The sequence below is a fragment of the Bos javanicus genome, chromosome 22, assembly GCF_032452875.1.
Source record: "Bos javanicus breed banteng chromosome 22, ARS-OSU_banteng_1.0, whole genome shotgun sequence".
In the NCBI taxonomy this organism is placed as follows: domain Eukaryota; kingdom Metazoa; phylum Chordata; class Mammalia; order Artiodactyla; family Bovidae; genus Bos; species Bos javanicus.
Window position 1 is genome coordinate 29,234,512 of NC_083889.1, and position 144,179 is coordinate 29,378,690.

The following is a 144,179-nucleotide window of genomic DNA, read 5'->3' on the forward strand; positions in this document are numbered from 1 at the left end:
CGCCCAACTACTTCCCCGGGGCGGCTTCGGGGCCCGGGGCCCTGCGACAGCCCTACGGGGCGGCCGCGCGGGGGCCAAAGCCCAGAGTGGGTACCCGGGCGCGGCCACGTGCGCCCTGCCGGGCTCGCACGCTCCGCCACGCCGGGCCGCGGGGCCACCAGCAGGCACGCGCGCCCCCAGCGCGCACACACTCCGGGGCACGCACACCGACGGCCCGGCCCACGTCCACCACGCCCCGCCCTCCCCCGCGCCCCGCCCCCGCCCTCGCGGCACCGGCCGCCGCCTTCCCATTGGCCGCCCGGCGAGTGACGCGCGGCGCCCGGCCCCGCCCCTCGTCAGTCACTCGGCGGAGGCGGCGCTGGCGGGGACTAGTCTCGTCCGGAGACTGGCAGCGGCGGCGTCGGCGGCGGCCGGAGCTCGAGCCCCAGCGGCTGAGGGCGGGCGGGCGGGCGCGGGGGAGGGAGGGGGGCCGGTCCGCGACGACTCCCCGGACGGCGTTTCTCCTCCGAGCAGCGCGGGTGTCGGATTTGGGGGGGGCGGGGGTACAGCCCATCCATGACCATGGGCGACAAGAAGAGCCCGACCAGGTACCTGCTCCGAGCCGAGGGGGCGGAAGGGGAGGGAGGGCTGGGGGCGGGCGGGGGCCGGCGACGACTAGGCCCCGGAGCCACCCGGGGCGGGGGGAGGCGCTGCTAAGATGGAGATCCGGGGGCGGGGGGAGGCGGCGGCGGCGGGCGGTGGCGGCGGCGGCGGCGGGAGGCGGTGTCGCTCCCGCTCGGGGCCGGCGGCCGTGCGCGCCGCAGCCATGGCGGCTCCTTCTCAGCCGCCCTCCGCCGCCGCCGCCGCCGCCGCCGCCACTCCTCCCAGACAAAGGGAGATTTAACCAGGTGGGGAGGGAGGGAGGGCGCGAGCATGGGAGGGGAGAGGGAAGGAGCCAGCCCACTCCCCGCCGCCGGCCTCGGGCTGCCCCTGCGCGCCCCCTCCAGATCCGGCCCGCGGCTCCCCTCCCGGCCCCCCCCCCCCCCAGCCCCACGCTCAAGTCCACAAGTCCGCCCGCTTCCTGCGCCCGCCGCGGCCCTTCCCGGGGCGCCGCCGCCGCCTACTGTGCGAGGCAGCACAGCCCGGGCCCGGAGGTTGCAGGGTGCCGGTGGGGGCGCCCGGTCCCCTCCCCCGGTCCCTCCTCTCGGCCCTGGAAAGGGTAGGTGGGTGGGTGGTCGTCTTAGCGAAGTTTCCAGCGCCGGATTCCTGGGAAATTACGACGGCTCACCAGCGCCTGTGTTTTTGCTCTCGCTCCCCCTTTTTCCTGCTCCCTGACTCTTCCCTCCCCTTTCCCCCACTCCTCACTCCTCTGAAGGCCAAAAAGACAAGCAAAACCTGCCGCAGACGAAGGCTTTTGGGATTGTAGCGTCTGCACCTTCAGAAACAGCGCCGAAGCCTTTAAATGCAGTATCTGCGATGTGAGAAAAGGCACCTCCACCAGGTACTTGAAGATTTCTGTTATCTTTTGTTAAAGGACTTTTTTTTTTTTTTTTAAATCAAGGTTGGGGAGCGGGTTGTGAGGTCTACTTTCTACCCTCTTTCCAACTTGTTGATTACGGCTTTTTTCTGCATTTGCGGGTTGGGGGGGGAATTGATGTGTGGTTTTGATTGTGTGTAATTTCATGTTGGGTGCAAAGCCTCGTGTTCACTGAATGATTTATGGGAGAGAATTTTTCCAGGTTTCGTCTTATTTCAAACAGACGCTGGATTTATTTGACACTTGTATCCATTGGCTTATTGGTATTGGCTCCAAAAGACAGGAAGCAGTACTTTTGCTATGGATTGTAGGACATTGGACCTTTTATTTTTGCCATGTGCAGAATGTTTTTAATTTGCCTATCCTGATTTATTTTTCTCTTTCCTGAGAAATTTGGTGGTGGTTGTACAGTAACGGGGTTGTGCTTTTCCTGTCTTGAACTGCAGCTGTCTCCCGCCCCCACCCCCACCCCCCCTTGCACTTGACAATAAATGGTGGGGTTTGATAAAGTGCATTTTTTGAAAGACCGAACTGCCAGTTTGTGTCTGTGTTTTTTTCTGATTAGCTTATGAGGGATGGTGATGGAGGACGGATTTTTGGAAAATGTGTAATGAATAGTGTGATTATACTGAAGTTTGTATTTAGAGCTTTATTATAATGAAAAGAATGTTGAAGGAATTCCTTTTCATTCTAGTGAAGGTACTAAAGTGTATGGTATCAAAACGAGTTGAACTACTTCAGATTTAACATTTAGATATACTTGAGTGAAATCTCAAAGCTGATTTTTTAAGTCTTTCGGTCATCTTTTAACTTTTATCTTGTATTTGTTTCGGTGATTTTAGTTTGAAGTTAAACTATTCTTTATGTCATTTAATGGGCAGACATTGGGGGAGTGTGTGTGTGAAAGTAAGATGGAACGAGTGATTTTCCTGTGCATCTTTAAAGTTGATTGCTGAAAGTCTCATTTCATCAGGTACTTGTTTTTGAATTGGTAATCTTCCAACATGACCGTGTAGTAGTACTGCACGGTTCTAACTGGATGTTGTTCTTTGACTAAGTGAATGTGTCCTGTTAGGGTTTGGTTGCTTTGTTTATACCTGGGACTAAATAGCATATTGAGCAACCTAAAGAATGTAACTGGGATGAATTGGTCCAATTACTGGTGGAACACTTCTGTGAATTTCACTGACTGTAAGTAATGAGACCTTTAAGTAAAAATACTCCAGGGCTAAAAGTATCTCCCCATAGGTACTTTTTAAAGTAAATTCATATCAATATTTGGTATTATTATAGAGCAGATTTAGTTAAAAACACCCATTGGGAGCTCAGTAGATCTTGTTTTGCTACTTAAAACAGGGAATTCCATCAAATGACATGAAAGTTTAGAAATGTATTTGTTATTTAAAGCAATAGTGATTGTATTTTATTTGAGTAATGTTTTTTTACGTGTAGAATCCCTCAGAGGCCAAACCTCTTTATTGTGGTTTTGCTTTGAGTGTTACCGTAGATGATGTTAAAGTAATGACTAGGAAACTCCTAAGAACTTGAGAACTTTACTGGTGAAGAGAAACAAATTCAGAAGTTTACATCCAGTATATTGCTGGGAATAATTATCTCATAACAAAGTGCATTTCAGTTTCTACATGTATTAAAAAAAAAACTGACTCATCAACTTTTGCAAGCACGTGGAAGGCGTTGATTTTAAAAACAATGTAGATGTTTAAAATTTCTTCAGACCCATAGATGACAACATTAGAATTAAATTTTTTAAACATATATATTAAATTATTAATAATGAAAATACAGGAACATGATACTCATGTATTGTCTTTAAGAGTCTATGATTTTTTGAGGTCTCTGGTTGTGTAGGATTTGAACACAGATTTAAGAGATCTGAGGATTTAGATTCTTATCCAACTCATGATACTTTTACATAACTTAATTTCATATTGGTTGTTGTCAGTATTTTGGTGTGTTAGAACTAAAAGTCTTTATAAAAGACTGTTCTAAAAGTCATTAATAAGAAGGCAAATAACATTTTGGCCTTCCTATGCTGTGAATGGGTTTCATGTAGAAGGGTGAATTCCACAGGTTTTCATCTGTGCTATCCAGTGTATTAACTGTTGGCTAATTTCTCTGTGATACTAGTTACTACTGCTTTGTCTTTTCCCAGGGCCTTTTTTATTTGTAATTTAATTGATTCAGCAAAGATTTGACATTTGCTGCCTTTTATAGTTTTATTTATTAAAAAAAAAAAAAAATTTGCCAGACAGCATGTGGGATCTTAGTTCCTGACCAGGAGTCGAACCTGCACCCCCTAGAGTGGAAATGTTAAGTCTTAGCCACTGGATCACTCGCGAAGTCCCATGCCTTGTATAGTTTTAATCAGACGTGGTGTTAACGGCAGTAGAAAACGTGTTGGGTTTTAGATACTGGGTAATAAGCTAAATTTTTTTGATATTTAGTATAATTTTTAAGTAATGAAAGGACTTCTAATCTGCTGACTGGTATAGTAATTTGGTTTTATTGCTCTGAGCTGATGTTGTATAACAGCCTTGACAGTTGGGTAGCTAGTGGTAATTCTGGAGTTTGTTCATCATTCATGTCATTGTTGCCATCATCTGTCTGACAATCAAGTAAGGAAGTCAGCTTTGAATTAATGGTAGTCCAGTAGGATCCAGACTGTATTCTTTGAGAATAGAATTGATATTCTTCAGTTTGATTTGGAAAATACTGTCACTCATCCAAAGAACATTTATTAAATTACTAGGATGTGAAAGACTCCTGCTCAAGACATTGAAGACAGGAAGGGGGTTTTTTAGAATGTTGGTAAGACATGTATAGGAATGATCATAATCTAAGTTATAAAGGCTCTAAGAGAGGTATGCATAAAATGCTACAGGAGGTCTGAGCAATCTGGCTTGGGCATCAATTAGAAGAATTCCTCTCCCTTCAGTTCTTCTGGAGAAGAATTGATTTCTACAGAATTGCCTGCCATCTTTCACTATTATTGCCATGTGTACCAGATAAATTTAATTCTACAGTAGAGTCATGAAAGTGATTCAGAAGGTCTTTTCTTTTTGTAGTAGCATAGAGCAGAATGAAAGGTCAGAAGCTCCAAAGGAATCTGTTAAGGGAAGAGAGAAGAAATACTTTGTTGGCTACTTGGAGGTTCAGAGGGCAGTGGAAATCTTTATTTTGGATTTGTTTTACATCTCTTTAGTTCTTAAATACACTCCCTTTCCCAACTATTGCATTCCACTCTTTATTTTTTTTAAACAGCTTTATTAAGACATACTATAAGATTCACCAGTTGTATAAGTTTTTAATTCAGTGATTTTTGCTAATTTTAAAAATTGACTACAGCCATCACCACAAACCAGTTTTAGAACATTTCTGTCGCTGTGAATGGCTTCCTTATGCCTGTTCTGTGATATACTTTTAAAAAATTACTTATTTAGTGAGTGATTTATTTTTGGCTGTGCTGGTCTTCTAGTTGTAGCAAGTGGGGGTACTCTTTAGTTGGGGGGCTTGGGCTTCTCATTGTGCTGGCTTCTTTTGTGGAGCACGGTCTCTAGGGCTTGTGGGCTTCAGTGGTTGAGGCACCTGCAGCTGAAATGTTCGTTTTCCCACCGTGCTGATGTACCCTGAGCTTTTCAAGATAGAACTTTTCAAGTATGTGAAAGGTGGTGGTGAGTGGGAAGAAACACTATCCCTTCCGTAGGTGATAGCCTAAGTAGTATTTCCCAGCCCACTTTGCAAATCTCATGAAAGAGGATATCAGCTTTTAAAAGGGAAAAAAAGCCCAACAAAACCACAAACTCACAAATTTACCTAACTGTTGTTCTTCTAAGTTGAAGTTCTTGAGTATTGGACAGAGTAATAACTTCCTGGACATCTTGATAAATGTATTTTACTTTTGGTCTTGTTAATTCTCTGAATGTAATTATCTATAAATAAATATTGTAAAATAAAAATTACTAAGATACTGCTGCAGCTTTTCTTGATTAGTGGTACTTTGATAATAGTGCTGCACTGAATACTATCCCCCTGAAAAATGTACTCTATTTAGAGCTTTTACAGACAAGTAAAAGTGAGGTTAGGTGTGTAATAAAATGGTGTGGCCTTAAAGAAAAGAAAAAAAAGCCTGGTACTCAGGCTATTGAATGGGAATTGGTAGGACTCAGTTGTCTGTGTGTAAAATAATTCCTTGTCCAGGAGCTCCCTGATTCTTTGCAGTTGTAACTTTGGCCATTTTCTCCCCGTAAATTGAGATACCCTGACAACTCAGAGTCTCTTGACTTGTCATGAAGTTCTTTAGAAGTTTTAGGGGAAAAATGCACATATTTAGTGAAACATGAAAAGTTTTCGTCTTTGCTGAAAGCTTCAGAAGTGCATCATCCTGTGATACATTTTCAGATAGAAAGACTCCCAGAAAGCTGGAGAGTCTCCACTCTGCCCTCACCTAGAGTGGAGCGGGACTTCTGGGTCATCTGCCACCGCGGTTCTGCTTCTTAGGCCACATTGGGTTTTGTTTTGTTTTGTTTTTTTTAGTTTTACAATTTTTATTAATGTTTGGCCGCCCTGGGTCCTTTGTTGCTATGCTTGAACTTTCTCTAGTTGCGGGGAGTGGGGGACGACTCTTGATTGCGGTAGATTGTCTTGTTGTAGAGCACAGGCTCTAGGGTGTGTTGGCTTCGGAAGTTGCAGGATATGTTTAGTTGCTCTGCGGCATGTGGCGTCTTCCCAGACCAGGGATTGGACCCATGTCCCCTGCGTCGGCAGGTGGATGGATCCTCAACCACTGAACCACCAGGAACTCCCTGCACTGGTTTTATTTTAGTGTTTGCCTTTTCATAAAATTTCTCCATAAAGTACATAGAAAATTATCCATCTTCCAAATCATCAAACCTTGTTAAACATTTCAGCCTCATAGTTGGTGCAAAAGCGGGTACAGGTTAGAGATTATTCTTAACCCAGAAACGAAGTGATAATTTATTTTGTGTTTGCTGTTACACTGGACTTAACTGATTTATTGTTACTGACTTGATCTTATGTATACTTGGAGACTTAAAGTATCAATAAATTACCTGGGTAGTTGTGATTGACAAGCTTTTATTGAATACACAGTCATCTGTGCTCTGTGTACATGGTGTACAGACAGATGAGATCTTTGTTTTCATGAAGCTTAAAGTACTATGGAGAGGAAAAGAAAATAAACAAGTGAACAGAAGAAAAAGCGTTTCAGCTGGAGATCAGTGCTCCAAGGAAATTGGAGCAGGATAGGGAACTAGAGTGGTGATAACTGGGCGGAGCAACAGCTTTACAGACAGTATTGAGATGCATACTGGCCTTTTTAGGAAACACATGCTGCTTTCTTCTGGAACTAGGGGATAACTTTTTTTTTTTGGAGGTTTACCTGCACCAGTTTGCTCATTTGGTTGGGGACAGTTTATAGAGTTTGAGCCTTTATGCCCAGGCTAAACTTTGAGTTAAACTTGTAGATGAAAGTCTGGCCAGCTGCCATGCAGTATATACTGTTGCAGTTGACCCTTGAACAACTGGGAGATGAAGGGTGCTGATTCCCACGCCTCTGTGTGTAGCTGGACATTAACGTAACAGTTGTCCCTTGGTATCCAAAGGGCATTAGTTCTAGGACCTGCCTTGGTGGTGATGGTTTAGTTGCAAAGTCGTGTCCAACTCTTGTGACCCCATGGACTGTATCCTGCCAGGCTCCTCTGCCCATGGGATTTCCCAGGCAAGAGTACTGGAGTGGGTTGCCATTTCCTTCTCCAGGGGATCATCCTGACCCAGGAATCGAACCCAGGTCTCCTGGATTGCAGGCTGTCTTTAGTTTTGCAGCTGTGAATTCAACCAACCATGGAATGTGCAGTACTGTAGTACGTGTTTATTGAAAAAATCTGTGTATAAGTGGACTTGTGTAGTTCAAACCCATGTTGTTTAAGGGTTAACTGTTCCTCCAATAGGAGATGTTAAATGGATTCAGTTATGTGTTTTTTTTAATGCATCATATATTTAATTGTGTACTTTCATAGATGCTGAACAAATTCCAACTAATTGTATGTAGTTTAGCAAAATAGTTATCAGCACTAACACAGTTCCGTGAAAGTGAAGTCGCTCAGTCGTGTCCGACTCCTAGCGACCCCATGGACTGTAGCCTACCAGGCTCCTCCATCCATGGGATTTTCCAGGCAAGAGTACTGGAGTGGGGTGCCATTGCCTTCTCCTAACACAGTTCCTTAGTACTTGAGGAAATAGTGGCTCTCCAGATGTCCTCTTTTCAACTTGAACAAAAATATTTTGCAGTCACTGCGGTTCTCAATTGCCCTCTTGCCCCATCGCCAGGGCCTTTTCTCTTTGTGACATCTTCTATACTTACTATCATTTGCTCTCCTGGTTGTTTTTGTTTTTGTTTTTTGGCTTGTTGGCTTGTTTATTTTTAAGTGAACTTTGTGAACGGTAGCATACGTACAGAGATGGGCACAAACCATAATTGTAAGACCTGATAACTTTCACAAAGTGAGCACACCTGTGTAACTAGCAGCCAGATTAGGAAACAGAATATTAACAGGACCCCCAAAGCCCTTTGGGCCCCTTTGCAGTCACTTCCCCCGTCCCAGCCCTGTCCTTACTTCTGACACTGGAGATGAGCTTTGCTTGCTTTTAACTTACAGTATGTACACTTCTGGGTCTGTCTTCTTACACTCATTCTTATATTTGTGAATATTCATGTTGTGTGTGGTTCTTGCTTATTTTACCAGTGCTGTTTTATCATAAGAATATCTTAAGTGTTTAACTCTGCATGCAGACCTCTAACACGTTCTAGAGATAGAATCTCTCTGCGACTTCTGTTCATTACCTACATACTTGAACTCGGCCATCTCCTTCCAGCAGCAGCATAAATCCACATATCATTAGGTAAAAGGAGGAAAACCTGGTATGTGGAACTTTCTAGAGTGTATAAATAGAGTAAACTTTTGCCTGTCATGAGTAATATTATTCATGAATCATTTATATTTCAAGGCTTTGGTTAAATAAACACAAAATTCCTGCTCTGAAGGAACCTAACAAACTTGTTGAAAAGATAAGACTATAAAAAGATGACCAGTGGTTGTGAATGCAAGTTATTTTTCACAGGAGGTGGAGACCCTGTTTTGAGGGGTATTGGGGGAAGACCTCCTCACTGAACCTGAGATTTAAACTATGCCATAGTTTTTTGGTTCTTGATATGGGGTTTGTTATACAATGTGATGCAAGTTAGTTAGTTCTGTGCCTTCTCCTTTTTAACTGTTGACACTCAGATGTCACCCATACCTTCCCACTTGTCTTTACAGCTTGATAATTCCCAGATACTATTGATTAACCACCTGTCACCACCCCCATGCATGAATACACGTGACAAACAGATCCAACTGGTTCTTGGGCCTTGCCACTTGGACAGCTTAGATTATCTCCTGGTTCTCATTGTTCTTAGGGTAAAGTCCAAATCCTTAACCATCACAAAGGGTTTCTGATTTGATCCTTTGCTGTTTCTGTAGAATTGCTGGATGCAGCCTGCCCCCACACCATCTGCCCCGTACACACAGCACTTGTGTGTTTCATACCAAACTGCCTGGTATTTCCTTGTATGGACCATACTGTCTCATTTCCATACTTCCACACATTCTTTTCCTCTGGATTTCTTCTCAGATGTGCCTCCTTCCTTAGCCTGGCTGCTCCTGTTTGTCCTTCTAGGCATCTTGGGAAGTCTTTTTCCAGTGCCCTACAGTCATGTATGCCTCTTCATTACATTTGAACTGTAGTTTTGTTTGATTGCCTCTGTTACGTTTTCACCTTTTTGAGGGCATGATCTTTCTTTGTGTTACAGAGTCAGGCGCTCAGTAGGGGTTCAGTAAATGTATGTAGAATAGATGAAGACTGGAAGTTTGAATCAGAGTTGCCTTTAAAACTGTTCCAGTTAAAGAGTTCTGATACATACCCTTGCACATTAGGGCTTGCGTTTTGTCTGTAAAGTAATTGAGTTAGTGGAAATTTGTCTTTATAAAGTATGTCCTTAAGTAGTATTCTCATTTTCTGGTTTTGTTTCCTAAACATGTTCTAGAAATTACACACAGATTATAACCTTGGAGACCCTGGCCTATGCATTTAAAGTACTTCCTGGAGTGGTTTTGGGCTTCAGAGTTTTAGCACACTTACCTAAACAATAACTGTGACCATTCTCCTTCTCTTTTTGTTGCGCATTTGGTGATTTAAGCTGCCAAAAGTCATATGGAAAAGTCTGCAAATAAAGCAGAGGATCAATCATGTTGTGTAAAACCAATTTTGAGGTGTGTTAAGGAACTAGGTAGCAGCCCGTGGGATTGCAGGGGACAGACGCCACTTAGCGACTGAACGAGGAGCTGGGCGAGTGTGCTTGTGAGCTTGGTCCTAAAGGCAGTTTAAAAATTGCTACGGAGCATCTTAAGTGTTGTTGAAAATGTTACGCTATGCTGTCCACTGTGTTAACATACCCATAACTTGATAGTTGCACCTTGCACATGGTATACATGACTGTTATTTGAATTAATTACTGCTGTTAAGTTGAAGTCTTGACTCCTTCATTTATTTAGCTATAGTTTCACTTCTGTGCAGTGATTGACACAGATGGATGCCAAAGATGAATTCTCAGTAAAGGCATTGCAAATAAACCCCTGTGTAACTCAGAAATCAGAAGTACAGACCTTTTTCGACTTAAAAATGGGATTATGTCCAGAACCATCATAAGTTGAAAATACTGAAAGGTGAAAATGCATTTAAAACGCCTAACTTGTCGAATATCACAGCTTGGCTTAGACTACCTTAAACACCTCAAAACGCTTATGATGGCCTACAGTTGTGCAAAATCACCTAACACAAAGCCAGTTCTTCAGTGAACTGTTGAATGTCTCATGTAATGTTTGAATACTGTACTGAAAGTGAACAACAGAATGGTTGTCTGGGCACAGAATGGTTGTAAGTGCATCACTTGTTTGTCTTGCCGATTGTGTGGCTGTCAGGGAGCTGCGGGGCCTGCCCTCTGCCCAGCATCACCAGAGAGTACTGGACCCCACGCCTCTGGCCCAAGGAAAGATCAGAATCTGAAGTGCGGTTTCTACTGATCGTGTACCACTTGGGCCCGCCGTAAAGTCGAAAAATCCTAAGTTGTGAGCCATCCTTAAGTTGACTGTCTGTAGTTGAAACCACAGGGTAAACAGCTGAAATTCTTATTTTTAAATATAATTAGATCCTTATCACTCCTCTCCTTTCTTCCCTCAATCAGTTTAGAAAATCTGTGTAGGTTATCCTTTGGTTGGGAAAAGAAGCTAGGAAGCAGGGATGGAAAAGAAGCATCTTAACACTTATTCATACCATTTTCTCTATAATTTGAGATCATTAACAATACAATTGAAGAGAAAACTTCAAAAGCCTTCGGAAGGGACAAGAAATTAAGGGTGATGTAGGATGCAAGTTTCGTCAACTTATTGGGTCTTAAAATATCAAATGTGTGGTGGTTAGTTGGAGAAAACAAACCTGGTGACTGCTTTCTAAGAACAGATATGATTTCATATTGTAGGCTCTCAGTTTTTGATTAAGTAGGTCTGGGATAGCATTGCGTTTCTTACAAGTTCCAAGGTGATGTTGATGGTGCTGGTCTAGGGAGCATACCTTGAAAACTGGTTTCAGTTCAGTTCAGTCGCTCAGTTGTGTCCGACTCTTTGCGACCCCATGAATTGCAGCACGCCAGGCCTCCCTGTCCATCACCAACTCCCGGAGTTCACTCAAACTCATGTCCATCGAGTCGGTGATGCCATCCAGCCATCTCATCCTCTGTCGTCCCCTTCTCCTCCTGCCCCCAATCCCTCCCAGCATCAGAGTCTTTTCCAATGAGTCAACTCTTCGCATGAGGTGGCCAAAGTCCTGGAGTTTCAGCTTTAGCATCAGTCCTTGCAAAGGACACCCAGGACTCATCTCCTTTAGAATGGACTGGTTGGTTCTCCTTGCTGTCCAAGGCACTCTCAAGAGTCTTCTCCAACACCACAGTTCAAAAGCATCAATTCTTCGGCACTCAGCCTTCTTCACAGTCCAACTCTCACATCCATACATGTCTACTGGAAAAACCATAGCCTTGACTAGACGGACCTTTGTTGGCAAAGTAATGTCTCTGCTTTTCAATATGCTATCTAGGTTGGTCATAACTTTCCTTCCAAGGAGTAAGTGTCTTTTAATTTCATGGCTGCAATCATTCTCCTTTAAAGAGAAACCAGCCAGTCCTCATGAAGATGAAGATTGTTTTTGATGTTTATTATGGAAAAATTATGTCTTGGCATTTAAAGTGAACTTAAATAAGTGATAACATTCTAAGAAGCATATTTTTAATCCAGAGCTGGCATTAGTTTCGATTCCTCCACATTGTGTGGAGTTATAGGATTACTGATAAGTTGGGGGACCATATCAAGTAAACGTTTATTTTTTGCATCCTAAAATCAGTGATTATCTTGCATTACTAACACTTGGGTTGAATTTCACATATATTTATTTAAACACCTCTTTCTTTGCACCATAAGTCAGAGAGACAGAACCAGGTCTTAAAATCGATACACCAACATTCCAGTAAAATGTTGGCAAAGAATATGAACAGATAATTTATGAAATTACTACAAATTAAGTCAGGAAATGTGGGAAATGTATACAACCTTCCCATTATTCAAATATATACCAAACAAGATAATGTTTTTTGCAAGTAAAAAATTAAAGATGGAAAAAGATATTTTAGTGAGATTAGGAAGTGAACATTCTCACAGACCATTGGTGGGTGGTGTGTATGTTGATTTAAGTTTTTTGAAGGTCATTATGGCATTTGTATCTCGTTACCCAATAATTTATCATATAGGAATTTATGTGACCTGTATGCAAAAATTTTTGTGTATGTACACTAACGGCAGCATTTTAACAAAAATGAAATTACCTACGTAGGAATCGCCATGGAGTTGTTAGAAGCCGTCAAATAGCTATAAATATTTTGCATCTCTTAAAAATGTTTTGAGATCTCTCATACACTGGTGGTGGGAATGTAGAATGGTACAACTACTCTGAAAAAAGTTTGGGCAGTTTTTTTTACAAAACTAGGAATTTGACTTCTGGACATTTATCCCAGGGAAATTAAAACTTGTATTCACACAAAATCTGTTCACAAGTGTCCATGGCAGCTTTACTTGTAATAGGCTGAAACTGGAAAGAAAAGTGTCTTTCAGAATGGTGCATCCGTACCATGGACTATTACTCAGTTCTTAAAAAGGAACAAACTCTTGATGCATACAACTGGCATGGATATCAAAGGGCCCTTGTGCTGAAAGAAAAAAGCCAGTCTCCAGAGGTCACCTATTGTAGGATGCTAGTAACATTCTTGAAATACAGAATTAATGGTTGTCAGGCATTAGGAATGATGGAGAAAGGAGGGAGATTGATGTGACTGTAAAGGGGATAGCAAGAGGGAGATATTTGTGATGAAATAGATCTGAATCTTGATGGTAGTGATGGCTTCATGAATCCAAATGTGTGATGAGATGACATAGAACTGTTTACATGTATTATACCAATGTAAATTTCCTGGTTTTGATACTGTACTATAATCAAGAAGATGCAGTTTTGAGGAAATTAAGGTTTATATAGGACCTTGTACTATTTTTCCCACTTCCTATGAATATATAATTATTTCTAAATAAAAATTTAATTCAGCATTAAAAAAACTAAGATCATGGCATCCAGTCCCATCACTTTATGGCAAATAGAAGGGGAAAAGTGGCAGCAGTGACAGATTTTATTTTCTTGGGCTCCAAAATCAACTCAATGGACATGAATTTGAGCAAACTCCAGGAGATAGTGAAGGACAGAGGAGCCTAGCATGCTGCAGTCCATGGGATCATAAAGAGTTGTACATGACTTAGTGACTGAACAACCACAAAAATTTAAGAAAAAAAAATTAGAAATAATATGTAGTAAAAGAAAATGCTCTTAATTTATTAGAGAAAGCAAGGTATAAATGATACACAGTGTAATCCCATGTTAAATATTATTTCATGTGATTTCATCTGCTAGAAGTAATGACTGATCAAATACTAATTCCGTTTGGTGGCATGATGGGATTTTTCCTATGTGTGCTTTTCTGTAGTTTCTGTAGTATTAATGAGCCAGCATCAGTTTTGTAGTTGGAAAAACCAATGTTCATGATAGAAAATTTAAAAAATAATTATCTAATTCTAGAAATTGAAATTTAAATACACAAAATCACGTTTTAGGTTAAGGAAATTTAAAGTTCTGTTTATATTGATTACACTTAGTTTTTATTTAATGTTTATTTTTGTTTACTGATTTTTGTCTGTGCTGGGTCTTTGTTGCTGCGCAGGCTTTCTGTAGCTGTGGAAGCATGGGTTACTCTCTAGTTGCGATCCACAAGCTTCTCACTGCAGGTGCTTCTCCCATTGTGGAGCACAGGCTCTCGGGCATGCAGGCTTTAGTATTTGCAGCACATGGACTCAGGAGTTGCAGTCGCAGGACTCTATAGAGTACAGGGTCAGTAGTTCTGGCACATGGGCTTAACTGCCCCGCCGCATGTGGGAGCTTCTTGGATCAGAGATCAAACCAGCGCGTCCTGCATTGACAGGTGGATTCTTTACTACTGAGCTTTCAGGGAAGCCCTGGTTAAACTAACTTAGTATTAAAACAGCTGTTAGGATGGGAAAATACTTGTATACTCTAAAACATACTGTGTTTATAAATTTAAAGTTGTCTTGTGCTCTTGTCGTATAACATTGCTTATATGTGGAATCTAGAAAAATAGTACAGATGAACTTACTTGCAAAGGAGAAATAGAGACACAGGTAGAACAGATGGGATACCAAGGTGGGCAGGAGATGCGCGATGAACTGGGAGATTGGGACTGATGCCTACACACTGCTGTGTATAAAATAGATAGCTAATGAGAACCTACTGAATAGCACAGGGAACTCCACTCAGTGCTCTGTGTTGGCCTAATTGGGAAGGAAATCCAAAAAGGGGGTGGGGAGAATACATGGGGGAATACATTGGATTGGCCAAAAAGGTTGTTTAGATTTTTCCATAGCATGGTACAGAAAAACTTCAATGACCTTTTCTGCCAACGACTAATAACAGGTATGTTAGCTGATTTTCTTTGCTGTACAGTAGTAACTAACACAATATTGTAAAGCAACTATATTCCAATAAAACTAATTTAAAAATTAAAACATTTAAAAAACTGTGCTCTTTTGATTCACAAAATCCTGTATGATATTCTAAATCAGTGTATTCCAGTATATGCATTATAAGCCACAAGTAATTTTAAACTTTCTAGTAGCAACAATAAATAAAGCTAGGTGAAATTAGTTTTAGAATATATTTTATTTAATCCATTATGTCGAAATCGTGATTTCAGCTTGTAATCAATATAAAATTGCAGTGAGATACTTTACATTCTTTTTTCATACTAGTGTTTTACAGCACAAGTCAATTTAGACTAGCCGCGTTGCAAGTGCTCAATAGCCACAAGTCCCTTGTGGCTCTCATATTGGAGAGTAGTAACAGTAGGAGTTGAAAGTCAGGGCTTTGGCGTCAGACCTAAGTTTGAGTAACATCAGGTCTGTCATATGCAATATTGAGACCTTGGGTGTGTTAATAGATTGTGTATTGAATTAAACGACTAACCATTCTAAAGGCACAGCTGATTTCTTAGTATTATTACTAGTGAATAAATATGTAAGAAGTATATGAGATAATCTTTGGTTCCAGAATTAAAGTTTTGGGCACTAACTTTTAAATTACGGCTGAATGAATGGACAAATATTTGAGCATTTATGTGCAGAATACTGCATGAGGCACTCAAACATTTGGACTGTAAGTTCTAAGATGCTATCCTCAAATACAGTGTATTTGCATAGCACTTTACATTTTGCATACCACTTTTATGTCTGTTTTCCCAGTGCAGTGCTCAGAGCAGTCCTGAGAGGTAGTTGTTATTCCAGCTTTCAGTTGAAGAAGCTGAGACTCAGAAAAGTGAAATAACTTACTTGATTTCATACCCAAGTTAGTAGAATAGAAGAAATAGAAAAATGAGTGTAATTAAACAGGCAAATATGATACCAAAGTGTTCTAACTATATTCTTTTGATTCTTTCCCTTCCACATTTTCCACCTCAGGGGAGAAACACATCATCCTCGTCTAGGGCCATTTAAGTTAGGAGAGGGTGGTGATGGAATGTGAGTTGAATAGCTACCTCTCTCAGAATTATCCAGTCATTATTATTAGCTGAATCAGATCACCTATGTTGTAAAAATGTTCATATAAGCTTGTATAGACAAGGTGATATATTTTGCTCGTTGTGATGTTTCTCATAAAGTTGAGGGTTTATCATTCTCTTGGCTAAATATACCCATAAAAAATGGGCTAAGAGTATGCTATATATGCTGACTGCCTTAAAATCATATTCTTTGAAGTGCTGTTTGTCTGAAGTGCTGTTCATCGCTTGACTTACTCAGAAAATTACACAATTCTTTGAAAGAACATTGCATGCCACCATTAAAAGTCAGTGGTGAGAGGCAATGAGTTTGTGAATGATTGACTCTCTCGAGGCAGTGGTGCAGTAGAAGGCAGTCGTCTCCTGGGTGGAGTCAGGTGGAACATGTATCATCAGGTGTTCAGTTGCTGTGTTATAATATGTAGATTCTCTTTTCACTTGGTGCCTTGTGGAACTTCTGGTTTCTTCTTCAATTAAATTGAAGTCACAGGACCTCTAATTTGTTGCTGTCAAGTCATCTTCTACTTTGGTGTACATCATTGAAGCATATTTATAAGAAGGGGAATTATGTTTTGGTGCTCCAGGACACGAGTGATGACTGGGGGAGGTAGGTGAAATGTTCTTTGCCCCTTAGTTTTCTCTTTGCCTTCTCAGATAGTTTTCCTTTGGCTTAGCATGATTTACCTGACAATATCTCTCTTCCTGTCTATATTATCTTTACTGTAGGTTGAGGGCTATAAATCTTTCACAAAGAACCCATCAGAACTCCTACAAAAGAGTCATCATTTCTGATCTTGGTAATACTTAGTGTTTGTTTTCCTTTATTGGAGGGGTGTGAGAATTGTGGGATGTAGCCATTCTGATTGGGGATGAAATTTGATATAGTCATGTTTCAAACATGTCTATTTTGTCAGCGGCAGTCTAGAATTTCTTACAAGTTTCACTGTACACAGTGTCTGCTATTACAGTTATATAATAAAAAATAATATATTGTAATAAAACATATATGTACAGATTTGTGTACAAGGTTGGAATGTAAAACTATGGATTGCAGTTAACACTTGAAATACCCTGAAATTCACAGAACTGAATGATGTCTGTGTTTGCTCCAGTTTTGAAATACTGTGATGTATGTCAGTTTTGGTAGCTAATAATGACTGTTAAATATTATGGATGCCAAATACTTGTCTTAAAATATATGGAAAATAATGTGTTTGTAATGTCTTAACCCTCCACTCACAAGCTATAACACTGGATGCACATTTCACAGTCTTTCAATAGGAGTTCTTTATTTGTGAAAACTTTCTGGCATTGTCGAGTTTATATGTGGCTATGTAGTTTCCTATTTAAGTTATAGTTAATCTTTTTATTTTGAAATTCTTCATTTATGAGTTAACAAATCCTTGTCCCTGATTTTGCCAAATAGATTAAGCTCATTGCAGACTGACCAAAACACTAGAATCAGTTAATCTCCTGTTAAGGATCTTTAAGATGATACGGGCTTCCTGACAGAACACGTAGTGTGGAAGATGATTTTTTTTTTTTTGGTAACTAAAGACAGGGGTACTGCAGCCCTAGGGGTATTCTTTCTTTTTGTTACAGCATTTAATTAAAAGGACAAGTTTATAGAATGGATAAACAACAAAGTCCTATTGTATAGCTCAGGGAATTATATTTAATACCCTGTGATGAACTAATGAAAAAGAATGTGTATACACACACATATAATTGAATCACTTTGCTGTACAACAAAAATTAACACAACATTGTAAATCAGCTATACCTGAATAAGATGTTGCTGATGCTTTTTTTTTTTTTTTAAGTTTGTATTATTAATAAAATAGTTAATGCTTGCATCATACCCCAAGGCAAAGCTGGGTTCTAATAGAACAGGTGTACTTTTGGACTTTCTCATGCTTAGCGTTTATTGGACAACTTTATCGAGTGAGCTAGGAACTGTAAATGTAACACAGATCCAGAAGGAGCTTCATCAGGGGTAACAGGAAGGACAGTGGGATATAGCTCCTCAAAGACTTGATCAGTTCTGCGCTCAACCCAGTAATGCTGGTAAGGGCACCATTTAATGCGCATTTAACATACAGCAGGCGCAGTGTTCATTTCACTCATTGTCTCAGTTAATCTTTACGTGGCTATGGTATGTATATAGTTATATTTCCATTTTACAGATAATGGATCTTAGAGTTCACATTCCTAATGGAAGTTCAAATAGCAGTTACACTTGACTTGGATCTTCAACTTCACAGGATTTCCTTTTGTTTTCTATTTAGTCTTGTCTGAAAATGGCATTGCTATCTATTTTGCCATGCAATCCAAATATATGAATTTAGACACCCACCTGTAGGTGGGTGTAGATTATTTCATGTTTTATTTAATTATAAACTTAATTAATCACAAGCCTGTGGTTGAGACCTGCACCTGGACCATTGCATTAGCCTTGAGACTTGTCTGCCAATTATGTCACATGTCCAGAAAATATGTAGCTGATGTAGCTTATCCGCTTAGAATTCTTGGTTGTTGCCTTGTTGCCCAAGGAGGTATTGACTTGTTTCCTTAAACGTGACACAGAAGCCCGCCTTGGCTTGGCTCTGTCCTGCTCATCCACGCCACATCTTATCCTGCACCTTCCAGTCAAACTTGTGTTCTTTCGTGCTGTTGTGCTGTATAATGACTCTTAACAGCTGCCTAAATGCAGCTCCTGGAAACTCTTTTGGGAAACCTTCCTTGATTCTTTTCTTTTGTGATCACTGAAGCACTTTGTGTGCATCTCTAGCATAGCATCATTTTCTACCAGAACCTCTTGTTTGTGTTTGTTACCCAGTTTTTCTTTTGAAGCTTTCATGAGCACGCACAGGGTGCATATGGTTACATTTTCAGAGGCAGGTTCTTCTATGCTGTTGCTGTTGTATTCTTCATTGAACCCTCTAGGGTGTAATCCATTCTCCTAATCTCCTTTTAAAAAATCCTGTTTCCTTTTTAAAATAATTGTAGAGTATTGGTTTACCCTCTCTGCACATGTCCATTAAAAAAAAAAACAACCATGGTAAGTGACTAGGAAATACTGCCAACTCTAGTTTACTTCCCCCTCTATAGTTTCTAATTTTACATTTATTCTTTGCATAGTCTGTTGTTAACTGTTAAGTTAGGTCTCTTGATTTTCTCTCTTTCAAGTTGATACGTGCTTTTCTGCTCACAGTAAGACAACAATTGATTGCAAGATAGAATTCTTCTGTAGTGGTGTCTGTTTTAAAAAGATGATCCTTCTCAGGAGAACTAAAGAATGCCTCCCTCTTAAATTCCATTCTGTTCTGTGCTTGCTGGCTTAAGGTTTTAGAAACAGAGTTCTCTTGAAAGTTTTGTAAAACAGTGACTAGAGGGTCTAGACTCAAAAGTATGGCTGAAGGAGGAAAAGGTGGATTAAAATTGACAAGATCACAAAGTCTTATTTTTCCTAGAAATTTTGCAGCTGTATGGGACTCAGAATGATTGTATTTCTTTTAGCAAAAGGATCTTCAAGAGGTGGACTAGAGAATTTTTTGAATTGCTTAATAATGTAGACATGTTTGAATTCTACCTGTTAGTTTTTCAGGAGTGATGTCCCAGATCTTTCCCTTTTCAGCTGGTAAGCCTCTAAATTAGTATTTTCAGAACTCTTTGATTTAATAATGAATTTCATGTGAGAAGATATTTTTCCTGATGCATAATTACGTTTCCATAAAAATGAATTTGTTAAATCTTAAATTAACCTCTTAGCTAGTAATGAACAGTTAAAAACTGGAGCATGAATTTTGAGACTAAATTTTCAATGAAAATAGAGACTTCAAGTTTCTAAACAGATATTAACATGGGAACTTAATACCTAGTTTTAGAGGATATTTACAAGCAGGAAATGTCCTATAAAAATTGAATAATTTTAGTATACAGCAACTGGGCTGATCAGTAGAAACTTTTGCTAAATTTAGTATTAGAGTTAATCCTAGTACTTAATCAACAAGTCATTGTGATCCTCCATGGTTCTGAAGGTGTTTTTTGAGAATTAATTTTGTTCGTAACCTGCTCACAGAAAATTGGCATAAGGATATTGCTTTGTTTTTCTCAGTGACTAATAGAATGCTAAAATGTCCTTTTTAGTTTTGTTTTGCTGTCACCAAAGTTTGTTTCCAGTTCAGTGATTTTATGAGTAAACAGGTCTTGATTATCTTTTCCCTTTTCCCTTTACTTTATCTAGCGTCTATATAGTTTTATATGAAATAATACTTCAGAAATTTTTGTTGGTAACTCTTGTTCAAATGTCTATAAAGTAAAATTCAAATTTACATTAGTTTAGCTTCTTAGTTGGAGAAGGTGATGGCACCACACTCCAGCACTCTTGCCTGGAAAATCCCATGGACGGAGGAGCCTGGTAGGCTGCAGTCAATGGGGTCGAGAAGAGTCAGACACGACTGAGCGACTTCACTTTCACTTTTCACTTTCATGCATTGGAGAAGGAAATGGCAACCCACTCCAGTGTTCTTGCCTGGAGAATCCCAGGGACGGGGAGCCTGGTGGGCTGCCCTCTGTGGGGTCGCACAGAGTTGGACACGACTGAAGCGACTTAGCAGCAGCAGCAGCTTCTTAGTTATAGGCAGTATGGTGAAGTGGAAAACCTTTCAAACTCTTACATAATGACAAGTATATCTTGAATACTTTTGTGTCATTTAAACTTTTCAAACCCTGGTGCTAATGGATGAGATTTTCAATATAGGTCAGAGCTAACTTCTAACTTGGCTTATGGTGGTGGCTGCTATGAATTTCATTTTAAAAGTCTTTTATGTAATTGAGTAAACCTACCTGGATTGTAGAATGTAGGATACAGTATATAGGTTTTTTGGTGTCCTTTCTATTTTTTTCTTTCCTTTAAAGAATAGGTTTTTGAACTTAATGAATTGTTCTTTATAGAATATTTGTAGTGTGCAGATAAATCAGACTTCTCCTGTAGTCCTGTTCTTGGGTATATAATTTGACCTTCAGTTTAGCAAATATTTGTGGAATGCATTTGATGGCCTGTGAATGAAGACATTTGTAACTCATTCCATTGGCTGTATTTAAAATCAAAGAAACCAGTATTGTTGGCCTCCTCTGCCCTGTGAGATGAAGCAAAATAAGAGTGGTGAATGTGGAGTGATGAATGCATCAGTTTCCAGTTGTCTTACATAATTTAGAATTTCCTCATCTAACTCCCAAGTTCATTTTAATCATTTTAGTTTCAACCTTTTTATCACCGCTGTCACACACACCCCTGCCCGCCCGGAAAACCCCCGCAAATAAAACACCAGACAAACCCAAGCCCTGGGTTTGCCAAAAAGGCTATGGCAAATAGAAATTGATAAATTAGTACTTTTCCTTGCTTACCTCTGAGTTTTCCAGACTCATAGCTGACCAGATAACTGACCTTTAGGTAAATTCAGCCTGGCTGTGTATTGTTCCTTTCATATCTTTTCTTGTGCTGGACATAAAATGGTTTGGACCAGATACTGGTGTGGACATAGAAAAAGAGTAGGATTTCTGTATGTAGAGAATATGAGAAATAGCATAGTGACCCCCAAATCACATGAAGTTGTAAACAAGCTTGATTTATGGTCTCTTCCAGTCATCAGGAAAACCACTCTATGCCTTGGTGAAACTCTGGCAGTGCAGATTGTTTCTGAAGAGATGCATGTTGCAATTTATAGGGTGTGTTGTGTGTGTGTATGAAATGGTAATGATCATATTGATACTAAATTTACAGCTAAAATGTCAGGCTCTATTGCCAGTTAAAATTACTAGGAATGAATATAGAGTATTTTGAAAATACTTGAGAAGTTAGTGAGAAAATAACTCGGCTCTACAAGAAGATGATCTATTTGTAGCATTTCTAGAATGTATCATCAAATAGTACTGAACAGTTAGATTTTTATCTCCTGATTTAAAAGATGATGAACAGTAAAAGTTGTGTAAATTTTGTACACTAATGTATAATTTCTGTGTAAACTGTGCTATACGTAATCCTTTGTATTATTTAAGAGAAACCAAGAAGTATACTGCAGTCAGGAAATAAAGCACAGCATCTTGTCATTTGTGTTTATTTTTTCTCAGTTTTGTTAAGGTGTATTTGGCATATAAAAAACTCCACATTTAAGAATATAAACTGGGAAACCACCATAAAGAAGATAATGATCATCTGTTACTCCTAAAAATTTCCTCTTGCCCCTGCATAATTGCCTTTGCTCCTTTCTGTCTCCAGGCAACCGCTAATCTGCTTTGTGTCACTGTAGATTAGCTTGCATTTTCTTGAACTTTATCTAAATGTTATCATACACCATGTACTTCTTTGGGTCTGATTTCTTTGAATTAGCTTGCTTATTTTGAGAGTTAGCTGTGTTTATTACTTTTGACTGCTGAGTAATATTCCATTGCGTGCATATTCTTCTGTTTGTTATTCCTTCACCTGTTGATGGATATTTGAGTTTACATTTTCTGACCAAGTCTTAGTGTAGACGTATGCTTTCACTTCTCTTGAGTACATATCTAGGGGTAAAATCAGTGAGTATGGTTAACTTTTTAATAAGCTTCCAAACTATCTTTTTCAAAGTAATTATATTATTTTAAATTTCCAAAACAATGTTTGAGAGTTTTAGTTGCTCTACATCCTTCCGACCTTGATGTGGTCAGTCTTTTTAATCTTAGGCTGATAGAGGACTTCTGATGGTATCTCATTGTGGTTTTAATTTGTTTCCCTAATAACGAATGATGTTGAGATGTTGAGCATGTTCTCATGTGTTTAGTTGTCATCTGTGTATTTCTTTTAAGTTCTTAATTTACTTTTTGTATCTTTGTTTTAAAATTTGGTTGCTTGACTTACTGAATTGTGAGGAGTTCTTTATTCTTGATGTGGATGTATCTTTTGAAAGTGTGTTGACGAGAAGATTTACTAATTTTGATGAAGTTTCCATTTCTTTTTTCTTTTATAATCTTTGTGTGATTTAAGAAATCTTTGCCAAACATTATCACTATAGTTTTCTCAGATCATATTCTAGAAGCTTTATAGTTATAGTGTCTACACTTAAGTGTTATTATTCTCTTCACCTCTTCCACTATTGATGTTATCTTTGGAAGTCTATGGTTTGGTTGCTTGACGGTTGCTTCTTATTTGCTTCAGGGTGTAACCTGCTTTCTCTTGACATGTTTCTGTTCTTGAACCCATCTGATTTCCCTCAGTGGGAAGCATGTAGAAGAGATTGGTGTGCTTTTTTTTTTTTTTTAAAGCGACCATCTATATGATTTCCGTGTCTTTCCCTTTGTAAGATGTCCTTTGTTTTTGAATCGTTTCATATTGATGATTCTTCTTGATGACTTTTAAAAAGTATTTATTATGTGTTTGGCTGCTCTGGATCTTAGTTGTAGCCAGGGGATCTTTGATCTTTATTGCAGCAGTGGGATCTTTAGTTGTAGCATGTGGGGTTTAGTTCCCTGACCAGGGATTGAACCCAGGCCCCCTGCATTGGAAGCACCGTCTTAACCATTGGACCACCGGGGAAGTCCCCTTGATGACTTTATTTATAAGCAGTTGTGCAACAGCTGGAATACTTTTACAGATCTAGAATGCTTTCCTTCTCTTTTTGGAGGTCATCAGATTGTACATTTCTTTGCATTAGAAACATACTGTCTAGAAATACGGACAGCTCACCTTGTCTTGTAGAGTTGATGTTTGATGAAGCTGCTTATATGAGATTCCTCATCAGAAAGCCATCTACAAGGACACGATGAAAGGAGTTTCTGAATGGAGAACTGAAATGATTTAAATGTTTTAGAGAAAATACTTAAGAAAATATATAAGAATTTTTAAAAAGTTAGGTTTGTTGTGGTATTTTTGTATAGTAGTATCAGAACTTTTCATGTATATGTCTGAACTTGGTTTTGTAATTACAATCAAGAGAAAGATTATTTCCATCATCCCAAAAAAGTACCATTTAGTACTCACATCAGCAGTAGAGGAATTCCATTTCGGTGTGTCCTTCTTAGTAGTTGGTATTGCCAGTTGCTGTTTGGAGTAGTAGCTTGTAGTGGTACTGCATCGTAATGTTTATTTTCATTTCACTAATGAAGAAGGATAAACCTGTTTTCATTTGCTTATGTAACTCACCCATGTGTCTTTGATAAAATGAACTCAGTTTTTTGCCCATTTTAAAATGTTTTGTTTCTTTGTTACCGGGTTTCTAAATTTTTTCATATATCCTGGATAACAGTTCTTTATCAGATAGCTATTTTGATAATACACAAAATATTATTATACATCTGTATTACATAGATGTAGATTTTGTAAAAAAAAAAATTTTGCTGGTCTGTAGCTTTATATTTTCCTATAGTATCCTTCATCGAGGAGGGAGAATTTGAAAGAGTTGGTCAGAAGGTACAAACTTCAGTTATAAAAAAGCAGTAGGGAAGTAATGCACAGCATGATGACTGTAGTTTCCACTGCTTCATGATACACGCTAGTTCCCCCCTTATCCATGGGTGATACTTTCCAAGACCCCTAAAGGATTCCTGCAACTGTGGGTAGATAGTACTGAACCCTTATTGTTGTTCAGTCGCTGAGTTGTGTCCGACTCTTTGTGACCCTATGGACTGCAGCACGCCAGGCTTCCCTGTCCTTCAACATCTCTCAGAGCTTGCCCAAACTCATGTCCATTGAGTCTGTGATGCCATCCAACCATCTCATTCTCTGTCGTTCCCTTCTCCTCCTGCCCTCAATGTTTCCCAGCATCAGGATCTTTCCTAATGAGTAATTGCTCGTATGTAGAGAGAGAAAATTGATGATTGTATTCACTTATTTTAGTAATTTTTTTGGTATGTTCTTTGGGATTTTCTGCATATACAGTCATGCAAACTCTGAATAAAGACAGTTTTATTTTGATCTTTTTAGAATGTCTGCTTACTCCATGGGTAAGTACCTCCAGTACAGTGTTGAATAAAAGCCTAGTTTGCTGGTTTTTTGAAAATTATTACAGTGAATGAATGTTGCTTTCTTACTGCATTTATTGAGATACCGGGTTTTCTTTGTGGTGGGGGGTTGGGTTGCTGCACAGCTTGTGGGATCTTAGTTTTCTGGACCAGGGATGGAATGTGACTTCTGTAGTGAAAGCAGAGTCCTAACCACTAGACTGCCTGGGAAGTCCCAACATACAGTTTGTTTAATCTGTGAACATGGTGAATTATTTTAATTTTTCAAATAGTGAAACAACTTTGCATTCACAGTATAGGACCCACTTAGTCATCATGTTTATTATTTTTATGCATTTCTGGATTCAGTTTACTAGAAATTTGTTAACAAGTTTTGGGTCTGTATTTGTGAGAAAGATTGGTCTGTAGTGTTCTTGTGTTAGACCTTTGTCTAGTTTTAGTATTCAAATAATGCAGGCCTTTGTTTTTTTCTGGAGGAGATCTGTAGAATTCTTTTCCAGGAGAGACACTAATGAAATATCTTGACCTGGAGGGTTTCTTCTGGATTTGTTAATTGCTGTAGGTTGTTTAAGTACAAATCAGTTAATTTAGTAGATACAGGTCTATTTATATTCTCTCTTCTTAAGTGAGCTTTGACTGGAAAAGTTCCTTGACACATAGTTCATCTAAGCAGTCGTAAGCATAAAATTGTTTGCAATTTTCCCATAAACTTCTGATTTTTAAGAGTTTGTAAGAGTTGTAGTGATGTCTCTTCTTTCATTCCTGATAAGAGTTTTTTTATATTCTTTTTTCCTTGACTTAAATATGTTAACCCCTTTCAAAAACGTAACAAACAGCATAATCCTGTAAGTTAATAGAAAAGTACAGAAGAGTAGTAATAAGTACCCATGTACTCTCACCACTCGGTGTCAATAAATGTTAATATTTTTTTTTTCTACATTTGCTTTGTGTGTGTTAATCACTCAAGTTGTGTCTGACTCTTTGTGACCCCCGTGGACTGTAGCCTGCCAGTCTCCTCTGGCAGGGGAATTGTCCAGGCAAGAATACTGGAGTGGGTAGCCATTCCCTTCTCCAGAGGATCTTCCTGACCCAGGAATCGAACCTGGGTCTCCTGCATTGCAGGCAGGTTCTTTACTGTCTGAGCCACCAGGGAAGCCCCAAATGTTAGAGAACATTTAGTTGGAGTTGAAATGGTGAGTACACAGGCCACTGTTCCTCAAGCTGGTGTACATCATTCACGTGCATACTTTCCTATTTCTAGTACTTGTTTGTAAGAATTCATTATCAGTGTAATCCTTTTTTCTTTGAAAAATCTGCCTAGATGGTGTACAGTACCTCTCCTTTTGCATCTTTTTTTTCACTCAAGTTTTGTTTGAGATATATCCATGTTGATACTAGATCTGACTTGCAAATTTTAATTGCTGTGTAGTATTTTATTGGGTAAAATATAGCTTGTCTATTCTTAGATAAGTTGCTTCTCCTTTTTCTTTATTACAGATAGCACTGTTGGAAGCAGCTTTGAAATTTTTTCTTGTGATAGTATGTGAGTTTCTTTAGAGATCTTAAGTGGAATTGATGGATTGTAAGATACGAGTTTCTTCAGTATTAAGAATCATAGTCATCCCTGGGAATTACCAGGGGATTGTTTCCAGGAACCTGTGATGATACTAAACTCTGAGAATACTCAAATGTCTTAAATAAACTGGCATGGTATTTGCATATACCCTACATACATCCTCCTGTGTACTTTAAATAATCTCTAGATTAATTTTAATACCTTATACAAAGTAAATGTTGTGTAAATTGTTGCTGTCACACTGCAAATTGAAGTTTTGGGTCTTGGAACTTTTTGGAAATATTTTCCTTTTTTGCAAGTAGTTTCAGTTAGCAGTTGGTTGAATCCGTGAATGTGGAGCCTGCAGATAGAGGGCTGACTGTGTGTTAAATTGTCCTCCAGACTCTTTGCGAGCAACAGATTTCCAGTTTTCATATATAAGGCATACCTTGTTTTATTGTGCTTCACAGGTAATGCATTTTTTTTTTCTTTTTTGACGAATGGAATGTTGTGACAATCCTGTGTCAAACAAGTCAGTTGACATTTTTCTAAAAGCATTTGCTCAGTTTGTGTCTCTGTCACATGTCAGTAATTATTGCAGCATTTCAAACTTTTTCATTGTTAAATGATGATTGTGATCTTTGATGTTACAAATCAAAGATTTTACTATTGCAAAATTTTATGATGTGCTGAAGACTTAGATGATAGCATTTTTAAGCAATATTTTCTAATTAAGGTGTGTATTTTTTCTTAAAGCCCATAACATTTAATAAACTACAGTATAGTATAAACATACCTTTTATATGCACTGGAAAATCAGAGAGTTCAGGAACAAAACCCAGGATATCTCCAGGGTATGTCTATAATGCCAGCAGTGGGATTATCAGATTTAAATTTGAGAGGGGAGAGTGGAATCTATAGGATGGGGAAGGATTTTTCATGGTTTTGATTTACATTTCCTTTGTCAAGAAGGTTAAACATCTTTTCAAACATTTGTTGGCTATTTGAAATCCATCTATATTTGTTAACTATTGAAACGTTGAGAGGGCTTAATCTTCTGAACATACTTCCCTGAGTTATAATTTTGAACTTTGGCATTCCTTTTTTTGTTGAATCTCTTCTCATATTTTCTATCCTTTTGTCTTTAGTTATCTGTTTAGTTCAGGGTGCAAAGGATGACGGTGTGTGCCCATTTTGGTTATCTTTCTATTCTTATAACTACCAGGTAATGTTTATAGTTTTAAATGACTACTTTACAGCTGCTCCTTTCTTTGAAATGGACAGGAAATCTTACCCACTTCTACCCAATCCTCCTTTTCCTGGCAGTTGTCCATTCCATTTGAAGACTACATAGTGCCATCAGTAGGTCACCAGGTTCCAGGGACTGAGTCTCACAGGCTTTTGTTGTTGTTGTTGTTCTTCAGTTGCTAAGTCATCTCCAACTCTTTGCAACCCCTTGGACTGTAGCAAGCCCGGCTTCCCTGTCTTTCATCATCTCCCAGAATTGGCTCAACTCCATTGAATTGAGCCGGTGGAGTTGTCCATTGAGTTGGTGATGCCATCCAACTGTCTCATCCTCTGTCGCCCCCTTCTCTCAATCTTTCCCAGCATCAGGGTCTTTTCCAGTGAGTTGGCTCTTTGTACCAGCTGGCCAAAGTATTGGAGCTTCAGCGTCAGTCCTTCCAATGAATATTCAGGGTTGATTTCCTTTAGGATTGACTGGTTTGCTCTGCTTGCTGTCCAGGGAACTCTCAAGAGTCTTCTCCAGCACCACAATTTGAAAGCATCAATTCTTTGGTGCTCAGCCTTCTTTATGGTCCAACTCTCACATCTGTACCTGACTACTCAAAAAAACCATAGCTTTGACTATACTGACTTTTGTCACAGGCTTGTAGTGGGAATAAACAGTGAAAGAAGATGAAATCAGATTTGCAAAAGACAGGTTGGAAGCAGAATGGCAGTTTATGGTGATACTTCTTTCCACTAACCAGAATGCCCAGATATCCTTATCAGATGCACTTTGTCACATGCCAGGGTACTAAGAACCCAGGTTAGTGATTTGAACTTATTTGGTATACCTGGAATTTGTAACAGATCTGTTTGTGTGCCTTACAGTTTTTTAAAGGCATGGCTTATATACCTTTCTGATTGATAATAAGATTGTTCTTGTTTTCGGTGAAAATTTTAAGTCTACCTCCAGAAATTGTTTGATGTGACTTGGTATAAAAGTTTTAAGTGCTGAATTTCTTTCTGCTGAAAGTTAATGATTGATTTTTGGTGAAAACTTTTCTTCTGGTGAGGAGGCTTATGCCCCATAAAAAAGAATAATGTATAGCAAGACTTAAACATAATGCCTCCTCAGAATATGTGATACATTGGTATTGCACAGTAGTAATATATAGTGTCTTGACTTTTTTTTTTTAACTTAAAAAACCTTTATCCAGAAATACATATAGATTCATTGCAGTTTTAAGAAATACTACAGAGAAATTTCATATATCCTTTACCCTGTTTTTCCCAGTGGTAATATTTTGCATGACTAATACCACTTTTAGAAAATTGACATTGATACAATCCGTAGACTTTTTTCAGGTTCCTATATTTATACTCAGACCCCTTTGTTGGTGGTGGGTGTGAAAGAATTTTGTGTATTTGCTTTTTTATAATATTACCACATATGTAGTTTGTGTGACCACTATCACAGTCAAGGCACAGAATAGCCCCATTACAAGAATCCTTCATGCTACTCTTTACTAGCCATAATTAACCACCCGCACCCCCAGCCTCTCTCGCAACTACTCAGCTGTTCTCCATCTCTATAGAATGTTATATAAACGGAGTCATACATACGTAATTTTTTGAAATTGGATTTTTTTACTGATCGTAATTCCTTTGAGATCCATTCAGGTTGTGTGTATCAATAGTTCATTCCTTTTTATTGCTAAGTCGTATTCCATGATATGAATGTACCATAATTGTGACATAGACCCATCGAAGGACATTTGGGTTATTTACACTGTGGGGCTATGAACAAATAGTTTAGTTCGGTCATTCAGTCGTGTCCGACTCTTTGCGAACCCATGGGCTGCAGCACGGCAGGTCTCTCTGTCCATCACCAACTCATGGAGTGTACTCAAGTAAACTCATGTCCGTTGAGTTGGTGATGCCATCCAACCATCTCATCCTCTGTCATCCCCTTTGCCTCCCGCCTTCAATCTTTCCCAGCATCAGGGTCTTTTCAGATGAGTCAGCTCTTCGCAGCAGGTGGCCAAAGTATTGGGGTTTCAACTTCAACATCAGTCCTTCCAATGAATATTCAGGACTGATTTCTTTTAGGATGGACTGGTTGGCTCTCCTTGCAGTCCAAGGGACTCTCAAGAGTCTTCTCCAACACCACAATTCAAAAGCATTAATTCTTCGGTGCTCATCTTTCTTTATAGTCCAACTCTCACATCCATTCACGACTACTGGAAAAACCATAGCCTTGACTAGATGGACCTTTGTTGGCAAAGTAATGTCTCTGCTTTTTAACATGCTGTCTAGATTGGTCATAACTTTCCTTCCAAGGAGTAAGTGTCTTTTTATTTCATGGCTGCAGTCACCATCTGCAGTGATTTGGGAGCCCCCCAAAATAAAGTCAGCCACTGTTTCCACTGTTTCCCCCTCTATTTGCCATGAAGTGATGGGACCGGATGCCATGATATTAGTTTTCTGAATGTTGAGCTTTTGGGTGTTCTTTGGAAAAGTGAAAGTGAGGTAGCTTAGTCGTGTCCAACTCTTTGCGACCCCATGGATTGTAGCCTACCAGGCTCCTCCCTCCATGGGATTCTCCAGGCAAGAATACTGAAGTGGGTTGCCATTCCCTTCTCCAAGGGGATCTTCCCAACCCAGGGATCGAACCTGGGTGTCCTGCATTGCAGGCAGATGCTTTAACCTCTGAGCCACCAGGGAAAGAATGATGCTAAAGCTGAAACGCCAGTACTTTGGCCACCTCATGCAAAGAGTTGACTCATTGGAAAAGACTGATGCTGGGAGGGATTGAGGGCAGTAGGAAAAGGGGACGAGAGAGGATGAGATGGCTGGATGGCATCACCAACTCGATGGACGTGAGTCTGAGTGAACTCCGGGAGTTGGTGATGGACAGGGAGGCCTGGCGTGCTGCAATTCATGGGGTCGCGAAGAGTCGGACACAACTGGGCGACTGAACTGAATTTTCACTTTCATCAAGAGGCTCTTTAGTTCCTCTTCACTTTCTGCCATAAGGGTGGTGTCATCTGCATATCTGAGGTTATTGATATTTCTCCTGGCAATCTTGCTTCCAGCTTGTGCTTCATCCAGCCCAGCGTTTCTCATGATGTACTCTGCATAGAAGTTAAATAAGCAGGGTGACAATATACAGCCTTGACACTCCTTTCCCTATTTGGAACCAGTCTGTTGTTCCATGTCCAGTTCTAACTTTTGCTTCCTGACCTGCATACAGGTTTCTCAAGAGGCAGGTCAGGTGGTCTGTTAGGAGATTTGCCTGTGGGTGTCTGGGAGTCTCTGGTGAAGGCATGGGTTAGTGGTGGCCTGCTGCAGGGTTGGGGGCACAGACTGTAACAGTACATGCCTGGGATCTTTTGAGGGAGGTCACCATTATCTTCATTACCTCCACCATAGTTTTGGCCCCAGGTAAATAGCAGGGAGGGAACATGGCCCCGCCCATCAGAAGAAGACCCAGTGTCCCCCCTCAGTCTATCCTGTCAGGAAGCTTTCATAAGCCTCTTATCCTTCTCCATCAGAGGGCTGACAGACTGAAAACCATACTCACAGAAAACTAACCAATCAATCACATGGACCACCGCCTTGTCTAACTCAGTGAAACTATGAGCCATGCTGTGGGACCGTCCAAGCTGGACGGGTCATGGTGGAGAGTTCTGACAAAATGTGGTCCACTGGAGAAGGGAGTGGCAAACCACTTCCGTATTCCTGCTTTAAGAATCCCATGAACAGTATGAAAAAATAAAACTGGTATAAAATTTTTGTGTGGCTTCCCTGGTGGCTCAGATGGTAAAGAATCTGCCTGCAATGCAAGAGACCTGGGTTCAGTCCCTCGTTTCCCCGGGAGAAGGGAATGGCTTTCCACTCCAGTATCCTTGGCTGGAGAATTCCATGGACAGAGAGGAGACTGGCAGGCCACAGTCCATGGGGTCACAGAGTCGAAAGTGACTGAGTGACTAACACAAATGTTTGTGTCCAGGTTTTTATGTGAACCTAAGTTTGTTTCTCTAGGATAAATGCCCAAGAGTACAATTAGTGGCAATGCATTTTTTTTTTTTTTAAACACTGCAGTTAAGACTGGAATATGTATGCTGTGTAGAATTTTCTATACAACATGTCTTAAATGATAAATTGCTACTATCTTGAATTTCCTTTAATTCTAATAAAATTTATATTTGAAAATAGCCTATTGTTTAATTGGTAAATAAAGAATAAGAAGTGAGAAATTTTTGAGAATTTATTTTATAATTTAGAGGATTGGGTTTAAGTTAATAGCATATTGCATTATTTACTATACAGTTCACCCATGAAACGATTCAGTGAGTTTTAGTGAACTGATGCAGTTGTACAGCCACCACTAAAGTCCAGTTTTAGAACACAGCAGCTTAGAAAGGTCCCTTGGACCTGTTTGCAGTGAGTCCTCACTGTCCAGGCAACCATTGATAAGTTTTTAGTCTCTCTATAAATTTCATGGCAGTGGAATAATTCACTATATAGCCTTTTGTATCTGGCTTCTTTCACTTAGTACAGTGTTTTGGAGGTTTGTCCACCTTGTTTCATTATTGTAGTAGTATTTGGTTGCATGGTTAAACCCAAGTTTTCTGTATTTTCACCAGTTAATGAGTTAGGATTGTTTCCAGTACGACTGTTAGGAATGATGCAGCTATAAACATTTGTGTGGTTATTATTATTATTTGTGTGTTGTTTCTCTTGAGTAGATAACTTCGGAGTGGATTGCTGACTTGTATATTTAACTTCTACAAGACTGTCAAAGAGCTTTCCAAAGGGGTTGTACTTTTTTTATATTCCCACCAACAACATATGAGGGTTACATTTTCTCTACACCCTCACCAACACTTGGTTGTACTGTATTTTTTATTGTAGTCTTTTTAGTGAATGTGTTGAAACTTCATTGTGGTTTTAATTTGCAGTTCTGAAATGACTAATGGAAGAGCATCTTTTCTTGTGCTTATTAGCCATTTGTGTATCTTCTCCAATCAAATGTCTATTTAGATATTTTTCCCATTTAAAAAATTGAGTTGTCTGTGTTTTTAGAGTTGTAAGAGTTCTGTGTTCTGAATATATGTTGTTTATCAAATATATGTGCCTTTTCTTTTTCTTATTGATATGTTTTGAAGGGCACAAGTTTTAAATTTATCATTTTCATCCTCTTAATAGAAAAACATTTTTTAAGAAGGCAGTCTTACCAGTGAAAAAAATATACTTAGGTTGTGACCTTTATTCATCTGTTTCTAAAATGTACTGAGTTCCAGCCTTGATTGTTTTCTTAGTTTTAGCTTTTTTTACCCAACAGTGAAACAACAGCTTATCATACTCAGAGCCTTCTCAAGGTATTATGAATCTTGTGTGAAAAATTAGGTTTTCATCATTTTACTTTATAGTGAAAAAGTAATAAATAATTCTCCCCCAAAATTCAGGTAGTGGGGAACCAGTGTCTCTGAACTCTGGAGCTCAGTCACAACTATGTAATTCTCGCTTGAAAGGTATCAAGTTTTTTATCATCATTTTTCCTCTTCATATCTCACTTCTGTCTTAGTTTGACATTGGCTTACTAGTAGTAAATTATTAAGTGCAAGGTAGATCTTGAGTAAATTGTTTGTTGTTTTTTTTTTAATTTGATCAGGAAAGGAATGCAAACTACACCTATTATGGCATTGGAGTTGAATTTTTTACCCACTCATTTTCATAAGCAGAAGGCAGCAGAATGATTCTGTTTAATTGAAAGTGAACTTCTTGGGTGGATTTCAAGATGGGTTCAGGTTAAAGATTATTGGGTACTTTTTCACTGCTTTGCATCAACCATCTTTTATGAATCTCCCTATTCCAGAACAGTCCTGGCTTTGGGTCAGTATGTATTCGTAAATAGATAGCAGACCATATAAGAGACTCTGATAATGAAGATCAGAAACTTCACCTGTGATCACCTCTCAGCTAGGACACTTTTTAGTATGAACTGTGTGTAAACTTCCTACGCATATTTTTGCCTCTAATAGGTAAAATTTTTCTTGCCAAGAAGTAAAATGTCATATCTAAAGTTGATAATATGGAAAAGTTAACAGGGATTTAGTTGTGGCTTCAGTGAAGGCGTCTTACCTGAAAGAATTGTATGCAGGAGAATGTGTGTAAGCATCCAGGGTGTTGGTGGAGTAACATGTGAAGGTCTCGTGCAGGATCAATCCCAAGAGAAAATTATTGTTCAGTTGTGTCTGACTCTTTGCAACCCCATGGACTGCAGCATGCCAGGTTTCCCTGTCCCTTACTATCCCTGAGTTTTCTTAAACTCGTATCCATTGAGTTGATCTTGCCATCCAACCATCTTATCCTCTGTTGCCCCATTCTCCTCCTGCCCTTCATCTTTCCCGGCGTCGGTCTTTTCCAGATAGTCAGTTCTTTGCATCAGGTGGCCAGAGTATGAGCATCAGCATCAGTCCTTACAGTGAATATTCAGAGTTGATTTTGTTTGTTTCTCTGGTTTGATCTCATGCTGTCTAAGGGACTCTCAGGAGTCTTTTGGGAAGATGTCTTTGTTTTGCATTATACACCATGCCATGGAGGTTGATCTTTCAGACGTGGAACACCTGTTTGTGCAGATATTTACTTGTTGCAGTCTTCCCCAGCATGGTTGATTGCACAGAAGTAAAAATATGGGAAAGTATTTTAATAAGCATGCTATAATCTTTCAAACATCTACTCTCTAGAGGCTTTGCCAGAAATGTATTTCAAGTAAGTAATCATCTTCAAGCCTTCTAATGTGATAGATCCTGCTGAGTTAACCACAAACTTTTTGGGTTAGGCTGCAGTTAGCCAAGCAGCACTTAGTTGTATAGGCAGTCTCATCCTGTCCTATTACCAACCACATCTGGTAAGCTGAGGACCCTCCAACCTAGTTTGGATGCCTTCTCTCAATTACGAACCAGGGTGCGTGTTTTGCGGACTGTTGAGAAAATGTGGAGAGTTAACAAGCAGGTGAGTGGACTTCCTGTCTTTAATTTTCTTCCTCAAAGTAATGGTGTTGCTCTCACTGACCATGTTTTAACTATATGATTTAATGAGGTTTTCTTCACAGCGTTTACAGCTGGTGATTTTTATCTTTCTGTTTTTGATACCCTTGTTTGTCAGTGTCAGTGCCAGAGTATGCAGGGAGAGTGTTTGGGGAAGGAATTCTGATTTGATCAGGCAACTTGAACTGCTGTATCTTTAGGCTGCTCTACTCCACTTAAGCATGGACATGCATTTAAAAGGTGAATCTGCTAATAAATAATGGAACCCCATTTGCTACAATATAGAAAAAGTGTTAGATGATCTATTGTCCTGTATTTGTACCGTTCGTGTAGCTGCATAAGGGTCAGTTGGGACCTTTCTGAGTCTCTTGAGTGATAAAAGTGACCCATCTTCCCTTTGCCTCCCTGGAGATCTTGTCCTTTAAAGTTGCCAAGGTGCGTGTGTCATCCTGGTTTTATGGGCCATGGGGCATCCTCTGTTTACATTTGGTTCTGGAGATAAATGTTGAGGTGACTTCTCATCATGGATTCACAAATTGGCTGAATCATCCTTAATTTTTGCTATTTGTTGGTCTTAAGTTTGTCTCTTGGGCTAAAGTTGATTGGTTCCTCATTTATCATATATAAGTTGTATTTAAGTTTGTGTTCTGAAGTGTGTGTGTATTAGTAGCTTAAAATATATACTTTAAAGTCTCTAAATCATGGCAAAAGTTTGAGTAATAATCACTATTAAAACCTGTGACACCAAAAATAAATGGCTTTGGCTTGAGCCAAGTAAGTTCAAACTTAGCTCGTTCTAAAAGTATAAATGAGACATGAGATGTTAATAAGTTGAATTTATAAAGTATTTTCTTATAGAAGCATTAAAGATGAAATTCACATTTTATTTCTACCTTTTGGAAAAGTTACTACAAATGAGATACCTATAGGTTCGATGGTCTTAGCATATTTCTCCTGATAGTAGTCAGTTTCTCGCTGACTTGAACAACAGTGTCACTAAAAAGTAAACAAATCTAAAAGTATTTTCAGACTTTAAAAAAGTTGACATTGAAATGTAAACAGATAAGCTTAGTTCTTACAATGTGTGTTCAAGTGGATATAAACATTGAATTTGGGAAGCGTTATGAAGTAATGCTTCTTCTTCCCTATCGCTCCTATTGCTAATTATCACTCCATTATAAAGTCCTTTTTTTTTCTTTGAAGTGGTGTGTATCACCTATAAAGAGGACTAATCGTGAAGGGAAATGGAGAGTGCCTGCAAAGGCCTAAATATGGGATGTGACTCTCAACTTGCCCTGGCTTTTGTTTCTGAGCTATAAAATAAGAGGCTTACCCTCACTCGATCTCAGTAGTGCTTTGCGGTTCCAAATCCTTAAATTCATGGGTTCTGAATGTTTTTTACCTAGTTTTATTCTAAATAAATAACATCATCTGAGATGCTCAGCAATTAAATTATTTGCAAATATTGTACAGTTGTGGATTTAGCATATCTTACTGCTTCCCCTGCCACCCTAAGAAAAAACTATAACACCATTGGAAATTTCTTGCCATCTATTAGCTTTTAAATAAGAGCAGAAGCCTCAGGTTGAGTTTCTATACATATACTCTGTATAGAATACATACACATTCTGTATGTGTTCTGAACAGATACACATTCTGTGTACAGTCGTAGGATAACTAAATGCACAAAATTCTTAAACCCAACTGACTTTCTTAATGGTTCTGAAGAGCATTGAACTCTACTGCTCTAAGGCTTGCATTGGAGGTAGTGAATTACCTTCTCCTTCATGCACTCACAGTGATATTAGTTTATGTATGTATACACACGCACACGTATTCCTATCTGCATCTTTGGGAGACTTGAGAAGATGATACAATCATTTTTTGTGTGCTCTGTGGTTCAAGTTGAGAAAAGCTGTGGACACTGATGTGGTGTAATCGATTCTCATGTGAATTTACAAATGCTTGACAAAAGCCTGCAGCAGAGATGTTCTGTGTACTTAAGAAATCAGCACCTGGCATATGCTTTTAGTTTTCCAGGAACCCAAACACTCAGTGAACACCTACAGTCCTTTCTATCACTGGTGATCATGTGCTTTGGCTGCCCAGATTTTTTGGAGTTCCCCACACTTAAAAACTTGTTTGTCTCTCCCCTTGCATGTTTCCCCTCCTCGGAATGTTCCCTTTGTTCACTGGTTCATTGACTGAAAACTCCCTAGTCAGCTTCTGTTACTCATCTCCCGGTACAGAGTTAGTTTTCCCTCTTTTGTGCCCCCATACCTGGCCTTGTAACCATCTTTCACATTTGAAAAATAGTATTTTACAGCAGCATCTCACAACCCCATCCTTATCCATCCCCAGAGGGACTCTTAGACTTGTCAACACCTGATGTGTGTTGGTTGAATATGGAATAATCCATTTACACTCTCTTGCTCAGTGTAGATATGATAGGCATTTATAGTACGGTTTTGCAGCAGTGTATCTGGGTAGCAAACAGCGGAGTGTTTTGGTCCATGTGCATATAGAAACGCAGTCTTGGCTTTGTTAATACCACACTCAAATCACCTGAGCCCCATAACTGCTATTACCAGCTGACAAAAGCATAAAGACATTGGAAAACAGCTTAAGTGATGCAAAGGCTGCATACGTCAAATACAGGTATGTTATTAGTGGCATAGAACAAGGCAGAAAGAACTTTAAAAAAATAAAATAGAGCTTCAAAGGAGGTACATACCCAGAAAACCTAAAATGAAATGGCTTATACTGTCACTTTGAGGCCTTCCCAGGTGGCTGAGTGGTAAAGAATCTGCCTGCCAATGCAGGAGATGCAAGTTCAATCCCTGGGTTAGGAGGATCCCTGAAGGAGAATATGGCAACCCACTCCAGTATTCTTGCCTTGAGAATCCCATGGACAGAGGAGCCTGGTGGGCTACAGTCCACAGGGTCGCAAAGAGTAGGACCTTACTTAGCGATTATATATTATATAGATATTATGTATATCTATATATATTACATAGATATATTATATAGAACAGCTTTAAAAAGTCAGTACCATTCTTGGGCCTCTCATAGTTTTCTCATTTGTGAAACTGTTGTTTTGAGAGAATTGTTTGATGCTGTATGAGCAAGTGTGTTGAAAGTGAGAAAGCAACAAAATAGAAGTGTGAAGTATTAGTGAAACCGGAACAGATTCTGAAGTTTGAATTGTTGAGAAGTTTCTAGAATTGTCACCTCTTTTCTCAAAGAGGTTAATACATAAGGCCTTGCATATAGTGAATGTTCAATAAATATTTCTTGAGTCAAGCAAACAAGTGAGGCTTGGGGATATAATGAACAAAAATGACACCGTGGCTTGGATTGGAGTGCAAAAAGAGTGGTCCAGGCCAAAGAATCTTCCAGAGAATGTCTAGAAGTGCCAGTGCTATCTGGCAATGAATTGTGATGGTAAGAACTTAGATCTGGCTTCTAGGGCATGAGGGAACTCATGCTGACACTTTGAGGGACCTGCTGCTGCTGCTGCTAAGTTGCTTTAGTCGTGTCTGACTCTCTGCGACCCCGTGGATGGCAGCCCACCAGGCTCCCCCGTCCCTGGGATTGTCCAGGCAAGAACACTGGAGTGGGTTGCCATTGCCTTCTCCAATGCATGAAAGTGAAAAGTGAAAGTGAAGTCGCTCAGTTGTATCCATCTCTGCGTGACCCCATGCCCTGCAGCCTACCAGACTCCTCCATCCATGGGATTTTCCAGGCAAGAGTACTGGAGTGGGGTGCCATTGCCCTCTCCTACTTTGCAGGAGGGAGTGGTGTAATCAGTGACAGCGAATGAACTTTGACACTCCTTGTGATAAACTGAAGACAGGACAATACTAGAGGCCTGAAGTTTGTAGAAAAAATAGCTTAGGTGAGCTGTACTTTGATCCACAGTGGGAGGTGGAATAATAACCATTTATTGAGGGACCATTATATGCTACCCAGGCGTATACTTTTTTATCTTCACAGAAGCCGTGGGGATACCTAGTATTACTGCCATTTTAAAGATGAAGATAGACATAACCCATCCGGAACATACGGAGTCAGTATGATGTATTAACTCCAGTTGCAGAGGAAGGTGTTACATGACAGGGAAAAGTGGGAATGGGTGAAAATTCCTGTTTGTTGTTATTACTCAACATTGTCTTACTGTGAAGAAGGATCTTTAACCACTTTGGAAATTCATACTACCAGTTCATTTGATAATGAATGGTGGGGTAATGTAAAGATCCTGAATTGGGGTAGGAAAAATAACAAATACATACATTGGAAAGTAAAACTAAGAGCTCTGTCCAGTAACTAACTTGCCACTTGAGTAACCTAAGTATATATTAACCACCCAAAGAAGAAATGAAAGTAAAATTTTAGTCATTGAAGTATTTGATGGTGTCCACTGTGTGTTTTATTCTGCAGAGCCCCTACCTAGAACAGATGATGTTTTCCTCTCTGATGTCTTCACACTTCTTTACTTTACATAGATCTTAGAGGTTTATACGCAGCAATCCACTTCATTTAAGCTTTCTATTTCTTCATGCAAATCACCTTTTTAATTGCATTTCTTTCTGAAATGCTTCTGTCAGCTGGTCACCTTCCTTCCCTCAGTCACCCCAGAGATTTGAATCAGGTAGATTCCTGTTGTATTGAGGTGCAGCTGTTCTATAGGGAGTCATATGATTTATTGCAGCATACTGCTAGTACTCTTTTGCCTGTTTATTCACCAGTTTACTGAATGAGATCTGCCTGCTTGCAGGAGATGTGGTGGGCTTGTGGGTTAAGAGTCAGATATGACTTAGCGACTAAACAGCAAAATGCAGTGTTTAGCTTGCTTAAGATATTTTATCTTGTTTTTTTACTTTATATGTTCTGAATATTTTTATTTATATATCTAGACCATAATCTCCAAAAGGGAACTGTAATATCTTCCAGTTGTTTGGCATTGAATCCAATGTGAGCAGGCTCATTAAAAAAAAAAAAAAGTTGTAATAAGGAACAAACTTAGTCATTCTGGTTTTGTGTGTGTTTTAAGCTACACCAATTGGATGAAATAATAAAGGCAAAGGAAATTTGCCTATTGCTGAGTTTATAGAAACAACTTTTAAGTACCACATGAAAAGCACTGTATTTGTAAAAGATGCCTGATGTGTTATAAAATAATTTTGACTTTTTTCTGCCAGTTCTAAGATTTATATTAAGTTAAAATTTTAAACACAAAGACATACTATTGCCTTAATGGTGGTGATGATGGAATAGAACACATTTCCAAGAATGCAGCTGTTGTTAAAAGAAGGACTTCTACTGGATGGCATTTTCAAGTCATTTCATTTTTTCAAAGTGTAATTTTCGGGAAGAAAATAAGAGTATGCATGAAAATTATTATTATGTCATCAAAATGTGGAATGGGATATTCTTGTTAATAAATTTAAAGAAAAAAAATCATTTTATGTATGTTTGTAGCTTAGAAGTTTAGAGGTGAGAGGCATTTGGTGAGCAGACATTGTTTTTTATTTCATTAATTCCTTCAAGACTCCTCAAGACACGTGATGTTAGGCTGACAGTTCATGTGCTCCATCTTTCAGGCACTCTGCCCAGGGTCCAGCCTGTCACTAAGAGAAGTAAAGACATTAAGGATCCCAGTAATCCACTGTCCCGTCGATCTGTGTATTCTGATCAGTGGAACTGGGAGAAATTGTGGGCATTAAGGGCTACAGACAGTGAAAGGCACTTGTGCCATTGAGGTGAGACTCTTTAAATGGAAAATGACTTCAAATAATGGTGCCAAGATGGTGTCATTTACAGTTGGCCCGGGTTCATCTTAGAATGGAAAGTTCTTGGAGAGAGCTAATTTTTCTCATTGTGTCACCTGTAATTGTTCTTAGAATGGCTTCACTTTTAAAACAGAGAAAGTGAAAATTGCATTGCATTTTTTGAGATAATTGTCACCAAATTCTGATTTTTTTCATATGTAAAACTGCCTGCTTGAAATCTTTAGGCTTTAGTGCGTCAACCTCACACCTCTGGAGAGATGCACAGAGAATCCACAGTTGCCAGAGAAATCTAAAATTACTCTGAAGTTGCATTTGATTTTGAATTATTAAAAACATTACCATTGTATATAACCAGGATTGAGGGATAGAATCCTATTATTACAGATATCGACTAGCAGTTTTCTTATATAACAAGCATAAGCTATAGTTAAAGTCTCTCTGCTTAAACTCAGGCAGTTTTAATAGCTTAAGAGTTGACCTACATTACTTTGTATTTGAGTTCCTAAGACTGTTCCATGTTTGCAGCTTCAGGAGCAGTTTTGAGTGCCCTTCTTTCCTCCCATTCTTGGTGTCCTGCTGTCTAATATTCTCTGTTGATTTCTCAGAGCTTTTTGCTGTAGATGGCAAGTAGACACAAATCCAGTGCTTTCCTTTCCCCTGGTTTTTTTTTTTTTTCCTTTTCCTTTTTGGCTGATAATGAAGGTTGGGGGGAAGCTTTTCTCTTGAACAGAAGTCACCCTTCTTGTTTTGTCTGACATTTATAGATTTTACTCCTTTCCCACAATCAAGAGTTTTGACTCGTATTCAAGACTGAACTTACTTTCAGGGTGGTTCTTATTACTCTAGTTCAGCACCTCACTCCATCTCCAGCTCATTTTTTATACCAGGTTGCTTGTTTGAAAAGGATCTGAAAGGAATGAGTGTGGTTCCTGGGTCTCAGGTACTCAGATCTATGTTTTGGGACCCCAGCAATTGGGTTAAATCTAGGAGGAATTAGGGGGCAATGTCTAGCAGTTAAGGAAGGGCTATGAGAAACATGGGGCTATTTCTGAGAAGCTTGTTAGGAGAGTTTATTCCTAAAATGGCTGTCCATGTAGACTTCACATTAGAGTCTCCTGGGGAGCATGGTTCCTTTGCCTAGATGGGCTCCATCTCAGACCCATTGAGTCGGTGTCTCTGTTGGTGGGATTGGAGCCTCATTATGCTTTCTAGGCTGCCTTGTTGATTTTAATGTGCAGTTGGTATTGACAGTTTCTAATCTAAAGGGTAAACGTAGTAGTTGGCAATCAGTGATATGAATCTGGTAGGATTGTCTACCAAAGCTATTCCTCCTTTAGCAGTTTGTGTCTTTTAATATTTCAGCATATTCCTGTTGTTGAACTCAACTTTTCATTAAACTAGTGAATTTTACTTTTCTATAAAATAGTATGTAGTAGACAGTACAGAGGACTTAGAGTAGTTGAGTACCTGCTCCCTGAATAATAGTGGGGATCTGGCTCTCTGCCTGGCCTTCTGGTCTCATCTTCTGATGCCCAGTCTGCAAATCTGCCACCTTGGTCTTCCTTTAGTATGTCCTAACAACGTACTATTAGCCTTCTGACTATAGGGCCGTTTCTCCTGTTTTCCCTACCTGAGACTGCCTCTGTTTGACTCCTCCACCACCACCCATCTCTGGTTAACTCCATCAGTCTACCCCAAAGCCACTTTTTTGAATATGCTCTCCATGTTCCTGTGCTTTCTCAGTTGTAATTTTCTATGCATGTGTGTGGTTATTTGCTACTTTGATTCCCTGTTTAGACCTAGCTGTTTAAGAGCAGGGATCAACCTGTTTTTACCCACTATTGGTTGTGTCTAGCATCTAGCACACGGCTTGAAACACTGCGTGCGTTGAATGAGTGAATTAAAGTGGCGGTGTAACTGGACACAAATTCCGTAGTCTTGTGTGTGTCTATAGAACCAAGTAAATAGGACAGCTGACAGGAACTCAGAGACTTCTGAGGCTGGAGATACTGAGGAGCATATAGGTTTTATCTTAAAGCTTTCAGGAGTGCTGTTTTGAGGATTTTGGATCCCCATTTGAGCTCTGCACATTTGCTCTGGTTTGGAAGGGAGAGAAATTGTGCTAGGTATTTGTCTTCCATGGGCTTTGCAGGATGGATGATCAAGAGTCAATATGGAAAAATAGTGGTTTATAAACAGTGATTATTTCTAGAGGAATTGTTGTTCAGTGGTAGCAAATCTTATGGATACAGATTAAGCTTTTTTGGGTGCTTTTGTTTTCTTTTAAGGAAATGGGGATAATTCACACCTTGGGTTTAGAATTGGCAGGCAAACCAATTGTTTATTAAGCCACCTGTTTATTAATAGCAGAGAAGTCTGAGGGTACATGTCTAATATTTAGGAATGTATTTTCACATATCTGTGAATGTTAATTTCAGAATATTTACATGAGTTTTATAAGGAAGGCACTGTTACGGAATAAAAAGAGCAAGACCACTATACCCAGGGTTAGACAGTAAATAACAGTTAGACCTTTGGTAGATTACTGAGTATCTACATTTCATTTTTGTCATCTGTAAAATAGAAGAAATTGAACTAAATATTTTCTAACTGGGAAGAACTGAGAGAACATTGTTACCTACAGCTCTTTTTTTTTTTGGTCTGAATTTACCCTACCTTACAGCTTAAATGAAAACAAAATGAAAGATTATCATAGATGCACGTCCCTTAATTCCTGCTTTTAATTGTCCAGGGAATAAAATGCATGGTGATTCATCAGTGTTATTTGCTAATGACCAACCTTGCAGGAAGCCTGAGGCTTAAGCTCACTGGAAAGTATTAGCAAAGCCACAGTATTCAGGACAGTAGAATGAAGACCTTTCTGGGATCTTGGTAGCCAGCTCTTCTGAAAAGTTTCCAGGCAAAAATCACCCTCCATGGCTTAGGTAGAGCTTTAGGGGGTCACTTTAGAACTTGTACGCATACTGAGGTGGGCTTTTCAAGTAACAGAACATGAGACTTTACCCATAGATGCCTCTGCTTGCCCACCCTACAAGGGAATGGTTGACCTGGTCTAAGCGCCTACGTTGTTGTCACGTTTCAGGACTTAACCTCTGTATATGGCCGCTCGTATCTGGGCCCTCATCACAAAATTCCTCCTCCAGCTTATTTTGTTCAGCTTCCCCCCCAAATCTCCCCTCCCCCAAATTACTGATAATAATGTAAACAGTCTGTTTGTCCCTAAATTCTCTTCTTAAGGGTCCAGTGGCCCTAAGTGAAGACTGTTGCCTTTGGTTTTTAAAAGTATGAGGAAACCATGGGAAACTCAGCCAAAATTTGAATTTCAGGTGATTAGAGTGACAATGTCAGTGCCGTATATTCTTTTTCCTAGTCCTAACTTTCCGCTTTGGCCTTTCATTATATATTTTATATGTGTGTGTGTGTGTATATAAAATCTCTGATTAAGAAAATTTATCATCCACTTCCTTCTTTGTGGTATACAATGGAAGTAGAATAAAGGTTCAATTTTTAAAGAAATTTTTAAGTTTTCTTAAAACATTGAATTTCTCTAAGGTACTTAGTATTTTTTAGTTTTTTAAGAATTTTACTTCAGTATGGACTCCAGATACATACACAGCTGTATGTTAAGTATATCTAAAGTATTAAAAGACTTTAAACAGTATTTATATCATTCTTGGATTGAAACTGAATCCTTACCTGTCACCAGATGAGAGAGAGACAATGGAGTCTTTCCTAAAAGCTTTCAACCACTAAACAGGAAAACTGTTAACCAAGGGAATGCAAGACTATGTATAATTTCACAGTGAGTAGCCAGCTATCTGTTTGTGGCAGATGTAGCTTGATCCTGTTGTTTTTCCTGTGGGGGTTTTCAGGGTCATTGGCGCACCAGACTGATTTCAAGTGCTGTCAGTGATATTTCCACTTAAGGGAGGACATTTACCAAGAAACCTTTATTGGGGGGAAAAGATTTCTAATGAGAACATTAATGGCTCTCTAATTTTAGAGACAGAGACAAAACATTGTCTTTTAAGGCAAATTAAGCAATGAGAGTGGCATTCCCTTTAGATAACATTTCACTGACTTTTTAGAGACTTTTCCTAATAAAAGAGCATAAGCAAATTGTGTTTTTCAAACCTTAATTTCTTTCCATTGTCCTGCAACACTCCCCTTTTAACTATAAGAACACCTGCTTACCACCTAATAACAGTTATGTAGACACAATGAGATTATTTTAGGCTTCTTCATATATGTTTTAAATATGAGTCATGAGGATCTGAAGAGTTGACACGAGGTCAGAGCTGAGTTACTTACATTAATTATTGAATAAGATTCACTCCTGGCTTCCTTGAATTAACCATTATTCCCTCTAGAGTAGATCTGATGAGACTGTATAATCTTAAAGGTTTTGTAGAAAATAGATGTATTTTAACATGGAACATGCATTCTCTTTCCTAGACATTTTTCTTTTAAACTGTTGTCTATTTGGGAAATGTAGGAGGTATGTGTCCATGTGTGAACTGTTGATATCTATTGCTGTGTAACAAGTTATCCTCCAAATAGCAACTTAAATGTTATCTCACAGCTTTTTCAGTTTTATTGAGGTATAATTGACTTATGTATAAACACACACAAATAGCACTGTATATAAGTTTAAGGTGTATAGCATGACTTGACTTAAATATATTGTGAAATGATAATTACAGTAATTTTTGTTAGCATCCGTCATCTCAGATACCAAAAAAAGGGAAAAAAATATTTTTTCCTTACGAGAATTTAAGAAGGCTCCCTCTCAGCTTTTCAGATTACCACACAGGAGTGTTAACTACAGTCATCGTGGTGTGTGCTGCATCCTCAGTGCTTACTTTACTTTATTACTGGAAGTTTGTGCCTTTTTACCGCCTTTATCCAATTCTCACACCTTTAAAAAGGCTTAGGAATCTGAGAGTGGTTTAGCTGGGTGATTCTGGCTCAGGGTCCCTAATGAGATTGTATCAAGATGTTGGATGGGGCTGCAGTCATCTGAACGCTTGACTGGGGCCAGAGGATCTGCTTTTCTGGATGACTTCTTGTGTGGCTTTGCTGAACACAAGGCAGGCAGGGAGGTCTTAGCTGCTCATCACATGAACCTCTTCTTAAGGCCTTGTAAGCATCCTCAGTACATGACTGCTGGCTTCTTTCAGTGAGTGGCCCGAGAGAGCAGGGAGGATGCTGCAGGCCCCTCCTGTTCTCGGCTCAGAGCACCTGAGTCCCATTCTGTCCGTTAGATGCCTGTTAGGACATGAAGGGACAGAAGGAAGGTATGGCAGCAGGTATCTTTTGGCGGAATTAGGAGCACTAGTTTGTTTGGCTGGTATATTTGTGTCTGGATTTTGTTGGTGACATGGTATGTGTTTGAAGAGCCTGTGCTTTTGAGGAGTGTGTGGTTTTCTATGAAGTGGATTTGGGAGATTGTTCAAGGGGTGTGAGTGGACGTGAATGTGTCTGTCTGAAGGGGTATGTGCTGGTATATGTGAAGTGAGATTGAGGTAAGGTAACAGTGGGATGCTGTCTTTATCAGGAAGGAAGACTGATTGATTGGTGGGATAAGGTAGACTCTTCACTGTCTCAGGTGGGTTGAGATTTCATTTGGAGGCCTCCAAGAGGCATTTCTCCTTTTGGACGCTGCCTTTGCCGTGAACTGGAAATATTTTGTCACACAAACGCACGCGCGCACACACACACACACACGTTGATAGGCCCTTGGACAGCAGGGAGATCAAAGCAGTGAATCCTTAAGGAAATCAGCCCTGAACATTGATTGAAAGAACTGATAATGTCGCTGAAGCTCTAATACTTCAGCCACCTGATGTGAAGAGCCAACTCATTGGAAAAGACCCTGATGCTGGGAAAGAAAGATTGAGGGCAAGAGGAGAAGGGGGCGACAGGATGAGATGCTTGGATGTCCTCACCGACTCAGTAGTCATAGGTTTGAGCAAACTCTGGGAGATGGTGAAGGACAGGGAAGCCTGGCGTGCTGCAGACCTTGGGGTCACAGAGTCAGACACAACTTAGCAACTGAACAACAGCAAAAACATGTATTTAATATGGATGTCCTTTGTACAAGCCTGTTGAATTTGTCTCACCCAAGCTACCCATTTTCACCTATTTCCATCACCTTAGTCAAGGATCTGTTTGAAGTATCACCAAACTCTTATATTAACATTTTCAGATTGGGCCTAGTAGATTCGGTTATGAAAGAGATTAAATAAGTCGAAACATATTCCAAAGCATTTCTATTTTGAGAGAACTTTAAAATGCAGATTTTGAATTCAGGGCTATTTGCCCATGGTGTCACAGGAGAAAAGAAACAGAACATCCTGTAATACTAGACGATTGGTGATTTTTGTTAGTCTTCAAGCTAACGGTTTATAGAGGCTTAGATTTCAAAAGAGAATAAGTAAAAACTATTCTTACATCACAAAATACTTGCAGTTTATTAGTTAGGGAAATTAATACGCAAGCAGAAACTCAAGAATAGACAAGCAAGTTTGAACTTAAACTCTGTGTTAATTCTTCTCGAATAAAAGGTAATGCAGGGACCAAAGTGGAAAGGGAAAGATGGGAAGATTCTGGGATGTGGGTGTTCCGTCACACCCTGATGGGAATAATGCTGGTGACTATGTAGAAAAAAGGTAGGATGGCACTGTGTTCAGTCATTTTCCTTTAGCTAAGTGTTTGGATACTGTTCAAGGACTGTCTTAAATTCAGTATTTGCGGTTTTCACAATTGATAAAGAGAAAAATGGGACAGCTTCAATGATACCATCCTGAGATTTTGTAAGTCCCAGATGGAATCTCATCCCTGTAGTTCTTGTTTGTCTTTATATAAACTAGTGTTTGTTGTACCTGTCTTAACTATGGGATCTACAAATCTTTTGAAGTTAAACCCTGACATTTACTTGTGGGCACTTTTTTCTGAGTAGATTAATATTTACCATATTTGCAAAAGTTTGCAAGAAGGACCCACACCCACCCAGGTTAAGAACTGCTGAAGAATTTACTTGCAACATGCATAGTATTCTTTATCTCTGTTTCCTCAGCACTTAGCACAGTGACTAAGTATGTCCTAGGGATATGAGTCTGGTATTTTTCTGTGAAAATTTATTGCTGTAGATGTCCTGTAATTCCCTCTGCTAACACACGTTTTGCTTCCTTTTTCTTCTTGGGCCCCAGAACTTCAGAATAAAATGCAGAGCATCTTAAGGAGAGCAGTTCTCTTGGATCATTTTGAGAATTTTTATTTTTTTAAAGTCCCTAGGTAGATAAATGGCACCACTCCCTAGAGCTTTAGGGGGTAGGTATTAACCAAAGTTAACTGTTTCAGGTCAAGTGGGTATAGAGAGGAGGAAATCCAAGCAGACCTTGAAATGAGAATAGTAAGTGTATATAGGGCTTCCATGGTGGCTCAGTGGTAAAGAATCCGCTTGCCAATGCAGGGCATCGCTTCGATCCCTGATCTGGAAAGGTCCCGCGTGCCTCAGGGCTACTAAGCCTGTGCGCCACAACTGCTGAGCCTGTGCTCTAGAAGCCATGCTCTGCACGCAAGAGAAGCCACCACAATAAGCCTGCACACCACAGCTAGAGAAAAGTGTGCGCGACAGCAAAGATCCGGCACAGCCAAAAATAAATCAATGTTTTTTAAAACGGTATTTAAAAATTAATTCCGTTTTTAAAATCCAGTTTTGTTTTTAAGCACTGTGTGTTTTTATTGCAGTGGTAGCAACTCAAGTGCTGAGTGATCCAAAGGAGTAAATCAAATCATACACTGTTTTGCCTGTTCTGATATGCCACATTCCCGTATTTTAAACTTCCTGACATGGTGACATATACTAAAATTGTTGACATTTTACTTGGTGTTAGCAAGTAGAGGTGTGAAAATTTCCCTTTGACATCTGGTAAGAAAACATGACATCAGTTGGGGCTTGGAGTAGATGAATAAGAGTTTTAGTTATGCACTGACCCTTCTCTTAAAAACTCTGAAAAATTTTTTAAGAGTCTTGGTTAGGCACTTACCTGGTAGTTTACTATGTGGAGAGGCAAATGAAAGCCAGATTCTTGTGACAATGACTAGTTTTCTCTAAGCATACTGCTCCTCTGTAAAATAAAGAAAATTTTTCATTATTATTAAAAAGCAATTACTTTGAAACTAAGCAGAGTAGCAGCCAGTGTACACCAGCCGCCTTTGCAGGTGTTCCCCTGTCTCTGTCTGCATTCCTGGATAATCACGCACCCACAGTAAGATTACCCTGCAAATTGTAATATGTAAAGTGTATAAGCTCATTACCATATTGGTTACTAACTCGGACTTTTATCACAGACACAGCACTTTGAAGAGTTAATTTCTATCACTAGAGAAAAAGGACAACAGTGCAACACAACTTGTTTCAGAATAACAGTACCACCCCTACTCCGTTCTCCTAAAGAAGCAAAAAGCACCCGTCCTCATACTTTAATTGACTTGAGTGGAGACGGATGGAACACAAGAACACACCGTATGAAAGTTACAGACTCAATGAATATTTGGTAGGAATACTTGGTAGGAGAACCAAAGAAGCTTCTATGGTCAAGTAAACGTGGGATCATTGGACAAAAACAGTGCTATGCAGATCCAGTGTAGACGTTTTCTTTAAGGTTAACCTCTGTTGCGAACCTTAAAAGGGGGTATTATGATATATTTCTCTGTGGATAACTTGACTTCTCACAGCTGAAAAACTGAGCGGAAGGCACTGCTGGGTGCTGTGCCTCCCCACCACGATTGAACCTCTTGCTCTCCTTACTGTTTCTTCTATTTTAGGCAAGTTCATATTTTTCTTAACTCTATGGGAGAGTTTTAGTTTTGCCAAAACATAGTCAACAAATTGTTAATCATATTTTTCAGTAGTGGAAAAGGTTAAATGAAGCTGATTCTGTTAAAAGTACACCAAGCAAGATAAATTGGGAGTTAATGAATATTATCTAAGAGTCATGCAGTTCTAAAACTTCTGAATTGAATTTTTGCTCATTCTTCAGGAGTCATTTGTTGGGTAGGAAACACCTCTTCTCTGTTGAAGACATTAATGGTTAGTCCTGATGTCCTTACAGGTAGCCCTGCCAGTCAAAATAGATTTCCTAGCTTCTGTTCGAAGGGAAAGGGTTTGGTCTTGATTTATTGTGTTTGTTGTTCTCAGGAGATGTTTCCTACTTATAGAGTGAATATGACTATTGATGAGTTTGTATCTTCCTGAAGTTTTCCTTTCCGGGTCTCCTGAATTGCAGGCAGATTCTTTACTGACTGAGCCACTTGAAAATTGCTGAAGTTTTCCTTACTAGATTTTGAGTTTGGCGAGATTGTGTGGCTGTGGCTTACTTGTTAAGAACAGTTAGGTATGGGAGGAAGTTTTAAATGAATTTTTTGTGATTGATGAATTTGATGCAGTAATAACTCATGTAAAAAAACAAATTCCTTTTAAAGACATTTGGACAAGACCCTGAATTAGTGGTTAAAAATTGAATGCATTGTAATCTGCTTCTAAAAGAATTGTGTTCTCAAGTCTGGGCATGTTATTTTAAGAGCATTCCAGTTTCTCAGAATGAGGCCTGGTCGTGGGCGTGGGTGCTCTTATTTTAACGGGAAGAGTGGACAGCTGTTAGGGCAACAGAGATGGCAGAAGTACAGGATATGGTCATCGATTTATATACTGTGTAAACGCTGTATGGGGACTGTATAGGACCAGAGCAGCTCTGTGCACTTCTCCAAGGAATTTCAGTGTAATAGCAACCTAAGGTAACCAGAAGATAAATTGTTTTCCATGTAATGTTAATAATACTAGTAATTCAAAATACAATTTTTAAAAACCTTAAAAAAGAGAAAATTATTTGGCTAATTCACTCAACTCACCAGTGGTGCTCAATAAATGTAGTGTGGCAGTTAAGACTTGTCTTTTTTTCCTTACTGAATGATTATTTATGTAGTATCAACCCTCTGAGGCATATATTGGTATGAAACTTAGGAAAGCATTTTCTGTTTTTACTAAACTTGGATTTGCTTAAGACTGTGCATATAAAAGTGTGTGTGTGAAAGTGAAAACCAAAATAGTTCTGCTCTTCTACACCCAAATGTAGGTTTTGCTGGTTCTAACATTTTATCTCATCTGTATTGAGATGGATGTAGGAATGTATTTTTCTCTCTGTTAAGTGGTTGGGAAAACTGAGGCTGAAGGCTGTGGTTCTTAAAGATTGTTCTGCGAATTGGTAAGAGAACTGGGGATAAAATGCCATTTTCTTATCATCTGTGACTCTTCACGAGACCAGTTACATTCAGATTAAGAAATATAGCAAGCAGATTACCTGTATAAATATTATTATCCTGTGAAATCTTACTGTCTGATCCCACATCCATTATTCCAGTTCACTGAAACCCTTAGATTTCCATTCTGTCACCCAGAATGGTAGATCTCCCTCCAGCTATCCTTTCTAGGCTGGCCACCTGTCTGCTGTGTCCACATCTAATCAGTTGAATTTTACAGACCTTTATATAGTACATACACTCTTTACTCGTCTGGGTCAACTGGGTAACTTTTAAGAATTAGTTGATAGTTTCTTGAAAAGCTGCGTGGCTCAGAGTCGAAATGCTTTTTATTCCATTACTCTACACCTAAATTAGACAAGTCATTGTCTTTTATTTTCTTCTTTCGGAGTCCAATACCTCAATTAAGGTAGGCAGCCCACCAGCCTTCTGGTTTATTTATAACTTTTTTCAGTGGACACAGCTTAAACACAGAATTCTGTAATGACATCAGCCTCCCTGCCCATCACTCAGTTTCTGCAGTTACCATATTGACAAGCTTCTTGATCTTCACAAACACTGCAAAAGTTATTGTTTCTGGTAAGCCATCACCTGCATTTGTGTAGATGTGCATCCTGGACAAAAAGTTGGCTCAGCGTCATTAGTCATGGGGAATTGCAAGTTAAAGCCACATTGCGAAGCTAATATACATGCACTAGAATGACTCAAAGAGACTGACGGTAGCAAGCGCTCTTGAGGATGGGGAGCAGTTGGAAAATCCTGCAGTCACTTTTGAGAAGAGTTTGGCAGTTTCTTACAAAGTTAAATATATATTGTACTTGCCATGGATTTTTTTTTTTAGCCAAGAGAAATGAAAACATGTCCACACAAAGACTTGTAGATGAATGTTCATAGCAGCTTGATTCATGAGAGCTGAAAGCTGCAGATAGCCCAGCTGTCCATCAGTAGGAGCCACGGTAAACAAAACACACAGCAACAGGGATGACTCTCAGAAAATGCTGTCCTCACTGAAAGTAGCCATATAAAACAGCAGCTGTATGCCCTGTAGTTCCATTTTATGTGAAACTCCAGAAAAGACTCATTGAATCCACGGTGCAGGGGAACAGAGGGCCTCCCTCGCAGCTCCGCTGGTAAAGAAGGCACCTGTAATGCAAGAGAGCCCCGTGCGATTCCTGGGTCAGGAAACAGCTTGGTGGTCTCCTGGAGCTGGGAGTGGAGATTGTCTGCGAAAGGACACTGAAGAACTTTGATCAGGAGTGGTGATTTCACCGCTGTATGCATTTGTCGAAACAAACTATACTCTTAAAACAACGTGTGTTTTGTTGTATGTAAATTACACCTCCTTCTTCAGATTTGTTCTAGGCAGAGATTGTCCAAGTCAGCAGACCTCAGCACTGGTTCCTCTTTCTAGCTCCCCCAACCCTCCCCTTTTTTGAATGTTTGGATGGCAGGTGAATAGGCACCTGTAAGTAAACAGAAAGGCATTTGGGAAGCCCCACTTTCTTTAGTGCTTTTCGAGCCGTGGAGACGGCAGGGTAATGTCTGAAGGAACAGTGTCTTGGTTGCTTTCTTCCACCACAGGCTGTTTATTCTTTGGAACATGCACTCAGCCTTGGGTCTTGTACCTTTATTCCTGTGCAGAAGACCTCCAGTTTCTTCCAGAGTCTGAAATCTTTTCCCTTTCCCTCTGCAGAATGCCAGAAAAACATATTTTGTGTTTTTAGAGGACACTTCTGTCTGACTACAATGTGAGAGACCCGGGTTCAATCCCGTGGTCGGGAAGGTCCTCTGGAGAAGGCAATGGTAACCCACTCCAGTACTCTTGCCTGGAAAATCCCATGGACGGAGGACCCTGGTAGGCTACAGTCCATGGGGTTGCAAAGAGTCAGACATGACTGAGCAACTAAACTTTTGTCTAACTGGAATTGTATCATCATTCGCCTGGAATTTTTACCACTGGCTACAAAATGTTTGATGATTAAGTATGTCTTTAGAACACAAAAGTTTTCTGTTAATAGAAGCATTAGATTAACGATTACATTCTGAGAAAATGTACTCCTTATGATATCCAGAGCTCTGATTTGCTTAGATATCACCCAACTTCTGTTAGTGGTTATGCTGTGTGGAATATATCCCTGATTGGGATAAGATGTAATGATATATCACTTTGAATGTCGGACACGTGTTTTATTCCTTCTCTAACTGGACTATAAGGATTTTCTTTGAGTATAGCACTTAGAAATATAGTCCAAGGAACATTTGATTCTAAAAACTTCTATACTTTTGGGCTTGAAAAAAGGGTGGGAACCTATCAAAAGAACTCAGCCTGAAGAAAGAGCTCCTGATGACCAAAGCTGGGACAATTTGCACAACAAAATAAATAACGATAGAATTGGGTTTTAACCTATAGGATATGAGAAATAGCCATAAATTCATACTGATAAAAAAATTAAATAAATGAATTCAAAGAGACAGCTCTCACTACAGAAAAATTCCAGTTAATAAATGTAGAAGACCAAATCACCGTGGGGCCAAAACAAAACAATAGCAATATTTGCAGAATCCATGTTGGAATGCTAAAGTTAATGGGTGAAAGTTTGTGGAGAAATGGCATATTGTTACATATATAGTTTCAAGATAACTCTTAAAGTCTTTTATTTAATCAGTAATAACTTTAAAGTGAAGAAACCTGACAGACATCACCTTATGCACTTCATCATGGTTAACATCAGTGGGGATAAGACATGGACACTCAGGAACTCCTTGCTGTGATGCAGTCAACAGAATGCACATCTTTGCTCTGATATTATATCAGAGTGTATAATGTCATCGTGATCATGAGATAAACCCAGATTGAGGGCGATTTCTCCACAATAAGTGACTAATACTCACAGAAGTGTCCAGGCCATCAAAGACACCGAGGAACTATCAGAGATAGGAGGAGGCTAAACAAGAGGAAAAACAAACTCTGCTGTGGATGCCTGGATGGGAATTTGTTGGTGATAAGAATATTTGTGGGGAAACTGGTGCAACTTTTCAAAAAAAAGTGTCCTGTTCAGTTAACAGAATTGTACCAGTGACTAGTTTTCTTGTTTTAATAATTATACTGTGTTTATATAAGATGTTAACATTAGGCGAAGCTGAGTGAGGGGTATTTGGGAACTCTGTACCATTTTTGAAACTCTGAAAATTAAAATGAAACATTGAAATTTCGTTTCAGACTTCAAAAAAGACCTTGCAAATCTCCATTGTACCTCTGCAAATGAGTTAATCAAATTTTCAGCAAATCTTTGTTTGATGAAAGTGCACTTGCAGCAATTTAGTTGAAGAAGAAAAAAGTCCCTTTCAAATGAAGGCATTTCAAAGTTATTTTTGGCACACACAGAATCCTTACCTTGTTGGAAACTTATTACCGGCATGCAAATTGGCTTACTTTGATGCCAAAGGCAGATGCTTTGGAGTGGAATATCAACTTGAAAAGTGCCTGTACCAGAATGATGCAGATACATGCGTGTATGCAGTATATCATCATCCCAGTTTAAGTATCCCTTTTTATAAGCTGAGGATTTAGATAAATCTGTGTAATTGAAGAGCTTGCTGGTACTGTGAGAATCCCACTTGGGTCTGCATTACTCACTCTGGTGATAATGTAGTTTCTCTTAAGGTTAAGTAAGCAAACTTACTAAATGTGCCATGCTTTGAGAAGTCAGTTGTTACTATTTACACATCTTTTTTACTTTGATAGGGAAACAGGAAACCAAGGGCATTCCTGAAGGACTTAGACTTGACTTCCTAAGAATTTTGTCCTAATTCCCTAGCCCTCGATATTTAAAAATACAGGCAATGTAATACAGAATGTCAGAGTGTGCTTTTTTCATATCTGTAGTATGGTTGTGACTCTAGGGTGGGATATGTTGAAGTAGTTGGGATATTTGAGGTTAAGAGGAAAGGTGAAGGGTTAGGGGGCACATGTGATCTAGTGAAGAATTAGAAGAGAATCAAATCACTTCGTATGGAAGGGGGCATCCCTGAAGTGCCCTTCAGGCCAAATCAGAGACCTGTTTTCAGTCTTTTGTAGCAGTTTTCGGTACTTCTGACTACTTCATGAAATCTTTCTCCTGCTCTTTTTAGTGGTTATGCCATTCTCCTTTGTTTTCCTCAGTTTTACTGGCTCCAGTTGAGTTCCCTTTCTTAAGGTTCTTTGGGTGGGCCGTGTAGGTTAGTGGAAAGAACAGAAATAAACTTGGAGTAAACTGCTCCAGCCTATTGGCTGTTGGACCTTTGGGCTTTGGTTCCACCAAAAACATCAAAAAGTTGTGAGAGTTATGAGTTAGATATGTAAAAACTCAACACAGTGCCTTGTCATAGGAAGCATTTCATCATGTGTTTTCTTCCTTCACCTCTGACAAACTGGGAGCTGTTCTCTCTGGGATGGATAGTTCTATTCATTGAGAATGTGTCATGTCCTAGGCTTTTGCTTAGTCTTGGCAGTATGAAAGATGAGTTATACGAAGTTCTCAGTTCAGAAGCCCAGAGAGACAGTTCACCATTAGAATACAATGTTATGTTACATGCTGATGCAGCATCTGCTCCCTACACCACATTGTACAGAGAATGCTGTTGGGAACAAATGATTACTTTGAAGCAAGTTTGGAACTTAGAGCATAAAATGTAAACCCGCTGCAGACATGTACAAAGCAACAGATAATATTGTACAGATATACAGATACTATAAAGGAGAACATTAAGTGGTAGAGGTATATTGTGTTTTGGGAACCCTGAAAATGTGACCACAAACTGTTGCCAGGAGAAATTGGGAAAGCAGTGGCATATGAGTTGGGTCTTAAAATAGGTATGACGTTTGCAGATGAAGTGTGAGGTTCGTTCAGCAGATAAACAAATCCAGCCATTGGTTTTGGTGTCCCTGGAGTTCCTGGAACCAGTCCCCCTCAGATACTGAGGGATGACTGTATTGACATTTAAGTTTCTGTTTTTATCCTCCAAATTATTTCCTAGAATTCTGAGAAATGTTTCATCCATGAGTAGCAAATATGACCCCATTTAATTCAAAGATTATATGTGAAATCCCATCGTTAACCTGTTCACTGTCCTAGCACAACAAAATCACGTATATTGAGTTGAAGGACTTCTCCAACCCAGTGCTTGTGTCTCTAACCAATAACTGCAGGTAGTTTCAGAATCTTCACCTTCATTCACATCTAATTTTTCAGCCATTTGAAATGGTTGAAACCTAAAATTTTTTCCTTCTCTCCCTGAAATAAAGACCATGATTAACCTCAAGTGCCCAGAGTATAGAGTATAAGATGTTGTTAGTTGTCAGAGTTGGAATTGTGTAGAAACCATCAGATGGTCTTACCTCAAGCATCTGTTTGGTGATTAAACAGACTGGTCTTGTGGTGTATTATACTCAGAAGTTGCTTTACATTTTACTTCGTGTCTTTCCCCTAGAAAAGCCTCTGCATATTAAAATAATGTTACTTAAAATCTTGAGCAACTGATATGTTCCTGAACAAACGTGTGATAGCTGTTTAGAATTACCAAAGACATCATGTTTAATCATTGTAACTGATCTATCTTAAAATGGGTATGTATATTTCGCTGCTGCTATGCAGTATAGAACTTTATCTAATAAAACTTTTGTAAATTATTTGAGAAGAGTGATAGTTACAACTTAATTTTTAAAAAGCCCCACAGTATCGATATATGAAAAGCTCTTAGGATTCTTCTTTCTGAATCCTACCCTCTTATAATCCCAAGCAATTAGGATGATGAATTATATTTATGTTTTTGACAGATTTAATATCAAAAAATTATATCTTTTGATAAAATTTTGGTGGGCCAAGGGCTGTTTTTCTGCTGGGCTGCCTCCCTTTGTTTGTAAATATTTCTATTCCTTTATATTATATTCTTGTATAAACCAGTGATTCTGACCTGGGACTGATTTTGCCACTCAGGAAATATTTGGCAGTGTCTGTCAAAACTTGAGGGTGGAAGTGCTACTGGTGTGTGGTGGGTAGTGGCCAGGGATGCTGCTAAACATCTACAATGCATCAGGACAGCTCCCACAGCAAAGAGTTAGGAGCTCTCTAGCATATCACCAATGCTGTGGCTGGGAAACCCTGCAGCCAACACCCTTACAAAGTGATGATAGGCTTTAAGAAAGTTTTGACTACCAATGATTTAGGAAGCCCATTATAATTTGACCATGAACTAGCCTGTTTGTTAGAACTGTTATTTTCTAGTATGTATGTTTTTGTTTTAAGATTAGATTTGAAGAAGTTCTTAAGATTACGTTAATTTAGTCCAACCCTCTAATTTCACAGGTGAGGAAACCAAGACCCGAAGAGGGCAAGTTTGTTAGACCTTGATTTATTTAAATTATCTAAGTAGCCTTTTCTCCCCTCTCTGAAGAATTACTAATTTTTCTGTGTGCTTTATAAGTGCCCAGTTTTGTGGCGTGAACTGTAATTTCAAAATGGTTAAACGCGTTTTAAATGGGATCTCTGACAGCTGTAAGGTAATTGCAGAGCAGATTGATTGCTTTAGTATAGAGTTTCTTGGAGAAAGACTTGATTCGTCATCAAGTTTTCTTGCATCTGAAGATACAGTTTGCTAAGAGATTTGTAGTGTCTGTGATCCCTCTGAAAATCATTGACATGATTTACAAAGTAATTTCGGGTATCTTTGGGGGGTGGTGGGGAGAGGTCATTATCAGAGTCACTAAACCAGCAGTATAGTTTGTACAGTGTACTTCACACAGACTTGCCTGTACCTTAAGAACAGTTGTTTTTATTAACTACTGAATACAAGTATCTGAGCCATAGAGATTGCTTACTTACTCTGTTCTAATCTCTCTTATCAGTGAGGAAACTGAAGTTTGGAGAGAGTGTGTAATTCATCCAAAGTCATGGAGTTAGATTCCAAAATAAATGCAGAAAGCAGAGAGAACCAAGGCATCTCACCTGCTAAGTCCTAGGATGCAACTTGTGTGACAGGGACCAGTCCAGAAAACACACTGGACCCTCAACAGACATCTGGGCCAGTGAAATCTAATGCATTATATTTTACCAACTCTTTGGAAAATAAACATTTCTGTACCTGGAATGCATAGTGCCCTGCCTCTGCATATAGTTGACATCAGTTTAATGAATTTGGAAACATAAGCCAGAATGCCAAAGATGAAACCAGGATAAGAGACAACACAGGGACTGTTAAAATTTCTCTCTGCTCCTTTACCCAGTTGGGCTTTAGGAAGCGGAGATGCTTGCCCAGAGAGTCAGGCTTTGGTACCTACATGGACTTCCTTCCTTAGTGAGGCAGGCAAGGGAAGGTGTGTGTCCACCACTCCTGTAATCACAGTACCAGCAACTCCTGTGATTCCTACACTGCCTCAGGTGTTGTAGCCACCTTGAAACACTGCTCAGGCCAAATGCTCAGCCAGCAAAAGAGCCTTTTCAGTCTTAACACTGAAGTCTTTTATGGTAGAATAAAATTTGTGTTGAAATAAGGAATGGCAGGTGTCAAAAAGAAATGCAGTTAGCCATCTTCAGAAAAGGTCCATTTTGAAAACAGTTGAGGAAACATTTCTCCATACGTTTCAACTATTCCATTCTTTGTCAGTGGACTTACTTTTTGTGAGAGATCTAAAGGACGTATTTATGGGACATTTACTTTAGGTATTTGAAGGACCATGATGAAATTCAGTTGTTTCAGGCACCACCTGGGTGAGGAAATGGAAGTAAGCCAGATTTGTAGTCTGTGGTTAAAATACTTTTAAGCCTCCTTCTTGGAAGTTTTTCTTGTGCTTGATAGGTTTAAAATTTGCAGATCTTAGGGTTTTTTGATCAGAGGATCTCTTGCACTGTTTAAAATTATTATGGACCCAAGTACCTTTTGTTCTGTTGGTAATACCTGTAGCTACTTTCTGTATCAGATAAAACTGAGCAATGTTTAGAACACAAGAATTTGCCACATTCGCTCTCAAAGTGGTGATGTCACTTGCCATTTAAGCTGAAAAACGAAATGGAGATGATGATTATGGAAAATAGTTTGGGTGTTGTAGACCCTCCGCAAGGGGTCTTGAATACCCCAGGAGTCTCTGGACCACAGCTTAAGAACAGTTGGACCAGAATCTCTCTCCATTGCTGCCAGCTTGGTTTATAAAATAGGGATTTTGTTCTCAAGAATTGTAACCACTTGTAGCTCCTCCTACTTTCTGAATATATGTTCCTGAGTTACAGAAAAGTTAGTAATGCGAACAGTTTTTGTTCCGGAACTGTGTTTTCAGAGCGTAAGAGACATTTGAATATTCACAATGACAATTTTGAATCTGTAGTAGAACATTTAAGATTCTGCTATAAAGGATGCTTACGTTAGTTCTTTTGGAGCCAGTTTCCCGCCAAGTCGTATCTGGTGAATTTGTGCAGTACCGTGTATATTGGGGGGCTTCCCTTGTAGTCAGTAAAGAGTCTGCCTGCAATACATGAGACCTGGATTTGATTCCTGGGTGGGGGAGATCCCCTGGAGAAGGAAATGGCAACCCACTCCAGTATTCTTGCCTGGAGAATCCCATGGACAGAGGAGCCTGGCAGGCTATATCTATGGGGTTGCAAGAGTCTGACACGACTGAGAGATTAAGCACATGCACACACATCTGCAAAACCCAAATTCTGTCTGAAATAATGCAGAAAAACTGACAGCTAACTCAATGAGGATCCTCAGTTCTGCTGTTGCTGCCAGACAGTGTGATTAACTTAGGGTCAGCTACATGAAGGATATCTGTTGCTAGAACCATTTCCTTGGAACAAGGCTTACCAGCTTCTTTCACTTGTATATCTTTCCCTTGGCCTCAAAGCTGAGCAACTTTGGTAGATGCAACTCCAGCTGGGGAGATAGTGCTTTGAAATGTATCTGTTACTTTTAAGGTGGTTTATCAGTATTTTGGATACTAGAGAATTTCAGAAAAACATCTGCTTCACTGACTACGCTAAAGCCTTTGACTGTGTGTGTAGATCACAACGAACTGGGGGAAATTCTTAAAGAGATGGGAATACCAGATCACCTTATTTGCCTCCTGTGAAACCTGTATGCAAGTGAAGAAGCGACAGTGAGAACCAGACATAGAGCAATGGACTGGTTCCAAATCCAGAAAGGAGCACAGCAAGGCTGTGTATTATTTAACTTACATGCAGAGAACATCATGCAAAATGCCAGGCTGGATGAAGCACAAGCTGGAATCAAGATTGCCAGGAGAAATATCAATAACTTTAGATATGCAGATGACACCACCCTTATGGCAGAAAGCAAAGAGGAATTAAGGAGCCTCTTGATGAAGGTGAAAGAGGAGAGTGAAAAAGCTAGCTTAAATTCCAGCATTCAAAAAATGAAGATCATGGTACCCAGTCGCATCAGCTCATGGCAAATAGATGGGGGAAAAGTGAAAACAGTGACAGACTGGGCTCCAAAATCACTGCAGATGGTGACTGCAGCCATGAAATTAAAAGTCGCTTGCTCTTTGGAAGAAAAGCTGTGACCAACCTAGACAGCATATTAAAAAGCAGAGATATCACTTTGCCGACAAAGGTTGGTATAGTCAAAGCTATGGTTTTTCTCCAGTAGTCATGCACAGATGTGAGAGCTGGACAGTAAAGAAGGCTGAACGCCAAAGAATTGATGCCTTTGAACCGTGGTGCTGGAGAAGACTCTTGAGAGTTCCTTGGACAGCAAGGAGATCAAGCCAGTCAATCCTGAAGAAAATCAACCCTGAATATTCATTGGGAGGACAGATGCTAAAGCTGAAACTCCAATACTTTGGCCACTTGATGCGAAGAGCCGGCTCATTGGGAAATACCCAGATGATGGGAAAGATTGAAGGCAGGAAGAGAAGGCAACAACAGAGAATGAAATGGTTGGATGGCATCACCAAATGGACATGAGTTTGAGCAAACTCCAGGAAGTGAGGAGATGATGAAGGACAGGGAAGCCTGGCATGCTTCAGTCCATGGGGTCACAAAGAGTCGGACACAACCCAGCAACTGAACAACAATCAGTATTTTGTAGAATGTCTACATGTTCTGTGTACATGAACTATGACAAGAGCTAAGTGAACTTGACCTCCTTTAATCTTAAGCCCTGTTAAGTTAGGTATGGCCCCATTCCCACTTAGAGAATTTACCCAGGCTCAATAGCAGAGTCTGGATAAAGTCCAGAGCCTGTCCTAACTCAAAGTCTGCACTCTGCCTATCATCTGTTAAAGCGAGGATGGAGAAGTTGCTGAGATAAAGGGAATGGCTTGTTTTTTTGTTTGTTTGTTTGTTTTTTAACCTGATAGTTGGAGTCCAGTTTGAAGGGGAAATTTTTGTTTCCTTATGCAGAGCAGAGTGGTTCTCCTGAGTCAAAGAGAAGAACTCAAACCCCTAAGAACTCAAACCTCCAATGGCTCATTCTAGAAGATAAGCCAGAGGATTTGAGAAACTTCATGAATATGAGTATTTACTTGAGGCGGGGGGTACTCTTCAGGAGAGAAAAGAACAGCAAGAAGAGATACTATTTGGGGAGCAGAGAGAATTTAATAACACCATGCAGTGTATGCTCCTAGCAGTGAAGGTCCCAAGGTCACAAACATTCCGCACGACTTTGTGGAGTAGCCTGCCTCTGTGCCGAGAGCAACTCTAGGGAAGGCCAAGAGTATTCCTCTTTCCAAAACAAAGCCAGCTAGGTCTGAGTAGTGGTGAAGTGAAGTGAAGTCGCTCAGTCGTGTCCAACTCTTGCGACCCCATGGACTGTAGCCTATCAGGCTCCTCCGTCCATGGGATTTTCCAGGCAAGAGTGCTGGAGTGGATTGCCATTCCGTTCTCCATAATGGCCTGGGCCTAAACCAGCAAGCTGAACTGGCACCCTAGTCACTGGGACTAACAACTGCATAACAACGTCTGATGTTTCTTCCATCAGGGGAGAGTTTGGTTGGAGTACTGTGTGGTTTCATCTTTCTATAACTGAACAGATGTGTTTTCATTTGTCTGTTGGTCTGTCAAGATAATCAATCCTTTAAAATAGTGGCAAAGAACGTGCTTACATAGAAACTCCTTTGAAATTTACTAAACTAGATCATCTGCCATATTTTCTCATCTGTCTGTCTTCATTGGGCTAGATTGGCTCACATGGGTGATTCTTAGTAATAACTGTACTGTAGCAGTGCCTCAAATACAAAAATGTACAGAAATTTTTATGGGATTAAAACCCTTTATTTAAAAACTTTCAGCCTAGTTTGGTATACCTGAAAGACTACCAGACTAATGGTCCTTGATCTGGTTGTAAGTCCTCTTTCTCTTTTTTTTAACTCTGGATACTGGTGATTGTGTAACATACCTGTTAGTGTTGTCGCAGATAAGCAGTAGTTAATTGTTGGATTTTGGTGGTTTTTTTTTTTTTTTAAGAAGGATAGGTAAAGGAGAAGGAGGCCTAAAGTAGTCTGATTACTTCAAATCTGTTTTATCTGTGCATGTTAGATTTTAAAAGGAGTCTTGTATCCCCTTTTAAGATTTTGTGGTCATTGATGTTGGAGCCAGAATCCTGACTTCTGTGTTCTGCTCACAGCATTTCTCCTCTGCTTTATCTTTGGTCTTTAAAATATAATGGCTCAGGAGTGGGTGGGTAAAATGGACAGAAAACAAGTTGTTCTTGTAGGACCTCTTTTCTGTTTTGCTGTGAAAGCCAGGAGCCGTGTAGTGTGTGGTTGACAGTGTTGGGACAGACAAACTATGAATCTTAAATCGCCTTAAAAGGTAAATACAGGCATTAGCCCATGTGAAAATGGATTGTATCCCACAAATACATTTGCTGTTTGGTTGCTTTAATTTGGAATACATATTGTATGCACACAAGTCCAGACTTATTGAACCTCATTATGGCTTTATCAAGGTACTCCGCAAAGGAAAAAAGTTTATAAAGCATTTTTACGCATTTGGCCCACCCAGTTCCTTGAGGTTACATTTACTGTTCCCATTTCATTTTCAAAATGTTGTAGTCGGAAATAGATATGCAGAGTACTTTGCTTTGTTCCCAGCTGGTGTGTGTGTGTGTGCGCGCGCGCGCGCTCATGTATGTATTGTGGGCATCAGTAATAGAAAAATTCAGTCATTGTTGAGCGGGAGGAATGCACCCTAGTTAGCCCAGTGCACACATGTAGACTCTTTTGAGTGTAGGGACAGGAAAATGGGTCATGTGGAGAAGTCTCCTTTTAATTACAGTCATGATGTGATTTGTCATAAAGAATTGTCGGCTGTCCTGATAGTGTTAGCTAAATGGACAGGCATTTTCAGAGTAGTTAGATCTTAAAATTGCTAATTCTTCAACGAACAGATTGCCAAGGCAAGGAAGGGTTGGCTGGGGGCGTAAAGGCGATGTTCAGAAAACTTAAGAGCAATGTAAGTTAACTTGGAGAAGACATTTTGTAAGTTGCAGAGTAGTTGTTTTTTTTTTTTTTTTTTTTAGTGAATAAGTTGATTGTCTGATTCCAGAGCTTCTGAGGTATTTTTGTTGAAAATCCCATAGGTGAGTCCCGTAGGTGAGCCAGAACACAAGTGATGGTTTAGGAAGAGCTGGCCATCATGAAACAAAAGAAACCATGTGTTACTGTTCTTTGTTGCCTGAGCTAAAGAAGTAGTTGTCTCTTTTCTCTGGTTGTGGGAGCTGAGATACAGAAAACCACAGAAGTGACCTCAGATCCCCGAGCACACAGTGGAAAGGGAAAGGGCTGTGTGGGGGAATGTAAGGTTTGCCCATGTTCCCCAAAGTGCCATGAGTGCACCCATTTAAGCAGTCCAGGAAGATGGCTTGGTTTTTTTGGTTTTTGCTCTCATTTGTGTTCGTGTGGTCTCAAATAGACAAGATTTCTTGATGATGTCTATTTGAAATTTCACAGCAGATTTTCTTTTGTAAACTATTGTAAAAACAACAATAAACAAAATTTTTGAGAAAACTAAAAATTTTGTTATTGACAGAATATAGTGTTGAAGACTAAGATAGGAAAAAGCTTTCGTTGCTAAATGTACTTTTACAAAGGAAACCAGGCCCCCTGTTATATTTTAGCATTTCTGGTCGGGCTGTGTAGCATTTTTATTGTTTGTTTTATTATTTTTAGTTGATGGGCTTTGAGGCTTAGACACTAAAAGCAATAAACCACGTTCATTGACCTGAGGTTTCCCCTATATTGTGAAGGCTGTTGATTGCTTGTTTAAGATTTGTTTCTTGGGAAACTTAGGTAATTTTGGAGAATCCAGACTCTCAGCTCCATATTGAAGAACTGACTTCCCTACAACATGCGCATTAAACAAGCTATTTATGGTGTGTTGTGTAACATTTAAAAGACCGCATTGGGCAGTGTAAATCTGTGAGAAGTAACTATTTCTCACTGATGAACAGTATTAAATACTGTGATAAGGGTTCATTCTTTATGGGAAATGTTCCGTAGACATCGGAAAACATTCTCACCAGCTTCTCTCCCCCTGCCCTTTTCCCTTAAGGATAACCAAGTAGTCTCCGCTTGCTCCAGTGAGGACAGTGGGGTTAGCAAGTGTGCTGGAATTCTTGTGCGGGTGTCTGTCGAAATCGTAGCCTGGATTGACCTGGGTCTTTCATTCCTAGCACCCTGTGCCCCCTCCCCACCCCACACACGCGCATGTGCACACACAACACATGGGTGGTGGAGGGAGGGACATTGTGAAGTTACTTTCGTAAGAGGAGTTTTTGAATGATGGTTCATTTGGGTCTGTGTTGAAACCCCCAGGTCAGCCATTTACTATAAGCCTTAGACAGGGGTCTTGATCTTCCTGATCTAGAGGACACTGTGCTGACTCTGGTCTCACAGTGTGCCTGTCCTGGGATGGCTGGGAGGTGGCTCTGCTCCTGCCGCTTCACAGGCAGTTTATAGCGTTGAACTGGGAGAGCCCGGCAGGGTGGGAATGGGGTGCATGTGGCTCTTAGTGGAGCTGGCACATTCCCAACCCTCATGCCATTGGAGCGTGCTGGCCTAGAAATGCGGGGACGGATGGCAGGAACTGCCAAGGCAGATCTGGCAGGGTGGCACCTTTGGAGGGCCTCCCACTGATGACCCTTTCTTGTTTCTTCGTCTTCTCCAAAAGTTACGCATTTTGTTCAGTGACACTGCACCATTTCAAAATGAATTAGATGCATTTTCCTACCTCACCATGTTCCCTGATCCGAGAAAGACTGTGGAATTTGTTGGGGGAACTAGTTTGAAAAAACTGCTCTAATAATTAAAATGATTGTCAACTTGTTGGTGAGGGTTTTTTGTGGGCAAGGGGCAAGTGGTGATGGAAGAGTTACTGGGTTGTTGCTTGAGGACATTGAGAATGTACTTCTGAAACAACACAGGCGCCTTTAGCAGACGCGCTATATTTCTTGGTAATCTGATCTCAGTTAGCCTTGCTGCTGCTGCTGAGTCGCTTCAGTCATGTCCGACTCTGTGCGACCCCATGGACTGCAGCCTACCAGGCTCCTCCATCCTTGGGATTTTCCAGGCAAGAGTACTAGAGTAGGGTGCCATCGCCTTCTCCGAGTTAGCCTTGGGTCCTTTTCATTTGTGAAGTTTCGGTTTGGTTACACATTAGAGGGGAGGAACATTTATTTCACCATTCTGGTCAGACGTTCATTTCCTTAGGAGCACGTGAGGACATCCTATGGTTTTGTGTGCGCGCGCGTGTAGGTTGTGCCCTTTAGGTACCGGCTTGTGGCAGCTGCACTGAAGCACTCTGAGGGGTTGCTTGCCGCGGTGTTAGAGCGTGGTCGTCCGTGGGAGGAGCGCGAGGCGGCCCGGACCTGCTGCCTGTGCACACTGTGCCTTTGGCCGGGTGAGCCGCCTGAGCGGCCCCCAGGGCTCCATCATGGAGCAGCACGTCCCGATGCTGGCGAGCTGCTCTCAGTCGCACCAGGCACTTGTGTAAAGGGCTGTTTGTGAAACAAGGGTGACTTCCTTTCATCTCTGCCTATTCCTAGCTCTCTGTTCTGGCAGTTCCAGCTGCTTACCAACCTAGGCACCACTTCTGATGTCTATGGTTTCAGGATCTCTCCTCTGATTTCTCATTTCCATATTCTGTCCATAACTCCCCAGTACCTAGCATCCCTCCCCTGTCTCAGAAGACTGTGCCTCTGCCAGTGCTTTGCTTGCTTATGTGCTTTCTCTCCTTTGGCCCATGGCTGACATTGCTGTCTTGCCTGCCTTCCGCCTTTCTCCCTCTACAGTATACATGACTTCAGCCTCCCTTTCCTATGGAAATCTGCTCCGACCATGCTGACCCCTCTCTGTAGTGGCAGGACCATCTTTACCTCACCACGACATTTCTCCGAAAAAACTCTTACTGGCCACCTCTAGGTTATTCCTCTGACATCCTGTCACCCCTTCATTTTTGCAACCCCAGTCTCATGCGGCTTGCTCTCCTAAAAGTCAGCAGTGACCTCCTGATCACCAGAGCTTGGGCTTTTTTCTCAGTCCTTATCTTACTTTGTCTTTCTCTGCAGTGTTTGTTTATTCTTCATTCAACCAGGAGGTAATTTTACTGGGTACCTGGTACTGTGCTGAATGCCATAGTGACAAAGATGATTAAGATGCAGTCGTGCCATTCAGGAGTGTACATTTGATTGATAGTTACATAATGGTGTGGTAAGTAGCCTTGTAGAACTTTATAGGATGTGCCTGGAGTGAGACAGGGCCCCCGTAACTCAGATTGGGCAGGCCTGCTGGGCGAGCCTAGGGGTTCTTTGGGGCAAGGGTTTGGGGTGCCATTGAGTGTCTGTTGAAGGTGGTCTTGGACTGCTGTCCCGCTGTCCTCTCTCGTCATTCTGTATCGTGAAGTATACATACGAGCTTAATTGAAATTCTCCATCAAGGTAGCTTTTTGTTATATACTTAGTTAAACTCTGATTAAGTTATTTCATCTTGAGTATTGGTTAGTGTAAGACAGTTGTGTTTTGTTTTTTTACTCTGATTTAAGCTGCCTGGTAATCCCTGTAGACAGCTGATCTGATCTGTTTGTGTCCCTGGTGAGTACTTGTGAAATGACTTGTAGTGGTGATTATCTTCTCTCTTACGTATTAACAGATACACTTCCTCTTTGAAAGAGTAGGATAGGCTGCTGCTGCCTTTGTTAAGTGTCTGACTTTTTGCGACCCTGTGGATTGTAGTAGCCCGCCAGACTCCTCTGTCCATGGGATTTCCCAGGCAAGAATAGTGAAGTAGATTGCCATCCCCTTCTCCAGAGGATCTTCCTAACCAGGGCTCGAACCCGGGTCTCCTGCATTGCAGACAGATTCTTTACTGTCTGAGCCACCAAGGAAGCAAACCTATGAAAAAGAAAGTTCCCTTTCGCAGGAAAGGGCAGGGCCTTAACTGAAGTGCCGCCTCCCTTTGCCCCCCGCACTGCACATCTGTGTTTGAGCCCCTGCTCAGTGGCAGGTGAGGCTGTTGCTGGTTGTGAGCCAGCCTGAGGTGACTGTGCCTGTGACTGGGTTTCATTGTGTGCCGTCCATCGCCAAGGCCTGTATTTGCTGGAGACCATAGGAGACTTGCCCTGGGGTTGATCCTTTGTTCATCAGTTTCCTGCAAAGCCGCGACTGTGGAACCAGCTCCGAGACGCTCAGACAAAAGCCAGGGACTCCCCCGAGCAGGTGGCCTTGATGAAGTTGTGGGGTAGGCGGCAGTCCCCTCTCCATCCTCTATTTCTTCTCAGCCACATCACACCCTCTCCCAAGAGGTATTTCAGACAGTGTGTCCTGTTCCTAGCAGCTTTTTTTTTTTTTTTTTAATAAAATGGCATGATTATTTTTAAAAGAAACTTGTTTTTCCTAGGTTTGTTTTTGATTTTTTTCCTTCCATTTCTGTTCCTCTACCACTGGCTCTTTCATGGATGAGCCAGGGCTCATCTGTCCAGTTACTTTTCTTTGGCCAGTGCCTCCATGGTGGGGAGCAGAGCAGGATATAGGGTCTGAGGGGGGTTGTTACATGGTGGCCGGCAGTGGCTTCACCTCATTAGTGACCCTAATGTAGATACACGCATCCTTCCTCAAGCTTCTGTTGTGGCTCAGCTGGTATAAAGAATCCGCCTGCAAAGTGGGAGACCTGGTTCTATCCTGGGTTGGGAGGATCGCCTGGAGAAGGGAAAGGCTACCCACTCCGGTATTCTGGCCTGGAGAATTCCATGGACTGTGTAGTCCATGGGGTCACAAAGAGTCGGACATGACTGACTGACTTTCACCTTCACACCTTATACTTGGGAGAGTTTATTATATTGTAAATGTCAATCTAGATGCTAATGTCTTTGAAAATTAATATTGTGTGCTAAGCTTTCCTTTCTCCCTTTGCTGTTTGGGTCTGAATGGTCATGCATTGTGAGAAACATTTGGCACCATTTAGACTTTGTAAACAATAGTGCTAAAAACCAGTGTCAGTTGGAGACTGGCGCACACATAATGGTTGATGGCACAATGAATGTATCACTTTTCTAAGATTTTTTTTTATAGTGATTTTCAGTGTTCACCCCCTTGGGAGCTCGCATGAACCACAGTTACCTTCTATTGCTCTGTGTTGTTGGTGGTGCCAATCACAGAACTGCAGGGGACCAGACCAAGTCGGAATAATTAGATTGAGGAGTGAATGTCACACTTCTAATTTCATTCTCTTTTCGAGGGATTACCAGTGTCCATTTAATAAAATGAGATTAACCCTCTGCAGCAGCAGTATTTGAAAGCTGTCAGTCAGTATAATCTTGACAACTCAAAAGAAGTAGTGTTCTCAGCACTCTTAGAAGCAGTCGTGTTTTATTGGCTGAAAGTCTTGACTGCACAGGGATGTGTGTATTTGAGCACATGTGTCTATGTTGTTAAAGGTATACAGAGAGTGGATTTGAAAGAAGAAAAGGTCTATGGACTTAACCATGCTACCTAGAAATGATAATGTAGAAATAACACCATATAATTTAGTTTTGAGTTGCCAGATGCCGGTAATAAAATGCCTAAACATTATGAGACCAAAATTTTAAAATCAGAGAAATATTTATAAAGCAAATAATGAGGCATCTTTTCTTGAATGTTGTAGAAAACCTCGGATCAATTCCCAGCTGGTGGCACAGCAAGTGGCCCAGCAGTATGCCACTCCACCACCCCCTAAAAAGGAGAAGAAGGAGAAAGTTGAAAAACAAGACAAAGAGAAACCTGAGAAAGATAAAGAAATTAGTCCTAGTGTCACCAAGAAAAATACCAACAAGAAAACAAAGTAAGTTCTTGAGTAACTCAGTACAGTACTGTGTTATTTTGCAGGCAAATCAAAGATATCTTTTAAATGCCTCTTTTTCTATCTCCCCATTTAGACCAAAGTCTGATATTCTGAAAGATCCTCCTAGCGAAGTGAACAGTATACAGTCTGCAAATGCTACAACAAAGACCAGTGAAACGAATCACACCTCAAGGTATTTGAAACTAGACTGAAATACATCACTGCCCAGATTCAGCTGCTCATACTCGAGTCGGGGGTGGTTTTGTGTCTGTGGGTTTGTAGGCTAAGGGTGGGATGAAGAGTTGGGGTGGGACTGTTAACTTTCAAAATACATGCACATATATATGAGCTATTTTTTTAATCACTGAGACCAAAACAGAAGATAAATTGATTTTAATTTCACAGTGGTTCAAAGCTTTGCTCACTGATCATGGTTTCCATTCTTGCTAAGCTTTTCAGCACATCTGGTAGTAAGCATTGGTGTGTGCTGGCGGTTTAGATTCATTGCCACAGTGCCATGAAGTGTGTGTGTGTGTTTCGTTGCCACGGTGTCATGAAGTGTGTGTGCGTGAGAGAGAGATTCATTGCCACAGTGTCATGAAGTGTGTGTGTGTCAGAGAGAGATTCATTGCCACAGTGCCATGAAGTGTGAGTGTGTGACATTGGAACCGAGGTCCTTTGCACCCATACCTGATTTAACAGGCTCTTCCTGTGCGTGTTGCTTTCAGGCCCCGGCTGAAAAACGTGGACAGGAGCACCGCACAGCAGTTGGCAGTGACTGTGGGCAACGTCACCGTCATTATCACAGACTTTAAGGAAAAGACTCGCTCCTCCTCGACATCCTCATCCACAGTGACCTCCAGTGCAGGGTCAGAACAGCAGAACCAGAGCAGCTCGGGGTCGGAGAGCACAGACAAGGGTTCCTCCCGCTCCTCCACGCCAAAGGGCGACATGTCAGCAGTAAATGATGAGTCTTTCTGAAGTTGCACATGGAATTGTGAAAACTATGAATCAGGGTATGAAATTCACGTCCTCCACCTGCCCATGCTGCTTGCACCCCCTGGGAAATCTTCTGTGGACATCGACCTCTTAGTGATGCTGCCAGGATAATTTCTGCTTGCCATGGGCATCTGGCCACCAAGGAATTTCGCACCCTGACGATTACTCTTGACACTTTTATGTATTCCATTGTTTTATATGATTTTCCTAACAATCATTTATAATTGGATGTGCTCCTGAATCTACTTTTTATAAAAAAAAAAAAAAATCTGCTGTGCACAATTTTCCACGTACATTACAACTGGTTTTTTGTTTTTGTTTTGTTGGGGGAGGGCAGGGCGGGAGGGGGAGGGCGCTTTTATTTATTGTGTTCACAGACTCCATCCTTTCAGCATATCCTTTTACGTTTAGTTCTTTCTTCCAGTTATACTATGTACTATCAGTTTTGATATAACTATATATATATAAATATAAAATTATATATAAAAGGTTATTTGAAACCAATCCATGGCAACGCTGGTGCTTGATACACTGTGAAGTGAATACAACATTGAACAGTTACAGATCTGGGACAGTCCCTTCTATGAAAGTGCTGAAAGTAAATTAAAATCAGTCTCACATGAAGTATGTTCCAACCCACGTGGGAACTTGACTCTCTCATCTGTCTAAAGAGTACTGGATGATACGAAAATATATATTTTTTAAACAATGTGATCTCAAATTTAAAGACTGCTCCAGATAGCCTGCATTTGTGGTGGAATGACTGACAAATCACAAGCGGTTTAGTTGGGAGGGCTTTGATCATTCGAAAGTAACTAAACTAGCTCCAGAATGCCAAGTATTCGTGTAAATTACGGTTACATGTTCACTTTGCTCTTCTTGCATAAGCACTCATGAAAATACGGTATTCCGTCACTCGAATTCCATCCATATTCCAGACCTCTACTCATGTCTGAGGTAAATCGATAAATTGTCTCTTAGTTTTAGGATTCAAACTGTCTAACTTGTACTTTGGTCCATACAAGAAGCAAATCCCTGTTTCCACTTTGCACACGGTGTTTCGTTTAATCGAACTTTATTTGCCTCACAGCCCCTTGTTTCCCTTACCATTCAGTGAGAATTCTTTTCCTTTCTTAAAGTCTAGTCTTGTTGTTTGACTGAACAGAGGTTATCAACCAGCACATCCAGTCCCGACATGAAGCTTTCAGTCCCATGATGTGTCTCAGTTCCCTGCTGTGGGAAGGAATGCAAGTGCTGAAGAAATGGTTGGAGGGCTGGCAGCTAGAGTTGCAGGGAAAGCTCCTTCTTCCTGTGAGCCTGTGAGCTTTTACTTCCTCAACACAAAGACCGCTTGAGTAAACTCTTTTTTAAAAAGATTCTTTTCACTCTTTTTTTTTTTTTAAGATGCCTTGCAAAAATAAAAAACGTGTAAAAGACCACTAATATGAACCCACCCCTCCTCATTTTTAAAAAAATGTTCTGTTCTGCTTTGTTTGGATTTAGGATCTCTCTTCTGTCTGACTCTTACATTCATATTCGCAGAGTTGGTAGACTTGAGAGTCATTTCAAGCATGGGAACTTGATGTCACCTTCCTTTATTCGACCTGGGAGGGCAGCAGAGTAGTGATGAAACGCCGCATTTTGGTGTGAAAAACCTGGTTTGCTTAAGAATAGAAGTAACTTCTGTGTATGGAGGCAACGAGTTAAAAGAAAAATTAACAGCTTGATTTGAGTAGCCAACAGGAAAGGCTCCTTTCACGTTTACATTAAAACTATTCTGTAGTCACTGATGTACCATCATTTAAATTTTGTTCTCAAAGGTATAGACGATAAAGCAGTGCCATTTGTTGATGTGGTCCTATTCGCAAATGCACGGACAATGTTTCCCCTCTTTTTAAAAAATACTGCTTGTATCTGGGATGCAAGCTATACTTATCCTTTTTAAATACATTTTTAAAGTATTTATTAATGAACCAAAGGAAATCAGATGCTTTCTGTAAGCATCAGAATATAGAATACATAGTGATTTGACTATGAATTTTAAATCCACATTTTAATATTAGTGGGGTATTGCAAAGACATTCCTTCTAAAGTTTTAATATTCCTTTTATTAAGGGTCTCAGGGAGGGTAAATTAGTCAGCCATATTTATTTTCCAGAGATGTAAGGAATTGCTAAGTTTTTTAATTAACTTTTTTAAAAAATTTAAATGCCACCAAACTCATGTGGGTTGCACTGCTTTTGGAACCAGTAATGTTGGTATGCACTTTGTTCAGAAACACTGTACTTTTGCAAAATTAGTTTCATGTAAAGTGATTGGACCCCTAGACTAGTGGAAAAAGCTGATTCACCAGCTACTCAGAGGCTGCTAATTCATTGCCAATGTCTCGGTTTTTCAGTTCTGCCTCCGTGATAAATTTAAGGATAAAGAATAGGGAGGGGTGAAGGAAGGGAGGGCTGCTTTAGAACAGGTGAGATGATACTGCCAGTTTGGTAGAAACTGCAGCAGCTCGCGGTGGGAGCACTCTCAGCAATCAGGTGTTTTTGGGCCCGTCCTTTAGCTGCTCTTGTGTGTTGTGTTACGATAGTGAGATGATAGGTACTTTAGACTTTTAATTTCCGAAATGGATGACATCCCTCAGGCATGTATTCTGGAAATGGAATTCCTGTAACTTCCCGCTTTTGCAGTTTACCCTACAATTAGTAGGCAGCGTGTAAAAACACTAGTGTAGATGATAAAAGATATATATTGAAAGAGGACCAGAAATACTTGGTATTCGGCGGCACAGTAAGCAGGTTATAAAAGCAAAACAAAAGCACAGTGTTAATGCTTGCAAGTTTCCATTTGTTTTAATACCACACAATCTTTCACACTCGAGCGTGTGCACGCGCACACAGGGCTTACCCAACCTGCTCTGCTTGAGTCATGCAGTTCAAAAAAAGGCAAAAAAAGGTAAAGACATCCTGATACCCTCAAAATATTTTCAATCAAAATCCTTCAATTTTAATCTGGACATTGAAAACATTGGCAGAAGCTTCTGTGAGTTTAGTTCCACTAAGATGTTTCACCTGCCTTATCAAGACCATTCTCAGTCTACTTTTTTAAGCTACCGTATCTTAAATTATTGAAAATTTATTAATTGCTGATATATAATAACCTTTGCTTGTATGTAACCGAAAATGGTTTAAGAGCCAACATTTAGAGTATGACAATGGAGCTGAACAGTTTTTAATGCGCAAGCAGTTCTGTTCTTGTGTATGACTTGTAACCTTAATTTACTGTGTAAAGATGGTTACATTATTTCCTTAGCTTTGTTTGTTGGAGACAAATAGAGAATGCTTGTTAAGTATGTCAAAACATAATCTTATCTTGTGAATTTTTGTTAATGTATTATACGAGCTATATTTTTCATTTGCCCAGAAAGACAGCTTGTATAACGCTTTTGGAAGTTTCTGCTCTGTAATGTCTTTAGAGCTGACAGTCTGTTAGGTTTGTTTTTTTCTTCATGCTAAAGTGTCGGTGGTTTTGTGAACTGGTCAGAAATTCACAGGTCTTAAATGTTTGGGGGAAATTTATATTGGACACTGCTCTTTGTCTAGCAAATAAAAGATGTTAATATATTCCTGTTACTGGCATGTGCACGACTATGTTATTAGAAGCCACTTTATCGTTTTCCTGCTTTAAATAGAAATGTCTATTTATGAATTCTGCTTGTAGTTTTTTCACAAATAAAATAGTAAAATTTACATTGAAATCTTTATTTTTGTCTGTGTAGACATTAGCAAGTAGGTTACTTTTTGTACTCAGATTTTTCACTTAGGTAGTATTTCAGGAGAGCTTGAGTTTATCAGATGCTGAAGTTGATTTGGGCATCTCAGGACATGGCTCAGAGCTGCAGCAGAAAATATAATGGGACAAAAGGACGCCCGAATTTTGGAAGAAAGCAAACGAGTGTCTCTAAAGGAGTCCTTTGAGGTAGGCAGTGGTGATTTAATGAAGGAAGTGAAGATGATGCGTAACTGGTTAATTCAGTGCCTGACTGAAGAACCCTGGAAAGAACCCATTTCTGGCCAACTGCAGGTAGGTTAACTGTGACTCTCATGGTAAAGGAAATCGTGTCATACCTAAAAGCTGCACAAAGCCGGCATCTTGCCCAGTGCTAGGGAGGTAGTCACTTCCAAAGAATGTGGAAACCACTTAGGACACTTCTAAGATTCACCCAATTACTCTTAGTCTGCACTTGAACTAGCAAATGGGAAGAGTGTAAATGGTGCAGGATCGTAATATGAAAATTGATTTGTCCTGGTAAAAGAAAGCAAACTTCATCCTTTTTTGTCTTCCAGTACTGAGTCATACATAACCCGAGTCTGGCTCTTCAAGAGTCTTGGAAAGAATCTGGACGGATTGAAGAATAGGGTTAGTGACTCTCATGTTTCCCAGCGTCCTCAGGCAATGGGCTGGCTGTACCCTGACTCTCAGCTTTCCTTGGTACCTGAGGAATCTTTTTGAGGGTCCCCACACTGGCACTACCCTTTGGGGAAGCTAGAGGCTGCCTCCCATAATAGATGAAGGCATACAGCTGAAGGCTGGTCCCTACCATGGAAGTGCAGGGATGTCTTTTAGTGAATTCCTTCAAGTTGTGAAGATGAGAAGGAAGGTGAAGTCTTCTTTCCCGTGTCTTTAGTTAAACGCCAGTCTTGATAATGCATGTCTAGACACCCCTACTGAGGAATACCATGGCCGATGTATTAACATCACCGTGATAGGAAGCTCTTGCTGAGTTAATCTTGGTTGAGGGTAGGATGATGTCTTCAGCTGAAAAGTTCAGCATTCATTGTCTGGTAATATGGAAACTGGCCAGCCCCTTCCCCAGAGCAGTGAGGAGAAGGAAAGAGCTGTCAGTGAGGCCCTGCATCTCTTTCATCCATGACCTCCCAGCAGTTCTGTAGAGTTCCTCTGAAACTTTAACATCATAGCAAGGAAAGCTTCGGAGCCACTGGTGTGTTAGGTGTAAAAATTCTTGATCAAAGTCTTGCTTGCTAATCATCAAGAGAAGCCAGGTTCTAATCTGGCCACCCTTATTGGTGCTTGTCAGGAAACGTCAGTCTTCATCTGGCAGCCTGAGCTCTGTTACACAGAGTAGATATGAACCACTGAATACTGTGAGGAAAGGCTCTGATTTTTCTAGGAAAGATCATTGGCCTTGTCTGGAGAGAGAAAGGGACTGAAGTCTGGAGTGAAAGCTGTTGTGTTCTGCCTGGTCACCCTGCCTTCTCTCCGGGCGTTACCTACAAGGCTAGGGTGGAAGCCTGCTGTGGGGCATCCAGTGCCTAGTTCTGCACCTGGTGTGGTTCTGAAAAATTCCAAGTAGGACTGGCTGGTACGTGGAGAAAGGGCACAGACTGAGTGGCCATTCCTGCAGGTGTTTTTAATCTAGACTATGGAGAAGGAAATGGCAACCCACTCCAGCGTTCTTGCCTGGAGAATCCCAGGGATGGGGGAGCCTGGTGGGCTGCCGTCTATGGGGTCACACACAGTCGGACACGACCGAAGTGACTTAGCAGCAGCAGCACACGCACCTGGTCTCCCTGCCTCGCTCGTGCCAGGCATCACAAATAGATCACAGTATTCTTCGGCTGAATTCAGACTCAGAAACCTCAACACGGCTCTCCAGGCATCCCACGTCCGTGGGAGGTAAATGCCTTTGCCCTTCCTGCCCTGGATCAGACCTACCCGAGGCAATCGGGGAACCCTACAAGGCCATTTTTAATCAGCTTTTCCGCTGTGGAACACTTCCTGGAGCCGTAGGAATTCCAAGTAGAAGGCAGCTGAGAGGCTTGAAGGAGTCAGGGAAGAAGAGAACGAAATATCCAACACACCAGTTCTCAATAGCTCAGCACGGGACAAGAGGAGGAGGCCCATGGCGGACACTGTCACTTTAAATGCCCGGCGCCACAGTGCTGCCATGTAGGCCGGACCAGAACTTGCCCAGGCTGCTGCGCCGGTTCTGCTGACCTCCGAGACTCAGATGACAGGGCAGAACACCAAGCGGATGTGATGCTTGGAAAGAACAGGACAAACTTCGGGAGTCAGAACTGGGTGAGACTCCCACCTCCACCTGACTGGGTGACCTTGGGCAAGTCAGCCTCCCTGGGCTCATTGTCCTCACCTCTGAAGCAAACCGCTCCTGCCACGTTCCCTGCTCCCAAGTGGCCCATTTGTTGCTAATATTCTAATATGTTTCTAGTAAGGGAGAGCAAAAAATTTCCTGCGTGTTCATTCTGCTGCTTCGCTGATGTTAATACTGGGAATGAATGAGAAGCGTTTTGTTTTGTTTTGTGATTGTCTTATCTTGTTTTTAAATATTCCCTTATCTATTTAATCTGTCTGCCACTTCCCACCATGGAGGCCACACTTGAAACCACAGCAGCTTTGCAAGGGCATTGCTGCTTTCACTTTCAGGTTCCAATTAGTCACAGAGATAGGGCCATCCAGAGCTGTAAAGCAGGCCCACCGCAGAAGAGGGAAAGTCCTGGCGCTCCTAACTGTAACTGGAAAATCTTCCCGGAGTGTCTGCGTGCCAGCATCGTGGTCATGGCAGGGGGCCGGCTCCCCACCCTGTGGGTTTGTCCTCTGTCACTTTCCGGGAGGATTTAACCGCGTGCTCCGCTGTCAGCTGCGCTCTTGAATCCTCTCTCATCTTAGTGACACTCCTGCTTAAGTGAGTCATTCTTGACTCCCTGGACACCAGAAGCCTTTCTTCCTGACAGCAGGTGAGATGCTGGCAGCCTCTCAACGTGACCATCCACTTCAGTGCCTGTGAAAATCCCCACCGCCCTGCGACCCGGACATCTGAAGATTTTGCTTAATAGAGTCGGCTGCCGCTTGAGGGAGGTGTGCCCGGCTGGCTGGGGAGCCCAGCATGAGAACCGCTCTGCCTGCGCCAGGGACCCTCCATGGCTGCTGCCTGGGAAAGGCTGGTGTGGCTGGAGGGCACGAGGGGAGGAGGCAGGCCACTCGGCATGCCTGAGGAGCGAAATACACAAGACAAAATTGTGGAAACATGGAGAGGGGGCATGAAATGCTACTTCAACGTGAATTTCAACAATAGAATACAGGATCTCAAAGAAATTTCAGTTCTCGGTGTGCTCTGCTGCCTTGATGAGTGCTTCTGTTGAAAAGTTCCAGGAAGCCTGCTATTTTCCTCCCCTTCAACTGCATGAAGCCTAGTTTGAAGAGAGGACGGAGGAGATGGTAAACAGGTATCTGACAAGGTGTGGGCTCCAAGGCCCTACTGCAGGCGTTTGCTCGTCTCTGGCGGTCGGCAGATAGAGCCAGGGGCCTTCTCTCACAGATGCCCCTGGGCACCTCTAGAAAGCCTGCCACTCAACCACATGATGGCCTGCCCATAACCCGCTTCTGTTCTTAGCCCATGTCTCCCGCCATGAAGCCATGCCCCTCACAAAGCCCAGCACTGACTCTGCTGCTGTTTGATAGTAAAGGCCATAGTTCCAGGACAGAGACTAGCTATATCCTCACCCCTCTTAACCCACTCCTCCCCACGTGGAGGGTTCTGGCTTCAACTTACAATTCCCTTGGAGAATAGGCTCTCCCAGTCCAGGGCCACTAGCTCTGCTTCTTGCGTCCCAAGAAGCATCAGGCCCTGTGGGATGAGCCGAGATGGTGGCCAGCCTCTGCCCCTGTTGAAAGACTTAACATTTTATTTCCTGACTCTGTTTGGATGGCTGGCTGCAGCATGTGTACCTTCACTTCTGGCCACTCTTAACACTTTGCCCAAAAGGAGTCTACCCAGGAAATGACAGTCTGATCTGGTGTCCACTAAACCATTGCTGTGGACCGCACACAAGCAGAACTGTCCTTACATCTTGACAGCCTTCGCCCAGTGTCACAAAGGGCACAGCCAGCCTCAGCCCAAGTCTGTCTGGTCAGAAGGGCCATATGTGAATTTAAGAACAGTGACATTGCCCGGTCACCCAGTAGAGACTCTTTAACATCCTTGAGTGATGGAAGGGAGGCAAACATCCTTTAGCTCTGCCTGATTCCTCAAGCTTCCAGCTTGGGACTTGAATGTGATGGCTGCAACTCAGTCATCTCTGCCTATCAGATCACCCTAAGGATGGAAGCTACACAGTAAGGATAATAAGAGTTCAAAGATAGCAGTCTGGATGCCCTGTGCAGCTCCTGCCATCACAGGTGAGACAGAAACTTCTCTTTTATTTAAGCCATTGTGTATTAGGATTCTCCAGAGGGAAAGAACCAATAGGAGATTAACAGGTGACCCTTAAACAACATGGGAGGGTTAGTTGTTCAGTCACTCAGTTGTGTCCGACTCTGCAACCCCATGGACTGTAGCATGCCAGGCTCCTCTGTCCTCTACTATCTTCCAGAGTTTGCTCAAATTTATGTCCATTCAGTTGGTGACACTATCTAATCATCTCATCCTCTGCTGCCCCCTTCTCCAAAAATCCAAGTGTAACTCACAGTCAGCCCTGGGTATTAATATCTGTGGTTCTGCATCTGCGGATTCAACCAATCGGAGATTCAACTAACTACAAATCGTGTAGTGTTGTATTGATAGTATTTATTGAAAAAAATCTGAGTGTAAGTGAACTACCTGAGTAGTTCAAGTGTATCTGAGTAGTTCAAGCTGTGTTGTTCAAGAGTCAGCTACAGATAGAGATATACAAGGTTTCCAAGCATGGCTATAAAGAACTGAATTCTGGGAAGCCCACAGTGGAGTTTTGGCGAGCAGGGAAGCTCACTGGCACAGGTGATGGTGGGGAAGGGGCCAAGCCTTGGTGCTGGGGGCCTGCTCTGTACTGCACACCTCCAGTGCTTGCTAGGAAAATGAGTCCTCTCCGGCTTCCTCGAGGCTGAGGAATGCCATGTGGAATGCATTACCCACCAAGTAATAGGCCATTACCTTCCCCAAGGCTGGGGGCAAATGGACCTAATTGGTGCAGCCCCTGGAATATTGTATGTCTCTCATTGTGGTCCCAGGACTTGAGACCCTCTTACTTTTGCAACCAGGACAACATGTGGCAAACATGGTGGTCTTCGGTCTCAACGGAAAAAGCAACAAAACCACATTTTAGATGGTGTGTGGAGGGGAGGGGTTTGAAGTGGTTTCTGGTTAATCCTAGCTGCATCAGGCCATCTGAGAGGTTGGCTAGAGCTGGGGGCTGCTAGAATGAGGAAACGATTTTGCTAAGCCAGCCTGTGTCTGCATTCCCAAATATGGAGTTCAAGGATTCATCTTGGAGAAAATGAAACAGAAGCTTCCAACAAAGGGTTCTTGGAAGTCGGTTTGTAATTAACCTTTCTGTGTAACATGAGATTTCTCAACTAGATGGAGGGGGGAAAATAGATTCCATTTTAATAATTAACAGATACTTGTAAACAGCAGTTCCAACATGCTTTATAGAGTATTGATAACCGTAGGCTGGGGTGTTAGTCGAGAGGCATGTCTCAACTGATCCAATCTACCTCTTGCCTTGAATTTGCGTTTTCTCCTGGGCCTGGCCTGGCTCTGTGTGGGGGCTGCCACACAGCTCCTGGAGCCTGGGGCCTCAGTTACAGACTCTGCCCTTGTTTAATTAGCGACCTCGCAGACTCGTCTCCAAACCATAATTGAATTCCCACTAGATCCGTTTGACCCCAGCTTCCCCCTGGAGCCAACTGCCCTGTGGACAGTGTGCTCCGGGGACCTGTGAGGCTGCAGGGGTTGCCACCTGTGCCCTCCTGGGCAGAATGCAGCCCCTGGACAAGTCTTGTGTGACCCAGATGAACTGAAAAGCACTGTGGTGGGTGAAGGCCGTCCGTGTACTAGTTTGCTAGAGCTGGCCATGATGAAGTGCCCCAGCCTGGGTGGCTTAACAACAGATACCTCGCAGTTCCTGGGGCTGGAAGTCCAAGGTCAAGATGTGGACAGGGTTTCTTCTAGAGCTGTGAGGGAAGGATGTGTTCCAGGCCCGTCTCCTTGCTTTGCCGTGTCTGTCTATATCGTCTTCCCTCAATATGTGTCAGTCTCTGTCCCAATGTCCCCTTTTTATGATGAAACCAGTCATAGTGGGTTAGGGCCCACCCTAACAACTTCACTTTAACTACATTTTCAAAGACTCTGTTTCCTAATAAGGTCGCATTCTGAGTTCCTGGGGGTTAGGGCTTCAACTTGTGAATTTTGAGGGGACAAGTTCAACCCCTAACAGAGGCCATGGCACTTCACTTGCCATGGTGCTGTCCACCCACTGGTCCCTTTTACTGGGTGCCTATCATTAAGTATGGGCTTCTCAGGTAGTTATAGTGATAAGGATCCTGCCTACCAATGCAGGAACACAAGCAAGCGACTTGGGTTTGATCTCTGGGTTGGGAAGAGGGCACGGCAACCCACTTCACTATTCTTGCCTGGAGAATCTCACGGACGGAGGAGCCTGGCAGGCTACAGTCTGTAGTGTTGCAGTCAGACACAACTGAAGCGACTTAGCACACATCGTTAAGCACAGTCCCTCCTGCCTTCTGTACACTTTTGGATTGTGGTCCTGCTCTCATTTAGAAGTTTTTTCATTCATTCATTCGTTTGTTCATTCATTCATGTGTCAATCAAACATGGTAGTGCTTGCTTTGAAAGATTGTTATAAAATAAAATATTTACAGTTTTAGCTTCACGTCTGACAGATACTAGGTACTCAACTGCATTGATTCATCCATGCATTTACTGACGTTTATTAAGCAACACTAAAGCAGCCCAAGGTTGGGCTGAACCTGCAGAGCCGGGTGAGATATCTGCCCTGATCAACACACAGGAGGCAGAGGTGTGTGAACAACACTGCTGTGAAGATGGGGGTCCCAGGAACCTGGGGCTGGAGCAGAAAAATAGGGACAAGAGGGCAAGGATGAGCTCCTAGAGGCAGTTCTGCAGAGCCCAGGGTCCACAGAAAGGCAGCTGAGCTTCCTTTTAGTGTCCTGGATGATGCCATTGGTAGTTTTTCAGCAGAGGGTGACAGAATGAAAGTTGTGCTGAGGGCATCGGGTTGGACTGGGCAAGAGGGATTATGGCAGAGACCATGGCAAAGCTGCCGCTGGTGTTCCGAGGAGAGAGAAGGGACCTGGGCCAGGAGGACGGTGGTAGAGACAGGGAGAGGCGGTTGACTTTGAGAGATGAGGGTTAGTGGCGATGGGCGAGTGGGTATATGGCTGGGGGCAAGGATGGACGCTTGTGGAGCTTGCTGGGGGGTGCGGCTTCCCTCAGAGGAGCAGGAGGGCCTGGCTGGTGGTGAGATGTTGAATTGGAGGCAGAGGAGTCTGGACTTGATAAAGTATGAAGAGTTGCTGTCCCTCGTGTGCTTGTTCATTCCACCGCTACTTATGGAGTGCTTGCCCACAGCATGCACAGGCCTGGAGGCCAGGGCACTGCAGTAAGCGACGCAGAGCCTTATGCAATGGACATTCTAATGAGACAGACAGCAAGCATGGGAGCACGTAGATGGTAAGGCCGTTCCGAACTATGATAGGGAGATGAGACCAGGCCAGGTGATGGGGAGAGGTTAGGGGCTACCTAAGTTGGAGTGGACAAGAAAGGCCTCTCTGAAGAGGTGATACTTGAGCTAAAGCCTGAATGGTGAGAATAAGTCATGTAAGGAAGAACGTGGGGAAGTTCTTGATGGATACAGAATGTGCAAAGGCCCAGAGGAGGGAGAAAAAGGCTCCAAATGAGATGGGAGTGAGAACCAGGGACCAGGCCCCTTGGGGAAAGACAGGCTAAAGGAAGGCGTTCATAATTTCCCTAGGACTGTGCAAAGTCAAGAAACCTTTAACGCCAGAGAGGGCCAAATTTGAGAAAAGCTGAAGAATTCTGGGGACCCTGTACCTATGGTTCTGTTTTGGCCTAACTTGGTTTGAGTTGACTTTTCATCACTTGTACCCCAAGGGTCTTGAACCCATCTGGGAAGAAAACTCTTTATCTGTAAGGAGAGGGGGATGGGAGTGGGCGGGGCGTGTGTCAGGATCTGAGATGCCCAGACCAGTAGAGCTCTGAGGGGCCGTACGGCTGAGCTGGTAGAGTTAAGTGCACACAACTCCCCCAAGACTTATGAGAGCCAAGACCCAGGTCTCAAGTTTTCTGGAACAGCTGCTCTTTCAGCAGATTTTCATGTGGGGGTTTGCATGCTTGTTTACTCACACTGTCCTTGCCTGAAACTGTTTGGAAACAACTGAGCCAAGTGTGGGATGAGAAAACTTTTACAAATGGGGAAACTGAGGCTTGGGAAGATTAGTGAGTGCCTGAGCAGCACAGCTGTAAAGAGGTCACCCCGAGTGGGAGGCAGGCCTGCAGCCTCTTATTTCAGGGCCCTTTGTGGTGGAAAAGGCAGCCTGCCTCAGAGGCCTGGGATGGGAATTTTGCTCTGGCTCGGAGAATGTCCTTCCTGGATGTGGCCAGGCAGGGGCTTGGAGGAGCTACAGCCTTGGATCCATCTCTCCCTGAAGTGGACCAGGGCCGTGTACCCAGGACCATGAAGTGCAGCCTAAGTAGAGACCAGGGGCACAAGCTTTGGAATCAGAGCTAAGTTCTAAAACTGGAGCTGTGCCCAACTGACTGTGGGATGTAGGCATGTCAGTTGAAGTCCCAAGCCTCAGTTTCCTTACCTGGGATAAAATGTGCAGCAGCCCCGGCAGGATGCAGTGAGATCAGAGTGAGACCTCACACGGAGTCTGCAACTCTGCACCTGTTGCCTGGCAAGCCCTGAATTAGCTACTGCTCAGCTATTAATAGGAGAAGGCAATGGCACCCCACTCCAACACTCTTGCCTGGAAAATCCCATGGATGGAGAAGCCTGGTGGGCCAAAGTCCATGGGGTCACTAAGAATCGGACATGACTGAGCGACTTCACTTTCACTTTTCACTTTCATGCATTGGAGAAGGAAATGGTAACCCACTCCAGTGTTCTTGCCTGGAGAATCCCAGGGACGGGGAGCCTGGCGGGCTGCTGTCTATGGGGTCGCACAGAGTCAGACACGACTGAAGCAACTTAGCAGCAGCAGCAGCTATTAATGCCATCACTTCACAAGAAACGTTATTTCATTCTAAGGCTCACACTGCAGGGCTGGGTACAGGAGGCCCCCAAAGGCAGAGCCTAAAGAAGACCCAATCAAGCCCGGTTTGTCCATTGGCATGAAAATCCCACCTCACAGTAAATTTCTAATGGAAAGGAAGCCTGAGAGTTCAGTGTGTGTGCAGTTAATGTAATTGTGAATTTTCTTCCTGCCGTGGCTCTTTCTCATGGACCAAAGTTGCAGGAAATGCTGCAACTGCTGTTCTCACATTTTTGTTTTATTTTTATCTGATGAATGATTAAAATAAGTAAGTTGACTTGTGATTTCAAGGAGCTAAAGGAAAAAACAAAACAAAAAGAGAAAACCTGTACAAGGCCTGAGTAGGCCCAGCTTGGATCACATCACCAGACCAGAACCAGTTGTCTGGTTAAGGGGATACAGTATTCCCATAGGCCAGAAATGGGTTTCTCTTTCTTGTGCTAAAACTACGAGTAGAGTGTCACATATCTAGAAATTTTGTGAAGCAGAGTAGAAGCCTGAAGGCTTGGGTAGTCGTCCATCTTTGTACCTCTGGGACCATAAGGTGAAGCTAATACTGAGGAAAACAAGGCCAAAGGATGAGAAAGAATTGTGAGAACATTGTTTGAGCATCTGGATCCAGCTGTAGCTGAAGGCCCTGAAACTCTACAGCAAAGTCTTTGGAGGAATGGAAGTGGGCTTAAGCCAGTTTGAATTGGATCTTGCCACTGAAAACTCCTTAACTAGTTCAGAACCAGAGCTGAAGGTAGTAGAAAGAGATAGCTAAGACCAGCCTCGGGCCCAGATCCTAGCCCGGCTCCCGAGAGCTGTATGCCCTGGTTGAGCCTCAGCCTCCTCATCTGTAAAATGGGAACAGTAGTACTCTCTCCGATGGCTGTTGTGCTGCTAAACTATATAAAACAGGTTTTCTGGGATGTGGCAAGTTGTAGGTACTCAGAGCATGGTCGATGTTTACTATAACCAGAGGATTCAAAAGCGGGCTTCCTGTCCTCCCTGGGCCAGGATCCAGCCTCACAGTTTGTTTGTCCGCAGATCCCACAAGTCACACGACAGCCCTTCCTGTCGCCCGCAGGAGGATGGGGTTGGCACGGGCTCTGAGCTCTGGCAGGCCTGCACCGTCTCTTCCAGAACCTCCCTCCTGCCCGTCCTCCCAGCCCAGAGGGCTCAGCACCCTGGAAATAGTGCTGTCCCAGTCCCACAGACCAGCCTGGCTCTGCGCCTGGGGGGAGCCTCCTCCTGCTTTGGTGGAAGGAAGACAGAGGCTCTCGGCGGGGCTCTGCTAGAGCCAGGAGGTGGCACACCCAGAATCCAAACCCTGCTCTCCGCCTCGCCCTGATCCCCACCCTCAGCTCCTTCCCTGGGAGGGGAGGTGTGGGACTTTCTCAGCACATGCCCACGTGGCGGGCAGTCACTTGATTTTAGGCCACATGCCAGGGAGTGTTTTTAATTTTAGCAGCTTTGTATTCATTTGGACAGTGATCCCCCCTGTCCCTTCCACAGGACAAAGCCGGGTCCACAGGAGAGGAATCCCTGTCTGCTTTGTCCCTACTGCCGTTTCCAGAGCCTTGAATACTGCCTGGCACATAGTCAGCGCTTCATCAATGTCTGGTTCACTGAACCAGGAAATAAAATTTTGGAGCAAATGTATGGCCAGCGGTGCAGTTTCTCCCCACTCAGAGATCAAGTTCTCTTTGGAAATCCATTGGAGTAGGACAACATTAGGTCGGTTTGAAGATAAATACTAAGGGATGAGGGGCGGCGTGTGTGGAGGTGGAAGCAGCAGTCACGTGGAGCCTGGGTGCCTGGACTCAAACAGTGCCAGGTGACTCAGACCCTGCATCCCTGCCAGCAAAATCGCCTGTGATTCTTTGTGGGCTGAAGCAAGAAATGAGCACGCCCTTCCCAGGTATATTAGTTTCCGTGGGTGTCATAACAGATTAACCACAGCTTGGCTGACTTACAGCGACCGAACTGTCTTCTCTCACAGTTCTGGGGGCTGATACCTGCCATCAAGGTGTGGGCAGGGGCACACTCCCTTGAAAGGCTCCACGGGAGGGTCCTTTCTCACCTCTCTCAGCTCCTGGGGGCTCCAGGCGTGCAGGGCCGTGTGGCCACATCATTCCAGTCTCTGCCTCTGTCTTCACGTGGCCTTCTCTGTGTCTGTGTCTTCTCTGCTGTATCTTAGAAGGGATATTGGTCACGGGATTGAGGACCTAGCCTGGAAATCTAGGGTGGGCCCATCTTGAGTGTGGAGAAGGCAATGGCACCCCACCCCAGTACTCTTGCCTGGAAAATCCCATGGACGGAGGAGCCCGGTAGGCTGCAGTCCAGGGGATTGCTAAGAGTCGGACACGACTGAGCGACTTCACTTTCGCTTTTCACTTTCATGCATTGGAGAAGGAAATGGCAACCCACTCCAGTGTTCTTGCCTGGAGAATCCCAGGGATGGGGGAGCCTGGCGGGCTGTCATCTCTGGGGTTGCACAGAGTCGGACATGACTGAAGCGACTTAGCAGCATCTTGAGTGCCTTGGTTATATCTGCAAAGACCCTCTCCCCCAAGGTTCCGGGGGTTAGGACTCTCTTTGGTGGTCCCAGATCAACCTATGATACCTGGGCGTCTGGAACCCGTGCAGTACCAACCCTAGTCCTGAGTGTCACCTTCTCCAGGGAAGTCCAGCTGTGTCCCAGTGCCTCTCAGGGTTGACATCCTTGGGGATATTTGATGGAGTCTGAGAGAGGAGTGGCAGACTCCTGGGGAGGACTAATTGCAGGCAGCCACCGTGGGACCCCCTTCCCTGGCCAGCAGTTCCGAACAAGAAGGGTGTTCAACTGGGAGGATTTGGCCCCTGGGGACTTCACTGAGGGAAGGGATCTGTTTGTCCACTTCTGTGGAGTGTCCCTCTGCAAACTTCTATGAGTATCACTTTCTTTTCTTTAAAAAAAAAAATAGTTCTCTCTTTGGCTTAGGTCTTCGTTGCAGCATGTGGGATCTTTATTTGTGGCATGCGGGATCTAGTTCCCCAATCAGGGATCAAACTCGGGCCCTTTGCATGGGGAGTGTGGGGCCGTAGCCACTGGACCACCAGGGAAGTCCCAGACATCACTTTCTGAATGTCTATGGGAAGGAAGAAAGGAGCACCTGCGCGAGGAATGTGGCTCAGGGGTCCCGCGGGCCTGGGCGCCCGCGTGTCTGTGCTGCTGTCTCAAACATTCATACGTCACCTGTTGGCAGTGGAGAGAACAGTGAACCACACAGAGACAGTCCAGCCCTCATAGGGCTGGCAGCCTAGGGCAAAAGAGAGGGTAAAAGTGAAGCTGTAGATAAAATGATGACAAGCTATTATCGCTGCGAGAAAGGAAACAGACTGTGTGGAGATGGAGCTTAACCACAGGGGAGGCCTTGCAGAGGAAATGGAATTTGAGCTGAGACTTAAAACTGGGGAAAACCATTCCAGACAAAGGGGTAGCATGTGCAAAGGTCCTGAGGTTGGAAAGAGCCCAGCCATCAGATAAATGGAAAAATGTCCAGTGGGCTGGAATGTAATCTGTGGGGGCGAAAGGGAAGGAGGTCAGCAGGTGCCAAGTCCTGCTGGCCCTGTCAGCTGTAGGAGGAAATTTGGATTTTATTCCAAAGATTTCAAATAGGTTGTGTCATGCCTTGAATTAGCTTTTTGAAGGTTCCCTTTGGAGAATGAGCAGAAAACAAGACAGGGCAGAGGTTGGCAACCTTTCCTTGTAAATGTTCAGATAGTAAATATTTTGGGCTTTGGGGGCCATCAAATCTCTGTCTTGACTAATCAGCTCTGCTACTGTGTAGCACAAAAAGCACCCAGAAGTAATTCGTAAGCAACCTGGTGTGGCTGTGTTACTTTATAAAATTGGGCAGCACTTGGACTGGACTGCAGTCAGTGGTTTGCGGACTCCTGTTGTTGGGGGACCAAGCTGGAAATGAGAAGAGCACCGTGGCCCTGAGTGAGTGACTTAGCCTTTGGAGTTCTCAGCGTTCTCATCTGTAGAGTAGGCACACCTTACCTCAAAGAGACGTTTGTGATATTTCTGAGTATTAATGGAGAGAAAGTGCTGAGCATAGAAGCCAGGCTTGTGGTCGGAGCTGGACACGTGGTGACCACACACCAGTGGCCGCTCTCTTATCTCATTGAACCAGGGTGGTTGGACGTGTAAAGACTTGAAAGCGTGGGGTCAGTAGCCTTATACACATGCTGGTCCTCACGGTGCTTTGGCAGCTGATTGAAATGCTTGCATGTGGAATTGCATGAATCCAGCAGTGCCATGGATTAGAGCCTCCTCTTCAGTCAGGCTGACACTCTGCAAATTTTCCTCCCTGTTCGTCACTATGGCCTCACCTCCCCACCTCCTCACCTCCTGCCTTGGCCAGCCCAGCTGCTCCTCCTGTCACTCTCTTTCCCCTTTGGGGAGATATCTTTGCAGCCACAGCTGCCACTGTGCTGCCCCTCTGGGCTGCAGATGGGGTTTAATGACATAATCCTTGTTTATACCTTCCTGTGGCTTTTCTTCCCTCTCCCACCATGGGTGATTTGGAGACTCCTTTTTCTGGCTTGGTAGGAAGGAAACTATGCAGAAAGGTAAGTTTTCTGTTTTTCTTGAGTATTCTGGCTGGAGAAGAGGGAGGTGAGACAGAAGAGCTTTGGGGAGAGTCTGAGCTCATTCACCTTCCGGCTGATCCTGGGGGAACAGCTTTGGAGGAGAGGGAAGGAGGCTCATGTGGGACCTTTCCTGCCATGCTTCCCCCTGTTGTTGGGGTCATTACCACGGGCACTGAGCTCGGAGAGCAGGTACTTCAGGGGAGGGCGGAGCTCCTCTTGAGGTACTGCGTTGGGGGGACCCTGTCGTGAAACTCAAGGAGGCAGAGGCAAGAGGGATGCACAGAGAGGCAGAGAATGTGGCCAGGACCTCAGGGCAGAGAAATGGATGATCCCCAAACCCAGAGAGAGAAAGAGAAGATAGATGGATGGATAAATTGATACAGAGATAGATACATACATACAGACACCCACACACACACACTGGCACATACATACTTAAGATACAGAGCATGTCTTCTCTATGCAGTTAAGTGAGAGCCATTCCTTCATCAACAAAGATTTCTTGAGCATCAACAATGTGCTGGGCATTGGCTGGCCCAGATTACACAATGCCAAGTGAAACAGGCATGCTCCCTGCTCTCACGGCACACTCAGTTTGTTGTGAAATCTAATGCCCTGGGCCAACAGAAACTATTTTTATTCCTCTCGTTATTTCCTAGGGTGAGTCACCCGGCAGCACCGCCGTTACCCCATCATCAGCCAGGAGTAGGCAGAGGCCAGGACCTGATGGCCTGGTGTCCACATAAGTACATTTTGAGAGGCTGACCGGCATCCTTGAGCGAAACTGTGAACATATGAGAGTCAGACCCGCCTAGGTTCAGATGGCTAGCTTTGCCACTCAGTGGCTGGGTGCTCTTGGGCAAGTGACTTTACCGCTCTGCACTTCAGGTGCCCCGTTTGTTCGTTATTGTTGGTGCTGGGGACATGGCAGTGAGCAAGGTAGACAAAATACCCAGGCTCTGTGCAGTTTACATCCTAGTTGGAGGAGACAAGAAACAAATACATAAATTTCCAATACTCCAGTTGGTGATGAGTGGAATGGAGAGAAGATGAGGCAGGGTACAAGAATAAGGAGTGCCAGGATGTGGGTTTGAGCACTTGAAGGGGGTGAAGGAAGAAGCCATATGGATTTCTGGGGGAAAGGCATTCCAAGCAATGAAAAAAGCAAGTGCAAAGGCCCTGAGGCTAGAGGGACTTTCAGATGTGATTAACATAAGGAATTTGAGATGGGAGATGACCCAGGTGAATCCAGTGTAATCACAAAGGCCTTTATTAAGAGGGAGGCAGGGGATTGGAGGGCTAGAAGACCACGTGAAAAGGGAAGCAAGAGGTCCCGTGATCAAAGGTAGGGCCGCAAACCAGGGGAGGTAGTGGCCTCTAGAAATTAGGAAAAACAAGTTTCTAGGCTGAAGACGTCGGAAGGAGCCCAGTTCTCCTGATACCTCAATTTCCTTTTAAGCTCAGCTCTCCAGAAATGTTAAGAGATATGGCCATTTCTAACAACAGCCAAAGGAAACAAATCCAGGAAGTAGCTCGTTTCTTCTTTTGTAAAAGGAACAGGGATAGCTCCTGCCTGAGGGGCTGTAGAATTGGGAGAGCTGCTCAGAGACTGCCTGCTGCCCTAGCCACGGAGAAGGGCTCCCTCCCTCCCCTAAGTGTTCCTGGGAGCCCGGAGTGGGAGGTCTTCAGTTTGCCTTGACCATCCCCAGCCCCAGACCTAGGGCTGCTTCCCCTGCCCCATCACCCTGGTACTACAGCTCTGGCTCCACAAGCCGGTCCGGGTGCCCCGGGGCGCTCCCCTCTCTCCCGCCTCCAGGTCTCTCACAGACCTTCCCTTCTGCCTGGAGTGCTCTAGCCGGTGCCGTCTGTGCCTTGGGCTAGCCCTCGATGTCTGTGACTCCTCTAGTCCTTTCTCATCCCCTCCTCTGTCCTTAGCCCTTAGCACGCCCTTGGTATTTAAAGGCTTATTTTCTTCTTTGTTTTTCTCTCTCAGGGAAAGACAAATGGCTCCTATTTATGAGTCCTCATTGCGTGCAGTCAGGGTCGCTGTGAAGAGCTGCCGAGGCTGTGGCTGATCACGTAGAATGTGAAGAGCACCTTGTAGAATTGTGTAAGGTGGCAGCCACTCGGCTAAGTGCTTGTTTTCTCCTTGCAATGAGCCCCAGGGTAAGGTTAAGACCATTTTGCAAATGAGGAAGCAGGTTTGGGACAGAAGGGACAGACTCTCAGCTCCCTGCGCCTTTTATTTTTTAAGCATGGATTGAGCATTTGTCCAGCCCTCTCCATGACTCTGAGACTGATGCTGTAGTCAGCACCATTGTGTAGATGGGACAATTAAGACTCAGGGGAGGAGTCACAGGCCCAGGGTCACAGGTCTAGAAACCAACTGAGCTGGGATTCCAATGCTGGTCAGCCTGAGGTCTTAAGCCTCAGGAATGAGGAAGGAACGAATCAGGAGATGGCCTTCAGTTCTTGGCCGTGACCTTGGGGATGCTTCATTACCTGGTTTGCGATAATTTGCTGCTACAGGTGGCTCTGAGAGTCTAATGAGATCCTGTCCTCAGCAGCCCTTTGAGAATAGGGCAGCAGCGTTGCTGTGGGGGTGGGGGGTGGGGGTGGGGAGGGAGGGATTTTTCTGGGTTCCACACCCAGGTTCTCAGCCCTCTGGGGAAATTCCACCCCTTGGCCTGCCCTGGCGCAGCTGGGAGCCTGGCCTTTTCTCCTGGCCCTGGAGAGACTTGAGAACACTGGGTGTTCCTGGAAGAGGCCCCTGCCCCACCATGGCTACTCAAGAACCCTGGGTCCTTGGCTCTTCCCAGGGGAACCCCTGAGACTTTCCTTCTGATTTTGCCTCCCTGTCCCCTGGGGGCCAGGCCAGTGGCTGCGGTGTCTGCAGAGAGTCTGTTGAATCCTTTGGGGGCCCGGGGGAACCTCAGGGTGGCTGGGAGGGCCTGGCGGGGCTCAGCTTCCTGGCTGAGAGGCTGCTCCCAGCACTCTGAGGCTGAGTGAACTTCTGGCTTCCTTTCAAAGATTTTCATTAATCTCAACATCTCCTTTGATACGAATATGAATATCACGAGTGCTCACACTACTTGCTCCTTTACCAGGTGCCAGGTACTGAGCTGCAGTCTTTATCTGGATTATATATTTTTCTCACAAGCTTATAGAGGAAGAGCCATTACTGACACCGTTCCCTTGGTGGGTGGGTAAGTGGCACACATATCTGTGAACCCAACTGGAGTTCTGCTAAACGGCCTCTGGTTAGAAATACCAGTTGAACAGATTGAGGAAACTGAGGCTCAGAGAGGTGGAGGGCCTTGCCCAAGGTCATTAACTTCGCTCCTGACAACCTGCTGCTCAGTGACCCCTGGGAGAGTGGGGAGCAGCTTGGAGTTCACGGCTTTCCTGAACTCCAGTGGGGCGGCCCCAGGAGGGCTGTGTTTTGGGAAATGCCCCGGGGCCCTGAGAGTGGTGGGCCTCTGTTTCCTCAGCTATAAAATGGCAGTGGTAACAGAAGTGTGCCTGACAGACACAGGCTCCTTCCTTAAGGCTTCCTCAGCCCTGAGTTACAAGGCCTGAATTTTCTAGAGCTGCGTCTGGCCCGCAGCCAAGCCCCGTAACTGGCAGTCACGGGCCCTGCCCCTCACCCGCCGGGCTTGCCTCCTTCCCCTCCCCCACACCAGGCTCCTATAATTGGAGTCCTGTCTGTGAGTTATTGGCTCAATATTTTTATAGGTTTCCCCCCAGCCCCCTTTCTCCTCACTGCCCCCAAATAAAGGAGCCGCACGACTCAAGCCAAAAACACAGCTCAGAGCATGTGTGCCAGTGACCCAGCCCCTGTGAGGGTGAGGTGGAGAACTTTCCATGTGGGCCCAGCCCTGGGCAGGGCCTGTTCCCGTTCTCCCTCTGGCAGCTCCTGCTTGCCTCCTCCTGCTGCTCCACAGAAGCTGCTCTGTCCCCTCAGGCTGGGCCGGCTCCCTGCAGGGCCTCTAATGGTTCTTCTGGGACAAGTAGCCACTCTGTTTGCAGGCTGCCCAGGAGGCAGTCAGCCAGGAAAAGTCAGTCAGTCTGTCATTGTCTCACAGTCAGGCTCCGACAGACAACCTGGGCCACACAGTGAGGCAGGGCCCCTCACAAGTCCAGTCACAGCTGTGGTCAGCCGGTCGCTTGGCCAGCCTCAACGGGTCAGGCAGCTGGGCAGTTAGCCACTGACTCACAGATGGACTTGGTTACACCTAGTCACAGCTGTTCACACCAGGGCTCACAGTCACCGGGTCATCCAGCCAATCTCAGTCACCGTCTCACAGTCAGACCCAGCGGTACATTCAGGGCTACACTGCCAGCCCCGGCCACTCACTGTGGGGGTCACAGCCACGGTCAACATGCCTCCTGCCAACTGGTGAGTCACAATCTGTCAGTCAGCCTACCTCCAGCAGCCGCCCAGTCATCTAAACCACCTTGTCCTGTCATCTAACAGCCCATCACAGTCAGTCAGCCGGTCAACATGTTGCAGATAGTCAGCTGACAGAATGTTGTCTCACAGTCAGACTCAGGTACACAGGCCCAGTCAGCCAGTCAGGCAGGTGATCATCCATCAGTCCTGTCTGTCTCAGGCAGCCCGTGGTAGTCAAGGCCGCCGGACAGTCAGTTTTCAGTGATTGAGGCAGATAGGCAGTCCACTCAGTCAGACCCGTCTTTCTACTGAGCTGTTGGTCAGAGTGAGACACAGGCAGCCACTGCCTGTGTCCAGGTCAGTCCCAGCCACAAGGTAACACCAGCCAGCCAGTCGGTCATTCTCAGAGAGTCACAGGCGCAGGCACCAAGGGCAGCTGAAGCCCTGGGGTTGCAGTCAGACATCTGGTCATCCAGTCAATCTGAAAGAGGCAACCCCTCCCCCAGCTTTAGTCCTTCAGGCAATATCACCACTCGAGGCTGTCGGACCGGGAGTCATAGTTACCCAGTTACCTAGTTAGTCTGAATTGGCCACCGGCCCCACTGAATTAGTCACAGGAGTCAGGCAGTCAAAAAAGTAAGTCACGGCAAGTTCCTAGGTATCCATTCAGTTTTAATTAGGCAAACAGCCAGTCAACTACCTACCAACAAGCCCATTGTCATGAACCAGTCAGCCAGTTGGTCATGCAATCCCAATCCATGAGCTAGTGTGCTGATCAACCAGTCCCTTGGCCAGTCAGGCTCCATCCATCAGCCTAGTTTCAGGCAGTCCAGTCAGCTGTGGTCAGCTGCAGGCTTCCACAGTCTGAGGCCAGGTCCAACCCAGTCACAGCCAACCAGCCACCATTGTTCAGTCACTCATCTAACCTCATGCGCACCAAGGTTCAGGCTGGCTTCTTACAGAACCAGATGAATCGTTAGCAAATCCCTGACAGAAATCCTAAATCAAACCCCAAACATGCCTCAACCCCCTTCAGCAGTGTCCAGAAACATCAAATCAGGCTTTGCTCCTGATTTGTTAGGAAGAGGGGGGTGAGGGGTAAGCTGATTTACAACTCCAGCAGAATTCACTTGTCAGCCAGCGAGGCTGAAGACCACCAGAACAGGGCGGGAGACCCCAGGACAGCTTCCTACCCACACCACCTATATGCTCTTGGGGGTGTTCTCAGAGCAGGGACCACCCAGGGCTCTTGGCAGAAGAAGGATGTGGGGGACAGTGAGCGCACCGGATGCCCCCGGAAACCCCTGGCATCCTCCTTTGCCTCGTGCCCCCTCTCACCTCTTGTTCTCCACTCCCTTTTCCATCCTCACCTCCCACCTGCTCTGCCCAGATCCGCACCCAGACCTCCCCCGTCTATTCACATCCTGTCCTTGGCATCCCATAGTGCTGTTTATCTCCTCAACACATATGCATGTACACCTCTCTCCTTCACTTACCTCCTCATTTCAGAGCATCCTGATCCAAGCAGCCTGGGGAGGGCGACGCTCAGGCCCCCTCTGTGCCCTGTCTCCCCTTTCTGTTCTCATGAATTCCGCTGCCCAGCGATGCCCTTAGGGGACCCACTCCTGGCTTGAGAAGGGGCGTGAGAAGGAGATGCAGCTCTTCCTGCTACAACACCCTGTCCTCCCAACTCTCTGGAGGAGACAGATGACAAGGAAAAGCCTGGGAGGGTGGTGTCCACCTCCCTGATTTCCTGTGGTGGCCCCAGGATTTCCCTGGAGCCACACAGGAGTTCTCATCACGGGGCAAACAGGCTCCAGTCCAGCAGGGGAGTCAGCGGGGATTTCTTAGCCTGAGGGGAGGACTGTTCAGAGGCACTGAGGGTGCCTCCGGCTGGAATGGACCTGCTCCTGGCAGAGGGGCTATGGGCCCTTCTGGCACTGGGACTCGCCCACTTGTGACAACGATGGACACAGTGGTTGGTTTTCAGAGCCTCAGATCCTACCTCCTAGGGTCAAGGTGTGGAAGAAGTTAAGAAAGCATTGAAAGGGATTAGGTCCCTGTTGACTTGGGGCTAAATTTTTCTAAGCAGGCAAACTGATGGTCCAGGCTAAAGGGGCTCATGGAAGCTTCTTCCCATGACTCTTCTCATCCTGATTCCACACACACCCAGCCCTGCCAGCAACTCCAGTCACTAAGGGCTTCTGTGCACCAGTGATGCTAGATGGGATGTCAACATTTTACTCCCACAGAAATCACGTGAAGTCTGTGCTTTGGCTGTGCCCATTTTACAGAGGAAGAAATTGAGGTTCCAAAAGTTGGAGTAATTTGCCCACAGTCATGGTGCTAAGCGGCAGAGCCAGAACTGTCTGACTGCTAAGGCCCTTGTCTGAGAGCCACATGTGCAACATTTCAGTCTTTCCTCCCTGGTCTTACACTTCCCTTTCCTCCTGCCTCCGCTTCTGGTTCCCACTGTTTGGGACTCCACTCTCTGCTTGATGTCCTTCAATATTTGTTCTTCCTTCTTCAGAAACTGAACCTCCAATTAGGTTAGGTGGATGTTAGGTGGATGCATGATCCCCTGGGATAAAGAGGACATTCCTGCAGCTGACCTTGCTGTTCTGTGTTTATGCCTGTGTTAGGGCTGACAGGATGCAAAATCAGGCTACTCTTTGCCTTCGGGATGGCTTTTCTATGAATTGAAGAAAGCTGCTGGTGGTCTCCTGGTAGATGAGGCCCCGTGGCCTAGGGCTGGGAGGGTGGCTGGCTGTGTGTCAAGGAGGATGCAGACCCGTGTTGGGGCGCACTGCCGGGGACAGAGTGCAGACTGGGGTTTCAGTCACTCTGTAAACCAGGCCTGGCATGGTGGGGGTATGAGGGGGCTCAGCCCTCAGGCCCAGCCCTGGGCCCTGCCCCAGGCATAGAGGGGAGGGGAAGAGTCAGCGATGAGTGGTCTGTGGAGGGTTTGGCAGGAGCTCTGGGCCTGGGAGCCCAGGACTGGCTGTCTTGGGGCCTGTGACCATCCTTACTCAGCTTCCCCCACCCGCCTCCCCCATCAGCCTCTCTCCCAGCTCCCCACCTCTCAGCTGTCCCCACTTTCCTTCCTCCTCCACTGCCTGCTCCCCTCTCTCCCAGCTCCTTCCTCCTCTCCCCCTTCCCCTGTTCCTCCTCCACACTCAGCCCTCCTCCTTTTTCCCACCCCATCTCTTCCTCTCCTTTTGGGTCTCTCTCTCTTGGTAGACCCTCCATCTCATTCCCAGGGGTCTGTCAGTTTAAAGATCCCTCTCGCCCCCTCCCTCAATCTGTAGGTCTCTTTTTGTCTGTCTGTCTGTCTGTCGGCTTCTCCTCCCCGCCTTCCTCCCTGCCCCCACCTTCCCTTATTTCCTTCCTTCATCCTTTAGTAAGTCTCCTTTCCTGAACTCAGGTTTGCAGGAGCCGCCCCCGTGTCTGCAGTGTTTTGTAAGCCAACCGACCCGGACTCCAAGCCCAGCCCGCGTGCTGGTGGGCCAGGTTCCTGCTTATCCGGCTCAGTCCCTGTGGAGCCTGCCCAGCGTCTTTCCTGCAGGGTTTGCCTGCACGTTAGGGCCTCTTCAGCCTTTCCCCACCCTCGTTGCTGCCTCATTGCCAAGTCCAGCGCATCCTTTGAAGTCTCCCAGGGCTGCTCCTTCTAAGCCACACTCGGGTCTGGCATTCTTTGGGATCAGATATGGGGGATCCGCCTCCTTGGGATCCCACAGGGGAGCCATCAGCTACTCTCCCCAGCCCCACCCACCGCCCTGAGGGTGCCCTGAGCACTTTAAAGTTCTATCCCTTTCCTAGGCAATGTTCCCCTCTCTTCCCTCTGGGAGCCTAGACTAATCTTCTATATTTCACAACAGCCAGAGGCTATCTCCAAACCCTGCAGTAACCCCGAAGGGCCTGGCTCCCTGCTGGAGCCACTGTGAGCCAGCACAAACAGCTCTCCTTCTTTCTGCTTCTTCCCCAGCAGCAAAGGCAAAGCAAACACACATCAACAAAAGGCTCAGTTAAACATTGCCCCATCACCACCACCTGCCCCCGCCCCCCCCCCCAATTCTCTGTATTCTCAAGTCACTGCTTTGGACACCCTTGATCTCTGTTAAGCCTTGCCCCGTATCCAGCTGGGGGGCTGCACACCTGTGTCCTGGGGGTGGATGTGCAGCAGGCCCATGTGGGAGTGCCTGTCCAACCACGTTCCCAGCAGGATCACTGCTCTAGGCTTTCCTGACAGCCTCTACTTGGACAGTCTTTTGGTTTAAAGACAACTCAAGCATCTTGGGAAAGGGTGCTGAGGCCTTTGAAGAGGGGTTGGTGCCCTGTTTTCCTTATCCCAGGTACAATCGCCGCCCCGCCCCCGCCCCCACCACCCATTCCAACTTTTGCTCCATCTCATAATTACCTGATAGGCTGTTTGCTGCTAACATGTGCTGACCCGAGGTTGGTGATCAGTTGGGTGGATATCAGTGGAGGCAGAGGCCCTCAGCAGCCTGGGGAGCGGGGCATGGCAGCCCCAGGGACACTTCAGAAACTCTGGCTGAGGAATTGGGCTATGAAAGGAATGTAGGCAAAGACTAGGAGGCACTTAGACACTATCTTTTGGGGATGGGGGAGGTGGTAGGAGAAAGGCCTCTGGTGTATGTATCTCCACATCTTTTGAGTCTTGGTCTAGATAACAGGAATCTTAAAAGCAACTCTTTACTGGCCCTGCTTTGCAGGAATTGAGGGTTGTCTCTTAAACTAAACTTTCCCATTAGCAGTAAGAACCCCAGGACCCCACCCAGCGCCTCCTGAGATGCGGCTGCCTTGCAGGAGAGATTTCTCTAAGGGACCTTCTGGTCGCCACCCAGCGACACTGCTCCCCTTCTGCATCCCCAGCGGCTTTGTGGAGGACTTTATTTGGATTCATGCTTGGTGGTGATGATATTTTTTGAGGGGCCTGCAGGCTGAAAGGCAGTGTCAGAAGCCCTTAATTCTGAGACTTGAGGGGGCTTTGCAAAGACAGTCCCTCCCCACAATGACAGTTCCTCCCCTGCTGAGCACAAACCTAGCATTTTCCTCACTTTCGGGTTCCAAGTAGGAGGGCCAGGCCACAGTGTGAAATGCTCTTAGAGGAGTCCTGCTGGGGTGACAAGGCGGAAGAAAAAGGCAGATAGCTCCCCACTGCCCTTGGGATGACATCCAAATGGCCTGCCTGCTGGATTCACAAAGGCCATCCTCACCCTACCCCTGGGCACTGCTCCAGCCCGTGCCCTTGTTCAGTTCAGTTCAGTTCAGTGGCTCAGTTGTGTCCGACTCTTTGCGACCCATGAATCACAGCGCGCCAGGCCTCCCTGTCCATCACCAACTCCTGGAGTTCACTCAGACTCAAGTCCATCGAGTCAGTGATGCCATCCAGCCATCTTTCTCTCGTCCACTTCTCATCCTGCCCCCAATCCCTCTCAGCATCAGAGTCTTTTCCAATGAGTCTACTCTTCACATGAGGTGGCCAAAGTACTGGACTTTCAGCTTTAGCATCATTCCTTCCCAAGAAATCCCAGGGCTGATCTCCTTCAGAATGGACTGGGTGGATCTCCTTGCAGTCCAAGGGACTCTCGAGTCTTCTCCAACACCACAGTTCAAAAGCATCAATTCTTCGACGCTCAGCCTTCTTCACAGTCCAACTCTCACATCCATACATGACCACAGGAAAAACCATAACCTTGATTAGATGGACCTTTTTGGCAAAGTAATGCCTCTGCTTATCAATATGCTATCTAGGTTGGTCATAACTTTCCTTCCAAGGAGTAAGTGTCTTTTAATTTCATGGCTGCAGTCACCATCTGCAGTGATTTTGGAGCCCCAAAAAATACACTCTGTTTCCCCATCTATTTCCCATGAAGTGATGGGACCAGATGCCATGATCTTCATTTTCTGAATGTTGAGCTTTAAGCCAACTTTCTCACTCTCTTCTTTCACTTTCATCAAGAGGCTTTTGAGTTCCTCTTCACTTTCTGCCATAAAGGTGGTATCATCTGCATATCTGAGGTTATTGATATTTCTCCCAGCAATCTTGATTCCAGCTTGTGCTTCTTCCAGCCCAGCGTTTCTCATGATGTACTCTGCATAGAAGTTAAATAAGCAGGGTGACAATATACAGCCTTGACGTACTCCTTTTACTATTTGGAACCAGTCTGTTGTTCCATGTCCAGTTCTAACTGTTGCTTCCTGACCTGCATACAGATTTCTGAAGAGGCAGGTCAGGTGGTCTGGTATTCCCATCTCTTGAAGAATTTTTCACAGTTTATTGTGATCCACACAGTGAAAGGCTTTGGCATAGTCAATAAAGCAGAAATAGATGTTTTTCTGGAACTCTCTTGCTTTTTCGATGATCCAGCGGATGTTGGCAATTTGATCTCTGGTTCCTCTGCCTTTTCTAAAACCAGCTTGAACATCTGGAAGTTCACGTATTGCTGAAGCCTGGCTTGGAGAATTTTGAGCATTACTTTACTAGCATGTGAGATGAGTGCAATTGTGCGGTAGTTTGAGCATTCTTTGGCATTGCCTTTCTTTGGGATAGGAATGAAAACTGACTTTTTCCAGTCCTGTGGCCATTGCTGAGTTTTCCAAATTTGCTGGCATATTGAGTGCAGCACTTTCACAGCATCATCTTCCAGGATTTGAAACAGCTCAACTGGAATCTCATCACCTCCACTAGCTTTGTTCGTAGTGATGCTTTCTAAGGCCCACTTGACTTCACATTCCAGGATGTCTAGCTCTAGGTCAGTGATCACACCATCATGATTATCTGGGTTGTGAAGATCTTTTTTGTACAGTTCTTCTGTGTATTCTTGCCACCTCTTCTTAATATCTTCTGCTTCTGTTAGGTCCATACCATTTCTGTCCTTTATCGAGCCCATCTTTGCATGAAATGTTCCCTTGGTATCTCTAATTTTCTTGAAGAGATCTCTAGTCTTTCCCATTCTGTTGTTTTCCTCTATTTCTTTGCACTGATCACTGAGGAAGGCTTTCTTATCTCTTCTTGCTATTCTTTGGAACTCTGCTTTCAGATGCTTATATCTTTCCTTTTCTCCTTTGCTTTTTGCTTCTCTTCTTTTCACAGCTATTTGTAAGGCCTCCCCAGACAGCCATTTTGCTTTTTTACATTTCTTTTCCATGGGGAAGGTCTTGATCCCTGTCTCTTGTACAATGTCACGAACCTCAATCCATAGTTCATCAGGCACTCTATCTATCAGATCTAGGCCCTTAAATCTATTTCTCACTTCTACTGTATAATCATAAGGGATTTGACTTAGGTCATACCTGAATGGTCTAGTGGTTTTCCCTACTTTCTTCAATTTAAGTCTGAATTTGGTAATAAGGAGTTCATGATCTGAGTCACAGTCAGCTCCTGGTCTTGTTTTTGCTGACTGTATAGAATTTCTCCATCTTTGGCTGCAAAGAATATAATCAATCTGATTTCGGTGTTGACCATCTGGTGATGTCCATGTGTAGAGTCTTCTCTTGTGTTGTTGGAAGAGGGTGTTTGTTATGACCAGTGCATTTTCTTGGCAAAAGTCTATTAGTCTTTGCCCTGCTTCATTCCGTATTCCAAGGCCAAATTTGCCTGTTACTCCAGGTGTTTCTTGACTTCCTACTTTTGCATTCCAGTCCCCTATAATGAAAAGGACATCTTTTTTGGGTGTTAGTTCTAAAAGGTCTTGTAGGTCTTCATAGAACCGTTCAACTTCAGCTTCTTCAGCATTACTGGTTGGGGCACAGACTTGGATTACTGTGATATTGAATGGTTTGCCTTGGAGATGAACAGAGATCATTCTGTCGTTTTTGAGATTGCATCCAAGTACTGCATTTCGGACTCTTTTGTTGACCATGATGGCTACTCCATTTCTTCTGAGGGATTCCTGTCTGCAGTAGTAGATATAATGGTCATCTGAGTTAAATTCACCCATTCCAGTCTATTTGAGTTCACTGATTCCTAGAATGTCGACATGCACTCTTGCCATCTCCTGTTTGACCACTTCCAATTGGCCTTGATTCATGGACCTGACATTCCAGGTTCCTATGCAGTATTGCTCTTTATAGCATTGGACCTTGCTTCTATCACCAGTCACATCCACAGCTGGGTATTGTTTTTGCTTTGGCTCCATTCCTTCATTCTTTCTGGAGTTATTTCTCCACTGATCTCCAGTAGCGTATTGGGCACCTACTGACCTGGGGAGTTCCTCTTTGCGTATCCTATCATTTTGCCTTTTCATACTGTTCATGGGGTTCTCAAGGCAAGGATACTGAAGTGGTTTGCCATTCCCTTCTCCAGTGGACCACGTTCAAGTAACAGTGCCCTTGTTACTTGTAGCCTATTTCAGCCACTAGAATGTCTTTGGAACAAGTCTCCTGGCACCCCAAACCACCCCTTCTATAGAGAACACTCTTCCCTCCCATTACCTCTTGGCCAACTCCTATACATCCTTCAGGACTTAGACATCACTTCCTCCAGGAAGCCTTTCCGTAATGCTCAGAGGAGAGTCAGTAGAGCGTAACTGTTAGGAGTTCAGGCACAGTTGGGTTAGACTCTCACTTCCTGAGCTGTCTTCATTGCCCAGGGCTGCTGTAACAAAGCATCCTAAGCTGGGTGATTCAAACAACTGAAATTTATTGTCACAGAATTCTGCTTGAAGTCCAAAATCAGGCCATCCGCAGAGTGAATCTGTTGCCTGCCTCTCCCCTAGCTCGTGGGAGCCTCAGGCGTTTCTTTCCTTGTAGATGCCCTTCTCCCCGCTCCTCTTCATTGTCTTCCCTCTGTGTGATGTCTCTGTGTCCAAACGTCCTGTCTCTATAAGGACAACAGTCAGTCATGTTGAGTGAGAGCTCGCCCTAATGACCTCATCTTAGCTTTACCTTTGTAAAAAGCATTTCTCCAATTCAGGTTGTATTTTGAAGTACTAGGGTTTAGGATTTCAAGGTATCTTTTGGCGGGGAGATACAGTTCAACCCATAACCCTACTGTGTGACCTTGTATGTGTCACTTACTGTCTCTGAGCCCTGTTTTTCTCATCTGTTATATGAGGTTTGTAAAAGGGAAAAGCATTGTTCCAGGATGCTGGGGACTTTGGCTCAAGGCTTAGTTCCACTGACCAGCTGTGTGACCTTAGGGAAGTCCCTTTACCTCTCTGAATCAGTTATCTACTGCAGCAGACAAAGCACTCCCAAGCTTGGGGGCTTAAAACAACTGCCATATATTTTGCTCATAAATCTGCAATTTGGGCAGGGCTCCGTGGAGAGAGCTCTTTTTGAGTTCTATGTGACAAAAGCTGAAGCAGCTCAGACTGTGGCTGGAGGATGAGTTAAGGTGACTCATTCATGTGCCCAGCAAGTAGATGCTGGCTGTGGGCTGGGCACTCAGCCAGGGCTGTGAGCCAGGGACCTTGGTTTTTCTTGTGAGTCTCTCACTGGAGCTGCTTGGTCTTCTTCACAGCATGGTGACTGGCTTCCAAGGGTGTAGCGTGGTGGTCAGGTCAAGCTTCCAGAGACTCAATATTCCCCCACACCTTGAAGGTGCCATTTACTTGTGTTCCCTTGGGAGAGCACTTCACCTCCCCAGGGATTCAATTCCCTGTCTGAAAAAGGAGGCTGAGAATGGATGCCTCATTGTGGGTGAGGATGCACGTGCAGATCTTTGCATAGAACAAAGCGCAGATGACATTCTCCGTAAACGTCTTTTTTTCCCGTAAACATTGCTTCTCGTGTTCCTAAAATGGAGCTAGTATCAGAGGTGGGACCCACAGAGGTATTCCATGAAGTCACTGTCTGTGGCCATACGATGGCAGAAATGTAAAGAACCTGTAACCTACACGACCAAATGAATGAATGTTTTCTGTCTTAGGCTGCATCCCTTCAGAAGCAGACTCTGAGGCAAAGATTGGAGAGGACTCCAGGAAACACAGGCAAGTGTGTAGAGAAATGAGACAGGGCAGGGAAGCAGCCAAGATGGTGTGTATTAATGAACAGGTCACTGCTTTCGGCACCTGGGACTTGGTGCCATTGGGTCCCCTGGGAGAATTGTCCTGCTTGAGATCCGAGAAAGCTGGGTGTTTGATCCCTGCCTCCTGACTGTTTTGCTTGAGGTTGCTCCTGGGGGTGTTTACTGCACAAACTCTGCACAGTCAGGCTCAGCCCCGAGGCCAGGGGCTCCCAAAGATGAAAGCTGTCTCAGGCTGTTTGCCTGAGAAACCTTTGGGTGTCAGAGAACAAAGATGTAGGTGAAGCACCTAGAAACTCAGTTTGGGGTCTCAGGGCTCCCTGCTTCTGGATGTCCTTCAAAGGCAACACATGATTCTGTACATGGTCTCCCCTCTGCCCTCCCCTACACTCTGAATGTTCCCGTAGAACAATGGGTGTCTGTCTGCATGGACCTTCCTCCTGCTGGCATCTTCTTGGGCTTTTTCTCCCCATTGCCTCTGAAGCAGGTCATCTGACCTGAGACTCTGAAGAGTTGGTGCTGGCTGGGAAATTGGTGGATAGGTCTGGGAGGAGCTGGTCTGCATGAGAACATTTAAAACATGTTTGGCTGAAGAAGCAGGCAACTTTCCTGCATGGGTGTCTGGAGGTTGGGCGTGAACCTCTGGCTTGTTGGTGTTCCCCGCCCCCTCCCTGCAGCTCCACATCTGGCTCCGAGTCCCCTGCAGGAAGGGGCTGCAGCAGAAACTGAGGTCCCCTTCTCTGTGGGATGAGGGGACAAGCTGGGCCTGGCATTGACACTGCACTCTGTGTTGGGCGTGGGTTCTGTTCCTGGCTAAGCCACTGTCTCGTGGTGACCTTGGACATGTCACTTTGTTCTCCAAGCTTATTCTTCTGCATCTGTAAAATGGGGTCAGTTCTTCACCTCTGCCTCACAGGGCCAATGTGAGCCTGGCACTTGGTAAACGATAAAGTGGGATGAAGAGCGGCCCCCACTGCAGCCTGAAACCGGAGCTCTAGGGGTGTGTTCTTGGAGAATTTGAGCCTTTGAGGATCCAGAGTGGCATATATGCTATGGGCCTTGGCATTGGGGACATGAATGAAGACCCCCCCTCCCAAGACTCCAGGCAGTGAAGACTGATGGAGCAGGGCCTGCAGAGGAGATGGTGTCTGCGGCAAACTCTGGAGGCAGTGAGTTCATAAGACTGAGTGAGACACACCTTGGAAAACTCACCACACCCAGGGAAAATGGGGCCAGGAAGAAAGGACTGTGGTGCGTGCAGGGGAGGCAGGGCCACACGATGCTTGCTGACTTTACTCACAGAAACTAGTCTTGGCTGAGCCTCTACTACATATGCGGCCCCATGCAGAGTGCTTTCTTCAAAAAAAATCCTATTTTATCCAAGCAGCAATGGAATGAGGTTGAAACTATCTTTTGTCTTCATTTTATAGATGAGCAAATGGAGGCTCAGAAAAGAGAAGCAGATTTCCCGGGTGGGGGTGTGGTGGGGGACACACAGCTAATCACTGGCAGAGTTTGGGCTCGAACTCATGTCTGGGGGTTGACTGTAGAATCTGGGTGTTTTCCACAAACACAACGAAAAGAGTCTCGCTTTATTCTGAACAGGAGGAAAACAAAGTGATGAACTAGTCTAGCATGCAGATCAGAGGAATTTGCCAAGAGGGCCGGAGATCTTCAGTGGGACCAGCTATAGTAATTTGTTGAACCCCAGAACTTTCCAACTGTGGATATGGAGCCCCTGGTTCCAAAATGATTTGAGAATTTCAAGGTGGTGACAGTTTGGTATGAAACTGAATGTGCGGCCCTTCTAAGTGCAGGGCCTGGGTGACCACAGGGACCACACACCCACAAAGTCCCTGGCCTTGTACCCCTGTTGCCAACAGCTAGTGGGTACAGATGGGGTTCTCTGCGGCAGGATGAGTACAGGAAAAGCTCCAGGGCGAAATAGCCTGGGTTCGAACCCAGGGCTCCCAGCTTTCTAGTAATGACCCTGAGTGACTTCTTTAACCTCTCTGAACCTCAGTTTCCTCATCTGCAAAATGGGATGTTGTTAGTTCTTCTTTTCTAGGAGTAGTGTGAGGTGGAAATAATATGATGCAGGTAAATTGTTGAGCCCAGCGCCTGGCCCACAGTACATACCAGCAGTACCAGGTACTGGAGTCAATAGTCCCTCCCCCCACCACCTCCCCCAGGGCACAGACGCCAAGGAAATGCCAGGTCCCAGCTGTCATTCCCTCATGCTGCTCAACCCTGGGCCAGAATCTTAGAGATTGCAGCTTCTGCTCTAGCAACCCCTCCTCCACTCCCCATCCCCCAGGCTTTTAATGAGTTTAGTATTTTCATCAAATCATTCTTCCTACAACACAGGACTGGGGGAGGCTAAAAATAGCTCCCTGAGTCACATGACAGCTCCAAATGCGGAGGCTCTCAGCAAAGGTACAAGTGCGACTCCCTGTTTCCTAGGAAATGAGAGTCATTGTGATGCCTGACGCCAGGCCTCTGCCAACGCAGCCAGGGCGCTAGCAAAAGCACATTGTCTCCTGTGACATCCCCGCGTGTGACAGGCGGAGGGCGCGGGGGAGGCAGAGCCCCCACAGCTGGCAGATCCATGGCCTGGCGCCCGGGGGTCTGAGCCAGAAGCTGCCCCTTGCCTTCAGAAGTAAGGGGACCCCAAGGCAAGAGCTTCCCCACGCCTGGATTCTCTGACCCCATCTTTCTACCCAGGAGCAGTCAGGGAACTGCTTTGCCAGCAGGAACGATGTGGTTTTTTGTTTTTTTTTTTTTCTGGTCCTTACACTTTCTACCTCTTGTTCTCCTGTCAATGACTTGCAACTAAAGGTTTTCTACTGTTTGGCATTGAAGTGAATCTGTGGACAAACATTCCCTCGTGGAAACCTTGCCAGGCTCCTCCTCTCCCTGCCCCCCTCCCCCACCTACCCCCAGTAGAACTCCCAGTTCCCTAGACCGGTCGTGAAACTCCCAAACTTGAGTGCCTCACAGTCACCTGGAGGGTTCATGAATCCCTTGATGCTGGTCACAGCCCTGAGAGTTTCTCATCCTGTAGGAGTGGGGTTGGGACCAAGACTTTGCATTTCCACGTAGTTCCCACAAGACGCTGGTGCTGTACTCCAAGGAACAAACTTTGAGAACCACAGCCCTAGATGCTGTGGCCCATATTTCCCATCCCCTCCACCTCCCCCCATCCCTCCTTCCCTTCCCTCTCTGTTCTCATCTTAGAGCAACCCCATGTCACTTCTGTGCCCTGGCCCTACCCTCAGTAAGACTCTCTGGCCTGAATCTGCATCTTGCTGCCTGGGCTGCCCTCTCTCCCACTTCTCACTGGCTACCTCACACTTTAAGTGTAAGAATTACAGTAAAAATGATTGCTTATTGATCAGGAACCATAGAGTCCTCCCTCTTCACAATGCTGTGTGGTAAACATTGCTTTTATTTCCATTCTATCCACTGTCATTATCTCCATCCTGTGATAAGAAAACCAAGACTCAGATGGCAAGTCATAACCCCAAGTCACAGAGCTAGAAAACAGCTGGGGTTTAAGGTGGTCTGAATTTTAAGCCCATAGGTAAGTCACAGCTCATCTGCGTCCCTTGGGAGCCTTCCCTAAATCTTCTGGACTAGATTTCATATACCTTCTTGGAGTGCCCCTATACTCCATGTGTGTCTTTATTAATGCACCAGCAGCCTTGTACAACAGTTACCCTTTGATGGGTCCATCTCCTGATTTAGATTGTTTGTTGCTTAAAGGTGTGGACTTTGTCCTAACTCATAACATCACAAGTGCCTAGAACAGGGTCTGGCATTAATAAGTGCTCAATAAATGCTAATTTGCTGGCTGACTGCCTGAATAATGGTTGGTTAGATGTTTGTTGAGTGAATGCATAAATCATTGCTGCCTGATTACTCATCAGGTAATGCATAAACAATAGGTGCTCATTGCTGGAGTAAATGAATGAACTTATTCATTCATTCAGTTCTCTAGACATGTTGGTTGGTTGAATGAATGAACTGATGGTAGCTACTGAAAATGCTTGCTGGATATATTAATGAATACATGAATGACTAGTAGGTATTCATTAAGTGTCTGTGGCCTGGCTGGGTGCAGGGATGGGTTGGACTCGTAGGATGGATGGGTGGTTGAATGGTAGAATGGATAACCGGTTAGGTAGGTTGGTGAAAGTGAAAGTAAAGGTGAAAGTGCAAGTTGCTCAGTTGTGCCCGACTCTGCGCTCTCATGGACTATACAGTCCATAGAATTTTCCAGGCCAGTATACTGGAGTATACTGAAGCCTTTCCCTTCTCCAGGGGTCTTCCCAACCCAGGTCTCCCACATTGCAGGTGATTCTTTACCAGCTGAACCACAAGGGAAGCCCAGGTAGGTTGGTAGATGGATAAATAGATGAATGGGTGGGTGGGTGAGTACCTGGATGGATGTGTGGGTGGATGAGGGGACGTATGGATGGGTGGGTTGGTGTATAGTTGGATGGATGGGTAAATAGTTGGAGAAGTAGGTGGGTGAGTTGGTGGGTGCATGGTTAGAAAAGGAGGGGAGTGGGAGACAGGGCCATGACTCTGGCCTTGTTAGCATAGGTACTCTCTGTGTGATGCCACTTCCACCAGATAGATGACGAAGAGTGAGTTATGCATGGAACCCCCGGGCACGTGGAGTCTGCAGTCAGCGGGGCAGCCGGAGGGTTCTCTGGGCCACCAGCTATGACTTGGGAAGCCAGGTGGATGATGCATCATGAGTGTCACAAGGGGGCTGTGAAACTGTTTTAAATGTCAGGATGTCACCCAGCTGTGAGACTGGGTCTTGACGTTTGTCGTGTTCCCGAATCACTTGTTTTAATGACTAATTATTTTCCCTCTTCTGACATGGCTCCTTGGGGGAGAGTGGGGGAGCTTGGCTGGAAGCCGGGAATCTGTGCTTGGCAATTGAATTCACTAACAAGCCAGGCGTGAATTAACCCCGACCTGCCAGGTGTGCAGCAGAACCTGGCAGGCCCAGCTCCCAGGCCCAGGCAGGTGCTGCTCGGCTGGGAGGTCCTTCCAGGGCTGGCAGGCACCCGAAAAGAATTCAGACTGTCTAAGCCCAAACCCAGATGGCTGTCTGAAAATCTATGAAAATGCAGGTTATTGGCTTAAGAGCTACTTGATTTTGATCTAAATGAAATGATTAGCCTTGTGGTTTTTATAAAAAAAGTACTTGCTACGTATGGGCCATTGTATAAACACTTCACCTGAAATATCTCATTTCATCCTTGCCATAGCCCTTTTATCATTATCTTCTCCATTTTATAGTTGGGGAAACTGAGGGACAGAAATTGTTATAGAGGTTTTAAAACATGTCTTGAAAATTCTCTGATGTTCCCTTTAAGAAGTGAAGTCTAATTCTCTTCCTCTTAAATTTGAACTGGGATTAGTAACTTGATTATGCAGAGCAGAATGAGGTAGAGATGGTCTATGTGGCTTCTGAAACTAGATCAGGATGGTGGTACAGCTTGCTCCTGGCTCTTTCTTGAGACACATACCTCTGGAGACTCAAACCTCCATTAAAGAACTCAGGCTGCCTTGAAACCACCATGCTGTGGGGAGAGCCCTGTGGGGAGACCACATCCATATGGAGAGAGCTCTGAAGTGCTCTAGTCATTCTAGTCTCAGCGGTTTTGCATCTTTCTTGCCCTGGTACCAGACACGTGAGTGAGGAAGACTTGGAGGTGACTATACCCAGGCCATGCCTGATCGTAGCTGCAAAATTGACTGTGAGGGAGAACCTCCCAGCTGAGCCCAGTCCAACCCCATTATCACAATTCGTAACAGTAAAATGACTGTTGTGAAGTTTGGAGAGGTTTTTATGTAGCAGTAACAGGAACAATGGTGAAATGTCCTAGATGATACAGCCAGAGAATGGCCCAGCCACTATGTGAACTGGGCAAGTTGGCTCAGGAACCACAAACTTACCCTGTAAAGTAGTCCAGACTTGCCTTCACGGTCTTGCCTCTTTACTCTACCCATTGCATGGACTAGTCTCAACCTTGGAGGCTTGGAAGAGGAGTCAGTTAAATAATTTGAGTAAAGCATTGTGTTCAGTGCTTGGAACATAGTAAATGCACCGTCTTAGTTAAATTCATCAACTTCTTCCTTGTAGATCCTCAGACATAAACTTTGTCTTTATCCTCACATTGCTTTCTTCCTCCCACATCACACATCTAACATGTCTACAGACCCATTTAGTACCACCGTCTTTGGATCCAGAAAGTCGCTCCTTCATCCTTCCTCCCATCCTGGTCTCTTCAGTCTCTTCTCAACAGAACGGCCAGAGAAATCCTGATAAAATCCAAGTCAAATCGTTCACCTCTGCCCCAGGCCTTCAGGGAACAGCCCATACCTCTCAGTCCATGCCTACCTAAACAAGGTCCTTTCAGTGGCCTGCAGTGTGCTGCACAGTCTCCCTTTTCATCACATTCCTCCCTGATTCATCTCCTGAGACACCCGCTGGCCCCCAAGTGCTCACTCCAATGACACAAGCTCCTTGCTAGAACAAGCCAGCACACCCTACCTCGGGGCTTGGCTTCTGCTGTTCCTTCTGCCTGAACTGCTTTGCCTGCTGATGTTGACATGGCTCACTTCCTTGCCTCTTTCAGACTGTGGCTTGAATGTCACCTTCTTTTGGGGACCACTCCTCACCTCCCATTTAAAATGGCAGCCCCACTCTCTCCCCTCCTCTCCCTTTTCATTCTTCTCCATAGCGCCTGTCGCCACCTAACATGCTGATGTGTATTTTTTCTCATTCACTTGTTTCTTTTATCTAACTCCACTAGAAGGTGGGCACACGAAAACACAGATCTTTATTTTGATCACTGCCCCTGGGAGAGTGTGGGGCACACAAGAAGTGTGTGTGTTATCAATAAATGCTTGGTAGGTGATAAATGAATGGTTGTTGACTGTTATTATTAAGGGGACCAGGTAGGAAGCTGTTGAGCTACTCCAAGTGAGGACAGAGATGAGGAATCTGTGGAATCTGGTGGAGGAAGGAAGGAATCAGGAGGCCTGGTGTTCTGGCCCATGCGAGGAGCTCCCCACCAGGAGACGTGGTGGCAGGAGCAGCTGTGGACAGAGGGAATGATGCCATATTGGTATGAGACAAGGTGGAAATGCTGCTGGGATGTCCAGGTGAGGTCTAGGTTGGTGACAGAAATGAAGACTGGGGATGTGGTGGAAAGCCCAGCATGGAAGAATCCTGGGAACCCCAGGAGGGTGGGACAGTGAGAACAAAGAACAGCGAGGACAGAAGCCCCCCCCCCCCCCGACTGTGAAGCCCATGGGAGCCAGGGGGTCACGTTATGGAGGAGAGGGGCCTGTGGCGAACAGAAGCGCCTGTATCCCTGCTGGAAGAAGAGGGAGCCGCTGGGTTTTCACTGGCTTGTTTTTAGGTGTGAAGACAGGCCTGGGATTGTAAGAGCTTCCGGTTTGTTGAAGGAGGCCAGAAATCTGGATTTTCATGGGAAATTTCCTCTTGTTTTGAGAGAGTTTATGCAAGCCTTGCACAAGTGCTATATGGATCTAATAGTGCACGGCTGTGAGCTGGATTCAGCACATGGGCACTCAACTGAACCTCTGGAGTAAGATAATGAGGGAAAGGGCTGGGGGCAGCCCCTGCGGCATGCAATCTCAGGTGGTGTTGTCTGGCTGAAGGCACAGGAGGCTGGGGTGCTCTAGGCAGTGGGTTGAAGTGCTGACCGTCAGGTAAGGGCCAAGGATCTTAGAAACCTGGCCCTCAGGGCATCACAGCAGAGCCTCACAGAGCAGGTCTGTGGATTGGTAGGGGCAGAAGTCAGACTTTACTTTTCTGTTTAAAAGGTTTCCACCTTCCATACAAGGGTCAGCCATGGGGAGACACAGATGGGGGTTTCTTTGCTTCAGACAGGGACTGCCCCTAGAAGAGGATAGGGCCAGGACAAACAAGCCAGTGTGAGGCCAGTGCCCCCAACACCCGCTTGAAGGGCACCTTCAGAGTCCTCCTGGAATACTGCGATTCTCAGACATTTGGAAATTAAATGCTAATGACGTTCACAACAGAAGAGTGAGTTTTGTGGCTCCCCTGTCCAACTCCCATACCAAACACAGCCTGGGGTGGACACTGCGATCTCCCCACCGAGTTACTGTGAAAGCCGGAAGCAGCACTGCCTGCTAGGACTTTCCATGTCGATGGCAGCACCAACACAGCACCCACAGGCCACACGTGGCTACCAAGCACGTGAGGTGTGTTGAGTGTGGCCGGGCAGCAGGATGCTTCATTTAATTGAATTGAAATGTGAGTGGCCTCCTGGGGTTAGCAGCTGCCTGAGTGGCCAGGGTAGGTCTAGAGATCTGGAAGAAACTGTCATGAGTATAAAGACAGGAGTCTGCTCTTCTCTGCCATGGCTCCCTCCTCTTGGGGCTGGATGGCCAAGAAGAGGCTGGACTTCCTTCTTGGGGCCCATGTGCACACCCTGGTCCCCTCTTTGCCATTTCCCAGGAGCATCTCTGACGTCCGGGTCTCCTCTGGCCTAGCAGACAGCTGGACGAGAAGCCGGGCTCAGCGGAGGCTCCCGTGTAGGTTACGGGCCCAGGCCTTATGCTGCAGCTCAGTTCCCTGCCTACCCGGGCACCAGCCCAACTCATAATAAAAAAAGCCACTTTTAGCTTTCTTTCCTGATCTCTCATGTGAGTTTGTCTTCCAAAGGAACTTTGTGGGACTGAAGTGTGTGTGGCGGGGGAGAGCCAGTGGCTCTGGTTTGGCAAGATTGCTACATTCCCGAGTTCCTGAGACATTTGCATCGAATTAACTGTAAGCCCCTAACAATGGTATTTTCTTATTTTTTTCTTCTGGTATTCTAATTAAAACAAAAGAACTTCATATATAACGTATGAACACAGTTCCTGTGTAAAAGATTAAAATAATTCAGAAGGCTTTCTCTATAGGTAAAATGGCCCGTGGCCTTAGCCTCAGCACCCTCTCTGTGAGCACACACACACACAGACACACACATAGACAGAAACTGATACATAAAGACATACAGACATACACAGACACACGTGCACATGTGCACACGCAGAGACACACACAGACATTGAACCTCAAAGACAGATAGACATACACAGACATGACACACAAAGACATACAGACACACACAGACACACACAGACGCAGACACTGATACACAAAAACATGCACACACACAGACACACACACAAATAGACATGCAGACACACACACACAGACACACAGGTGGGTGTTTTTCCCCCCAAAGGCGTCATGCTAAATTCGTTTTTCTGTGACTTTCTTTTCTCACTTATCACATCTTAGGGCATCTTGCCCTTTCTGTTCGTGGAGTTAGGTCCTGTTTCTTTTGAACTGCTGTATGGTATTCCACCATATCCATGAGGTACAGTTTATTTAATCACTCCTTGTTGATGGACACTTTTGTGTCTCTAGCTGTTAATAGCACAACCCGTATTGTAGCAGACATTCTTGTCCATGCCTGTTTGTGCAAGAGTGTGAGCATAAGCCAACACACATGTGTAACAGAGTTGTGCAGTCCAGATCACTGCTCAGCATGTATTTGCTCCTCCCGTATTCCAAACTCTGTGACACGCAGATGCCTTCCTGTTCCATTGATGCCAGGCTTGGCTACGGGGCTTCCCTAAGCCTTCAAAGGCCTTGAATGTTTCTGCCTGTCCCTCTTGTCCTTCTACCATCACCAGATGAGGGACATTCCCCAGGAAGCTACTGATCCAAAGAGATAGGAGACATGGTTCAGATCAGCCCAACCCCTGCTGAGCTGCAGGTAAATGAGCTGGAAAATAAATGCTTGTTGTTTTGTGCAGCTGAAATTTCAAGGTCGTGACCCAGGAGAGGATGCCTGACCCAGGAATGAAAACTGGAAGAGCTTTGAACATCTATCAACATGTTTCTTGACAGGCCCTTGGACCCGGCCTTCTATTTCCAGGTATCCAGCTTCCCGAAACACTGCACACCAAAACGTATGAAGCATGATCCTTAGCCCAACACCTACTTGGTAGGAGTGGGTGTCCTCTTTCCCATTTGATGGGTGGGACTGTCTAGGCATCGAGCTGTGAAGTCACTTAGCAACTCATCCTGGGAGCCTGTGGGGGGCTGGGGAGGTCCTGGGGCTGGCTCCCCTCTACTCAGAGTGACAGCCTCAGGGGTCAATAACCCTCATGGCTTTGCATGTTTGGGCACCCCCTGACCTATCTGAGGTCAGATCATGGACTGAGAGCCTTGAGGTTTTATCGCCCTGGGAGACTTTTCCCTGCAGGAGCCAAAGATCCTGCACAAGCAGTTCAGATCCCTAGAGGGCTGCCAGGGGCTCAAGACTGGCTGAGAAAACTCATCAGACAGAATGCCTGGGGAAAGAAGAATTTCCCATTGGATTGAAGTTGACTATTTTCCGTTCATTCCCCAAACAGCCAATCTTTTCACCAAAGAACTGCGTTTTCCAGACTCTTTGTATCCCCCTGGTCCTCCAGTGGCCTCTTGGACAGGATTGCAGGAGAGCTTCCTTGCGGAGGAAGATGCTCAGTGCTGCAGCCATGTGTCTGTTGCTGGGGCTCCTCCTGCTCCCTCCCTCAGCCGCTCAGCAAAGGCCCAGAGGGAGGAGACGGACTCGACCACAAAGTCTCATGGACACTTATGCAGAGAAGTTGTCTTTTGCTGGGGGGAAGCCCAGATAGAATCTTGGAGCTGGGAGATAGACCTGTTTGCGGGATGTCCCACTCACTTCTCAGTCCCTCTCTCACTGTTAGCTCAGTGCTGATAATTTTGTTGACTTGGAGCGCTCGCCTGGCTTGGCAGCGAATGGAAAGGAGGAGTTTTTCCCCAGCAGAGACTTAGCCTGTCCATGGTTATTTATGATGGATGCTGTTGTTAGATTTGGGGATGGAAGGTTGAAGGCTGGGAGGAGGGAGTGGCTTCATGTAGGGCGTTGGAGTCATTAGGGTCTCTGTCCCCAGCTGAGGTTATGGGCATCTGGGCATCCACTGGCATAGCCTGCCACAATAGGCAAGGAATAGATGAGCAGAGAAAACTGTACTCCTCAACCATCCTGGCTGTCCACTAGCCCGTCCAGAGGGGCTGCTTCATCTTTCATCAGGCCGTGGAGGAAGGTCTTGTTCCTTGTTCTTGTTTCCAGCTGCTGCCTCTTATTTCCTTGTAGGTCTGTGATGCTGTCTCTGTGATGGTGAGGAGGTGGCCCCTGATTAAAGCAGTGTGGACCCAAGACAGATTGTCCATGGGCTGGTCAACGACTTAGGAGGTGTCAGGCACGAAGCCTTGCCCAGCTGGCATCATAGGCTCACCTCAGGACCAGATATACTCTTCCCTTTGCTGTGAGGAAGTGGGGAGTCTCAGTTCAGTTCAGTCGCTCAGTCGTGTCCAACTCTTTGCGACCCCATGAATTGCAGCATGCCAGGCCTCCCTGTCCATCACCAACTCCCAGAGTTCACCCAGACTCACGTCCATCGAGTCAGTGATGCCATCCAGCCATCTCATCCTCTGTCGTCCCCTTCTCCTCCTGCCCCCAATCCCTCCCAGCATCAGAGTCTTTTCCAATGAGTCTACTCTTTGCATGAGGTGGCCAAAGTATTGGAGTTTCAGCTTCAGCATCATTCCCTCCAAAGAAATCCCAGGGCTGATCTCCTTCAGAATGGACTGGTTGGATCTCCTTGCAGCCCAAGGGACTCTCAAGAGTCTTCTCCAACACCACAGTTCAAAAGCATCAATTCTTCGACACTCAGCTTTCTTCTCAGTCCAACTCTCACATCCATACATGACCACAGGAAAAACCATAGCCTTGACTAGCTGGACCTTTGTTGGCAAAGTAATGTCTCTGCTTATCAATATGCTATCTAGGTTGGTCAAAACTTTCCTTCCAAGGAGTAAGCGTCTTTTAATTTCATGGCTGCAGTCACCATCCACAGTGATTTTGGAGCCCAAAAAAATAAAGTCTGACATTGTTTCCACTGTTTCCCCATCCATTTCCCATGAAGTGATGGGACCAGATGCTATGATCTTCGTTTTCTGAATGTTGAGTTTTAAGCCAACTTTTTCACTTTCCACTTTCACTTTCATCAAGAGGCTTTTGAGTTCCTCTTCACTTTCTGCCATAAGGGTGGTGTCATCTGCATATCTGAGGTTATTGATATTTCTCCCGGCAGTCTTGATTCCAGCTTGTGTTTCTTCCAGTCCAGCGTTTCTCATGATGTACTCTGCATAGAAGTTAAATAAGCAGGGTGACAATATACAGCCTTGACGTACTCCTTTTCCTATTTGGAACCAATCTGTTGTTCCATGTCCAGTTCTAACTGTTGCTTCCTGACCTGCATACAGATTTCTGAAGAGGCAGGTCAGGTGGTCTGGTATTCCCATCTTTTCAGAATTTTCCACAGTTTATTGTGATCCACACAGTCAAAGGCTTTGGCATAGTCAATAAAGCAGAAATAGATGTTTTTCTGGAACTCTCTTGCTTTTTCCATGGTCTCATTCATCCTCAAAACAACCCTATGAGGTAGGTACCATCATCACCATTTTACAGATGCATAAACTGAGGTTCAGAGAAGTTAAGAATTGTGCCCAAGATCACACAGCTAGCATATAGCAGAGCTGGGATCAAAGCCAGGCCTGACTGACCCCAAAGGCCACCCACCCTCATAACTACTACCTCCCTAGATGGTCTGCTCTGCAGGAGAAGATCAGGAAGACAGGAGAATCGGGGACGACAGGCTTCATCCCCTAGCCTCATAGAGTTCCACATATGACAATAAGCCTCCCTACCCACACTCAGTAGCTTTATATAGCCAGGGTGGAGCTCTGGTTTCGGTCAGCAGTCTGATCAAAGTCCATGGCTTTTGGTTTGCTAGCTTTTGCCTAAAATAGCCAGATCACTGCTGCAGAAGCAAATCACTCAGGTTGAGTTGTGAAAGTCAATCGCCTCCTTCTGGGTCTTGCCCCTCCCCAGGGAAGCCTTTACCCTTGCTTTGCCTGCTTTGGGGTGATCAATGTCAAAGCCAGAGTCCTGGACCCCAGCATCAGCTCTTGTCACCCTGCAGTCAGAGAACCCAGGTCTGGTGGGGATTGATGTTGAGTGGGGGTGCAGATGTTGCCAATGGAGTTCTGCCCAGCCCCAACCTCCTGTCAGCAACCTGGAGTGCTGGAGGGCCAGGCTGGGTGGCCGGGGTCCCTCTGCCTGGCAACTCCTGGCAGACGTGCTGCCTGGGGCTCTTCTGCATACAGCACCTCCAGGCTGGGCCAACACTAATATTTACATTCAAAGGCAAGGCTGCAGCTAAGGGCTGCTTCCCAGCCCCTTGGCTCTCCTGGGCCCAGGGGATGGAGTTACAGAGTGGGGTGCTGGGTGACTGCCTGTGTGGGCTGAACAGGAGCCAAGGGAGATGGCAGACAGGGAATCAGGTCCAAGCCTCAAATAACAAAAATAACTATAGTGATCAGACCAGCAATTATTTATAAAGTTCTTACTTTGTGTCTGATGCTGGGATAAGTCTTTCTCATGCATTTCAATTTTAGTTCTCACCCTGGTTCTTCAAGGCAGGTGTATCAAGGCAGTTTTACAAGCTAGAAGAGAGGGAAATAAGAAGCTTGCCCAAGGTCACGCAACTAGTAAGTGATGAACCTGGGTGTCCAGCTGGAGCGTATGAACCTTGGCGATTCTCAAGCCCAGTTTCTACAAGGAATAGGCAGTTTAATGTAATGAGTGAAGCCTGGTAAGTGTGAAGCAGTAGGGAGTGGCGGGGACTGGGGCACACTGGAGAGGAAACTCCTGTCTAATTCTCAGCTCGAGATAGTTGTTGCCACAAGGAAATGTGGACCCAGTGGGGCCAGCTTGTCTGATTTTCAAGAGAAAATGTTGGCATGCTTATTTCTCAAATAAGGAGGAATATACATATTTATGCATCTACAGGTTTTTATTTGAAGTATTCCAATTTTTAAATGTTGGCAACACATTCCTTTTCTTAAAAAAACATGGTGGGAGCCAAGTGAAACATGGCTTTAGGCGATCACTCTGCTCCCTCCGCAGAGCCCAGCTTGTTTGCCTGGCCCTCTGCTTCCTCCATGCAGAAGGGCATCACTGAGAATTCAGCTGAAGGCCCACAGTCCAGACAGTCACCTCTGGTCCACTTTTGGGCTTGGAACCTGGGAATAGTGGTGCCCTTTGATCCAGATGATCAGGGCCCCACTGGTCCCACACTTCAGAGGGTCACCTCCCGCTGTCCCCCCTGCCCATGAAGAAGAGGAGGGTCTGCTGGGCCAAGGTGTCTGCCCACCCAGAGCTCACACCCCTTCTTCTAGACCAGCCTCTGACTCCTGGCAACCCCAGAAGTCCCTACATCAGAGGCCCAGAGCCCGTTTGCCAGACCAGTGTATCAGTTTTCCGTTGCTGTAGAAGAAGCCGCATGGCGTTAAATAACAGTCATCCCATTGTTATTACCTCTCCCGGCGCTGGGGTTGGCAGGGTCAGTGCAGCGGTCACCCCTCTGGTCTCTCCTGCCGTCCAGTTGGTGGCGGCCAGGGCTGAAGTCATCCTGAGGTTCTTTTACCCACACGTCTGCGGTCTCTGGCTGTCAGCTGAGGTCTCGGCCGGGGCTGTCAGCCAGAGCACCTGCACGTGGCCTCTCCAGGGCCCCTGTTTCCTCATCACGGGGCGAATTATGCTCAGAGCAAGGGTCCCAAGATGGAGAACCAGGAGGAAGCTGGATCACTTTTACCATCTAGCCTGTGGGGTCACTTCTGCCGTACTTACTGGTGGAGGCAGAAACGAAAGTCTGCCCAGGTTCAAGGGGAGGGATGTGAACTCCCCCTGGATGGTGGAGGGGTAAGATGTCATGGGAAGAAGAACCTGGATAGTGGGAGATGCTTCCTTCCGGGGCCGTTTGGGAAAGTCTTTTCTGCAGCAGTCTGCTTGTTTCTCTTCTCTGCAGGCCTCCTCTGAGGACTGGCTAGCAGTGGGAGAGTCCCTGGGGTGGTCGCAGGGGCTGGGAGCAGTCTGGTGGGGCGTAGGCCGGCTGTGCTCAGGCCAGCGCCCAGGCCCCCTGACCCGCCTGTGTCAGGGGCAGGTTGCCTGGAGGGCAGGGCAGGCCCTCTGGATGCGCTTTGAGGAGCCCCCACTGAGAGCCACGTGTGGACAAGGCAGAGGCCAGCTCCTGAGGGATCAGAGTGACACCGCCGCTGAGCAGGAAGGGCCCAAGGGGAGGAGAGAGACGGAGATAAATGAGCCCCTGTGTGTCCACTGACCTCCTGGCCGAGCATCTTGACCGAGTGTGTAAAGGAGAATCAGCACTTGGCTTGCAGGGAGCCGTGAGGGATTCTACATGGTACTTTCTGGCCAGAACTTGGTTTTGCTCAGATAGGACAAAAAGACACACAAGTCAGATATCACATAATGCAAGTCACTGGGTAAGTTTGGGTCAAAGCATAGGCCTTTCTAAAGATGTTGTTTTCTTTAAAACAAAAATGATTTATTTATGGTCATACTTCTTGGCATGGCGTGCAGGATCTTAGTTCCTGACCGGGGATAAAACCCCGGCCCCCTGGAGTCTTAACAACTGGATGGCCAAGGGAAGTCCCAGACCTTTCTAGAAGGAAGAGATCAGAGTCCTGGTTCTCTTATACCCGCTGCAAATCAAAATCACCTGGGGGAGCTTGGTGACCTAGTGATGCCCGGGTCCTGTCAGCTCAGTTCTGAAGCAATCTGTCCCTTGGAGGCCTAGACTTGGGGATTTTTCTGAACTTATTTTTTTATAAAGGTAACACTGGTTTATAACATTATAAAAGTGTCATGTGTACAACCTTCTGTTTCTACTTCTGTCTGCACTATAGCATGCCCACCATCAAACGTTTAGTTTCGATGTCTCACCACACTGTTGGGTCCCCTTACCCATCTCACCCTCCTCCCTGCCCCTTCCCCCTGGGAACCACTGTGTTCCCTGTATCTGCCTGCTGAGTTTGGTTTGTTTATTTTGTTCTGTTTTTATATTCCATGTATGAGTGATATCATGCAGTATTTGTCTGTCTCCATCTGACTTATTTCACTTAGCATAATGCCTTCCAGGTCTCGCAGGGGGATTTTTAAAAGCTCCCCAGTGATTCCCATCTGCAGCCAAGGTTGAAACCCACTGAGCCAGAGCAGAAATAGCTGGAGGGCAAAGACTCCCCTGCCTTAATGAGGGAATGGCTGAATAGACAGAGGGCAAAAGAAGGCATTCCAGGTGGGTGGAACAGCAGGAGCAAAGGAGACCCAGGTGGGAATGTGCTTTGCAGCATTAGGAAATAGCCAACACAGGATTGGACGTTAATGTACTAGCCTAGGTGATGATGATAATAACAAAAAAATACTGACATGTAAAGACACTGTTTATAAACTTACAGATATAATCTCATATGGTCTTCACTACTACTGCTCTGGGGGTTAGGTATTTTAATTCACGTTTTACAGAGGAGAAAACTGAGACTCACAGAGATTCTGTGATTTTCCCATCGCCAACCCAGAGCTGGGATTTGAACACTTGACTCTAATTTTGAAAATGATACTTGGAGACTTTGATTCACATGTGGGTGAATTCTCATGCTTGCTTCGGCAGCTTATATACACATGTGTGGACCTGAGCCAGAGGTGACAGGGAGCCAGTGTAAAGTGGGCTTCAAGCAACTGGCTGGCATGTTGGAGAAGGTCCCCATGAGGTGCTGAGCATGGTAGGGCTGTGTGGAGGGAAAAGGTAGGAGTGTGTGTGTGTGGAGGGAAAAGGAAGGAGGGTGTGTGTGTGTGTGTGTGTGGAGGGCAAAAGATAGAGGGTTTGTGTGTGTATAAGAGAGGGTGTGTCAGTTGAGGCCTGGCAACCTTCCTGAGCATCTCAAGCCTGCTGGGTTTGGCACGTGCTCTTCTTCTTGCCTGGAACTGTCTCACCCTCTTATCCACCTGTCTCCCTGCACATTGTCCATGCATAGCTGATCTGTCACCTCCTCCAGGAGTCAGACAAGCTGAGTTTTGAGTTTGAAATCTGACACCCTCTAGTCCATGTTCTTGGGCAAGTTATTCGGCCTCCCTGATTCTCAGTTTCTTCATCTGTAGAATGAAGAGTGAAAATAGTCCTGGAGGATTATCAAGCATATAAAGCTCTTAGGATGCATTATAGTTGCTATTTGTCTGTCTGCTTCCCCCTTGAGACTCTAAGCCCCTTAGGAATGAGGCTGTCTTGGCCTCCACTAGAACCCTGTGCTGTGCGCAGCAGGATGCTTGGCACGGTATGGTTCTGGGAGGGTTCTTGGTGAAAACTGGAAAATTCTGGACCTGATCTAGAGGTCACCTGATGTAGGTGTGGTAAGGACTGCTAGAGATAATCTCACCCAAGATGTTGCCTCTTGTATCCGTCTAACTGGTCACACCTTCCAGACTCTGGCAGCCAGAGTGGTCACGTGATGCTGTGGCTACGAACCAGCCAGGCTGTCTCAGTTTGCATTCTCAGAAGCAGGCTCTTTAAGGCAAAGATTCAAGAGCCAGTAATTTATTTGGAAGATGATTCCAGGAAGGATTTGTATGGCAGTGGAGAAATGAGACAGGGAGAAGAAGGCAAATGCAGACCCTGTGAGTAAGCAAGGGGGCAGCTGGGGCTCTGTTATCCTGGGGGCCTCTGAGGGTGAGAAAGCTGGAGTATTTGTCCACCATCTGCTGCCTGTCATTGGTTGAGGCTGCTCCTGGGTCCCATTAACTCTGACTTCAGGTTTGCTCTATGTGGTGACCTGAATAAGCTACTGGGGCCGAAGGAAAATGTTTGTAGAAGTAGTTTCTGTGGCACCCAACTAACGAGTGTCCAGGGGACATGAGAGGGGCAGGCACCAACAGTGCCACTTACAGAAGTGTAAGTGGTTAAAGAGAACTTCCTGAAAAGCCCCACAAAAGGTAGCCAGACTCACCTGATAAGGGCTCTTTTGCTTATGACCTTCCCACTCTTCTCTTGCTTGCTACTGCTGCTAAATCGCTTCAGTCGTGTCCGACTCTGTGCGACCCCATAAACGGCAGCGCACCAGGCTCCCCTGTCCCTGGGATTCTCCAGGCAAGAACACTGGAGTGGGTTGCCATTTCCTTCTCCAATGCATGAAAGTGAAAAGTGAAAGTGAAGTCGCTCAGTCGTGTCTGACTCTTAGCGACCCCATGGACTGCAGGCCACCAGGCTCCTCCGTCCATGGGATTCTCCAGCCAAGAGTACTGGAGTGGGGTGCCATTGCCTTCTCCGTTCTCTTGCTTAGAATATAGTTTTAATGGCTGGAGCTGTGACAGTCATGTTATGTCCATGAGGAAAAGACCAACAGAACCATTAAGATTTCTTGCTGGTCTGACAGCATTTACCTAGAAAACAATTTGCCACTAGACATGATGTCATATAAGAGGGAAAAAAAGCAACACTTTATAGTTTCAAGAAGCCAATGAAATTTGGATTTCATGTTGCTTTCAGCCTAATCCAGTTTTAGTTCAAAAGTTGTAAATATTGAAGAATGAATGAATAAACTCCGGGCAGGGTTTGGGATAAGATAAAGAATACCTTTTGCTTACGGAGATACTGAGCAGGTTTGACTATTCCTAGACTATAAGGGCTGGATAATAATTATTTTTGCTCATTATTTTATCCTCAGCCTGTACAGAGAAGTCTTGTAATAACTGTGTCCTGAATAGGTTAATGGCCAATGATTCTCGGGGAGGAGAGGGATCTGCAGGTGCTCTGGACAAAATTGATTTACATTTACATTTATGGAACATTCTCCCATGTATCAGGCTGTACTTTTTTTTTTAGCTAACGGGGAAGGACTGGGGAGGAGAAAGAAAGGAAAGCAAATGAGCTAGGATTATGTCCAAGTGGACGTTGGAGATGTGTGGGTTCAGTTCTAAACCACTGCAATACAGTGAATATCACAAGAAAGTGAGTCACACACAGTTTTCTCTTTCCCAGTGCACGTCAAAGTGATGTTTGGGAATTTCCTGATGGTCCAGTGGTTAGGACTCTGTACTTCTACTGTAGTGGGCACGGGTTCTATCCCTGGTTGGGGAACTAATGTCCTGCAAGCCTCACAGTGTGGCCAAAAAAAAAAGTGATGTTTACACTATATTGTAATCTGTTAAGTGCGTAATAGGGCTTCCCTGGGGGCTCAGATGGTTAAGAATCCACCTGCAATGCAGGAGACCCAGGTTTAACCCCTGGGTCCAGAAGATCCCCAAGAGAAGGGGATGGCAACCCAGTCTAGTATTCTTGCCTGGAGAATTCCATGGGCAGATTTTCTTCCTGGACTCTGAAGGGTTATTAAAATGTACCCGAGATCAGCTGACTGGTTTGCGGTGGGCCTCTCCACCAGCACCGTGTGGGAACTCAGAAGGAACAAGTGCTACTAACTTTGGGACAAATTCAGCAGAGGAACTCCGTGACTTGGTCTTGTACTGAGGATCAACATTACGCAAGGGTCCCAGTGGGCTCTGTGGTGGCAGCTCATCTCACCACACCTGGTTCCCTCCTATCCTCAGGCCTCAGAGACCTCAAGAGAGCCGTTCCTGCCCTGAACTTGAATGTGCACGTGCTGAAGGTGTTACACATGACCAGGGTTCTTGGGCTTCCCCAGGCAGTAGAAATTGACTAGAGGCCAGACAAGAAATTCAGGCAAGGCTTTACTGGGGCCCCTGCTGCAGCAGGCGGGGAGTAAGAGCAAACGACAGGTTCCCTTGCTGGCTCCCGTGCAGGGCAGCGGGGAGTTGCGGGGAGAGGGGAATGGAGCTTGTTCCTTAAAGGGGGTGAGGGCTGGGGTGTGTCCAGGGGTCAGGCTGGAAAGGTAGCTTAGGTATTTGCCCACCCCTTTCATGGCGTTGTGTGCAGCGGACATGCTCAGAACGCTGCATTTTCTCTCCAAGCTCTGTTTTTGCTCCAAGCTCTTCAAAAGTGGCAGTTGGCTTTTTTGGTCTCTTTGTATCTTTTGGGTCCAGAATTTGCCCCAGCTGCAGGTGCATGCAGTTATTTTTAGTTCCATGTAGTTTCTTTGTATTTCTTTGCTTAAGGAGAGGTGTGTCCAGATGCAAGCACTGCAGCAGAGCGTCCCAGGTCCCAGCCTGTCTCAAAAGGAGTTGACTTGGCATGGAACGTCTAAAGGAAGTACCTTTTAGTGACGTTATGGATGGAAATGTCTTCCAAATTAGGATGAGGTGCTTAATTCTCGAGCTTATTCCCTGAACAGGCTTCTTCCTCCTCGGGACCGTCCTGGTGCTGCCGATGGCAGAGTTGCCGTCACCAAGATTGCAGACCCCAGTGAACTATCGGTGGCTGGTCCCACTTACCCAGGAGAAAAGAGAAGAGTTCCCCTCATCACCTGGCTGGTGGTCTTCCCCAAGGGGGTGACGATTTTTCCAAAATGTCTGTATGGTAATTCATGGCGTTATTAAGATTCATTGAGGAAACGATGCTGCTGTTCAGAAGCTCAGGTAGAAGCCCCTCTGACTTCCCTGTAAGTGGGCTTCCTTGTTGATTGAGCGTTAGAGCCCTACCTGTTCCCATGGCCCCCATCACAAACTCTGTGACCACCACAGTCTCAGATCAAGTGACTTTCCTAAGGATGAAGGCCTCAGAGGAGAGAAGGGAAGGGGCAGGGGGCCGAGAAGCCCCACTTAGTCTTAACCTGAGAGACACTGGAACCAATGCAGGCAGTGCTGGGCTTTGGGTTTCTCTCTGCGGGGGCTGCCACTCCCTCCTCCAGCATCTTGTCACCTGGGAGATGGTTTTCCTAAGGTGACACTTACCCACAGGCATAGCTGTACTTGGTGTGAAACAAGTAAGCAAACACGGTCTTTCTACTTCTCGACAGAACTGTTGCAGAGTGTGGGGTGGGAAGCGACGTGTTCTTTGCTCCCGGTGTTTCCACCTCACCTCCTCTTCCATTCCACCCGTGGTGCACTCTGTACTTATTGCCTTGGGGAGGGGATGACTCAGCAGAAACTGAGAGCAAAGAGTGTCAGCTCCTGGCTTTGGAGTTTCAAAAGCGTAGGCCTCAGGGGGATGGGAGGGACTGGCAGGCATAAATAATAGATGTGAGGGAAGGGCTGGGGAAGAGTTCTGAACCTGGCTGAAGGAAAGGATCCCTCCGGCTGGGGGATGGGAGAGAGAAGGAGGGGATGTGATGATAGAGGACAGCCGACAGGGCACCTCATGGGCAAGAGGGGCTGCGGTTTCCAAATGCTGCCCGCCCCGCCCCACCCCAGGGAGGGAACATGTAGGTCTTTAGCCAGGGATGCCCAAGGGAGCCCAGTCAGGACCTCTGAGCTCCGCAGTCTCTTCCTGTGGTCGCTGTGCTCTGTCAACACGCAGAAGCATAAACTATACAGGTAGGGAGGCCCTGGGCACCTGCAGGAGTGAGAGTGATGGAACAGACAGAACTCATCACTCCCAGCCCCCCACCCTAACTGGACTTGCCAAGACGTTCCTGCTGAGTGCGGCAGGGCACAGCCAGGGGCTCTTGGAAGCTTGTTCCATCACAGTATGGGGAGGAGGGATAAGATGGGCTGTGGGTTCATATACATCCCTGAGGACCAACTGTCACTCCATCTTTTCTGCTCCTCTCTGGGAAGCTTGAAAAAAGTGAAAGTGTTAGTCGCTCAGTTGTGTCTGATTGTAGCCTGCCTAACTCCTCAGTCTGTGGGATTCTCCAGGCAAGAATATTGGAGTGGATTGTCATTTTCTTCTCCAGGGGACCTTCCCAACCTGGGGAACAAATGCAGCGCTCCCTGAATGGTATTCTTTACTGTCTGAGCCATGCCTGCCTGCCTGCTAAGTTGCTTCAGTCGTGTCCGACTCTTTGCAATCCTATGGACTGTTGCCCACCAGGCTCCTCTGTCCAAGGGATTCTCCAGGCAAGAATACTGGAGTGGGTTGCCGTGCCCTTCTCCATGTCTGAGCCATGAGGGAAGCCTTAATGGGGTGAAATGTAAGAGAGGAGTCCCTCTGCCTTCCTCCTTTGCAGAAGCTCAGGGGATGCAGTCTGTGTTTCTCACAGACTGCCTCTGCAGTTCTCCCCTGGGACCTCTCCTCCCCAGCCAGGCTGCCCAAGGGGTGGAGTCCCCCAACGGCCCTGGCTGGTCCTGCTCCCCACCCCAACCCTAGTCCACAGGCCTTTTCATTTGAAGAGCTCATTGCTGCAGGAAACAGATGGGATCTCAAAAATAATAAACAGTGAGAATTTCAGAGATTCCGGAAGCTACAAGTCATGGTCTCAGGCCTGTAGTTAAAGACTTCCTTCTGAGATAGGTCCTGAAACTGACTGCACCCCCTGTTCCTTGGGCACCTGGGATGGCCAGGCAGGTGCTGGCGGCGTCCTGGGTTGTCAGCAACTGGACTGGTGTGTAAACCTGGGAGGGCATTGTTACTGCCTTTTACAGATGCAAACATTGAGTTCAGAGAGCAGGCTGGGGCCATGTGATTTACGGGGCCCAGTGCACCGTGAAAATGCAGTGCCCTTGTTCAAAAATGACTAGGAATTCAAGACAGTGATGTGTGCTCAGTAGCTTAGTCATGTCCAACTCTTTGTGACCCCATGGACAGTAGCTGGCCAGGGTCCTCTGTCCATGGGATTTGCCAGGAAGAATACTGGAGTGGGTTGCCATTTCGGATCAAACCCATGTCTCCTGCATCTCAGAGCATTGAACCAAGCATGGGGCCCTTCTGAGGATGGACTGGGTAGGACCCAGGCCCACGAAGCCGGACCTATGGGAGAGATGAGGCCAAAGCTTAGGAGCACTCATTCAGCTTGTGCAAGGAAGCCCAGGTTTCAATGCAAGGCCTCAGATAACCTTCAGCTGAATTTTGCTGTCTCCTGTCCTTCACCTGCAGGCACCCTGCATTCTCTCCCACCCACCCACCCTGGCTGATGAAAGCTGGGCTGTGACCCTGATTTCCATGACTTAAAAAGAACAGTGAAAAGCAGAGCCTGACTGTAAGACAGGGACGCAAGATAAATCGGATGTTGTTCCAAGCAGCCCTTTGGCTTGTGCTGAAATGGAAGCTAAAGAGAGGCTTGGGCATGCCCCGTGCCTGGCCTTCCCCATTCAATTAACTTGACAAGTCAACGTTTTTTAGACAGATGATTCTCATTTCCAATGCAGTTTGAAAGTCCCTGGGGGCAGGAAGAATATTCAGGCTTGCTTACTTCAGGAAGTGGTGTCTTCACTTCAATTTATGGGGACTTGATTTGCAGGGACTACAGCGAGCTCAATCCATGTAGATAAGTCTCCCTGATGGGACATGTATAATATAGGGTTTACAATATACGTTTGATGCAACAGCTTGAAAGTTGTTTATATGAGCATACATTTGTATTTTATTCCATTATCACAGTGATTCTCAGTGGAGGGAGGGACTTTACCCTTCCCTTTCCTCTGGGGACATTTGTCTGGGGATATTTTTGTTGTCACAGCTGGGTGGAAGAGCTGCTACTGGCTCCTAGTAGGTAGAGAAACCAGGGATGCTGCTAAGCATCACACAATGCATAGAATGGCCCCCACGGCCAAGAATTATCCAACAGTTCATTCTGCTGTTTTCTAGGAATGATACCGGAGAAGGCAATGGCACCCCATTCCAGTACTCTTGCCTGGAAAATCCCATGGACAGAGAAGCCTGGTAGGCTGCAGTCCATGGGGTCGCTAAGAGTTGGACACGACTGGGCGACTTCACTTTCACTTTTCACTTTCATGCATTGGAGAAGGAAATGGCAACCCACTCCAGTGTTCTTGCCTGGAGAATCCCAGGGATGGGGGAGCCTGGTGGGCTGCCGTCTATGGGGTCACACAGAGTTGGACACGACTGAAGTGACTTAGCATAGGAATGATACAGATCTCTAAGGCAGGAAGCCTACTTTGTGAAAATCTATCCTTAGGGAATGAAGTTTCGAGAGTGGCCCACTGAATTTGTGACCATGATGTAAGAAAAAACTGGGCCCCAATTCAGGGGTTTATTGAACCTCGGGTAATCCTCACAACAACCCCAAAGAGTCTGAATTGGTACCCCCTTTTGCTGATGAGCAAACTGAGGCTCGAAGAAGATAAATAATTAGGGAAGGTGAGGTGAACCTTCTGAGAGGTGAGGTTCACCCGAAGATGCCACAGCCGAGTCAGGCACAACATGGGGTTTTTTGACCCTAAGGGACCTACTTTTGTCTCCCGGCACCCCCAACTGCTGGAAATGATGCTGGGAAAGATTGAAGGCAGGAGGAGGAGGGGATGACAGAGGATGAGATGGTTGGATGGCATCACCAACTTGATGGACGTGAGTTTCAGCAAGCCTCAGGAGTTGGTGATGGACAAGGAAGCCTGGCATGCTGAAGTCCATGGGTTGGCAAAGAGTCGGACACGACTGAGCAGCTGAACTGACCTGACCCCACCTGCTTTGGTGACCCCACCACTTGGGAGATTCCTACTTCTCCACCTCCAGCCCAGGAATTCCTCTCTCTGCACTTGCTCACAGCAGCTTATATCTTTCTTGCCTCTCATTCACCCCATCTCTACTTCTAAATGCAGTGTGTTTGTAACGCCTGGACTTTGCTTTCAGGGAACCACCCTCGTAGAAGCTTGAGATGCACTACAGAGTCTGAGGATGGGGCAGGTCAACTAAGTGATAGCACCCAGTGAATAAATTTCATTGGGCCACACTGATTGCTTTGGGTTGAGCCAGTCTGAGCCAGTGAGAAGCTCTGAGAGGTTTGCCGCTCAATTGCTATCCCAGTGGACTCAGCCTAAGGGACTGACAGAGAAAATACAGGAGTCCAGTTAAATTAGATTTTCAGATAAATAGTGATTAAAAAAAATTTTTTATAAGTATATCCCGCTACATGTTTCAGTTCAGATCAGTTCAGTCACTCAGTTGTGTCTGAAGCTTTGTGACTCCATGGACTACAGCATACCAGGCTTCCCTGTCCATCACCAACTCCTGGAGGTTACTCAAACTCATGTCCATTGAGTCGGTGATGCCATCCAACCATTTCATCCTCTGTTGTCCCCTTCTCCTCCCGCTTTCAGTCTTTCCCAGCATCAGGGTCTTTTCAAATGAGTCAGTTCTTTGCATCAGGTGGCCAAAGAACTGGAGTTTCAGCTTTAGCATCAGTCCTTCCAATGAATATTCAGGACTTATTTCCTTTAGGATCAACTGGTTGGATCTCCTTGCAGTCCAAGGGACTCTCAAAAGTCTTCTCCAACACCATAGTTCAAAAGCGTCAATTCTTCAGCACTCAGCTTTCTTTATAGTTCAACTCTCACATCCATACATGACTACTAGAAAAACCATAGCCTTGACTAGATGCACCTTTGTTGGCAAAGTAATGTTTCTGCTTTTTAATATGCTATCTAGGTTGCTCATAACTTTGCTTCCAAGGAGCAGGCATCTTTTAATTTCATGGCTGCAGTCACCATCTGCCATAATTTTGGAGCCCCCCAAATTAAGTCTCTCACCATTTCCATTGTTTCCCATCCATTTGCCATGAAGTTGGGACCAGACGCCAGGATCTTAGTTTTCTGAATGTTGAGTTTTAAGCCAACTTTTTCACTCTCCTCTTTTACTTTCATCAAGAGGCTTTTTAGTTCTTCTTCACTTTCTCCCATAAGGGTAGTGTCATCTGCATATCTGAGGTTATTTATATTTCTCCCAGTAATCTTGATTCCGGCTTGTGCTTCATCCAGCCTGGCATTTCACATTATGTACTCAACATATAAATTAAATAAGCAAGGTGACAATATACAGCCTTGATGTACTCCTTTCCCAATTTAGAACCAGTCTGTTGTTCCATGTCTGGTTCTAACTGTTGCTTCTTGACCTGTGTACAGATTTCTCAGGAGGCAGGTCAGGTGGTCTGCTATACCCATCTCTTTCAGAATTTTCCAGTTTGTTGTGATCCACATACTCAAAGACTTTGGCATAGTCAATAAAGCAGAAATAGATGTTTTTCTGGAACTCTCTTGCTTTTTTGATGATCCAGTGGATGTTGGCAATTTGATCTCTGGTTCCTCTGCCTTTTCTAAATCCAGCTTAAACATCTAGAAGTTCACGGTTCACGTACTGTTGAAGCCTGGCTTGGAGGATTTTGAGCATTACTTTGCTACCGTGTGAGATGAGTGCAATTGTGCAGTAGTTTGAGCATTCTTTGGCATTGCCTTTCTTTGGTATTGGAATGAAAACTGACCTTTTCCAGTCCTGTGGCCACTGCTGAGTTTTCCAAATTTGCTGGCATAATGAGTGTAGCACTTTCACAGCATCATCTTCCAGGATTTGAAACAGCTCAACTGGAATTCCATCACCTCCACTAGCTTTGTTTGTAGTGATGCTTTCTAAGGCCCACTTGACTTCGCATTCCAGGATGTCTGACTCTAGGTGAGTGATCACACCTTCATGGTTATGTGGGTCATGAAGATATTTTTTGTACAGTTCTTCTGTGTATTCCTGCCACCTCTTCTTAATATCTTCTGCTTCTGTTAGGTCCATACCATTTCTGTCCTTAATCAAGCCCATCTTTGCATGAAATGTTCCCTTTGTAGCTCTAATTTTCTTGAAGATATCTCTAGTCTTTCCCACTCTTTTGTTTTCCTCTATTTCTCTGCATTGATTACTGAGGAAGGCTTTCTTATCTCTCTTTGCTATTCTTTGGAACTCTGAATTCACATGGCTATATCTTTTCTTTTCTCCTTTGCCTTTAGCTTCTCTTCTTTTCTCAGCTATTTGTAAGGTCTCCTCAGACAACCATTTTGCCCTTTTGCATTTCTTTTTCTTGGGGATGGTCTTTATCCCTGCCTCCTGTACAATGTCATGAACCTAGGTCCTTAGTTCTTCAGGCTCTCTATCAGATCTACTCCCTTGTATCTATTTGTCACTTCCACTGTATAATCGTAAGGGATTTGATTTAGGTCATATCTGAATGGTCTAGTGGTTTTCCCTATTTTCTTCAATTTAAGTCTGAATTTGGCCATAAGGAGTTCATGACCTGAGCCACAGTCAGCTCTCAATCTTGTTTTTGCTGACTGTATAGAGCTTCTCCATCTTCAGCTGCAAAGAATATAATCAATCTGATTTTGCTTTGACCATCTGGTGATGTCCATGTGTAGAGCCCTCTCTTGTGTTGTTGGAAGAGGATGTTTGCTATGACCAGTGAATTCTCTTGGCAAAACTCTTTTAGCCTTTCCCTGCTTCATTCTGTACTCCAAGGCCAAATTTGCCTGTTACTCCAGGTATCTCTTGACTTCCTACTTTGGCATTCCAGTCCCTTATAATGGAAAGGACATCTTTTTGAGTGTTAGTTATGGAAGATCTTGTAAGTCTTCATAGAACAGTTCAACTTCAGCTTCTTAAGCATTACTGGTGGGGCATAGACTTGGATTATTGTGATATTGAATTATTTGCCTTGGAAACGAACAGAGATCATTCTGTCGTTTTTGAGATTGCACTCAAGTACAGCATTTTGGACTCTTTTGTTAACTATGAGGGCTACTACATTTCTTCTAAGAGATTCTTGCTCACAGTAGAAGATATAATGGTCATCTGAGTAAAATTCACCCATTCCAGTCCATTTTAGTTCACTGATTCCTAAAATGTCAATGTTCACTCTTGCCATCTCCTGTTTGACCACTTGCAATTTACCTTGATTCATGAACCTAACATTCCAGGTTCCTATGCAATATTGTTGTTTACAGCATTGGACTTTTCTTCCATCATCAGTCACATCCATAGCTGGGTGTTGTTTTTGCTTTGGCTCCATCCCTTCATTCTTTCTGGAGTTATTTCTCCACTGATCTCCAGTAGCATATTGGGTGCCTACCGACCTGGGGAGTTCATCTTTCAGTGTCCTATCTTTTTGCCTTTTCATACTGTTCATGGGGTTCTCAAGGCAAGAATGCTGAAGTGGTGTGCCATCCTTCTCCAGTGGACCACATTTTTTCAGAACCCTCCACCATGACCTGTCTGTCTTGGGTGGCCCTACAGGCTTGGCTCATAGTTTAATTGATTTAGACAAGGCTGTGAAATGGAGTAGCCATCATCGTCAACAAAAAAGTCCGAAATGCAGTACTTGGGTGCAATCTCAAAAACAACAGAATGATCTCTGTTTGTTTCCAAGGCAAACCGTTCAGTATCACAGTAATCCAAGCCTGTGCCCCAACCACTAACGCTGAAGAAGCTGAAGTTGAATGGTTCTATGAAGACCTACAAGATCTTTTAAACTAACACCCAAAAAAGATGTCCTTTTCATTATAGGGGACTGGAATGCAAAAGGAGGAAATCAAGAAACACCTGGAGTAACAGGCAAATTTGGCCTTGGAATACGGAATGAAGCAGGGCAAAAACTAATAGAGTTTTGCCAAGAAAATGCACTGGTCATAGCAAACACCCTATTCCAACAACACAAGAGAAGACTCTACACATGGACATCACCAGATGGTCAACACCAAAATCAGATTGATTATATTCTTTGCAGCCAAAGATGGAGAAGCTCTATACAGTCAGCAAAAACAAGACCAGGAGCTGACTGTGGCTCAGATTATGAACTCCTTATTACCAAATTCAGACTTAAATTGAAGAAAGTAGGGAAAACCACTAGACCATTCAGATATGACCTAAATCAAATCCCTTATGATTATACAGTAGAAGTGAGAAATAGATTTAAGGGCCTAGATCTGATAGATAGAGTGCCTGATGAACTATGGAATGAGGTTTGTGACATTGTACAGGAGACAGGGATCAAGACCATCCCCATGGAAAAGAAATGCAAAAAAGCAAAATGGCTGTCTGAGGAGGCCTTACAAATAGCTGTGAAAAGAAGAGAAGTGAAAAGCAAAGGAGAAAAGGAAAGTTATAAGCATCTGAATGCAGAGTTCCAAAGAATAGCAAGAAGAGATAAGAAAGCCTTCCTCAGCGATCAATGCAAAGAAATAGAGGAAAACAACAGAATGGGAAAGACTAGAGATCTCTTCAAGAAAATTAGAGATACCAAGGGAACATTTCATGCAAAGATGGGCTCGATAAAGGACAGAAATGGTATGGACCTAACAGAAGCAGAAGATATTAAGAAGAGGTGGCAAGAATACACAGAAGAACTGTAGAAAAAAGATCTTCACGACCCAGATAATCACGATGGTGTAATCACTGACCTAGAGCCAGACACCCTGGAATGCGAAGTCAAGTGGGCCTTAGAAAGCATCACTACGAACAAAGCTAGTGGAGGTGATGGAATTCCAGTTGAGCTGTTTCAAATCCTGGAAGATGTTGCTGTGAAAGTGCTACACTCAATATGCCAGCAAATTTGGAAAACTCAGCAATGGCCACAGGACTGGAAAAGGTCAGTTTTCATTTCAATCCCAAAGAAAGGCAATGCCAAAGAATGCTCAAACTACTGCACAATTGCACTCATCTCACATGCTAGTAAAGTAATGCTCAAAATTCTCCAAGCCAGGCTTCAGCAATACGTGAACTGTGAACTTCCTGATGTTCAAGCTGGTTTTAGAAAAGGTAGAGTAACCAGAGATCAAATTGCCAACATCCGCTGGATCATCGAAAAAGCAAGAGAGTTCCAGAAAAACATCTATTTCTGCTTTATTGACTATGCCAAAGCCTTTGACTGTGTGGATCACAATAAACTGTGGAAAATTCTGAAAGAGATGGGAATACCAGACCACCTGACCTGCCTATTCAGAAATCTGTATGCAGGTCAGGAAGCAACAGTTAGAACTGGACATGGAACAACAGACTGGTTCCAAATAGGAAAAGGAGTACATCAAGGCTGTATATTATCACCCTGCTTATTTAACTTCTATGCAGCGTACATCATGAGAAACGCTGGGCTGGAAGAAGCACAAGCTGGAATCAAGATTGCCAGGAGAAATATCAATAACCTCAGATATGCAGATGACACCACCCTTATGGCAGAAAGTGAAGAGGAACTCAAAAGCCTCTTGATGAAAGTGAAAGTGGAGAGTGAAAAAGTTGGCTTAAAGTTCAACATTAAGAAAACGAAGATCATGGCATCTGGTCCCATCACTTCATGGGAAATAGATGGGGAAACAGTGTTAGAGTGTATTTTTGGGGGCTCCTAAATCACTGTGGATAGTGACTGCAGCCATGAAATTAAAAGACGCTTACTCCTTGGAAGGAAAGTTATGACCAACCTAGATAGCATATTGAAAAGCAGAGACATTACTTTGCCAACAAAGGTCCGTCTAGTCAAGGCTATGGTTTTTCCCGTGGTCATGTATGGATGTGAGAGTTGGACTGTGAAGAAGGCTGAGCGCCGAAGAATTGATGCTTTTGAACTGTGGTGTTGGAGAAGACTCTTGAGAGTCCCCTGGACTGCAAGGAGATCCAACCAGTCCATTCTGAAGGAGATCAGCCCTGGGATTTCTTTGGAGGGAATGATGCTGAAGCTGAAAGTCCAGTACTTTGGCCACCTCATGTGAAGAGTTGACTCATTGGAAAAGATCCTGATGCTGGGAAATATTGAAGACAGGAGGAGAAGGGGACGACGGAGGATGAGATGGCTGGATGGCATCACTGACTCAATGGACGTGAGTCTCAGTGAACTCCGGGAGGTCTGGCGTGCTGCGATTCATGGGGTCACAAAGAGTCTGACACGACTGAGCGACTGAAGTGAACTGTGGTCCATGTGATCAGTTTGATTAGTTTACTGTGATTGTGGTTTTCATTCTGTCAGCCTTCTGATGGAGAAGGATAAGAGGCTTATGGAAGCTTCCTGACAGGACAGACTGACTGAGGGGGAAACTGGGTCTTGTTCTGATGGGTGGTATTTTCTGTTGATGGGTGGGGCTGTGTTCCCTCCCTGTTGTTTGACCTGAGGCCAAACTAAGGTGGAGTAATGAAGATAGTGGCGACCTCCTTGGAAAGGCATGCACTTGCTGCACTCACTGCCCCGGACCCTGCGCTAAGCCACAGCCAACCCACACCTCAGCTGGAGACTCCTGGACACTCATGAGCAAGTCTGGGTCAGTCTCTTGTGGGGTCGCTGCTCCTGTCTCCTGGGTCCTGGTGTGTGCGAAGTTTTGTTTGTGCCCTCCAAGAATCTGTTTCCCCAGTCCTATGTAAGTTCTGGGGGCTCTGTGGTGGGGTTACTGGCGACCCCCTCCAAGAGGGCCTATGCTATACCCTCGTCTGCTGCACCCAGAGCCCCTGCCCCTGTGGCAGGCCACTGCTGACCAGTACACACTTACACTAAAAAATAATTCTTGTTTATCTTAAACCCCAATTAAACTGGCAGTCTGTATTTTTTAAAATTGAAATACAGTTGATTTACAATAAATATTATAGTAGTTTCAGGTATATAGATGATGATTCAGTATTTTTACAGATTGTACAACATTAAAGTTATTATAAGATAATGGCTATAATTCCCTGCACTATACAAAATATCTTTGTTGCTTATCTATTCTATCTGTAGTAGTTGGTACCTGTTAATCTCATACCCCTAATTTGTTCCTCTCTCCTTCCCATACCTCTTTACTAACCATAATTTGCTTTCTTATGTGTATATGTGTGAGTCAATTTTGTGTATATGTTTCCTTGTATTATTTTTTATATTCCACATATAACTGATACCGTATGTGCGCGTATGCTCAGTTGCTAAATTGTGTCTGACTGTTTGCAACCCCATGGACTGTAGTTCGCCAGGCTCCTCTGTCCATGGGATTTCCTAGGCAAGAATACTGGAGTGGGTTGCCATGCCCTTCTCCAGGGGATCCTCCCAACCTAGGGATTGAACCTGTGTCTCCTGAATCTCCTGCATTGGCAAGTAAGTGGGTTCTTTACCACTAAGTCACCTAGGAAACCCAAGTGATATCATATAGTATTTGTCTTTTTCCATCTGACGTTTCATTAAGCATACTGTTCTCTAGGTACATGTGTGTGCTACAAATGACAGAATTCCATTTTTTAAATATATATATTGTATGTGTGTGTATACGCACACACACACCTCATCTTCTTTATCCCTTTGTCTGTTGATGGGCGTTTGGGTTGTTTCTACATCTTGGTTGTTTTAAATAGTACTGCTGTAAATATTAGGGTGCATGTGTCTTTTCAGATTAATATATTCATTTTTTTTTTCAGCTACACATCCAGGAGAGGGATTGCTGGATTGCTGGATCTTGTGGTAGTTCTGCTTTTTATTTTTTGCTTTTTTGGCTGCATGTGGCATGTGAGATCTTAGTTCCCTGACTGGGGATCAAACCCTCAGTCTCTGCATTGGAAGTAGAATCTTTATCACTGAACCACAAGAGTAGTCCCCTGCTTTCTTTTCTTTCTTTTTTTTTTTTGAGGAACCTCCATACTGTTTTCCATAGCAGCTGCACCAATTTACATTCCCACTGAAAGTTTCCCAGGGCTTCTTGACATTCTGTATTTTAAAAAATCTGGCCATTTATCAGAGGAAACTAAAGAGGAACTGGCTCCTGGTGACACCACGTGAGCCCTGATTCAACCCTGCTGCTGCTAAGTTGCTTCAATCGTGTCCGACTCTGTTCGACCCCATAAACAGCAGCCCACCAGGCTCCCCCATCCCTGGGATTCTCCAGGCAAGAACACTGGAGTGGGTTGCCATTTCCTTCTCCAATGCATGAAAGTGAAAAGTGAAAGTGAAGTCGCTCAGTCGTGTCCCACTCTGAGCAACCCTGTGGACTGCAGCCTAACAGGCTCCTCCGTCCATGGGATTTTCCAGGCAAGAGTACTGGAGTGGGGTGCCATTGCCTTCTCTGTGATTCAACCCTACCTAAAGCCAAATTATCTTTGGACCTACAGCTGCATAACTCCTAAGGAACGTGTTATGCATTCAGGAAATTTTCTGAATCTTCTCAAAGTCTTGGCCTTAGGAAGCTTGGAAAGAAAGCCTCCTGAGGGTGTCCTGTGCTTCCTCTGGCCCTGACACTGTGCTCAGTGTCTGAGACAGTAAAGGTTTATTGGAGAGCAAGCTTCTGGGCTTAGCTCCCTTATAATAAATTGTTTTTATTCTTTTGAGCATCTACTGTTGTTACAGGTCAGGGTTCTTGATAGAAGTTGATCAGAGGCCACACCAGAAATTCAGGCAAGGCTTTATTGGGGCCCTTGCTGCAGCGGGGTAGACTGAGGACAAACAACAGGCTCCCTGCTGACTGGCTCCTCGTGCAGCGGGGTGAGGCGGGGTGAGGGGTGGGGGGGTGAGATGGGGAAATCAAGATTGTTCCTCATGAGGTATGAGGGTTAGAGTGTATTCAGGGGTGGGGCTGGAGGGCTGGCTTAGGGGTTGAGCCCACCCCTCCAGTGGTGCTGTGTGCAGGGGGCAGCGGCAGTACTCTGCTTTTGCTCCAGGCTCTTCAGAAATGGCAGTTGAATTTTTGGTCTCTTTGTATCTTTAGGGTTCAGAATTTGCCCCCAGGGGTGCATGCACGCAGCTATTTTTAGTCCCATACTGTTTCTTTGTATTTTGTTGCTGGAGGAGAGACGAGTCCAGGTGCAAGCATTGCAGCAGAGGGTCCCAGGCCCCAGCCTGTCTCACTGTGTGTCTGACACTCTACTGGGGATTTCACTTAAATGACTTCCCACCCTTCAGATGTCTTGGAGTTAGGTAACATCACAGCCATTTCACAGGTGAGGAAACAGAGGTCTGGAAAGGTACAACCCGTGGTTGTAGAGCTCAGGCTGAAACAGTGAGAAGTGGAGAATTTTCAACAGGTCCTCACACCTGCAAAGCTCGCACTGGTCCCTTCACAGCTTGCCACCTCCTGGCCCCACACCTTGCCTCCTGGTCAGCCCTTTGGAAGGAACCCAGTGTTAGCCACGACCCTACCTTCCTCCCTGAGCCCTTAGGGACCCCCATGAGCTGCCCACCTCCTGCCTGAAACAAGCCGCTGAACATCTGGAAGCCCTAGGAGGCTGTTTCTCTGACAACCCTCACCTTAAGGGCTGGTGGAAATTCTTGCCTGTATTGGTGTGCTGTGAGCAGCTCAGGTACACAGGCCTCTGGAGGCCAGACTGATTTGGCGCATCTGCTTCCCATTACCCCGGGGAGGGACTGCACCACCAGCCGCGGGTAACAGGAGCCCCTGGCCTCTGATTTATGGCCCATTTGGAATGAAGCCTCAGGAGCAATTACTTGGATAGAGCCTGGTGAGGGGTAAGAGCTTTACAGAGCTGAGAGCGTATCTCAACTGACCGTGCTCCCTCCCAAGGCGGGTGAGAATCACCTGGTGAGGACCTTCTTATTTACGTAAATCACCAAATTCTTACAGGGACCGGCCCACCTGCCAGGCACTATTTTGAGCACCTCATGAATATTCAAGCAATTAAGTCTCCTGTGGGGGAGATGCTATTATCATCCCATTTTACGGTTGAGAAACAGAGGTCCCCAAAGATTACATAGCTTGCTGCAGTCACCTAGCTGGGAACATGGGCTCAGCTGGTTTTTGAATCCAGGCCCCAGGATCCATGCTGTTCACCCTGATGCTGCCTGCAAAGGAACAAGCTTTAAAACATGTAAATAGGACCAGATTCTCCCTCAGAACCCCCAGTGGCTTCTATTCACAGTTAAAATAAAACTCAACATTTTTAAGCCATAAGGACCTCAGGGACCGGCTCCTTGTTCTCTCTTTTCTTGCTTACTCTGCTCCAGATCTTCCACTCCTTCTGGATTCTTTTTGTTTGCTGCTGCTTTTTTTTTTTTTAAACCAATAGCTTAACTGACATATAATGAACATACAAAACTTATCCATAGAAAGTGTACAGTTCAGTGGGTTTTCCTTTTCTTCACAGAGTGGTGTAACTATCACCACAATCTAATTTTAGAGCATTTTCATCATCCCCAAAAGATGATGAAATACCATCATACCATACCTGCATACCATCGACCACTCATTCCCATCCTGCCTCCTCCCCGGCCCCTCAGTAACCACTGATCTTTCTGTCCCTATAGATTTTCATACTCTGGGTATTTCTTGTAAGTGGAATCCTACAACAGTGGGCTTTTGTGATTGGCTTCTCTCACTTAGCATCCTGTTTCAAGATTCAGCTACGTATCTGAACCAGGACTTTATTCCTTTTGGTGGCCAAATAGCGTTCTGTTGTATGGATATACCCCATTTCATGTATCCATTCATCAGTTGGTAGGTACTGTGTCATTTTGGCTTACGAATAACGCCCCTGTGAACATCAGTGTAGTTTTTGAAACCGAGAAGAAAACCGATAATTTGATAGAATGTTGTGTAGGAAGCAAGCACGGTGTGGCTTTCGGAGTGGGCACTTTGGCTGAAAACATCTGGGTTGTGACTACTTATGAGCTCTGTGACCATGAACAATTAATTTTCTATTTTCTGGGCCTCTTTTTTTTTTTTTTTTTTACTGTCAAATGAAAGTAATAAGAGTACCTTCTTAGTTGGATAGTTGTGAGGGTTGGATTAGCCAGGGTTCTTTGGAGAGACAGAGCTAATAGAATATAGACATATACATGATTTATTATAAGGAATTGGCTCCTGTGATTATGGAGGCTTAGAACTCCTACAATTTGCCAGCTGCATTCTGGAGACCCAGGAAAGCCAGTGGTTCTAAGAACTGGGGGGCCTGCTGGTGTAAGCCTCAGCCTAAGACAGGGAAGACCAAGGTCTCAGTTCCCGCAGTTAGGCCCAGAGAGCAAACTCCCCCTTCTTCTGCCTTGCAGTCCTTTTCAAGCCTTCAGGGGATTGGACTGCTTTACAGTCCACTGATTTAAATGCTAATCTCTTCTGGAAACACCCTCAAAGGGACATTAAGGAATAATATTTAACCTGGGCACCCCTAGTTCCCATCAAGTTGACACAGAAAACTGTCACAAGGGTAAACTGAAATACTTCGTGTTGGTTGTTTTTTTTTTCTGTGGATGAATGTAGAGCTCCGGAGAGCAGAGGGAGTGGGGAGGGTGGACAGGTAACTAAGCTGAAAGGGAAGTGGTGGGGAGTCAGTGAGGGCTTCCTGGAGGAGGTGGCATCTAAGCTGGGATAGTAAGAGGTAGCTAGGGTATCATGAGTTCCTTCCTGCCTCATCTCCAGGTCAGGGATCTCATAGCCAGAGGAAGACTCCAGGCAGGCACCTGTCCCACCACTTTGACCTCCCTGCTGACAAGTCTGACATTTGGGGGCAAGACCTCTGGAAGAAGAGGTAACATGACACAGTGGTTGAACTCAAGCTCAGGTCATACAAGGCCACCTGGTGTAGAGATCCCCTGCTTCCTGACCATCCGCCTGGACACCCCTACGCAACCTGCTGAACCTCTCCAAGCCTCCACAGCCTCATCTGTAAACAGGGACAGTGCCAGTACTGAGAGCACATGAGAGTCATGAGAATTCGGTGGGGTATTGCAGGCGATGTGGCCCAGGATGACTGGTGGGTCAGGGTCAGCGGTCAATCTTTGCCAAATCCCTCTCCCATCTTTCCGGTCCCATCGCATCTAGCGCCTTCCCAGAGCAACAGAAAAGAGGCAACTGCTTTTGAACCTGGGGCTGCTCTTTGAAGAGCTAGCTCAGTGACTGGGACAAGGGAGTCTGGGTCAGGCCTGAGCCTGCTGTGTGGTCTTGGGAAAGTGAACCATCCCTGCTGAGCCTGGAGGGGAAGCCGGCCGACTGCAGAAGGGGAAATGAGATAAAGGAGGTCAAGCCCTCACTGCTTCCTGTCTCCCTGGGAATCCCTAAAAACATTCCCCAGCCTCCTCCTCCGCCCTCATCCCTCTCCCAGGGCTTAATTGGGCAGCTGTAGTCACTCGGCACTTAACCTTCTCCCCATCTGCCCTCCAGGGAAAGAATTAATGTTAATCCCTGAGCACTGCTTCCCGGGCCATGTCAGGAAAGTGTGTGAGGAGCAGGGAGCCAGCCAGCCTGAGGCCTCCCAAGTAGCCCAGCCCAACTCCCTCCTCACGTATCTTTGTCCTGGAGTCCTGGGGCCAGCCCTGCGGCCAGTAAGCCACCTTCCTCTTTACCCCATCTTTGTCCCTCTAGCCTGGCACTTTTCGATGGAAATATAATGTGAGTCACCTAAATAATTTTCCGGGATTTGCCTGGTGGTCCAGTGTTTAAGACTTCACCTTCCAGTGCTGGGAGTTGGGGTGAGGGGGGTGCGGGTTTGATCCTTGGCTAAAGAGCTAAGATCCCACATGCCTCATGGCCAAACAACCAAAATATAAAACAGAAGCAATATGGTAACAAATTAAGTAAAGCCTTAAAAAATGGCCCACATCAAAAAAAAAAAAAAAACCTTAATAATTTTCAATTTTCTGGTAGAAACATGAAATTTTAATAACTCACTCTCTTTAACCTAGAGTATTCCAAATGTGATCTTTTCAACATAGAATCAATATGCACAATCATTAGCAAGATATTTTGTGTTCTTTGACACCTAGTAAGCCTTGCAAACGTAGAGTCCGTTGTATGTTTTACACCATATCTCAATTCAGACACTAAGTTTTTCTGAGAATACTCTATCTGTATTTTTGACTTCACAAAATGTGTAGTTGAAAAGGGAAGTTCACCTCCCTAAGTTGTTTCAGACCCAGAGAAAAGGTTTCCAGTAACTGAATCAAGTATCTGATCTCGGGCGGCCTCGGCCTGCAATGGCTTGGAGCGAGGCTTGGGTCCCAGCCAGAGATTGGGCTGGGCCTTGGTCGTGAGAGTACTAGATCCTAACCGCTAGACCAGAGGTCAGTGACAAGGGCCCTGGCCCTTCAACTATGCAGAAAAGAATTTCCACAAAGACAGAAAGTAGTGAAGCAAGTGAACTATTATTAAGAGGAGAAGAGTACAGTATGTGTGACTAGACACAGAGGCACACTCAGAGGGAGAGTCCTTGAGTTGCACCCTCATGGCAGTTTGAATTACGTATATGGAGTATTTCTTCCTGATTTCCTTTGGCCAATCATTTTGATTTGCCTGGTTCAGAGTTTCTATTCGGTATATCTCAGGATCCTCCCATGAGTGTGCATGCATCTCTTAGCCAAGATGGATTTTACTGGAAAGGCATAAGGGTAGCCTGGCATTAGTTAACATCACTCCCGTATGACCTCCAAGGAGCCTTTCTGCCTATGCGTGGATAGGGAGGTCTCCTGACTTTGGGAACAAGAAATATGTGGTCTTCCCTTAATTGTCTTGCTGTTCTGTCTTGGAGTTTTGGTCCATAGGCAATGAATCTCCAATTGCTTTACCTTGGTGGGTTTGGAGGGCAGTGGTGCCCATCTACTTCCTGCCTCGTATCTATTTTTCAGTTTAAATTTAAATTAATTAAAATTAAACAACAGGAACAATTCAGTTCACTACACTAGTATCATATTGCCAAGGTTCACGAGTGGCCTGTGGTCACCAAATTGGATCCTGCAGCTCTGGCCTTTGCCTCCAAAACTTAAAACTGCTCCTCGGTGGACCTCCCCGAAAGGCGTGTGAAGCAATAGAACTAGAGGAGATGGGAACCCTGCCTCCATTTGCTGTGTGACATCGTGTGAGTGGCTAGACCTCTCTAAGGCTTTTTCCAACCATCAAACTCTTTTTTCAAGGAAACCGAGTGCCTGCAACTCACCATGCTCTGTTTTTGGCTCTGGGAGTGGCCGGGAAAGAACACACAGTTCTCCCAGCACGTTTCTGGGCTGGGAAATGGTGTTAATAAGGTGACAGTTAATACCAGTTAGTCGACTTACTATGTGCCAGGTGCTGCTGGACACTCTCAACATTCACCATCTCCTCGGAGCCTCATGGTCATTTTGTGGGGCGGGTGCTCTGTCAGCACAAGTGGGAAAACTGAGCTGCACAGAGCAGTTACGAAACTTGCCCAAGGTTGGTCAGCCAGGGTCACTCAGCCGTGTCTGACTCTTTGCGACCCCAGGGACTGTACAGTCCATGGAATTCTCCAGGCCAGACTACTGCAGTGGGTAGCTGTTCCCTTCTCAAGGGATCTTTCCAACCCAGGGATTGAACCCAGGTCTGCTGCATTGCAGGCAGATTCTTTACCAACTGAGCCATGAGGGAAGCCCAAGAATACTGGAGAGGGTAGCCTATCCCTTCTCCAGTGAATCTTCCCAACCCAGAAATTAAACCCGGGTCTCCTGCATGGCAGGTGGATTCTTTACCATCTGAGCTATCAGGGAAGCCCAGGAAGGGGCATTGCTAGGGTTTGAACCCAGGCTGTTTTGCCTCTAATCAATAGAGCGGCAATGGTGAGTGCTGGGAAGGAAAACGAGGCAAAAAAACGGGAAGAGTTGTTATTTTAGATCAAGAGGATAGAAGCTGCCCTTCTCCAGGGTGACCAGATGCTCCCTAACACCCCTAACCTGGCAGCTTGTCAAGGGCTGATCCCACCCCTGGCTTTGCAGGGTAAAAGGAGGCCCCAAGGCAGAGAGTCAAGTCTTTGAGGTGGTTCCTGGCTCACATATGCCCCACAGCACTGAGGGGTTGGGCTGCTGGGCTGCCAAGCACAACGGGGCCCTGCCAGGCAGGGGTGTCACTCGGGCTGGGAGCCAGTGGCCAGCAGCTGCTGGGCTGAGCCAGGCTTGTGCCAGGGACTGCAGTCCAGAGAGTGGCCCAGCTTGTACTGAGCACATTTTCTTTACTGATGTGGCCTTCTTTCCCTGATTCAGCCTTGTCTTTCCTAGTTCCCTCCCCTCCCCTACTTCTCTCCCTTGCCCTTACTCCTTGCTTCTCATCCAGTCATCCATCCATCTACCCACTGAGGACTTGCTCAGATGGTAAAGAAGCTGCCTGCCAATGCAAGAGACATTAGTTCGATCCCTGGGTTGAGAAGATCCCCTGGAGAAGAAAATGGCAGCCTACTCCAGTATTCTTGCCTGGGAAATCCCGTGGACAGAGGAGCCTGGCAGGCTGTATAGTCCATGGGGTCGCAAAGAGTTGGACATGAGTTAGCAACTGAACAACAGCAAGACATGGGAGGTGCAGGCAGACAAACAAGACTGGAAGCCAGGGAGTGGCTGCAGTAGCTCAGGGAGACAGTATCGTTTGAGAAAAGAAGGGACTGAACATTTGACACTGGGTTGGGTGTTTGGATTAAGAGCAAGGAGATTCCTGGGTTCTTGTCTGGTGCTTACTGGCCTGTGAGTTTACTTCTCTTCTCTGGGCATCAGACTCGCCATCTATATAACACTGGACTTTTATAAGATCAGTTATATTCCACTGCCCCTCCAAGCCCAAGATTCCAGGAAGTCCTTCTGTGGCCATGCAGCAGCTGAGGACGTGTTGATTGACTCTGGCTTGATTCTGTTACCACCACATCAACCACAGGAGTTCCACCTCGATTTGTTTTGAACTTTGGCCTTCTAAGTTGTGATTTAAAGAAAGGGCTCCATGACTCAAGAGGGGCTGATGGGGAGATGACCTCTCATGTCCCATCTGGCAGAAGGTAGAGTCACACCCAGATGGGTGTTTCCCTGATGCTAGAAAAATGATGTCTCCATGAGTTAGAGGGAATTGACAACAACAGACCTTCCAGCAATAATCAGTGCAGACTCCAGATCCAGGAGAAACTCATGATCCCTGCACCCAGGATGTCCCTGTGGACTCATCTGGAGGATTAGCATCGCCAGCCCCAGCACTCCAGGGATCACAAATGAGATTCAGCTCTAGAGACACTTGCCTGGAGGTTGCCAGGAGCTGCTCTGAGAAGGATTCTGAGGAATCCTTCTCAGTGCAGCTCCAGCTGTCTCAATGAGGATAAAGTGCTGATTGATTGGCAGTGTCTGCCCTGAGTGGAAAATGAGTGGTAGTGGTCTGTGTGCCATATATCTCTAGCTTTGATCTATCTTTGCTCTTAACCAGGACACGAAGCCTTTCATCCCTTTCCTAGTCCCTGGCTGCTCTATTGAGCTTTCTCTTCCTTCTACTCCTCTTGCTGTTGAGTACTTCAAAGTCATCCTGGCCCGCTTCCCAGTGGACCAGTCACTTCAGGAAACGAATGGGCTGCTCTCTGGAGGAAGCCAGATCACTCAATGAGTTCCCATTTCTCCAGAATTAGATGGTTAGTCATGCTGACCAGAGGCAGTAGGTGGGCTCATGGCCAGGGAGGTGCAAGACTTCTTTCCTGAGACCCAGGGCGTGGGCCTTTCTTCTGAAGAGATTCAAGGCTGTGTTCAGGAGTCTCTTAACCCCAACCTTGATCCTGCTTGCTGTGTTGTAATGGGGGCCTGCCAGCACTCCTGGTGAGAATGCAGGCAGGAGTAAAAATTGGGCACTCCATTTCATCTCAGGAAATTCAAAACACACCATTATCTTTAACATTTTTAAAAAATAATCTTGAAGATGATGCTAAAAGATGATGCTGTGAAAGTGCTGCACTCAATATGCCAGCAAATTTGGAAAACTCAGCAGTGGCCACAGGACTGGAAAAGGTCAGTTTTCATTCCAATCCCAAAGAAAGGCAATGCTAAAGAATGCTCAAACTACCACACAGTTGCACTCATCTCACATGCTAGCAAAGTAATTCTCAAAATTCTCCAAGCCAGGCTTCAACAGTATGTGAGCCATGAACTTCCAGATGTTCAAGCTGAGTTTAGAAAAGGCAGAGGAACCAGAGATCAAATTGCCAACATCCGTTGGATCATCAAAAAAGCAAAAGAGTTCCAGAAAAACATCTACTTCTGCTTTAGTGACTATGCCAAAGCCTTTGACTGTGTGGGTCACCACAAACTGCAGAAAATTCTGAAAGAGATGGGAATACCAGACTACCTGACCTGCCTCTTGAGAAATCTGTATGCAGGTCAGGAAGCAACAGTGAGAACTGGACGTGGAACAACAGACTGGAACAGACATGGAACAACAGGTTCCAAATTGGGAAAGGAGTACAT

At 44.5% G+C, this 144,179-nt stretch overlaps 1 protein-coding gene and 1 long non-coding RNA gene across 2 annotated transcripts; both read left to right on the forward strand.

Moving 5' to 3' along the window:
• The first annotated feature begins 468 nt into the window (after positions 1-468).
• Positions 469-73,885, forward strand: RYBP (RING1 and YY1 binding protein). The gene is made up of 5 exons (XM_061396400.1): positions 469-587; positions 1,355-1,480; positions 68,964-69,140; positions 69,235-69,333; positions 69,869-73,885. The coding sequence occupies exons 1-5, from the start codon at positions 556-558 to the stop codon at positions 70,119-70,121; spliced, it is 687 nt and encodes a 228-aa protein (XP_061252384.1). The 5' UTR covers positions 469-555; the 3' UTR covers positions 70,122-73,885.
• A 29,867-nt stretch (positions 73,886-103,752) lies between these two features.
• Positions 103,753-116,437, forward strand: LOC133235216 (uncharacterized). Its single transcript, XR_009732482.1, has 4 exons — positions 103,753-105,842; positions 111,003-111,107; positions 112,148-112,269; positions 112,751-116,437. It is a non-coding gene; the product is annotated as an uncharacterized LOC133235216 (long non-coding RNA).
• The last annotated feature ends 27,742 nt before the right edge of the window (positions 116,438-144,179 follow it).

Excerpts from the sequence above, each read along its gene's own strand:
- RYBP (XM_061396400.1), top strand. The coding sequence starts at position 556 with ATGACCATGGGCGACAAGAAGAGCCCGACCAG. Across the intron at positions 1,481-68,963 it reads AGAAAAGGCACCTCCACCAG|AAAACCTCGGATCAATTCCC; the intron begins GTACTTGAAGAT and ends TGAATGTTGTAG. Across the intron at positions 69,334-69,868 it reads GAAACGAATCACACCTCAAG|GCCCCGGCTGAAAAACGTGG; the intron begins GTATTTGAAACT and ends TGTTGCTTTCAG.